The 142,182-nt window shown below is 41.8% G+C and overlaps 5 protein-coding genes, 1 long non-coding RNA gene and 1 other non-coding gene across 11 annotated transcripts in view; 6 read left to right on the top strand and 1 right to left on the bottom strand.

Annotated features, from left to right (window-relative positions):
• Znf286a (zinc finger protein 286A) overlaps positions 1 to 11,366 on the bottom strand; it is a 13,209-nt gene extending 1,843 nt beyond the window's left edge. The window contains exons 1-6 of one of the 2 annotated variants that reach the window (XM_048366328.1): positions 11,306 to 11,366; positions 10,695 to 10,856; positions 10,067 to 10,155; positions 7,103 to 7,217; positions 4,809 to 4,901; positions 1 to 713 (exon numbers count right to left, since the gene is read on the bottom strand). The exon at positions 1 to 713 is cut by the window's left edge and continues 1,843 nt beyond it. In XM_048366328.1, coding sequence (XP_048222285.1) covers positions 1 to 713; positions 4,809 to 4,901; positions 7,103 to 7,217; positions 10,067 to 10,155; positions 10,695 to 10,749 — 1,065 coding nt within the window. In that variant the 5' untranslated portion in view covers positions 10,750 to 10,856; positions 11,306 to 11,366. Of the gene's footprint in view, positions 714 to 4,808; positions 4,902 to 7,102; positions 7,218 to 10,066; positions 10,156 to 10,694; positions 11,265 to 11,305 lie in introns of those variants that run through there. The other variant, XM_048366327.1, reaches the window with a different exon arrangement.
• Positions 11,367 to 20,699: 9,333 nt separating this feature from the next.
• On the top strand, positions 20,700 to 24,207 carry LOC125365907. The gene is made up of 2 exons (XR_007213749.1): positions 20,700 to 20,759; positions 23,479 to 24,207. It is a non-coding gene; the product is annotated as an uncharacterized LOC125365907 (long non-coding RNA).
• Positions 24,208 to 36,353: 12,146 nt separating this feature from the next.
• On the top strand, positions 36,354 to 56,935 carry Trim16 (tripartite motif containing 16). Of its 3 annotated transcripts, XM_048365085.1 has the most exons (7): positions 36,356 to 37,048; positions 44,634 to 44,729; positions 48,263 to 48,496; positions 51,171 to 51,336; positions 52,078 to 52,173; positions 54,018 to 54,609; positions 55,430 to 56,935. In XM_048365085.1, the coding sequence occupies exons 1-6, from the start codon at positions 36,551 to 36,553 to the stop codon at positions 54,599 to 54,601; spliced, it is 1,674 nt and encodes a 557-aa protein (XP_048221042.1). In that variant the 5' UTR covers positions 36,356 to 36,550; the 3' UTR covers positions 54,602 to 54,609; positions 55,430 to 56,935. The 3 variants fall into 3 exon arrangements, with proteins under 3 accessions (XP_048221043.1, XP_048221042.1, XP_048221041.1); XM_048365086.1 differs by having other exon boundaries at positions 36,354 to 37,048; positions 52,081 to 52,173; positions 54,018 to 56,935; XM_048365084.1 differs by having other exon boundaries at positions 54,018 to 56,935.
• Positions 56,936 to 63,712: 6,777 nt separating this feature from the next.
• Positions 63,713 to 69,142, top strand: Fbxw10b (F-box and WD repeat domain containing 10B). Its single transcript, XM_048366059.1, has 4 exons — positions 63,713 to 64,217; positions 65,308 to 65,475; positions 68,504 to 68,704; positions 68,802 to 69,142. The coding sequence occupies exons 1-4, from the start codon at positions 63,713 to 63,715 to the stop codon at positions 69,032 to 69,034; spliced, it is 1,107 nt and encodes a 368-aa protein (XP_048222016.1). The 3' UTR covers positions 69,035 to 69,142.
• Positions 69,143 to 77,844: 8,702 nt separating this feature from the next.
• Positions 77,845 to 110,725, top strand: Fbxw10 (F-box and WD repeat domain containing 10). Its single transcript, XM_048365083.1, has 8 exons — positions 77,845 to 78,130; positions 80,987 to 81,108; positions 85,087 to 85,235; positions 86,908 to 87,050; positions 100,925 to 101,083; positions 103,020 to 103,285; positions 105,823 to 105,978; positions 109,880 to 110,725. Exons 1-8 carry the CDS (start codon positions 77,886 to 77,888, stop codon positions 110,665 to 110,667), a joined length of 2,028 nt encoding a protein of 675 aa, XP_048221040.1. The 5' UTR covers positions 77,845 to 77,885; the 3' UTR covers positions 110,668 to 110,725.
• Positions 110,726 to 112,090: 1,365 nt separating this feature from the next.
• On the top strand, positions 112,091 to 138,324 carry Tvp23c (trans-golgi network vesicle protein 23 homolog C). Of its 2 annotated transcripts, none has more exons than XM_048365088.1 (7): positions 112,091 to 112,195; positions 118,843 to 118,925; positions 121,577 to 121,721; positions 130,562 to 130,651; positions 132,401 to 132,532; positions 135,394 to 135,522; positions 137,954 to 138,324. In XM_048365088.1, exons 1-7 carry the CDS (start codon positions 112,184 to 112,186, stop codon positions 137,972 to 137,974), a joined length of 612 nt encoding a protein of 203 aa, XP_048221045.1. In that variant the 5' UTR covers positions 112,091 to 112,183; the 3' UTR covers positions 137,975 to 138,324. The 2 variants fall into 2 exon arrangements, with proteins under 2 accessions (XP_048221045.1, XP_048221044.1); XM_048365087.1 differs by lacking the exon at positions 112,091 to 112,195 and adding an exon at positions 112,384 to 112,500.
• A 3,483-nt stretch (positions 138,325 to 141,807) lies between these two features.
• LOC125366659 lies at positions 141,808 to 141,912 on the top strand. Its single transcript, XR_007213945.1, has one exon. It is a non-coding gene; the product is annotated as a U6 spliceosomal RNA (small nuclear RNA).
• The last annotated feature ends 270 nt before the right edge of the window (positions 141,913 to 142,182 follow it).

Below are 142,182 nucleotides of genomic sequence, written 5' to 3'. Positions count from 1 at the left end.
AATCAACTGATGCTGTGCAAGATGTGTGCTTCTGTTGAAACCTTTCCCACACTCACTGCATTCATAAGGTCTTTCTCCAATGTGAATTCTCTGATGTATTGCAAGGGATGAGCTTTCTGTGAAGGTTTTCTTGCATTCACTACACTCAAAGAGAATTCTAGTATGAGTTCTCTGGTGTTTAGTTAAATTAGCTCTGTGGCTAAAAGATTTCCCACAATCATCGCAGGTATAGGGTTTCTCCCCAGTATGTACTCTCTGGTGTCGAATAAGAACTGAATGGTAAGTGAAGAGTTCACCACAATCATTACATTTATGAGTTTTTTTCTCTTTATATGTTCTCTGCTTGTTAGTTAGGTTTGATTTCTGCTTCAGTTGTTTTCCAACTGTATGGAAAGCATAAGATCCTTTGGGAACTCGGTCTTGAGTTATAAGGAGAGATTTCTGATTGAAAATTTTCCAATATACGTCCTGCTCATGATCTCTTTCCCCAGGGAGGGCATTCAGGTGTGTGAACATTTCTCTCAAGTGTCTCTCCTGATTTCCTTGCTGATTCTCTAACCAATTTTCACATTCAAGTGCTGTTTCCAAGGTAGAGTCATAGACACTGTTCCTTTTCAGTCTGTCTTTTACATGACATGTACCATGATGTGATTCTTTTTTGGATATACCTTGCACTGAAGTTGAATTCTTGCTCTCTGGTCTTCTCTCCTTATCTGAAAGACAGTGGAAATGCATTTCCCCCCTAATTCAACACAGAGGCAGTTATGTAATTGGTAGGGATAAATGAAGGTGAAAAGCATGCCTTCAAGGCCTAAGTAGATTTGACTCTTATTAAATGACTTGCAATTTGAGGGAAATAGAATCATTACACAGAGGGTTTAGGAATGTGGCTCAGTGGTAGAGTGCTTGAGTAGCATGCAAGAAGCCCTGGTTTCAATTCCTCAGTACCACATAAACAGGAAAAGCCAGAAGTGGCACTGTGGCTCAAGTGGTAGAGTGGTGGTAGCCTTGAGTAAAAAAGAAGCCAGGGCCAGTGCTCGGGCCGAGTTCAAGCGCCAGGACTGGCAAAAAAAATTAAAAAAAAAAAAAAAGACATACAGAAGAAAAGGATATACTTTTTTTTTTTTTTTTTTGCCAGTCCTGGCGCTTGAACTCGGCCCGAGCACTGGCCCTGGCTTCTTTTTGCTCAAGGCTAGCACTCTGCCACTTGAGTCACAGCGCCACTTCTGGCCATTTTCTGTATATGTGGTGCTGGGGAATCGAACCCAGGGCCTCATGTATACGAGGCAAGCACTCTTGCCACTAGGCCATATCCCCAGCCCAAAAAGGATATACTCTAATGAAGAAGAGTTAGAAAAGAGGAAAGGTGACTAGGTATGAAGGAAGGAGGCAGATGGAGCAATGACCAGTGGATGATCAGGCAATGAGTATACAGATATAAGAAAACATGTTATATAATACTAGTAATAACAAATACGCATACATTTACCATCTTAGTGTGGAGTACAGTTATAAATACTTGGAAGCACAGATTCACAGGGTCTACACTACAGATTATCTTTCTGACATTGACATAAGAAAATTCACAAAAGAACTATTAAATAATTCAATAACAGCTTAGGATATAGCTCAGTGGCAGAGCACTGCCTAGTATACATAAGCACCTTCATTTGATCTCCAGCACTACAAAACAAACAAAAAACAATAAATCCAATCCTAAAATATAAAAATTCAATCTGCCTCGGACACCATAAAATAAAGTCAAAGACTAGAATCAATTTTTTCTCAGTGATTTGTAAAGCTACCCTTATCATACATTAAAATCTAAAATATACAAGTAAAAAATAAAATAAACAAAAAGCTCCAATCAAGAAAAGCTAGAGCAAAAAATTACAAAATATTCAGAACTCTGACATTTATCAGTAAATCATAACATCAATAAAATATAAATAAAACACATGAAGTAGCATTTAGTAGCTATCAAATAGCAAAAGTGAACAAGTTTGATAACTGTTGGCCAAAATGGATGGTAGAATCTTAACAATTCCTAGTAAAACTAACATGTTATTTTAAGACTCAGTAATCCTTCCAGTTATTTATCTCAACCCCCAACTGTCAAGATGAAGAAAAGCCAATAAAGAAATGTCCACTGCAATTCTTTTTTTTTTTGCCAGTACTGGGCCTTGGACTCAGAGCCTGAGCACTGTCCCTGGCTTCCTTTTTGCTCAAGGCTGGCACTCTGCCACTTGAGCCACAGCGCCACTTCTGGCCGTTTTCTGTATATGTGGTGCTGGGGAATCGAACCCAGGGCCTCATGTATACAAGGCAAGCTCTCTCACCACTAGGCCATATCCCCAGCCCCTGCAATTCTTGCTAATGGCAAAAAAGTAAAAGTAAGCCATTCAGTTTATTTAAACACCAGGGACTTACTCCTTAGTTATAATAGAGATTCATTACATATTAACATATATTAATAAAATAGAAAGCTAAAAAAGAGTAAAGAAAAATGTGTGTATAAAATATACACACTTACACATACACATAAAACTGGAAATGCAAACACTGAAATGACTCACACTAACTTCAAGATACAGTAGTTATTTCTAGAGAATCAAATAATGAAACTAACTGAATTTCTAATTTGTTTATTTCTCAAAGAGCAAAAAATATCACACACCTATTAAAGATAGCTAAAATGAAGATAAAACAATGTAAGTTGATAATCATGTAAACCAACTAGAATTCATATTCTCTGCAGATGGGAATGTAATTGGTACAATAATTTTGAAAATCTCTTTGTCATTATCTACCAAAAACATGCACCTAACTAACTTATGACCCAGTTGTTTTACCTGTATGTATATATCCACCAGAAACACATATACAAGTTCATGAAAAGATATGTGAAGGAGATATTTAATAGTTGGGTACTGGTGACTCACACCTATAATCCTAGCTACTAGGAGGGTGAGAGATGAAGGAATGTGATTTTGCCTAGGCAGAAAAGTTGACAAGATCCTATTTCAAAAATAACCAGCAAAAGACAAGTCTGGAGGCATGGTTCGAGTGATAAAGTAGTCTAGTAAGTGCAAAGTCCTGAGTTCAAACCTCAATATGAAATGAATGTACATAAAAGCACTTAACTTACAACCTTACACTGGAAACTACCCAAATGCCTATCTTTAGGATAGGAAATAGACTGGAAACCAGGTGCTGGTGGTTCATAACTATAATCCTAGATATACAGGAAGCTGAGATTTGATGACTGCAGTTTGAAGCCAGCCTGGATAGGAAAGTCCGTGAGACTCTTATCTCTAATTAACCACCAGAGAACCAGAAGTAGCACTGAGGCTCAAAGTGGTAGAGGATTAGCCTTGAGTGCAAAAGCTCAGGGACAACACCCAGGCCCCAGGTTCAATCAACCAAAAAAAGGAGGGGGGAAAGAAATGGAAATATTGAGATAATGAAAGGCTATACAATGAGAATGAATGAACTATACCATTTCACAACCTGGATATATCTCACAGCTAACGTTTAATGAAGCAAGCCAGATACAAGAGTATATATAATATAATTCTATTTAGCTAAAGTTTAAGAACAATAAAAACTAACCTATAGTGTTACCAGTCAGGATAAGTTTACCCTTGGGAGGAGACAGGCAGGTGAAACAAGGCCCAATGTTGTTTCTAATGGGGCTGGTAAAGTTATTTTTTAGATTTGGCACTATTGACACAAATGTGAAAATTCATAGAAAAGCTATGATGCTTCTTTGTTGTTGTTGTTTTTTTGTTTTGTTGTTGTTTTGTTTTGTTTTGTTTCGGTTAGTCCTGGGCCTTGGACTCAGTGCCTGAGCACTGTCCCTGGCTTTTTTTTTTTTTTGCTCAAGGCTAGCACTCTACCACTTGAGCCACAGCGCCACTTCTGTTTTTTTCTATATATGTGGTGCTGAGGAATCTAATCTAGGGATTCATGTATATGAGGTGAGAACTCTACCACTAGGCCATATTCCCAGCCCCTCTTTGTATTTTATATTGCAAAAATATAGAAAAGTGGGGGGGGGGCTGGGGATATGGCCTAGTAGCAAGAGAGCTTGCCTCGTATACATGAGGCCCTGGGTTCGATTCCCCAGCACCACATATACAGAAAACGGCCAGAAGTGGCGCTGTGGCTCAAGTGGCAGAGTGCTAGCCTTGAGCAAAAGGAAGCCAGGGACAGTGCTCAGGCCCTGAGTCCAAGGACCAGGACTGGCCAAAAAAAAAAAAAAAAGAAAAGTGGGGGCTCGGGATATGGCCTAGTGGCAAAGAGTTCTTGTCTTGTATACATGAGGCCCTGGGTTCAATTCCCCAGCACCATATATACAGAAAACAGCCAGAAGTGGCACTGTGGCTCAAGTGGTAGAGTGCTAGCCTTGAGCAAAAAGAAGCCAGGGACAGTGCTCAGGCCCTGAGTCCAAACCCCAGGACTGCAAAAAAAAAAAAAAAAAACCACAAAAAATAGAAAAGTAACTATTAGGATGTGTTTAATCTTGGTGATAGATACATGTTATCTTTTCTGGACTGACGTACTTATAGTACTTTAAAATATTTCTCAAAATAAAAACACATAGGGACTTGGGGTGTGTGTGTATGTGTGTATGTGTGTGTGTTGGTACTGGGCTTGAACTTGGTTCCTTACACTCTCAATTGTCTTTTGTGTTCAAGGCTGGTATTCCAGCCTTGCTATTCTAATGCTCTTTCATAAGCACTGACAGTGCCATTTATTCACTATCCTATTGAATGTTTCTGAAGAGTCCCATCTACCTGACTCACCTGAATAGCTGCATTTGGAAACTTTTTTTTCAAGCTTCAATGGTTCTTTTGCATTGTCCAAACTGTAGTCCTCAGGTTTTGAAATAGGAAGCCCTGCTCAATAAAAACAAAAGGAGAGAAAGGAAGAAAGTAATAAGCATGACATGTATTTTATTATTAACATGACTAGAAACACTCAGAAACTACTAAAATGATTTTCAAGTCTATCATCAAATTCAGTATCACTAAAGGAAGAGAAATTTTGCAACTTATAATTACAGAGCCTATATACCATTTATACAGTAGGAAAGGAGAAAAAAATAACTACAAAAAAAGTCAAACTTATCTTTAACATTCTAGTGTTTAAGCATAAAAGTGTATTACTTAATGTATTTCTCCACGGACTTTTTATGAAATTCATCACTGGCCCATCTCAGCCTCAGGGCCCACTTCAAAGTTAAGAGAAAATGGGATGATGACATTGCCTTTGAGAACTTTGTGATAGGTGTTGATGATCAGAAGAAAAATGATTTGTAAATTATTATTAGTTTTTAGGTTTTAGCAAAAATTTTAGTATAATAGTTAAATGAGGAGAGAAATGGAGAAGAGAAACATTTTCTGCTCCCTATGCAGAAAATGGGAGTTAAAGACACAAACTTAGGTATGTATGTATGTATGTATGTACGTACGTATTTATTGCCAGTCCTGGGGTTCGAACTCAGGGCCTGAGCACTGTCCCTGAGCTTCTTTTTTGCTCAAGGCTAGAACCACTTGAGCCACAGCACCATTTCCAGCTTTTTCTGTTTGTGTGGTATGGAGGAATTGAACCTAGGGTTTCAGGCATGCTAGGCAAGCACTCTACTACGAAGTTACATTCCCAGCCCAAACTTAGCTATTTATGACAGACACAAAAATCTATACTCAAATACAGTTCCAATCTGTTGATCTACAACAAAGATCAGACACCAGTAGGCTCATACTTAGAATCCTAGCTACTTAGAAGGCTGAGATCTAGAGGACTGGGGTTCGGAGACATCCTGGTCTGAATGTCTGTGAAACTCTATCTCAAATTAAATCCAACTGGTTAGGTGCTGGTGGCTCACTCCTAGCTACTCAGGAGGCTGAGATCTGAGGACTGCAGTTTGAAGCCAGCCTGGGTAGGAAAGTCTGTGAGACTCTTAATTCCAATTACTGTAACCACCAAAAAGCTGGAATTGGAGCTGTGGCTCAAGTGGTAGAGAGCTAGCCTTGGGCAAAAAGCTCAGGGACAGCATCCAGATCTTGAGATTGAACCCCAGGATTGGCACAAAAATATTCAAGATAGAAGCATGGCATAAGTGTTAGAGTACCAGCTGAATAAGTACAAAGTGCTGAGTTCAAACCTCAGTACTAGGAAAAAAAATATTATAGGAAGATCTGGAATGAGGAAGGATGACCAACCATAAATGGAGCCTAAAATAGCTCCAGCAAGGGCCTGAGCTTGCTGAAGAGTCTTGACATCCTTATTGTGTGGGAAACTTGCTATTGCAGATTAATTTGAATTTCAGGAAAAATGATGGAAAAAATGGGACCTCAGTGGCACCACAAAATTGCGACTGCAGTGATTGATTTTGTCCAGTATTTTTCCTTACTTCCTGTTCCTGTGACTAGAAGTCACTTTCTTCGGGGATTGGGTTCATGAAGAGCTATCACTGTCCCTTCCACTCTTGTACAAATACACACGTGGCTGTGCACACATACCCAGAGTGGTGTGCACAAGATCTAGAACACCAGAATCCTCTGACTCTTGGTTTTTTTACTTTCTTGGATGAGCATGTGGCCCTATTTATTCAGCTCACAGGACAGAAGCATTTTTTCCCTTTTTTAGCTTTGTAACTAGAAGAATAATTCAACCATAGGGCTTCTGATGGCCATCTCTGCTACATAGGGAGAATCTCAGCATCAAGCTAATATAGGGTAAAGCCAAGCCAAATGACTAAAAATAAACATGCAGGTGAAATTCCTGATGATACATGGATTTTCTGAGTCAAGCTATTTTTCCCCATTGAGCTAGCATGAACTAGGTTATCATTTAATCCATGATACATAATAAGCATAGATATTTCACCAAGAACCTAGGTGGGGGAAAAAAGACTTTTCATCTGTGGGTATATCTCAGTGGTAGAGTGCATTCGTAGTAGGTTCAGTCCCCAGCATTAAACAAAATAGGCTCCAAAGAAATTTTCTCAATGAGAAAATGAAGGCTGGTTAAACTTTTTCATTTGCAATAAAGCCATGATATCCCTGAGTCACAATGAGAATAAAATCATACTTACAAAGTGAGACCAGGTTCCTGTAGTTCTCAAGCATCACATCCCTTTGGGTAGGATCCAGCTTCCTCCATTCCTCTGGTGTAAAGTCCATGGCTACATCCTTGAATGTCACACTCTCCTAAGATACAAAGCACACCTTCATTCACTATCTTTTCCTTCCTGTAGAAATGTCCCCATTTCTGCTGGCACTAGGAAAGGTTTGACAACACACTCAACAAGGGAGGAGGGAAGGATTTGACTAGTGTTCAGATTGCAAATATGCTAAGTAAAGTCATGCAGTATCAACAGTGTTCCAGGCATTCTGTGTTAGACTCAACATAGGAACTAGGTGAAATGTAACTATAATTGTTGCATTGAAAACAGCCTTTGACTGTATTGTTCTGAGGAATAAAGCATTAAAAGATGAACCAAATAAGTAAACAATGTAGTTTGGTAAAGCAGACGTAATATAGGAAAAGGTGGTTTAACATATTATTTCTGTGAGTCCTTAATAAAAGCTTAAAGGAACAATCAGCATTCAAAAGATAAACTGCAGGGCTGGGGATATGGCCTAGTGGCAAGAGTGCTTGCCTCCTATACATGAAGCCCTGGGTTCAATTCCCCAGCACCACATATATAGAAAGCGGCCAGAAGGGGCGCTGTGGCTCAAGTGTGGCAGAGTGCTAGCCTTGAGCAAAAAGAAGCCTGGGACAGTGCTCAGGCTCCCTGAGTCCAAGGCCCAGGACTGGCCAAAAAAAAAAAAAAAAGATAAACTGCAATACAGAACTTGCAAAGAGATGTCATGGAAAGAAGACTGGCAGTGACCTGCCTCCAAACTCTGTAAAATATGGAATTAATTCAAGATTGAAGATATTAGACAATGACTGCCATAAACTAATTAGGGTTACACATTAACCAAAAAATGTTGGTGTGTAAAACATGATAAAGTTACAGATAAAACTCCCCACACAAAACTATAAGGAGATGGATACACATTAGTATTGAACATGCCCCTTTACACAATGTCATAGGGAATGTAAATAATATTCTAAAGTTGTTGAAACATACACCAAATGCTTTAACTGTATAGGAAGCATCTATTTATATATTCACAAGGCATTTGCAGACAGTGACAAGGTAAATTGAAAAAATATGGAACAATTAAAAAATAAAAATAATTGAAAAAAACAGAATATAAAAATAATTATGAAATAAAAAGCAAAACCCAATGCCAAATGGCTAAAACTCTACTCAAGAAGTTTGGTAGCCTTAAAGACTGGCATTTTATTTTTTTTTAATTATATAAGTAAATGAGTGGTGCATACAAATCAAGAACAATGACTAAGGAAACCAGAAGTATAAGATAAAAACAGAAATTTGATACAAAAATAAAACAGCTGGAAAATCTGAATAAGATCAGCAAGTCGCAGTATTTCACCAAGGTTACTATCTTGATTTTGGAGTAACAATCATAGTGCAAAACAGAATGCTGGGGCTGGGAATGTGGCCTGTGGTAGAGTGCTTGCTTAGTATACATGAAACCCTGGGTTCAATTCTTCAGCACCACATATATAGGAAAAGCCAGAAGTGGTGCTGTGGCTCAAGAGGTAGAGTGCTAGTTTTGAGCAAAAAGAAGCCAGGGACAATGCTGAGGCCCCGAGTTCAAGCCTCAGAACCGGCAAAAATATAATAAAATAAAATACTAACTTTTAGAGAATCTGATGAAGAGTAGTATGCAAAATACCTCTGAACCATTTCTAACTTTTCCTAGGACTAAAATAAAATTCTTTTGGCAGTACTGAGGTTTTGACCCAGTGCCCTGTACTTGCTAGGTTAGTATTCTACCTCTTGAGCCACACTTCTAATCCTTTTCACTTCAGATGTTTTTTTCAGATAGGGTCTCATACTTTCGTCTGGCTATCTTAAAACTACAATTCTTTTACCTATGCCTCCAAAGTAGTTGTGATTACAGGTATTACCAAGTCCAGTTTGTTCTTAAGCCTTATCTAGCCAGAGTAGTATTGTTCAATATATATGTATAGATATAGATATATAGATTTTTTTTTTTTGCATAAGCCAGTTTAAGATGAGTTTCATCAGAAGCAACTTAAAGTTTCTTGATTAATGAAGTCTGAGACTCCTGTTAAGCATTTGGGAAGCCAACAGAGACAGGCAGGCATATAAAGGGCCCCAAGAACTTAATTTTTACAAATACTACCAATGTGTATGATCTGCTTATATTTATACTTGGATTATAGTAGTAAAGAGAAAGGTTAATTGGGAAATCTTTGGGTTGCAGCATGCCAAACACACCATGGAGAGCACCTTCCTAATTACTATTATTATTTTTTTTTTCTGGTTGATCGTGGGGCTTGAACTCAGAAGTCTGAGTGCTGACCCTGAGCCTTTTCACTCAAGGCTAGCATTCTACCACTTTGAGCCACAGTTTCACTTCCAGCTTTTTTTGTATATGTGGTGCAGAGGAATTGAGCCCAGGGCTTCATGAATGGGAGACTAGTACTCTACCACGAGGCCACATTCCCAGCCCTATGAGACTTTTTTTTTTTTTAAAAATCCCCATTAATCACCAAAACCCCAGAAGTAGAGCTGTAGCTCAATGTAGAACACTAACCTTGAGTGCAGAAGCTCAGGGACAATGCCTAGACCGAGTTCAAGCCCCAGGATTGACACCCTTCCCCCCCAAAAAAAGTTTTTCCCAAATTACCAAGCATAGAAATTAGCATAGTAGAAGCAAGAAGGCAAATACTGCACACTTGCCTGTAGAAAGATAATAAATACTAGATGGAGAAGAGAGGTACAAATGGGTAAGTAGAAAATATTTCCTACTGTGTTTCCATCAGTCTCTCAAAATTAGAACATAGGTCTCACAATGGGCTTTGTGTGTGGGGGAAACCTTTTCAAAAAGAGAGCTATGCATCTATACTCTTGAAAAATTTGAAATTTAAATCATCAATAGAGACCACTCACCTGGGATCTGGCTGTGAGTTGCAGAGCTGCTACTTCTCCTTCTTCTGGACTCTTCTCTTGGGAAAGGGGAGAATCCTGGGAAGACAAAGCTAAGGGCAAGAAAGTAGTAATGATTAGACCAAGCCTTATCTTCCTATTCAGACTTCAAGGCTAAAAATTCCTTCACCATACTACATGAGACTGAAGAACTCCAGCCTCTCTGTTTTTATTTTATTAATGAACCACAAGGTAACTGTGCTGATAAAGATAATGCATGTGGAAGAAATATTTTTGCAAACACAAAGTTAAATTCTCAGACCCCACTGATGGACACAAGGAGGGGATAATCATTTAGAAGAAATAACATGTGACAAAAGTAGTCATAGCTTTGCTCCCATCTTAGAGGCTTAACACTTGCTTATATTTGGGGGTGGCTTTGAAAGGTCTACTGTCCACCCACTACAGAGTGGAAAGGGGATACAGATCACATCAAATCTCCCACAAAGAGGCCATCGATACCCAAGACAATGGATGCAGACAGTCCTCTCTGCCAAGCAGTCACTTGTCTCAGGCAATGCCCTCCCCATCCCGCCCCCAGGAAGGAATTCTGTCCTTCCGATACCCAAGTTCAACCCTGGGACAATTCTACCTCGTGTCTTCGAAACGTCAGCCAAATCTGTCTTCATGATTACCACCTCCTCCATGTCCTGCAGATTCTGCTCTTCGGTCAACTTCCACCTCTGTGCATGGAACAGTTCGTTGCAAGTCCCTGGAGCCTCGGGGTGCTCCCCCAGCCTTCCCTCTAGCGTGTCTGCGGGAAGATCTCTGTCAGACTATTGTGGAGTCTACCTCGATCCTATGGAGCGCGAGCCTGGAAACCTGGACGCAGCATCCTCGAGGTTGGGTCCTCCGACACTGGTGTCCGCAGCTTGGGGAGGCCCGGGGGTGGGGGTTGGAGGGTGGGGGACGGATGGAGCACCGAGGGGTGGCTGCCGTGGACGCACAAAAAGCACGCACAAACTCCAAGGCGCTCCGCACACCCAACCCAGCACCCTCGATGGTCCAGCCACCCTCAGCTCCATTCCGCCCTCCAATTCTGCCACTCATTGGCACCCCAATCCCAGGGGGCAAGGATTAGGGCTCGTGCATGTGGGGATGGAGTTCAAGGTCTGTGCCTTCTAGCCTCGATTCCGCTGGGAACGATCCCGGTTTACCGTGGAGGATGAGCCAAGAAGTGCGGCATTGTAGCATCCAACTTACCTCCTATTCCCGGCCTGACAAAGGCTACGAACTTCTAGGGCCAGCTTGAAGTCGCGCATGCGTAAGAACCATCGGGGAGAAGGCATCCCTCTAGGAACTACGACTCCCAGAAGGCACTGCGCGCTTATCGATTTCCCCCCCCCCCCTTTTCTCAGCCGGTGGGCGGGAACTAGCGTCTCACGGCTGTAAGGTATCCTTCCTTCTCGCGAGAGTTTACCACAGCATCTCTGGTAGCCGATCTCCCAGCCAGAGACCACCGGAACATCTAGGAATTGTGAGCCTGGCCAGGGTGCTTTACCCACCCTTTGTCTGCACATTTGCCTAAAGGATAGATCTTATGGCTGCAAAGCTCAGCCCAGATTCCTGTAGCGTGTTAGGATATATGGCTTTTATCCTTCCCAAACTCATCTTTTGCTTTTAAGCACTCCAGAAATGAGGGAATCAGAATTAGAATTGGATCCCTAGGGTCAAAAACAGAGCCTGGCATTTTGTGGTCTCTAACCAATAGGTTGAATCTATCTGATTTGCCAGTAGCAGCAATGACTACAAAAAGATGGCATAATTATACTTTCAAGTTGTACAGGGTAAAACTTTGAGTATAGAATTTTGTATTTTATCTAAATTTCATGTAAATGATCAAATATATGAAAAACCTTGGAGGAAGTATTTTTGCTGAAAGAAAAACACTCCATATCTCAATATATAAAGTATAGCTGAGTTATTTATTAAATGCTTTTTTACCTTATTAATAAGACGATAAAAAAAAAACGCCTGATGTTTTATAGGTTAATGGGAGTCATACAGTTTTCTGTATGAGGAGCCAAAAGCACTTTGCTCCTTGGGCTGTTCTTTTAAAATTGAGTGTGACGATACATAATTTTCATTCATTTCAGAAGGTCTGGATTTCCTCTCTTTATGCTTGTTCTGAGACTTGAACTCAGAGCCTGGATGCTGTCCTTGAGCCTTTTTGCTCAAGGCTAGCGCTCTACCACTTGGGTCAAAGCTCATTTCCGGCTTTTTGCTGATTAACTGGAGGTAAGAGTCTCATAGACTTTCTTGCCCTGGCTGGGATTCTCAGATCTCAGCCTCTTGAGTAGCTAGGATTACAGGTGTGAGCCATAGATGCCCAGCTTCTCCTCTCCATTCTTGAAGGCTAGTTTCACTGGATATACAATTCATGGTTGGCAGGTCTTTTAAGATAACACATCACAAATATTTGCTTTTACCTTCATTATTTCAAATGGGAAATCTGTTGCCATTCTCATTAGCATTCTATAAGGAACATTTCTCTGGTGTCATATTATTTTCTTGTTTGTAGCAATTACATGTGTTTTGGTAGAGATTTGAGTTTAATTGGGGTTTGTTCATTTTCTTGAATCTGTTTGTGTTTTTCATCAGACTCAAGGAGTTATTGACCATTATTTGTTTCATTATTTCTTGGTGTCTTCACTGGAACTTGAACTCAGGGCCTCTCTTGCTCTGCTTTTTCTTTCTTTCTTTCCTTTTTTTTTTTGGCCAGTCTTGGGCCTTGGACTCAGGGCCTGAGCACTGTCCCTGGCTTCTTTTTGCTCAAGGCTGGCCCTCTGCCACTTGAGCCACAGTGCCACTTCTGGCCATTTTTTTTATATATGTGGTGCTGGGGAATGGAACCCAGGGCTTCATGTATATGAGGCAAGCACTCTTGCTACTAGGCCATATTCCCAGCCCCTTCCTCTGCTTTTTCTACTCAAGGATGACATACTATTTGAGCAATACCTCCACTTCTCAATTTTTTTTGCTGGTTAGCTGGAGCTATGAGTCACTCAGACTTGTCTGCCTAGGCTGGCTTCATACCTAGGTCCTTTTGTCTCAACCTTCTAAATAGTTAGGGTTAGAGGTTTGAACCATTTGCACCTTCTTCTGAGACTCTGCTGTTAAGATTGCCGGTACTGGTATTTGAATTCAGGGCCTGGGTGCTAGCTATTCTTTAGCATTTTGCTCAGGGCTAAACTTGAGCCACAGAGCCATATCCAGCTTTTTGGTTGTTAACTGGCAAAGAGAGCTTCACAGACTTTCCTGCCTGGGTTTGCTTAAAACTAAAGTCCTCAGATCTCAGCCTCTTTTTTTTTAATTTTTATTTTTATTTTATTTATTTTTTTTTTTTGGCCAGTCCTGGGCCTTGGACTCAGGGCCTGAGCACTGTCCCTGGCTTCTTCCCGCTCAAGGCTAGCACTCTGCCACTTGAGCCACAGCGCCCGCTTCTGGCCGTTTTTTCTGTATATGTGGTGCTGGGGAATCGAACCTAGGGCCTCGTGTATCCGAGGCAGGCACTCTTGCCACTAGGCTACATCCCCAGCCCACAGATCTCAGCCTCTTGAGGAGCATAGATTACAGGTATTGAGTCACTGGTGTCCAGAAAGATTGTTGGATTTTTTTTTCATTGTGCCACAGATCCCTAAGGATATTTTCATTTATTTTTAGTCTCTGTTATCCATTAGTTCGAGTAGTTCTATTGATCTTTCTTAAATTAATTGGTACAATCTAGTGTACTCAATATTCACTCCTTTGAGACCATCCAGTGATTTGAAAAAAAAAAAAAAAAAAGGCCAGTCCTGAGTCTGAACTTGGGGCCTGGGTGCTGTCCCTGAAGTTTTTTGTTCAAGGCTAGCACTTTACCACTTGTGCCATAGCTCCATTTCTGCCCCCCCCCCCTTAATTGGAGATAAGAGGCTCATGGAGTTTTCTGTCTGTTGACTTTGAACTCTGACTCTCAGATCCCAGCCTCCTGAGTAGCTAGGATTATAGGTGCACTGGTGCCCAACTAGTGTTTTGCTCCTTGATTTTAGTAATTATATTTTTTAGTTTTAAATTTTCTACTTACATATTTTTGCGTGTAGGTGTGTGTGTGTGGTATTAGGAGTTGAACTCAGGTCCTCTACTGCTTGTGCCACTCACCAGCCCTTTCTTTGTGATATGTGTATACTTCTAGTACTGAGGCTTGAACTTAGGATATAACTACTAGGCATTTTTCTGGGCAGACATGTACATTGTGAAACTAAGGTGATGTAGGAAGGATTCCAACTCTCCATGAGTCAGAATCTAGAACTTTAGTAATAGCAACCAAAAGTACACCAAAGAAAAATTGTTTTGAGCTAAAGATGGGGAGGCGTGAGAACCACTGAAGAACTTACCAGCTAAGATATGCCACGGTGGCCGGAATGTGAGAGCCAGATGTATCTGCCAGGATTCCTGGGAGGAAGTGCATGATTGTCATTTTGAGCTCTCCAAAGGGATGACACAACCTAGCTTACTGCGGGAAGAGCCACTAAACCGGGAAAACAAAAACAAAAACAAAACAACCCCACTGGACCCCATCTTGCTCCCAAGTCTCCCATCCTCTCCCTTTAAAACATACTTCACAATCCTTCACGATTACACACTTCCAATGGCTCACGTCCACATTCTCAGGGACAGCCGACGTTAACCTGTCCTTTCAACGCTACATGCAGAACTAGTTGCAAGTCTCGATTCAGGGTCTCAGTCTGACAGCCACTCAGTCCAAAGGGGCGACTCGGCTAAGAGGGACTACAATTCCCAGGAGTCTCGGCGCCCGCCTCCGTATCCGGTCCTCCTCGGACTGAGCTGTAAGCGCCGAGAGGGTGGGTGCGTCCTCTTCGGTCCTTCAGAACCTCCGGGAGGCGTGCCTCTGAGCGGAGCTAACAATGCAGAGGGTGTGTGTCCCGAAAGGCATTTCCAGACTTGGGGGGCCCCCGATTCGGCCCGCTCCTTTTTCTTCTGGAGTCGTAACTCTGTGTGTGTGTGTGTGTGTGTGTGTGTGTGTGTGTGTGTGTGTGTGTGTGTGTGTGATGTTTAACAGCTGACTTCCTCGGGGCCCAGTGTTTGGAAGCGGGCTGAGCGTCGCGGGGGCCGCGGGGAGCGGTCGGTTCGCGGTGTTGGGGGCGGGGCGCGGAGGCAGGAGCGCCCCGGCTTCGGTTCTCGTTCTCGAGGCGGCGGTTATTGTGCAGGAGTCCTATGATCGTGGGCAAGATCCGCAACCTCCTTCCGATCCTTACCTGTAAAGTAGGGTTTTGTGTTTCTTTTTTTTTTTTTTTTCTTTTTTCTCACCGGTGCTAAGGTTCGAATTCAGGTTCCCTTGCTTGCTAGTCAGGCGCTCTCCAGCCCTAGTGTGCCCACGTTTGTTTTTTTTTTTTTGGTGGGGGTGTAGGAGGGTTGGTTTGGGATTTGAATTCGGCCTTTCCGGCTGGAGCCACACCTCCAGCCCACCTTTTTGCTAGTTAATTGGAGATAGAATTTCAGGGACTTTTTTTGGCCTGGGGTAGCTTCGAACCGTTATGTTAATTTTTGCCTTCTGAATAGCTAGGGCTACAGGCGTGAGCCATAGAGGCGGACTTTTCTCTCCCCCACGTCCCCAGTACTGGGTTTGAACTCTGTCCCGCTTACCAGGCAGATGCTGAGCTGCACCTCTAGCCCTCAGTGTATCTACTTTAAGCAGTTTCAGGAGTTAACGAAATTTTTTTTTACGAAACAGTTGACACAGTGCCAACCAGTAGTAGCTGTTATTAAAGGTAGATAATCTCCCCATTTGTACATAAAAAAATAAATTGAAATTCAGGAAGAAAAAGTACCCTCCCTGTTCCCAGTCACCTAAGCATAAGCACATAATAGAAATTTGAAACCATGTGCTAACTCCAAGCTGGGCACATGCTCTACACTTTTTATCCTTGTGTATCTTCACCATTGTAATTGCCTTACTTTTCTGGGTATATATCTCTGAGTGTGCTAGGGTGAAGGTATTGAGGCTTTCCTGTTTTATTAAGAGCTTCCAGAAAACAGAGTGGCTCCTGATTAGCCCTTGGCTCAAAAGATCCTACTTCATACCCCCTATTGGCTTTGTGACTAGGATAACAAAGAATGAAACAGGAATTACAATTAAAAAGCAAATATTCCAGAATCTTGCCAGAGTTTCTGCTGCTGCTACAACAGTATCATAGACTAATTTATAATGAACATAAATTTATTTGGCATATGGTTTTGGAGGCTGGGAAATCCAAGGATATGGTGCTGGCATCTGCTCTGCACTTTGTGAGGGCCTTTTATTTTTGCATCATCCCATAACAGAAGGCAGAAGGACAAGCTATCATAGGAGATAAAGAGGAAATGGTGACTTAACCTTTTATAAGAGTTCACTCTGAAAGCATAGGTCCCGGCCATCCCAGAGGACCATGTGGAGATAATCACAGACAGGAGAAGAAGGTTCATAAGGAGGTTTATTAGTGGGGCCATAGTTCCCACGGGAGAGGGAGCTACATGGCGTCTGCACCTTATCCAGGTGGCAGCTGCTCTCTCTGGGGGTGAAGGGGGAAGTACTTAGGTAGTGAGTAGGAGTGGCTCATTAGGTATGGGTGGATCTGGGGGCTAGTGGGAGGAGCTGAGGACCTGAGGCTAGGGAAATGCTAACACACTCATAACTGATTCTTGTAATAACCTAATCATTTCTTAAAGGTCATACCTCGGTATGGTCATGATGCCAATTACATTTCAGCATGCATATTGGCGGAACATTCAAACCATAGCAGATGACCACAGGCTTACTTTGGGCCTGGAATACTTAGCACATGGTAACTGAAGGCCTCTAACCTTAACTAATGGAAATGGACACGACTTTCTTGCACTTCTGTAGCTCCTTTTTCTTATTCTATAATATTAGATAATATATTCATTTCGAAAAAAGAGTTGAGGCAACTAGTCTTAAGAAAAAATTAGTTGACATAATTTTTATATACTTGTGATGTATGGTATATCATTTCAATATGTGTATGGTATATAATGATCAGATCAGGGTAATTGGCATATTTATCTTATAGACTAGGGCTTCTTCCCGGCCATAATTTTAGTAGCTCATTTTCAGATCAAAGGCTTATGCAGATCCTAAATCCAGTTAATGGTCATTCTGTTCTACCCTTTGAGATTATCTTTAAAGCTTCATGACGTATTTTTCTATGAAATCATGATGGCTAAGGCAAAAGACACTTTATTGTATCTGTTTACAATGTAATGTATCTGATATGTATAAGTGTGTGTGTGATTAGAAATAGCTTGAAATGGGGCTGGGAATATGGCCTAGTGGCAAGAGTGCTTGCCTTGTATACCTGAAGCCCTGGATTCAATTCCCCAGCACCACATATACAGAAAACAGAAGTGGTGCTGTGGCTCAAGTGGCAGAGTGCTAGCCTTGAGCAAAAAGAAGCCAGGGACAGTGCTCAGGCCCTGAGTCCAAGCCCCAGGACTGGCCAAAAAAAAAAGAAATAGTTTGAAATGTTGGGGTGTCATTTAGGGATAAGGACACTAACCTGAAAGGAACTCGGCAAGAAAAAGTTTACTTCTGCAGAAGGGTGCACCATCAGCCAAAAATCTAGCAAGCAAGCACACAGAGCAGGCTGGCTGTTCCCTTTTTATCCTTAATCCAGCAGGCCCTGCCAGTGTGCTCACACTGACTGAGCTCAGGTTCATAATCTGCAAAATGATGTGGCTTAATTAACAGGAAGTAATTAAAAGTCAAGGAGCTTCTAACAGCATGTGTTAATTAAAGTGCTCAGGAAAGGGATATATATAATCGAAATGTAATTAACAGTGGCCAAAGTGGGAATTTACAGAAAAACAATTCTCTCAAGATTAACAGAAAGGAAGCAAACTACTTTGGTAGAAAATATGCTTTTCTCGCTGTGTGTGTGTGTGTGTGTGTGTGTGTGTATGTGTATGTATGTGTGTGCATGTGTACATGAGTATGCGGGTCCTTAGACTTGAAGTCAGAGCCTGGGCACTGTACCTAGCATATTATTTAGTGGTAGTGTCTGACTTATAGCCATATATTAAGGACACCAAACAAGTTTGCTGTGAATTTTTTTCCTGGACCTGGAAGTGGAGTTGGAACATGTGTGCCAGGATCTATATCCTTCTGGTTTCTGCTTGAGGCATTTGATTATTTGCTGCATAAGACTATGATTTTGTTAGGTGCCAGTGGCTCACACCTGTAATCCTAGATACTCAGGAGGCTAAGATCTAAGGATTGAGGTTTGAAGCCAGCCAATTAACTAACAAAAAGCCAGAAATGGTAGAATGCTAGCCTTGAATTAGAAAGCTCAGGGACAGAACCTAGGCCCTAAGTTCAAGCTCCAGAAGTGGCATGCACACGTGTGCGCGCACAAACACATTCATTCTTTTTTTTTCTGTGCTTAATGGATTGATTGAATTTAAACCTCAGAATATCCCAAAGCTATGAAAAGAATTCTAAGAGTATGCAGATGCTGGTATTAGATAATTATCTTAAAGAGTTTGTCTAGTGTGATGTTCTTGAGGGTAAAGGAACACATTTGCTTACATATTTGCACTCATATGACTGTCAGTCTCTTCATTCTCAACCAAGAACATCCATACTCCATCCATACCCTCAGAGACACATCCAGAGGTGTGTTTTACTTGGGTTTTGTGTATGTGTGTATGTGCCAATACTGTGTCTTGAACACAGAGCTCTCACTTGGCTTTTTCTCTCAAGGCTGGTACTCTTATCATTTGAGCCACATCTCTACTTCTTTTTGCTGGTTAATTGGAGACAAAGAGTCTCATGGACTTTCCTGGGCCTGCCATCCTCAGGTCTTAGTCTCCTGAGTAGCTTGGATTATGGGTGTGAGCCTCTAGTGATCAACTGTCTAGATGTTTCTTAATTTAGTTGTGTAGACAAAATTACTTCCCCATTTCCTGTTTCTCTGGGCTCTCATTTCCAATTCTCATTTACCGTCTTTGCCTATACTTTATGAGTCCTCTAACCAGTTGTACTGAAACTTGATGATGAATCTACCTCATCAGCTTAATCCAAGCCTGGATTTCTACTCACTCCTGGGCACTGTTCCTTTATGGGCTTTACTTGTCCCCATTTCCTTGCCTTACTAGAGAGAGGATGGTATCATCTGTGCTGCCTACTTTTCCCTACTTTTTTTTTTGCCAGTCCTGGGGCTTGAACTCTGGGCCTGAGCACTGTCCCTGGGCTGCTTTTTGCTCAAGGCTAGCAATTCTGCCACTTGAGCCACAGTGCCACTTCTGGCTTTTTCTCTATATGTGGTGCTGAGGAATCGAACCTAGGGCTTCATGTTATGAGATGAGCACTTTACCACTAGGCCATATTCCCAGCCCCCTTTCCCTACTTTTTTAAATTTTTAAAATTTTTTAAGTTTTTATTATAAAACTGATGTACATAGAGGTTACAGTTTCATACGTTAGGCATTGGATACATTTCTTGTACTCTTTGTTACCTTGTCCCTCATGCCCCCTTTTCCATACTTTTTAAAAGTGGAAATGTATGGAATCCATTGGTGCTACTTTTCTGAATTATAGCTCCCACCATATGTGTGTGTGTGTGTGTGTGTGTGTATGTGTGTGTATCCTAGAGTTTATCCTATATATACATTCTTGTAGAATCAGGAGTTCGTCTTCATTCTTAAGCCCCATTTGGTGGATATATTGCTTTGGGTGGCCTATATTCATCATAGGGATACCTGCTAGGTAAGGTTTTTGCAAACATGGTGCCTTTCTTTGTGGTTACAAGGGAAACTCATAACCTAGTACTACATTTGGACTGGTCACAGCACAACATTTAAATAGTCCTAGGGGAGTGCAAGCAGAATAATTGATCAACTAGAGTCCCTTTCTGAAATTCATTGTATGGAAACTGGTAGGGAGAATGTCTTTTCTTACTGGAATGTCAATGTGTAGGGCTATAGTTTAGGCCTATACTTGACATCATTCCTGGCACCTGGGCAGAGTGTCTTGTAATTTTGGTTGCATTCAGCTGTAATAACATTTCTTTTATTACTTCAAACTTATAAATGAGAAGCTTTAAAGAGCTCAACAATGTTATTGAGGCTCACTCTACTTTTCTATTTAAATACCCTTAGCTGACTGGCTTGATCATTGCACTACTCATGATTGCGAGAGTCTGTTGAAGCTTGAAAAGCAGAGATGTTTATCAACTTGGAAGAGAAGGTGGAGTTCAAGGGATGTTATACATGTTAGACTGGCAGTATTTAGCATTTAGAGCAAATGGATACAGAATAAATAATAAATGGATGAAACCATCTTGGTTAAAGAGGGGACAGGCACAGAAAAATGTGGGCCAGGTCTGGCTATGGGACAAATGGACCGTCTTGAGGGCATTGGTGATTGGAAAAGAGTTATTTAATATGAGGGAAAATGTTTCAAGATTGAGAGGAAGTGCTAGTTCAATGGAGAGTACTGTGTGGATTTCCTCTTATCCTGAAGAGGAAAAGGCTCCTGAGAAGACAACTGAAGAGCATATAGCAATGAGTATGGAGAATGCTTCTTCCTCTCTGGAAACCTTTTCAGGTCTGCTAGTGGATGACATGCAGGAATCACCATACCCAATTTCAGAATCAGCAAAAAGGTACCTATACTATTTACCTGCATTTTTTGGCTTATAATAAGTATGCATTTAATTCTGACAATTGTGTCAGTGTATGGATTTGGGCCAGTTTCCCTATTAAACTACTGTTTTCTATAATGTAAAATGATGTCATAGAGATATGTATAACCACTGTTTATCAGTCCTTACCCTTTCGTGGTATTTTCCTATGATGTGGGTAATGGTGGGAACAATGGCCAGGGTAGGTTTCCAAAACAGATCTGCTCTCAAGTTCAGGAAAATATAAGAAAGAAAAACAGCTTTATGCTATAACCACTTTGTGTGTTAGGTTGAAGAGCTCCAGTACCCAACTACAAAAGGTAAGATGTAAGAACCATGGGCACAAGGATCCAAATTAAGATGCATGCAAATAGTAATCAGATAGGTGAATGTGACAAAAAGTTTAGAGAAACCCCAACAAGATCAAGTTAAGGAATCTGGGATACTTATGAAAACTGGAGCTATTTAGTCCAAACAGACACTGTGTATTGTGTATGTTAAACCATTTGTTAAACCAGGACCATTTGTCTTGCAAGCAATCTACCACTTGAGCCACACATTCAGCCCTTCTGTATTTAGTTTTATTTTTTTTTTCCGGCCAGTCCTGGGGCTTGGACTCAGGGCCTGAGCACTGTCCCTGGCTTATTTTTGCTCAAGGCTAGCACTCTGCCACTTGAGCCACAGCACCACTTCTGGCCATTTTCTGTATATGTGGTGCTGGGGAATTGAACCCAGGGCCTCATGTATAGGAGGCAAGCACTCTTGCCACTAAGCCATATCCCCAGCCCTGTATTTAGTTTTTGAGGTAGGGTCTCATTGACTTCTTGAGGTTGGCCTTGAACTCTTTTTGCTTGCTTGTTTTTGTTTTGTACTGGTCTTAGACTTGAACTCGGGGCCTGGATGTTGTTCCTGAGCTTTTTTGCTAAAGCCTAGCACTCTACTACTTGAACCACCATTCCACTTTTGTCTTTTTTGGGTGATTAATTGGACTCTCATGGACTTTCATTCGAATTTCATGGGATTTTTTTCCTGGTGTGGCTTCAAACTGTATCCTCAGATCTCAAGACTCCTGAGTTGCTAGGATTACAGGCATGAGCTATCAGTGCTCAGTTGGCCTTGAACTTTGATCCTCCTGTTTCCACTTCATGAGTAGTAGGGATTGCATGTGTACATTATACCATGTCCAACTTCAGACAGTTTTGATGTAGCTATATGTGAGCTCACATTTGACTTTTAGCCTGGTCTTACAACCAAGTTCTTAATTGGATTCATTTCAGTAAGTATTTATTTGGCATCTTCTTTATTTTATTTATTTATTTATTTGTTTGTTTGTTTGTTTGTTTGTTTTTGCCAGTCCTGGGGCTTGCACTTAGGGCCTGAGCACTATCCCTGGCTTCTTTTTATTCAAGGCTAGCACTCTGCCAACTTGAGCCACAGCGCCACTTCTGGCTTTTTCTATATGTGTGGTGCTGAGGAATCAAACTTAGGGCTTCATGTATACAAGGCAACGAATCTTGCCACTAGGCCACATTCCCAGCCCCCCTTCTTTATGTTTTATATAGCTCATCAAATATCTTATTGGAATAAATGAGAATTATATGGACAGTAATGAAAGAGGAAATGTGTAATTACCAAAGGTATTAGGGAAGGATGCACATCAAGAAAAATGTAGGGCTGGGGCCTCATATACATGAGGCCCTGGGTTCGATTCCCCAGCACCACATATACAGAAAATGGCCAGAAGTGGCACTGTGGCTCAAGTGGCAGAGTGCTAGCCTTGAGCAAGAAGAAGCCAGGGACAGTGCTCAGGCCCTGAGTCCAAGGCCCAGGACTGGCCAAAAAAAAAAAAAAAAAAAAGAAAAATAAAAATGTATATTTGGAAGGAAGAGTGTGGGAGATTGAAGAAGAAATGGTCCTTTAGCTCTTTAAATCTTGCATAATATTGTCTCTTCAAGTCTGTCAGGGAAGAAGCAGAAGGAGAAAGGGTTAAGGATGAGACATAAAGGTAAGATCTGAGCTGGTACCAATGGCTCATGCCTGTAATACTCCCTGCTCAAGAGGATGATATCTGAGGATTGCAGTACAAAGCCAGCCCAGGCTGAAAAGTCCATGAGATGCATACCTCCAATTAAACACCAAAAATAGGAAGTGGAGCTTTGAGTCAAGTGGTAGAGCACCAGCTTTGAATGAAAAAGCTTAAGGGCAAGCTGGGTGCCTATAATCCTCCCTGCTCAAGAGGATGAGATTTGAGGATTGCAGTACAAAGCCAGCCAGGCAAGAAAGTCTGTGAGACTCTCACCTCCAATAAACTACTCAGAAAAGGCTGGAAGTGACGCTGTAGCTCAAGTGGTGGAGTGCTAACCTTGAGCTAAAAGAAGCTCAGGGATAAGGCACTGAGTTCAAGTTCCCACTTCCTCCTCCGCGCCCCCCCCCCCCCCTTGCAAAAGGCTTAGGGACAGCACCAGGCTGAGTTCAAGCCTTAGTACTGGCACTTGTGCATGCACACAGACACAATGAGATCTAGAGGAAGGAGATCTGGTCTCGAAACAACTGAACAATTGGAATGCCTCTGATAAAGTCTTAGTCACTATATGCATTCTGCTAACACATGTGCTTCATGACACCAGCTAACTTGTTGCAAATGAAGCCTGTATATAAGTTAATTCTGTGATATAACTACCAGTATTATTTCCATTTGAAGAAACCAGATCAAGGATACCCCTGGAAGTTTGAACTCTGGTGACTTGATTCCAGAGCTTCAGATATTTCCTTATTGAGAAGAGCATTGAATTGGAAAGCTCCAGAAGATGAGAACTGGCTGACAAACTGGCTGTCAGGTCTAGATGGAAGAAAGAAGCTGATCAATCCAGAAGTGCTTGTTGGAGGTGTGGCTCAAGTGGGAAAGGTGGCAACTAGAATGTACATGGACTTTCTTAGAAAGGCTACTAATATGTCTAACATCAGTTTGTCAGTTGCCAGAAGTAAGTGCTCAGCTGACTGTCTTAATAACTTTGTTTATCTTAAAGGCATGAGAATGCATGACAGAATCATATGGTGGGCAAGGTATTGTTTACAACCAAGATGCCTATAGATGTGGAATGGGTTACATTTTCAGTACCAGAACCACCTTGCAGGGTCACATCAGAAGCAGGAAGCCTGAACAAACAGCTTTTCCAAAAGGAGAAATAACAGTTAAGGATGGTGAGGAAGGCAGAAAACTTTGAAAGACTAGCAGATGATAGAGACAATTTAGGAAGTACCAGTGAATTTGACTAAGAAATTTTGTCTGTGAAAAGGGATTCTGAGGACCGAAGAGAACATTTAATATAATCTCAGTGTTGTTTGTAATGAGATTTGTGGGTTGGAATGTAGCTCAGTGGCAAAGCACTTGCCAAGTAAATACAGTGTCCTGGGTTTGATATCCAGTACCTAAAAAGCCGGGGCGGGGGTGGGGGGAAGACAACTCACACCTTCCCTCCAAAAAAAAAAACAAACCAACAAAAACCCCGGACAATTCCTGAACAGTTGTAATGAGTTTTGTGATCAGGCGTTGTTAGGAAGTTTTGGGGGCAAGCTAGATTGGGACACTACGGCATGGGAACCAAGAGCGAGGAACTAAGAATAAACATTTTATTAGTAGGTAGCTTGACCCAGAGCAAACATATATTTTCTTTAGCTTCAGTAGAGCCAATAAATACACACATATAAAACAAATGCCACAATTCTGAATTAATAGGTAACTTGAAGTTTTCCTCCTCCTTCATTAGGCTATAGCATCTAATAGTACATTTCACCTGTACTAATGATTTGCTTAGAATTCTAGGTAAGAACATTCTGGGTAAATACCTTAAGAAAAACCTCTGATGTTTTTGGGATGTAGCTCAAGCATCAGAGCAGTTGGTTAACGAGTGAATCACTTGGTTCTTACCAAATAAACATGGGCAAAATAGACAAAATCTGGTGAATATTCTCATACTGCGATTTAAAGGGAGCCTTGTCAAGGAGGTCACAAAGAAAGATTTAGTATATATATATATATAGATATAGATATATATATAGATATAGATATAGATATAGATAGATAGATAGATAGATTTAGTGTATATACATATAAAGATTTAGTATACTAACTGGCATTTTTTTCCCCCAGTCCTAGGGCTTGTGCTCAGGACCTGAGCACTGTCCCTGGCTTCTTTTTGCTCAAGGCTAGCTAGCATTCTACCACTTGAGCCACAGCACCACTTCTGGCTTTTTCTGTTTATGCGGTGCTGAGGAATCAAACCCAGGGCTTCATGCATGCTAGGCAAACACTCTACTGCCAAGCTACATTCTCAAGCCCTCAAATGGAATTTTTAAAATCAGTTAATTAATTTATATTGCCAATTCTGAGGCTTGAATTCAGGGTCTGGGTTTTGTCCCTGAGCTTTTTTGTTCAAGTCTAGCAAACATTCTCCCACTTGAGCTATATATAGCTCCACTTTCAGATTTTTGGAGATAAGAGTCTTACAGACTTTACTGCCTTTGCTGTCTTTGAACTACAATCCTCAGTTTCCTGAGTAGCTAGGATTACAGGTATAAGTCACTGATGCCTACCTTATTTTATTTTGCATTAGCATATATTAATTGTATAAGATTTTATTGTGATATTTCCATACATGCATATTATATACTTAAAATCAAATTTCAATGTTACTCTTATCCCTCCACTTTGTAAATGTTGGCTTTTGTTTTTGTTTTTTGTTTTATTTGTCTGGTTGTGGGGCTTGAACTCTGGGCCTCGGCACTCTCCCTGAGCTTTTTTACTCAAGGCTGGTGCTCTACCACGGTTAGAGTTCTTGACCAGCTGGCCCCTAATAAGCTTGCCTTGGGTTTGCTCATAGTTTAAACAGACAACAAAATGGGGACTGCCTGAAAATGGGGTTTACTTTAACTCTTCATTCCCCACTTCAAAACCATCTTGCTCTATTCCAAATTCACCTCCGTCTTTCCACTTGCATACTAGTTTCAATACCTGCCTCTGTAGAGGAATAGGAGCTGGGCCTTGCCAGCATGAAGCCTCATGAAGCCTTTTACTAGATTGGCTCCAACAGTGAATAATATGTGGTCTTCTCAGGTGGGCTGCCACAGAGCAGGAAACAGGTCCATGTGTCCTTCTCCATGACAGACTTGTAAATCTAAACTCAGAAAGTTCTCAAAGAACCGTAAGAAACTGACCTGAATTTCAGTTTCTTGGGTATTACCTTTAACTTAACCTAGTAAGACTTACAGGTCACAATGTCAACCTGTTGTACCCTACTGGAAACACCTTATTTATTTATTTATTTTTTTGCCAAGCCCGGGGCTTGGATTGTCCCTGGCTTCTTTTGGCTCAAGGCTAGCACTCTACCACTTGAGCCACAGTGCCACTTCTGGCTTGTTTCTGTACATGCGGTGCTGAGGCATCAAACCCAGGGCTTTTCATGCATACATGAAAAGAGTATAGTGCTAGCACTCTTCCACTAGGCCACATTTCCAGCCTGGAAAAACATCTTTTTTTTTTTTTTTTTGGCCAGTCCTGGGGCTTGGTCTCAGGGCCTGAGCACTGTCCCTGGCTTCTTCTTGCTCAAGGCTAGCACTCTGCCACTTGAGCCACAGCGCCACTTCTGGCCATTTTCTGTATATGTGGTGCTGGGGAATCGAACCCAGGGCCTCATGTATACGAGGCAAGCACTCTTGCCACTAGGCCATATCCCCAGCCCCGAAAAACATCTTTGGGAATGAAATTTTTGAAAGAGAATGGAACAAAAAACCAATAGGAGTAACTGTAGTACCAAATACTGAACCTAGATGGCAATGTCAACCTAACAGTGTTGGCCTGGAATTAAATCATATGTGTCATGGAAGGGATAGCATGTCGATGATGGTAACAGGGAAATTACCCAAGGGAAGAGTGAGAACCCAGCATTATTCTCAATCTTGTTGGCTGAGACTCTTGAGAAAATAAACTAATATTGGTCCTAAGTCTTGGGAGAACAGATTTTCCTGAGGAACTATTAGTTAAGTAGCTTCAGATATCCACTGTAAGCCTCAAAAATAAGAAATGGGTCATAAACCCCATTAAGTCAATTACTAAATTGGGTTACCTTTGGGTTTTTTTTTCAACAACCAAGATAAAAGAACAGCAAACAATTAGAGATTATTGCAGGCAAAAAACAAGCCCAACTCTTAGCTTAAGATTCAGAAAGAGCTTTTTATTCCCTAAAATATCCAGAAACACCTGTGGGCTTCCCAACAAGGGAGTTGATTTTGGTATCCCAAAGTAGAATGCCACAGTTGTAAAGATTGTCAGCTGGAATACCAGGTTTGTAAGGGCACAGAAATGCATTCCAGGGCATGCTGATGGCAGGGGTCAATTAGTGAAACAAAGAGGAGCAAAAAAAAAAAAAAAGTATATATCCAGACATGAGTGAGGTTCAAGTGTTCGAAACACCAGCCAGGAATTCAGATAAGTGTTATACTAGTGAATACCACATGGGAATACTATCTTGACTCTTTTTTTTTTTTTTGCCAGTCCTGGGGCTTGAACTCAGGGCCTGAGCACTGTCCCTGGCTTCTTTTTGGCTCAAGGCTAGCACTCTATCACTTGAGCCACAGTGCCACTTCTGGCTTTTTCTATATATGTGGGGCTGAGGAATCAAACCCAGGGCTTCATGTATACAAGGCAAGCACTCCACCAGGAGGCCACATTCCCAGCCCCTAGGCATACTGTCTTTAAGCATCATAATCCTTTGCAATAGTAAATATTTGTCTCAAGGACAAAAAAAGTCTGGGGAAGGAATGGGGTTAATAGATTGAGGGTGAATAATGTCAGAAATACACTGTAACTATGTATGAAGATAGAATAAGGAATTTCAATGTAAGGCAGAAGAGCAGGGAAAGAGAAATATATGAATGTCTGAAATACCATGGTGAAGCCTCTAGGTGCAGTTAACACACACTAAAAAAGCCAAATGACAGGAAAGCAAACAGGCTTTGTTGAAGGAGTGGATACCAGCAGGAGTGGGGAGGGCAAATTGGATGAGTGAGGATAATTATGGTTGAAGTTTGTTTGCATGTATGGAAGTAGAAGATTGAAATTAACTGTGTGAGATAAGGAAGAGTAACAGAGTGGGTAAGTTTACATTGTGTGTGTATATATATATATATATTTATATGGAAAATTCCCAATGAAACCCCTTTGTACAACTAATATATGCTAATAAAAAACAAAAGTACAATGTTAGGATTATCTGAATTTCCTTTTTATTCTGTAAGTCTACACTTTGCTAGTAAAAGCAAATAGTCTGTCACCCTGACCCTATAACTGATTCTGCTTAAAGCCACCTACCCCTCAGCTCACCTGTACACCTTTTTTCCAGCAAGTTTGAGGCCTGAGAAAATTCTGCCCTTTAATGAAGGTGAGTACAGCTGCCTGGAATGTGTGGTATTCTAGCAAACAGACTAAAGGTCCCGATTTTGACTTGGGGGCTGGCAGCTGCCCAAGTTTCAGGTAAACTAGTAGTATCAAAACAATTGGTTTAGCTGACCTTGAAAACCATTTGTGTCCTTGCGGAAAGAGAACTTTTGTCACACATTTCAAAAAGTTTCATTTGTGTGTACTTACCATTTTAATCATAATCACTAAAGATAATTACAGCTTAATTTGGGTGATTACTTTGGGATTTATCATACCATATTTGAGAGGTTTACAAGATTTGATACAGAGAGTCAACAAAACTCAGTTCAACTGTTCTATGGCAGTGTTGATTACCACATGAAAGTCATGGCTTCATGTCTGGGATTTATAAAGACTAATTGGAGAATGTAGCTAAATTCCTAGGCTCGGTTATCGGAGCATTTCAGATTCCCCCACTAGGTCCCTGAGTAGTGCTGCTGCTTATTTTGGCCCTTTAAGCCTGGGTGGCTTGAGAAGAGGATATCATAACTGTACCTGGGCCTCACTACCAGATCTTACTAGCAAATAAAGGGGAACCTAAGGACCAGCTAGGACTAGACCTGTAGATAAAGGAAAGAAATCACCCAGTGCATTTCCTTAGATGGTGAATGCCCATGCTGAGCTCATAGTTGAAGATGATTATAGCGAGTCTTCTCCATCCAATAGCAGGCATCCGTCAGGCACTGTGATGTGTTAAGCAAGACAAGACTTCTTCCAGTAAACTTGGCAGTTGTGTCTTCTGTGCCCACGTGTGTTCCATGTTTGTGAAGGGAAAGGTACATGGGAAGGTGGCCCCTCCTTTCTGGTGAGGTCAGCTACTACTTGCATAAAAAGATGTGAAGGCTTGGGGGCAGGGGATAGTTACAATAATCATGTTTTTTAGGAGCAGTGATCTCTTAGGTCTTCAATGCCCTGTTGTTTTCATTTTGTTCCCTTGTTTTTCCAGCAATAATTGATTGCCAAAGAAATTAAAGGAGCTGCCTTTTTTCTTTTTAATGCCAGTACTAGAGGTTGAATTTAGGTCCTCATGCTTGCTCAGTTTACTTGCCCTGCTGTCACTGTTATTACTTGAACCACACTGCCAATCTGTTTTTTTGCTGGTTATTTTTGGAGATGGAGCCCTAGGACTTATTTTGGACTGGTTTCAAACCTTGATCCCACAGACCTCAGCTTCTTGAGTAACTAGGATTATAACTAGGATTATAGGTGTAAGCCACTGGTGTCCAGCTAATCAGCTGCCTTCTTATTTTAGGAGAAAAGCAGGGCTTAGGACCATTTTACAGATAGTAGCTTTAGGGCAGGGATCCATTGTTTCTTCATATGATCCAGGAAAATTCTGGGCTGTTTTCCAGAAAAATCATATAATAATGTCAAGCTCACTAGAAAAATTGCAAGGTAAATTTAGAAGACTGATGTAACTCTTCCAGACAACCTCACTCCTACTATTATTGCCATTATTTCATAAAAGATAAAATTTTTAGTTCCAGAAAAAAAGGAAAGGACACAGTCTCAGTAAAATATAACTTAATCAGATTCAGTGTTATGACTAGTTTGTTGTTTTTACTTTTCTCAGATGAACTGATTGTTTGCAGCTTGATGGATATTACCAGTCTTCTGTGAATCACAGTGCTGCATGAGTCAACAGAGTCACAAATTTTAAAAAATCCAGCCAGGAGCCAGTGGCTCACACTTGTACTCCTAGCTACTTAGGAGGCTGAGATCTGAGGTTTGCATTTCAAAGCCAGCCGAGCAAGGAAAGTTCATGAGACTCTTATCTCCAATAAACTACTCAGAAAAAGCTGGAAGTGATGCTGTGGCTCAGTGATAGAGCACTAGTCTTGAGTGAAAAAGCTCAGGGACAGTGCCCAGGCCCTGTGTTTAAACCCCATGACTTAAAAAAAAAAAAAAGCTGGGGCTGGGGATATAGCCTAGTGGCAAGAGTGCCTGCCTCGGATACACGAGGCCCTAGGTTCGATTCCCCAGCACCACATATACAGAAAACAGCCAGAAGCGGCGCTGTGGCTCAAGTGGCGGAGTGCTAGCCTTGAGCGGGAAGAAGCCAGGGACAGTGCTCAGGCCCGGAGTCCAAGGCCCAGGACTGGCCAAAAAAAAAAAAAAAAAAGCTACAAATTTATTACAAAACAAAATGTCTCATGGCTTTTAAAAAATGTGAACCATAATTGAACTGAAATTTAACATCAGAATTCAAATCATGAATGGCTCTCTCTCTTTTTTTTACATAGTGTATTTGTTGTGAAGAGCCAGACTAAAGCCATTTTGAAGTCAGGCCCCACTTTACCATGCGAACCTGAGATAAGCAGGCCCTGTGAGCAAACCCAGGACAAGCTTATTAGGGCCCAGTGGGTCAAGAACTCTAGCCGCCTGGGAATGCTTTAACCGCCCCCAGAATGCCTCGAGCCCTGAGCCAATCAGATTTGTACCCGTGTGCTAATCTTGCTTGCTTGAACACCTGATTGCTGTAACTTTGTTTTTTGCCTTTATAAGCCCTGTGCATTCGCAGCTTGGGGCTTCCTCCTAACCTCCTGAGTTGCAGCTCACCTGAATAAAGCCTTGCTTTTGCATTTCGGAACGTCTGAGTCTCGGTGGCCTTCTTGGTGGTCTTCTCGCGACTTGGCATAACAGTTGAACAGTCCTGATTTAAGTAAAATTGGTTGTGGTTAAGTGAATGTGATCTTAACAAGTTGAACAAGAAATATATTCACTGCCTTACATATGAAACTGTAACCCCTTTGTACTTCACTTTGACAATAAAGGAGGGAAAAAAAAGAACTTGAAGCCTAAAAAAAAAAAAAAAAGAAGAAATAAGAGAATAAATAAATAAATAAATAATATATATATATATATATATATGTCATTGTTTTTCCTTTCTGTGATATGATTGGACTTAGCAATGTTCAATTTTTCAAAAAGATGGGGAGTAATACCATCTCTAAATCTATCAGATTGGTTTCATGTTCAGATTTATATAACTAGTTATGAGAACCTCTTTAAATAATGGGAAAATTCCTTCAGCTGTCTTAGAACCAAGCAAGATTCACCTATGTTTCAATTTATTAGCCTATTAAAGGCAATGGTTGGTCTTGACAATGCCAATTTAATTAGAATTCCCTGTCTCTGAAATCTATCTTTTCCTTATTGAAAAACATTTTAGCGTGGCTTATGCATAACACACTGTCAAATAAGAATATTTAGCACTTCTCACGTTTTATAGTTGATCTATAAGTTCAGATGCTTTTAAAAGTGACCATGATAGATACAATATCAACTTAACTTTTGAATTTGTTACTAAGACAGACTAATTTATAATTCAAGTTTATCTTTAAGCACCTATTCAGAAACACAAAATTGTGGAACTACTGTATATGTGTGATCGACAGTGGTGCTTTTTGCCAGCTTCTTAGAGAAAAAGATTCAAGTAGAGGAGATAGTAATTTACATTATGTGGCCTTGAGGCTTAAGGTAATTAAATATAAAAATTACCTTTAAAAAGAAAGCCTTTCTTATCCTGAGTTGTTTTAGATTTCTCAGAGTAAAAAGGAAGGAGATCTGTTGGCAGGCACTATCTTTGTAGGGCTTTAAGGATTTGTTAATGAGATTATTTCTCAGGAACTCAACTGGAGAAAAGTTTCGTTTGTCTGCCTACAAATTACATCAGTTACTATATTTCTTGGTAGAGTGAATCATCAATTTTCTGGGTAGAGAAACCGTCATTGACTCTGGAGAGGAATGGCAAACCATGCCTTTTTCTGCATATTCCCGGTGGCAGGTTTGGTTCAGGAATGTCTAAGTGAAAATTATATGTGGTCTTGTTTTTGAAGATGTGAGACATTTTATTTTGTGTAAGGTTGAATGCTTGGGGCTAGATGAAGCCAAAGAGATACAAGTGAGACACCTGATGAACCTTAGACTTCCTTTTCTCTCCCCTCAGAGCAAGTGAGCTTTAGATATGGTCAGAGATAGAATTATTAGTTCATAATTTTCTAGGGAGAGATTTCTTTTGAATTCAAAATCCAGGAAATTTAGTCACATGCTACAATTTTGATGAACTTTGAGGACATTATGCCAAGGAAACTCAGTCACAAAAAAAGACAAAACACTGTATGATTCCACTTGTACATATATGCAGGACACTAGCCCTTCAATGTAGTATGGAAATACTTAGAACCTTTGTGCAACTGGTCTTAATAAAAAGTGGTTTGAAGTAAGGTGCTGCCCCTAGAAAAGGACTGTAGTTAGTTCATATAAAAGTGGGTTGTTATACAGAAAGACTATGTCAGGTACTTGGCTTTTGCATACAGCCATTTCCCACTCCTCTGCCATGTTTTCATTTTTGTTTTGTTGCTTTTTTTGGTACAGGACTTGTGCCTTTGGTGGGGACAACTGTGCCTTTAAGAGGGGATGGCCCACTTAGCCCACCCCCCCCCACCTTCCAACCCGAAGAGAAGCCCCGCCCCTGGGGGCGAGCATGTGTGTGCCATCATGGTGGCGGAGACCCCAGAGGCCCTGTCCTTGGGGGGCTGTCGTCTCCGCCCATAGAGGAAGTTCCGTGACATCACCTGAGGGACAGCCCCATTAGCCAATCGCTAATATTCAATAGTCCCTCCTCTTCCTGCCCGCCATTACTGCTATATAAACCCTCCCTGATTAAAGTCCTTTGAGACTGGTGGAACATCCAAACCAGGTCCCCGAAATATCTGTCCTGTGTCTGCTCCTGACACGTGAGGGGGACGGGGTGGGGGGAGGTCTCGGCATCCTTTCTCAGCTCAGCTTAGTCCAATAAAGACACGCTCTGCTCCTTCTGCAGGCGGGAGGAGTAGAGCCGAGTGTCTTTCATAATTTGGGATTTGGTATCTCCCTGGGTAAAGCGGGGGGATGGGGAACTTGAGCCCCAACAGGCCTTGAACTCAGGGTCTGTTTGGGTGGCTGGGTGGCACTCTACCACTTGAGCCACAGCTTCATTTCTGACTTTTTTTTGTGTGTGTGTGTGTATGTTAATTGGAGATAAGAGTCACACAGACTTTTTTGCCTGGGCTGGCTTTGAACAGAAATCCTCTGAGCCTCCTTAGTAGGTAGGATTACAGGCATGAGCCATGGGTGCCCAGTTCTGCCATTTTTTTTTTTAATGTAGCCAAGGGAGCTCCCACCAGAGGCTAACAGGTTGCCTAATCTTGGTCTTAGCACCTCCCAAACTGGGAGTCAAATCCCTTTTATTAAGTGCCTGGCCTCAGATATTTGTATTAGCAACAAAAAAGCAGCATGAACATTGGGGGAATAGATTTTGCAAGAGGGCAGAGAAAAGGTAGCGTGGACTCAGTGAACTAGCTCCTTTCTCTGTTGGATATGCAGAACCCATGAAATTCTATACAAGGAAACCTTTTCAAGAGGGTCTTCAGCTGTGTAAGGGGGCGTTACAAGGATGCTAAGAACTTCACATTGCTTGAAAGAGCCTTCTATGTGTCACTGAAAATAAGGCTGCATCTGGGATGAATTTTTATTCTTTTATGTTCTCCAATTCTAAAAAACTCCTGGATTTCTTAGATTTATGACTTGTCCTACTCAGAGACAAAAAAATATTCCTGCAGAATTCATTTCAGGGCTGCAGAGTCACAGAGAGTACAACAGATTAGAATCATTCCAACCCCCAGTCTTTGGGGCTAAACCTAATTGTTCCCTCTCTGTCACTCTTTATCCCATTAATCCAAATGTGGACCTGAACAAATCCTGGGGGAAATCTTAGCACTTCTCCAAATTACAGAAGTTGGAGTCCAGGTGCCTTGGAATAGCCCTGGGTTTCTTCATACCTGTGAGACAAATGTTGAACATACCATAACCATGCCTAGGTTAGCTCTTTTTCTCCTAAGAAACTTGAGATTCCCATCTTATTCTCTGGCCATGTGTTATAGGCAAACTTGCTCATATGTTAAGGTCTAAGTGCCTCAGAATATAGTACGGGTGCTGGTATCCCCCTTTTCCCAACCCCCTCCCCTACACCCCACCCCTGTACCTCAGGATGTGACTGGTTTTGAAGATAGGGTCTTTAAGCAGATCTAAGCTAAAATGAAACCAGCCCTCATCTTGCACTGATCTTATACTTGCAGCCTCAGTTGTGAGGCAATCAATTTCTGTTGTCAGAACCAACTAGTTTGTTGTACTTTGTTATAGTAGCCCGAACAAATAAGCATACCCTATATAGGAATATCATTATTTTTGTTTGTTTTGCTGGTCCTGTGGCTTGAACTCTGAGCCTCTGTGCTGTCCCTGAACTTCTTTTTGTTCAAGGCTAATGCTCTACTACTTGAGCCACAGCTCCACTTCTGGCCTTTTCTGTGATTAATTGGAGATAAGAGTCTCAAACACTTTCCTGCCTGGGCTGGCTTCAAACTGTTATCCTCAGATCTCAGCCTCCTGAGTAGCTAGGATTGCAGACGTGATCCACCAATACCCAACAGGAACTTCTTATTTTGTGGGCAGTGGGACATTTCTCATCAGTCTTCCCTCCTTGAGAGTCTTACGAGTAGAGTGTGTGGCTTGGAAAAGCTGAACAGAAATGCCTGTGGAAGGAGACAGGGTCTTCCTGACCCACCTGATCCCCTCTGAATATATATGTAGCTCCTGGGCTGTGCAAAGTGATATGGAAAGGTCAGAGTCAGAAAAACACATCCCATTCCTCAAGTTGGTGAACCTGGCCTGTTTTGCTCACTCACAATATAGCACTCATTGAATAAGTTTTATGAAAGACAAAGAACTTAATGCAAGGCAGCTGAGCATAGAGGTGGTATGAGAGCCAAGACTCAAATCCACCTTCCTAAGGATAGGATTCAGAGATATGGGATGAAGAAGCAAGGCAGAGGTGGTACAGGGGGCTCATACTTGTATCCTGTTTTGAAACCAGCTTGAGCAGGAAAGTCTGTGAGACATCTCCAATTAATGAGCAAAAGGCTGGAAGTAGAGATGTGACTTAAATGGTAAATTATCAGCAGTGAGCAAAAAAGTGAAGGGATAAGGCCCAGGCTGAGAAAGAAGAAGCAAAGAGGTATGAGGCATAGGAAAAGGTGATTAAAGACAGTCAGGGGCCTCAGCATGAGGAATCAATCAGTCTTCATGGTTCATGGGATGCATGTTCAGAACATGGCAGCCTAGGCATGATCTGAGGCTGAAGTTTTGGGCCCTGACATCCAGAGGTCACCCAACAGTTTCCATATAAATGGCCTTCAGGTCTGAGAAGTGACATAGATATCCATTATCATAATGATCTACAAGAGGTGTCTTCTACATCAGAGCCTAATTACTTGTTTAAAGACCCTATTTCCAAAAATAGTTACATACTGAGGGGAGGAGGTAACCAGTAACTGCTGTTATTACTATGAGACCTCCAAGATTGGTGATTTATTTATTTAGTCATTGGTGGTTTTGTTGTGGTGTGGATGGATGGAACCCAGGGTCTTACTGTGCTAGATAAAGGTCCTTACTTGCCTGGCGCTGGTGGCTCACACCCGTAATTCTAGCTATTCAGGAGGCTGAGATCTGAGGATTGTGGTTCAAAGAAGTCTGTGAGACTCCAGTTAACCACCAGAAAACCAGGAGTGGAGCTGTGGCTCAAAGTTGTAGAGTAGTACTCTTGACCAAAAAAGCTCAAGTTCTAAAATGAACAACAGAAAAAAAAAAAAAGAAAGAAAAAGAAAAATGTCCTTACCACGAGCTACACCAGCCCAGCCCAAGCTGGGAGTCTTATTCCAGCTTTCTTTTTAGTTTTACTGGCTGCCTCATATGCATTTCTATGAGTAAGAAAGGAGTGAACTGCTGGCACATTGCTGAAGTGCTTACATTGCAGATCCCTTTAAAACATGCGGATGAAAAGTTAAGCTTATGAGAACTTACAAAGCCATGTAGGCTTACAGCAGAACTTTGGAATCTGTACTCCTTTATAGAGCCATTGAGGACACACGTGGTCTCCTGCTGAGCCTATTGGGGATGAATGAGTCATATAAGAATAGAAGTTTCAGGGCTGGACCTAAGAACAGGAGGAGGGGACTGAATTTGAGAAAAGACTTCAGAGCCAGTCTTAAAGCTGAGTAACCTGAACGCCTCGTCACTGCAGCTGGCTGCTGGCCAATCCAGAGAGCTGCCCAGAGTAACTGAGCTTCCTTAAGAGGAGGAAACAGTTAAAATCCTGGGGCAGCTGCAATCATCTAGGCGTGGCTTTCCGATCTGACTTTGACTACACAGATTCTGGGCCAAGGGGCAGAAGAAGCGCAACTTAGGCAGCAGAGCTTCCCAGATGGCAGAGTTAGATCTCATGGCTCCAGGGCCACTGCCCACCATCACCACTCATCCTCTGGCCCCTGTCAGCTCAGACTCAGGGTCAGCCAGCTCAGCAGAAGAGGATGTGGGCTTCCTGGGGAGGCCAGTGGAGAAGATTGAGGGACAGGGCAATGAGCAGGCAGACCAGGGAGGTTCCAACGGCAAAGGGGAGGATGAGATCCCGTGTGACTTCTGCCTTGGGGCCAAGAGAGTGAGGGCAGTGAAGTCCTGTCTCACTTGCATGGTGAATTACTGTGAGGAACATTTGCGGCCACACCAGGAGAACAGCAAACTGCACAGCCACCAGCTGACCGAACCAGCCAAGGACCAAGACCTGCGTACCTGCCCTGCCCACCACAACCCACTGGTTGCCTTCTGCTGCACTGACCGGCAGTGTATCTGTCAGGAATGTGGCCAGGATGAGCATAAGGGCCACACTTTAGTCTCCTTGGAGGCTGCCCGCAGGGACAAGGAAGTGAGTACTTGAGATCTGACCATCTGGGGAAGGTTATGGGAGATGGCTGTCACACTCCAGGGAGTGGGAGTCACACGCCAGGGTTGTCTCTTTTGTGTTCTGAATGCCTGGAAAAGGAATTTAGTCTTAGTACCTAGCTGTTATTGGTTGGGTGTAAATACCTAATGTTTTGGGCTTCTAATTTGAAGTAACTCTGTTCCCATATTTGTCCGCTTGTCACTGTGAAATCTCTTTCTGTGCTGTTGAGTTTCCTAGTATTTCTTTTTTTTTTTTTTTCCAGTCCTGGGCCTTGAACTCGGGGACCGAGCACTGTCCCTGGCTTCTTTTTGCTCAAGGTTAGCACTCTGCCACTTGAGCCACAGTGCCACTTCTGGCCTTTTCTATATATGTGGTGATGAGGAATCGAACCCAGGGCTTTGTGCATACTAGGCGAGCACTCTACCGCTAAGCCACATTCCCAGTCCCCTAGTATTTCTCTTGTCACATTTGGTGATGTGTGTTTGGGAGTAGGATGTAGAAGTTGGAGGACTTGGGAGTGTGTGTGTGTGGCGGGGGGGTGGGGAGTGATGTTTTCCTCTGGTTGAATTTATAATAAGCATATCCATTATTAATGAAATGCAGACCTTGGCAGAAACTCAAGCGAAAGAGTAAAATGCCCAAATTTCTCTTTTTTGCTTTATCCCAAACAAGAGGCCAGTAAAAAGCAACAAAACAAAACAAAAATCCTAGATACCTAATATGAAATCCAAGAACTTAGAAAAGGCTATGATAACAGAAATTGGAATTTATATCCAAGTAAAATGTCAAGGATAGCGTAATTTATGGAAAATAAAAGTTCCTTAGCAGCTAGATATCAGGAGAGACTGAGAAGTACCTTGTTCAAAATTTACTTCTGTTGGATAAGAAACCTGTTTTAGAACACCCTAGTTTTTTTTGTTTATATTTTTGTTTTGTTTTTCTCTAAAGCTGAGCATCTGAGAGTCCTTAGGAATTGATTAAGCAATTTCTTGTAGTTTGTTTCTCCTACTGTGACTTTACAGAAGCATTTTGTTTTCTAGTAGAAAGTGGACATGACTTTTGTCCCACATTTTTACTTTTTTTGTTTTTGCCAGTCATGGGGCTTGAACTCTGGGTCTGGGCTCTGTTCTAAGCTCATTTTTTGCTCAAGGCTAGTGCTCTACCACTTAAGCCACACTGCCACTTCCAGCTTTTTCTGTGATTAATTGGAGATAAGAATCTCAGACTTTATTGCCTAGCTAGGCTTCAAACCTCTATCCTCAGATCTCAGCCCCCTAAGTGGCTAGAATTACAAGTGTCAGCCACCAGGTAGTTCCCTATTTGTGTTGCACATAGCTGGCAAATGCTTCTGGGTAGTAAAGGAAAGAGCTTGCCTGCCTCCCCTCCTTTCCCCTCCACTCTCCTCCCCTCCCCTCCCCTTCCCTCCTTTCTTTTGTTCTTTTTTCAGCACTGAGGATTGAACTTAGTATATTACAATTACAAGACAAGCACTCAACAATTTGAGCCACTCCCCCAGTACTAAAAGAGGTTTTTGGAAAAGGAATTTCCTTGCCTGTGCATCTTGTCTGTGCCTATTTCTAGACATAGATTATAACTATTGTGGGAGTTTGGAAAGCATTTCATTCCAGCTGCCAATGCATCACTGGCCCAGAAAGCCATTTGTCAACTGTTTCCAGTGCTTCCTGTGTCAGGATGTCCTGTCCAGAAAGTAGGTACATCAACAAAGGAAACAGTGCCACACACTGAGGAAAACAAACTTTGTTGTACATTGCCATTTGCAAAGTGATTGTTTTGGATCTTCCCATTCAATCTTCAACTAACTACTGGGTGAAGACTTACTATCTCACCACACTTGGTCAAGTGTATGTAATTGAGTGAAGCTTGGAGTGAGGCATGGAAGCTTCTGGAAAGCTATCTCCCTGGAGACGTGAAGGAAGGATCCCAAAATAAAAAAACTCTAACCTTAATTAAAAAAAAAATTGTACCAAAATTCTTCCCTGCACATACTAGAGAGATTAAGGTGAAGTATAATGTTAATACCTTTGGAGATAATATCTGAATTTAACGCTTAGTTGTTTGTGTGTGTGTGTGTGTGTGTGTGTGTGTGTGTTTGCCAGTTTGTCCTGGGACTTGCACTCAGGACCACTGTCCCTGGCTTCTTTTTGCTCAAGGCTGCTAGAACTCTATCACTTGAGCCACAGCGCCACTTCTGGCTTTTTCTATATATGTGGTGCTGAGGAACCGAACCCAAGGCTTCATGTATGCGAGGCAAGCACTCTACCAGTAGGTCATATTCTCAGCCCCCAGTTTTGTTTTAAACTGGAAAAGCAGTGCATGTAAAAAACAAAACAAAACATAATAAGCCAGGTGCCAGTGACTCATGCCTATAATCGTAGTTACTCAGGAAGCTGAGATCTGAGGGTCATGGTTCAAAGCCCCCACGAGACTTATGTCTCCAATTAATCACTCAAAAACCCAAAGCGGCACTGTGGTTCAAGTGGTCGAGCACTAGCCTTGAGCACTAAGAGGCTCAGGGATAGGCCCAGGCACTGAGCTCAAGCCCCACAGCCACAAAGCAAAACGATATATAATTATCTCTAGACTAGAGATGTGATTCAAGTGGTATAGCTCCTTCCTAGAAAGTGTGAAGTCCTGAATTCAAAACCTAGTACTGAAAAAAAAAGGTATCTTCACCAAGCAATGCAATGGGAAGAGAAGGCCTGTAACCCATTCTGGATACCTTTCCAGTCGCTCTTGTCTTGTCAGGCACTACCTATAATTTCTGTTTCCTTTAGAGATGTTCTCTGCCTGTACAAATACAGATGCAATATGAAGTTTAAGCATGGGAACCAAAAGCACCTCAGAGGCATGGAGTGGCAGTAATTTGTACAGGAGGGACTGTTTCAATCACGTGAAGAATCCCAGATGCAGACATACTAGGATAGAGATGTGCAAGACAGTGGAGTAAGAGGCTCTAGAGTAGGTTTTATGCTGAAAAGCAATCATGATACAAGTACAGTGCCACAGCCCCATACTGAAGACTCCTTTTCTATGTAATTCTGTATTCTTGTTCAAAGCTCAGAGAGCAAGCTTACTGTAAGGGCCACTATGCTAAAGTGACTCCACCAAATCTTTGGAGCCAAAAACTTCTTGCAAGGAACCTAAGAAACCAGTCTACCATATCTCTTGACACAGTGCCTAGATGAGGTTGTAAAAGGGTTTGTTTTGAAATGGTTATTACACGTACCCAGTGTTCTTTTCAGGTAGACCCTGCTTGCTGCAGTTACATGCTAAAGGTTACTTTGGAGCTTGTTAAGGGCTAATTAATTACTCAGGCAGGCATGTGGTGTACCAGAAGTTACAAATGGTAGGGCCAGCTGGGAAGGTGCAGAGCAGCTAGATCTTGTCTGGGGTTCCCACAGTGATGTTCCTCAGCTTACCAAGCAAGCCCTGAAACTCCCATGGTTGCCAGCAGCTTTGCGGGTGGTATTGACAGTAAATGTTCTTTGGTTCTTTGCCCTCTCTATTGAACTTTCAGATCTAGCAATTTCTAATAGGGACTCAGTACTTCCTGCCTGATGGCCCAGTTTCCTGAGAGCTTTTTGGTCTTATGAGTAGCTGGTCTTGTGCCTACTGGCTGCTAACTTCCCTCATTTTCCTCAAAACTTGAATTTGCCATCATGGAAATGAGACACCATGTATGTATATTTGTGTGTGGTAAAATTTGGATCCACCAGTCCTGTTTGTTCTGCTCCATGGTTCTTTTACATTATTTAGTGTGAGTGCTAGGTTCTACTGTCTACTCTCTAGGACTTCCATTGCAATCAGGAAACTGGAGCACATACCATGTTTCCATAGGATGCTAAAGGGCTGGTATAATACAACTGCAGCAGCATATCTAAAGAAAGGAATTACCCATGGGAGTGAGAGTAGGGCAGTATTATTGAAAGAGGGGAGACTTGAGCCGAGGCTTGTCTTCGATATTTGAAGACACTAGAGTCAGGCTATGACCTTCAACTTTAGTATTGGTGCTAGAAAGGTCAGTACTGGATGCTGACTGAATACAGTCTGTATATAGACTAACTATCTGAGAGCCAAAAGTCTTGGTGCTTGTCTCAAGAAGCTGCTAACCAATAGCCCTCAGTCTGCTGGTACCCAATAGGATTGGTATGGAGCTTCTGAGAACAAGCATTTCTTCCAGAAATTCTAAGGAGTATCTTTTTTTTTTTTTTTTTTGCCAGTCCTGGGGCTTGAACTCAGGGCCTAACCACTGTCCCTGGCTTCTTTTTGCTCAAGACTAGCACTCTACCACTTGAGCCACAGTGCCACTTCTGTCCTTTTCTGTATATGTGGTGCTGTGGAATCGAACCCAGGGCTTCATCCATACTAGGCAAGAACTCTACTGCTAAGCTACATTCCCAGCTCCTAAGGAGTATCTTTGATTTAGTATTATGTAACATATGGAGCTAAGAGTGTCTTATTTGACTGGACCAACATGCAGCAAATAGATTTTGACCTATTGACTGAAAATGGTATTGAAGTTTAGGTGATGCCAACTGCCAAGTCTCCAAAGGGTGAGCTTCATGTGTTACTGATACTATCTGGAATTTCCGCCTTTATTCATTCCCTTCACCTTCTTCCTTCTTCCTTCACTTTTACCCTCTCCTATTTCCCTTCCTTTTAAAAAGAAATTGAGACAGGATCTCACTATATAGTACAGGCTAGTCTTGAACTTAATATCTTCTTGCCTTAGTTTTCCAAGTTCTGAGATTATTGGGGTGTGTTCACTCTTGGTTTCTTCTTTCTTCTTATTCCCTCTGCTGTTCCTGTTTATATCATTCACCATTCTCAGCCCTCTTTCCCTTGTAGACCCTGAAGAGGGGAATAAAAATCCTTCAACATTGAAAACATTCTCTCAACTTGGTGGCCTAGAACCAGAGGAGAAACGAAATGATTTGACAGTTATTATACAGCAAGCAGTGGGTCTGAAGACCCCACATATTATGCTTTTGTGTAAAACTTGTCATTACCTTGCAGAATGAGGGCAGTCTTCTCTTTCTTTCCTTGAAGGCTGTGCCCCAGGTATCACTGTCTCTCAGGCAGATCTGCCCTGGCCTAAGATGTGTGCATATCTCATATCTTGGGAAACCCCAAAGCTAGAATCTAAGGCAACCCATCATTTTCTAGGAACAAGAATAACTGGAGATACAAGTCTCCAAAGCAGCCACACCTTCTGTGGTAATTGGGAGTGCCTTCCTTTGGGGTGACTCACTCTGCAAAGGCCTCCATTTGGTGCTTAGAAATCCTTCTCTCCTTTTATGGTACTCCTCAGACAGAAGAGAGGAGCCCTTTCCTGGAAACTATGGGTATCTTCTAGAGTTTGGTTGGGGATAACTACCTTAACACATTCTTATGTCACTGCCTGAACTAAGTTCTAGGGTGTCAAATCAGCAGTTTATGTTTCCTCCCTTTCCCCTGGAATGGGTTGATGCATAACATTCCAGGGTTTTCCCCAAATAGGCCAGATTCCCGCTTACCTTCTCCTTTCACTCACTTTCCCCACTCTCCACTCTCCAGCATCTACTCCCAAGTATTAAGAGTGAGAAGTCACTGGGGCTACTTCAGCTGTATATCAGTGACCTAAAGCTTGAGCAAAGGTTACCTGTAGTGGTGTCTGCAGCAGCTTCCCTCACCTAGGGTGGGGGTGGGGTGTGGATGAGGGGTAGGGGTGCCTGGGGAGGGTGGCTAGAATTCCCACAGGCTTTATGGAAGAATGGTCAGACACTTTTAATTTATGACTTCTGAGGCCTGTTAGTGCATAGTGACTCATGGTTTGAAATACAGACAAGCCATTAAAAGCTATTTGTTATTGTTTCTTTTTCTTCTCCTTTTTTTTTTCATTTTTGCTATTTCATGCCCTTGTGGAAGTAGGAGAGTGACAGGTTTCCAAAGGCTTAGGTTTTCTGAGGTGACAGATTTCTTGGCAGAAGGTGTTTGTTTAATGAGTCCCAGGATAGTGGGGTGAAGGCGGGCAAACCCAAGGTTCTCATGCAGGGACTTGCTTTGGCTACTTGTCTTCCAGGACAGGGACAAGAAATTGATGGGGATAAAGTGAGGATGGCTATCTCTGCCTGTCTGCAGTAGCAGGCACAAAGCATGAACAGAAAGCAACCATAGTAGCAGGAAGGATGATGATGATGATGATGATGATGATGATGATGACATTGAGGATGAAATACTGATATTTATGGTATACTTACAATGTGCTTGGTACTACACAAAATTCTTAATAGCGTGCAGTAACTCTTTTAATTCATTATCTCATAATCTTAGGAAGCAAGCACCTTATTACCATCTAACAGGTGAAGAAATGGATATTTAGAGACATTAAGTTGTGAAACAATAAGAAATACATATTTGAGTGCTGCTAGCCCATGCCTGTAATCCTAGTTACTTAAGAGAATCGCCATTTGGAGCACGAGACCCTTATCTCCAGTTAACCATTAAAAAAACGATGGACTTCAGTGGTCAGCTAATTCTTAAGAGATAGAGCCAATAGTGGCAAGGAAACGTGTAAGAATGGGGACTGGTTTGGGGGACTTTTATGTGCCTTTAAGTGTGAGAAAATAGTTTGGTTTTCCTGTACATAAATAAATTTTATCAAAGCCTCAGCTGCTAAGTTAAAAACCTGAGTTCCCCATCTGGCTATGCAGCTACAAGCCCACACTCACTGTTAGATAATCTGAGGTCAGAATGTCTAGGCTTCCTCCCATTGGTGAATACTCAACCTTGGATACTTGGCTCAATTTTAGCCACTACAAAATGGAAGTAATAATTTTTGCTAATATTGGTATTAAGGATAAGAAATACTCCTTATGAGTGCTGGGAATATGGCCTAGTAGTAGAGTGCTTGCCTAGTATGCATGAAGCCCTGGGTTCGATTCCTCAGCACCACGTATATAGAATAAGCTGGAAGTGGAACTGTGGCTCAAGTGGTAGAGTGCTAACCTTGAGCAAAAAGAAGCCAGGGGGCTGGGGATATAGCCTAGTGGCAAGAGTGCCTGCCTCGGATACACGAGGCCCTAGGTTCGATTCCCCAGCACCACATATACAGAAAAACGGCCAGAAGCGGCGCTGTGGCTCAAGTGGCAGAGTGCTAGCCTTGAGCGGGAAGAAGCCAGGGACAGTGCTCAGGCCCTGAGTCCAAGGCCCAGGACTGGCCAAAAAAAAAAAAAAGAAGCCAGGGACAGTGCTCAGGCCCTGAATTCAAGCCCCAGGATTGGCAAAAAACAAACAAAAGAAATATTCCTTATGAATGCTTGAAATAATGGCCAGCACAGTGTAGGTGCTTAGTACTTTTAGCTGAGTCATCTTGAGTTCAGTCCCAGGAGAAGGCTGGCACAAATCTAATCCTTTGTGCCTTTAGATTGGCTTTCTGAGATCAGCTTCAAAGGTCAGACTTGTAGAGAGGAAAGATAGGACATCAAGGATGAAAAGTACCATTGCCTTCGGGGACTTTCTGTGTGTACTAGGCTCCTTCCTTAACTCTCTCCTTTCTACTTCTTAGGCTGACCTTCGGTGCACCCAGTTAAACTTGGAGCAGAAACTCAAGTTGAATGAAAATGCCATTGCCAGACTCCAAGCCAACCATAAGTCTGTTTTGGTAAGACTATCTGTGTAAGTCAGTCAGACTCTAGCATACCTGACTGCCACCACAGGGTCAGCAAGTGAGAATTACACTAGCCTTATTACACTAGCCTGATTACACTAGCCTTATCTCAATTAGGATTTATTGTGAATGTGGTTTACATTTTTTTTTTTTTTTTGGCCAGTCCTGGGGCTTGGACTCAGGGCCTGAGCACTGTCCCTGGCTTCTTTTTGCTCAAGGCTAGCACTCTGCCACTTGAGCCACAGCGCCACTTCTGGCCATTTTCTGTATATGTGGTGTTGGGGAATCGAACCCAGGGCCTCATGTATATGAGGCAGGCACTCTTGCCACTAGGCCATATCCCCAGCCCGTGGTTTACATTTTTAAACTGGCAAGTAATTTAATAGTGCAGAGTAGAACCAAGACTAGTCCTGGCATAACAGCATTCTTGGTTTTACATGTACTTAACCAGGAGGAGAAAGTGTGTGTGGTGTGTGTGTGTGTGTGTGTGTGTGTGTGTGTGTGTGTGTGTGTGTGTGTGTGTGTACGGGAGGTGCTTAATCAGAGCTCCAGGAATTACACATGATTCTGGCTTCTTCCATCCAGGGATGGCATTCTGCATGTGCATCTCACCAGTCCTGTGTCCTGGACACTGGGATAAAGAGCTGAGAGGAGCAGGACCAGGGGGTAGATAAGGCCAATGGTGTGCCAGGTTGCTTAGTTCTAGGCTCTCTGGTTTATGGCCACTTTCCAAGTGGACTCTGAGTGGACATAAGTAGTTCCGTAAATACCTTCCACTGGTGTCAAGCTAAAAACTACCAGTCAGAAGAGATTGCAGAACACCTACCTTAGGGCAGTGAGTTAGTAGTATCATCTCTCTCTCTCTCTCTCTCTCTCTCTCTCTCTCTCTCTCTCTCTCTCTCTTCCTGCCGGTCATGGAGCTTGAACTAGGGGCCTGGGCACTTTCCTTGAGTTCTTTTGCTCAAGGCTAGCACTCTACTACTTGAGCCACAGTGCCACTTACAGATTTCTGGTGGTTAAATAGAGATAAGCATCTCACAGACTTTCCTACCTGGATTGGCTTTGAACTGTGATCCTCAGATCTCAGCCTCCTGAGTAGCTAGGATTACAGGTGTGAGACACCAGTGCCCAGCTAGTAGTATCATTTTGTATGCTGAGAATGAATGATTGGATCCTTCCATCTCTCCATCTACCCATTTATCCATCTTTATACCTATAAATACACCTATCTTCCCACTAGTCTACTTATCCATACACATTCACCAGTTATCCACCTACCTATCCATCCATGCATTCTAATCCATGTATCCATTTCCACTTAATTTGCACCTCTGGAATGCTTACTGATAACGAGCTGCTGATGGTTGAAACCATCTTCAAATGTTTAAGCTATTCACTGTTGGCTACCTTGATATGTTTGTGGTGCCTCCTCTCTGCACAGTTTACTTATCATCATTTGATTACTGAATATTCTCCACACATCGCATTTAGATGTAAGTATTTCTCAATGGGAAGTTTCATGAAGGAAGGCTGAAATAGAAGTCAATATATGCCCATCAATTGAAGTCTCCCTTCTACCATGCTTCCTCAGGATGACCTCAGTAGGAATGGGAGAGGGATATTAATCCTGAATTTTGTCTTCAGATTCATTCTCTTAGCCTCACAGAATCCTGCTTCTTAAGAAACCTTTCTATTATAATTATGGATATTTCCTTTCCCATGACACCCTTATGTTGGTTCCCATGTCTTGTCCTGCTTCTGCTGTTTATTTCATTTTATTTTGTGCTGGTAATGGGGCTTGATTTCAAGGACTTATGCTCTTGTTTGGCTTTTTCACTCAAGGCTGTCACTCTCACTTGAACCACACCTCCACTTCCTGATTCTGAAGGTGATAAAATGAGGAAGGGCAGGGCCAGGAACCCCACTTACTTTGATGATTCATGTAGCCAGGACACCTAGTGCCTGATGGAACATGAAGGGTGAGTAAGCCAGGAGTTAGAATGTCTTATCGAATGCAGAGCTTGGATATCTTCAATTATATCTCACATCCTCTAAGGGTAATAATCAAAACTTGCCGTTCTAAGGCACATCATTTCTTATTCCTTATTTTCTCTTTTTTTTCAATTAAAAAAATTTTTTTTTGCCTGTCCTGGGACTTGAACTGAGGGCCTGGATACTGTCCCTAAGCTTCTTTTGCTCAAGGCTAGTGCTCTACCACTTGAGCCAAGCACCACTTCTGGCCTTTTCTGTTTATGTGGTACTGAGGAATTTAACCCAGGGCATGTGCATGGTAGGCAAGCTACCACTAAGCCATATTCCTAGACCTATCTCCATATTTTAAAATATATTTTATTGTTATTATAAAAGTGATGTACAGAGGGGTTACAGTTATGTAAGTCAGGTAGAATACATTACTTTTTGGACAATGTCCAATGTCATCCTTTCCCCGCCCCCCTCTCTGTTTTTTGCTCATTTGTTTTGTGCTGGTACTGGGGCTTGAATTCAGGGCCTACGCACTATCCCTTTTTCCCTTAAGGCTGGCACTCTGTTACTTGAGCCATAGCTCCATTTTCAGCTTTTTGGTGCTTAATTGGAGATAATTTCTCAGGTACTTTACTACCCAGGCTGGCTTTGAAATGCAATCCTTAGATACCAGCCTCCTGAGTAACTACAATTATAGGTGTGAACCACCAGCACCTGGCCTTGTCTCTCTCTCTCTTTCTCTTTCTCTCTCTTTCATGTTTATAAAGTTGAAGTGTGATTCAACACTTAGGTCTAAATCCAGTTATGATTAATTGTCTGAGAATTTAAAGTATTTACAATAACAAGGAGGCAAGGTCTTGTGAACAGTTCTGGAATCACAGAGTTTGTATGTAGGGGTGTGTGTGTGTGTGTGTGTGTGTGTGTGTGTGTGTGTGTGTGTGTGTGTTGGTTACCTGTTCAGCAGCAGCCTATGTATTTAAAGGATGTGCACTTACCTGCTGTTCACAGTGACTAAGGCACTAAGTCTTGTCCCTTCTCTGGTCCTGACAGAGTATCAGTTTAATGGACAAGGCTCCAGTATTCTTATGAATCCCTCACAGGGCTCAGTCCATAGACAGAAAGCTAAACTAAACTACACACTCCTCCTGTTCTTGTTCTAGAGTGTGCCAGTGTTCCCAGGGATCAGTCCAGATTGTACCTGCTGAGTTGCTGTGCTGTAGGCAACTAGGTAGGATTCCCCTCTCAGGCCTTATTTCAAGGCAGTGTAAAGTAGAGTTGAATGAATCCATCTTCTATTGTCATAACAAAATGCCGGAGCTGAGTAGTTCAAAAGGGAAAAAAAGTTTGTTTAGCTCATAGTCTTGGAGATTTAGGAATATGATGTCAGCCTCAGCTTGATTTGGGAGAGAACTCTAAGAAGGATGACCCCATCCCCTAAGAATGAAAGCTGTTTCTTACAGTAGAACATTGCTTTCTAATTTATACATTTCTCAAATTCACATTTCAAATATCATATTGTCTTTCTTCCACTCCACCATTGCCAGGTGTCTGTATCAGAAGTCAAAGTGGTGGCTGAAGAGCAGTTTGGAGAACTCCTTGCTGCTGTGAGGAAAGCTCAGGCCGATGTCATGCTCTTCTTGGAGGAGAAGGAGCAAGCTGCTCTGAACCAGGCTAATGGCATTAAAACCCATCTGGAGTACAGGAGTGCAGAGATGGAGAGAAGCAAGCAGGAGCTGGCCAGGTTGGCAGCCATCAGCAACACTGTTCTCTTCCTGGAGGTACAGAACTGGGGAAAGGGGACATCCATGCAGCTGCACCATGGAGCATCCTTGCTCCGCAGGCCAGAGACACCCTTGTGAGTGCACTGATGAGCGGGATGCTCAGGAGGCTGTGGAAATGAGAGACGCGAGTGCTGATTCAGCAGAGTCTAGGAGGGAGCAGGGAGAACTGCTCAGAGTTGGGAAGGGGCTGGAGGGCGAGTCAGGTTCAAGGTGCAGAATGTTTCAGATAGAAGGAAAAGTATGTGTAAAGACAAAGAGGGGGCTGGGGATATGGCCTAGTGGCAAGAGTGCTTGCCTCGTATACATGAGGCCCTGGGTTCAATTCCCCAGTACCACATATACAGAAAATGGCCAGAAGTGGCACTGTGGCTCAAGTGGCAGAGTGCTAGCCTTGAGCAAAAAGAAGCCAGGGACAGTGCTTAGGCCCTGAGTTCAAGCCCAGGACTGGCCAAAAAAAAAAAAAAAGATGAAAAAAAAAGACAAAGAGGTTTGAGGACACACCGCTGGCTTAGGGAATGAAGGTACTTTCATAAGGATGGAGCACAGGATGCTGGGCCCATAGTGGTGGGAGAGGTGACGGGACTTGTGGAGGTATTCCACTGTGAAGGACTTTAGGAGAACAGTGATGAGAGCAGACACAGTGGCCATTGTGTAGAGATTTGCCCAACAGGGATGAAAGGACAGGAGAAGAGCTGCTATTTTGCAGACAAGGCTGTGTCCACTGGGGTAATTGAAAATCAGTAGGAGGGAATGGGACTTTTAATTGAAATATATCATTGTGCATCAAGGGATAAGCATTGGGACCAGGGAAAGAACTAGAGGTTGAGTGAATTTCTCCATTCTAGAGCTGTCACTAAATAGCTCTGCAGCTTTTAGCAAGTGACTTAACATTTCTTGGTCTCAAATTTTTCATTTATTGGATGAGCAGTGGGAGTGAGTTCAAGCCCCAGTACTGGTGCATATACACATACAAAAAAAAAAAAAAGAAGAAAAAATAGAAAAGTTTATATGTCAGTGTAACTTAGATGTGAATTTAACAAGATAACTTATTTTCCCCAAAATTTTAAGCCAGTCAAAATAATGGTATTTGTCATTTATTTGTATTTTTTTTGTGGTATAATCTCATTTTGTAGCCTAGGCTGGCTTTGAACTTAGGATTCTCTCTCCTCAGCCTCCTGAGTTCAGGGATGACAGGCATTCCAGAACCATCACAGCCCACTGAACATTTGTTGAATAACCTGTTCTTTCCCCTGCTGATTTAAAATGCAATTTTTATCATGTATTGCACAAAATTAGTACACAATATTAAAATGTTTATGTTTCTATTAACCCTCTAGTTTCTATTTCTCTCCTATGGATCTGCTTACTGACTTGATATGACATTTTCACTTCCACTGTGTTCAGTCTGCTCTTTAATTCTTCATTTGCATCTGAGTTTTTTATTTCTGGAAATAGTATGTTTAAAACTTAGTGGTTTGATGTGATTATATATGTGTAAAGACTTTGCAAACTCTGAAGTCAGGTACAAGAGTGACAAATGTATGTATGGTATTGAATTAACAAGGAGAAGGCAGAATTTTTATCTGAGAGGCTTGTTTGGGATCTTTAGAGTGTAAGAACCTATGTCTTATTCACTACCATGACGTGTTTAAGTTATGAAAAGCTGGAGGAGAGGATCAAGGAAGCTGAATAACTGCAGAAAATAAATATTTGTAACTAAGACAAAAACTTATGGAAGGATCAAAGGAACTGGAAATATATGTTCTTATTTTTAAGCTCCCAGTTTGGGCTATGGATTGGAAACAGCTAATACCTTGTTTTGTTTTTTGTCAGTCCTGGGGCTTGAAATCAGGGTCTGAGCACTATCCCTGGCTTCTTTTTGCTCAAGGCTAGCACTCTACCACTTGAGTCACAGTGCCACTTCCAGCTTTTTCTATATATGTGATGCCGAGGAATTGAACCCAGGGCTTCTTATATACGAGGCGAGCACTTTATCACTACTAGGCCATATTCCCAGCCCAGCGAATACCTTTTGATCGGTCTATCTATCTATCTATCTATCTATCTATCTATCTATCTATCTATCTATCTCAGATACACACACATATATGCCATATATATATATGGTTTGTTTCATTTTATTTTTGTGCTGGTCCTAGGGCTTGAACTCAGGGCCTGGGTACTATCCTTAAACTTTTGTTTACCAAACTTTTGTTGACCAAACTCCACTTCCAGTTTTGGGAGTAGTTAATTGGAGATGAGAGTCTCATGGGCTTTTCTGCTTGAGTTGGCTTTGAACTTCCATCCTCAGTTCTCAGATTTCTGGGTAAGTGGATTTACAGGCATGAGCACCAGTGTCTGGCACCTTTTGATATTTAAAAGCCTACTTTCCTGCTCAGGCCCGGAGTCCAAGGCCCAGGACTGGCAAAAAAAAAAAAAAAAAAAAAGCCTACTTTCCCATTGATTTTGGAAAGACTCACTTCTATTTAGGTCCTAAAAGCACAGGAAAAGGTGTTTTGGTTTTTTTTCTTATGTTGTTAGACTCTGAGAAGGAACTTTTACATCTGTATTCTTTGTGAAGCACACATTGCTATCAGCCCATAAATATAAGAGCATCCCAGTGTAAGAAGTATGGAACCCAAAGCAAGTCCTCCTGTTTGCTTTTCTTTAGGAGTACTCCAACCTTAAGAATGCTGAAGACACTGCTTTCCCTAGTGTTTACATTGGGCTAAAGGATAAGCTCTCAGGCATCCGCAGGGTCATCACAGACTCCACCATACACATAATCCAGTTGTTGGAGAACTATAAGGAAAAGCTTCAGGAGTTTGCCAAAGAAGGTGAGTTACCTTCTGAGCCATGAGCTTTGTTCAATTTTTGTCCAGAATGATTGATAAAGAAAGCAAGCAAGAGCCAGGAAAGGGAGGCAAATCAGGAAAAAAATGTAATTTTCAAAGCCATCCTTCAGTTCAGCTGTATCAATAATGTGACCTTTAAACTCTTATCGTGATTTTCTTTTATAATTGAGACCCAGAGAAGTAAATAACATGCCTCATGCAATTGTCTGGCCTTTCTGTGACTAGCTTTTCAGGCTGCTGGTGCTTGTATTCTAAGTGAAATCCAAGTTAGTCTGGGATGTGTGTGTGTGTGTGTGTGTGTGTGTGTATTTGTGTATATGTGTGTGTCTGTGTGTATGCCAGTCCTGTGGCTTGAACTCAGGGTCAATGAATTTTCCCTGAGCTTTTGGGCTTAAAGCTAATGTTCTACCACTTGAGCCACAGCTCCACTTCGGCTTTATGGTGGTTAATTGGAGAGTCTCAAGGACTTAACTGCCAGGGCTGGTTTTGAACTGTAATCCTCAGATCTCAGCCTTCTGAGTAATTGGATTATAGGAATGAGCCACCAGTGCCCAATTTAAGACTGGGATCTTTTTCAGCAGACTTTTGTCTGGTCCACAGAATACAATCCAGGTTTTTAGGGGTCAGCATTTCTTTTTCTGGAAACCTAGGGAAAGGTGACCTATTTTTCTAATTCTCCTGATCACCTGGACAGGTGTACATTTACAGTTCTTTGTTTTCTAGAACAATATGACATCAGAACTCAAGTATCTGCTGTTGTTCAACGCAAACATCGGACCTCAAAACCTGAACCTAGAAGCAGGGAACAGTTTCTCGAATGTAAGTTTGTAAATGCTTTCTCCTGGTAGTTGATATCAATGTAGGCTTTGCTGAAGCAACAGCTACCTTGTCTTATAGAAGATTCATATTGTTGTCACCTCCTGTCTATCCCTAAATAATTCACTTTAAAATCTTAATTAAAACAGTTTTTTTCAGAAACTGTTTAAAACTTAGAAAAATATTGCAAAAGGAGAACAAAGAATTCCTTTATACTTTTCATTTACTTTTTCCAATGTTTTACAGAGCTATAATACATCAACCAAAATTAAGGAATCAATGTAGTTGCAATACTGTTAAAAATCATGCAGAAATGTATTCATATTTCATCAATCATTTTTCCATTATCCCTTCTTCTAGCCTAAGCTCAGTCCAGGAGCTTAGGTGTTTCCATATCTCCTTAGAACTCTTCAGTCTGGGTCATTGTGTCAGTCTTTCTGTGTCCTTCATAATCTTGGCACTTTGAAGAGTTACCAGATGTTTCATTTTTAAGTCTGACTTGACTCGATCCCCTTGTGCTCTCTGTCACACATTGGCCTGGCTGTATTGGCCTGGGCTGTTAACATTTTTTATTTTATTATTTCTTTTTTTTGGTGAGTACTCGGGCTTGAACTCTGGGCCTTGAAAGCTCACTCTGATTTTTTTTCCCCCTCAAGGTTGGCACTCTACCACTTGAGCCACAATTTCATTTCTAGCTTTTTAGTGGTTAATTGGAGGTAAGAGTCTCATGAACTTTTTGCCTGGGCTAGCTTTGAACCATGATCCTCAGCTCTCAGTCTCCTGAGTAGCTAGGATTACAGGTGTGAGCCTCCAGCACCTAGTTTTCTTTGGATTTTACTGGGGGCCAAGGTGCCAATAACTATCTCCCTTTCTTCTACTTCTCAGGACCTCTTGGTCCTGTTTCCTATGTTCATTCTTGCTACCTGACAGAAGCAGATTTATATTTTATAGACAGACATAATCAATACAAGAATTCACATACCCTTTATTCTGAACATTAAAATATAAATTAGACATATCTGACTGCAATTTGTCTTCTTTTAACATTGCAAGTATTTTTATATCAACTTCTTTTGCATTGCAAGTATTTTATACATTTTAACTTTTCTTTTTGAATATTATAATGAATAATATAATATTTAAAATAATACCTTTGGAAGTATTGTTTTTATGGGCAACTACTGAGGAGCCTATTGCACTAGTCAGATGAGGTTTGGTTATGGAGATTGAATCAAGAGGCTGGAGAGAAGTGGATAAAATTACAGAACTTTCTGTTGTCTGTGTACAGGAAGGGATGTGGAGGCAAGAATGGAGGCAAAAGCAAAACATGATTTTTAGTTTAACTTAAGCAACTGTGTGAATGGAGGTAGTATTATTCTGAAATTGGTAAGAGAATATAGTTTGGGGGGATGTTTAATAGTTCACCAGGCTAAATACTGGTGGAACATTTTGAAAATGAATGAATGGATCAAATGTAGGAGAGGAGTACTTATATCCCCAACCTCTGTCAACCATGGATATAATCGTGTCCGGTTTTCTCTGCAGACTTGTTAATGAATGAGTGAATGAACCAGTAAGTAAAGCCATCTAGTTCTTTAGTTCACCAAGCAATACAGTAACTATCAACCAATTTGGGCTTCAGAAAGGAGAGACATGGAGGAGTTTGTATTCTCCTTTTGTCTGGTCTTCACTCACATCTTTTGCTAAGGGAACAGTGGCTGGGAAAGCTGAGCATAGGGAGATGGATGTTTCCTCACCCCATCCTGGGAGACCAGCTGGGTTTACAATTTTCTATCTGAATCAGCTGTCAGTTCCCAAACTACTCTCCCTGCATTCTGTTTCCTCAGATGCGTGTGACATCACATTTGACCCTGACACAGCACACAGATATCTCCGGCTGCAGGAGGACAACCGCAAAGTTACCAATACCACACCCTGGGAGCATCCTTACCCGGACCTCCCCAGCAGGTTTGTATATTGGCGACAGGTGCTGTCTCAACAAAGTCTGTACCTGCATAGGTACTATTATGAGGTGGAGATCTCTGGGGCAGGCACCTATGTTGGCTTGACCTGCAAAGGCATCGACCGGAAAGGGGAAGAACGCAACAGTTGCATTTCTGGAAACAACTTCTCCTGGAGCCTCCAGTGGAATGGGAAAGAGTTCATAGCCTGGCACAGTGACACAGAGACCCCACTCAAAGCTGGTCCTTTCCGGAGACTCGGGATCTACATTGACTTCCCAGGAGGGACTCTTTCCTTCTATGGTGTAGAGTATGATGCTATGACTCTGGTTCACAAGTTTGACTGCAAGTTTTCAGAGCCAGTCTATGCTGCCTTCTGGCTTTCCAAGAAAGAAAATGCTATCCGGATTGTGGATTTGGGAGAGGAACCTGAGAAGCCATCACGCTCCTCAGTGGAGGCTGCTTCCTAGATTCCAGAATCCGTATCACAGGCCTTTACTAACCATGATGATGGGGGCAGCAGCTTTCATTTTAAGGCTATTTTGAAGGCAGGAATGTTTGCCATTTATAGTTGGCTTCAAAAGTCATAGGAGGAGCTGGGAATATGGCTTAGCAGTAGAGTGCTTGCCTAGCATGTACAAAGCCCTGGGTTCAATTCCTCAGCACCACAGAAACAGAAAAGGCTGGAAGTGGTGTTGCGGCTCAAGAGGTAGAGTGCTAGTCTTGAGAAAAAAGAAGCCAGGGACAGTGCTCAGGCCCTGAGTAAAAAAAAAAAAAAGTCATACAAGTCTGTGAATGAGGTATGAATGAGGTATAGGCTCTCCTACTGCTCTCCTTTGCTGCAGGCAGTACTGTTTTATATATGTTTGAAGTAATTAATTCTAAGGCATCAGTCCCCCCCATAATCTTCTAGTCATGTATAGTCTGCTGTCTGCTCAGGTGAATCCTACACTTTGCCCAGAATTAGTAACCGGAACTCTTCATAACACTAAAAAGAATGCAGAGGAATCACAGTAAATTGCAAGCTTTATTGTACATATCTGTGTGGCACACTTCCCGTGCATTATGCAAATCCCTGTTGTCCAGGGAAGTCTAAGGTATTTAGCTAACTTACCCATAATTTAAAGAAGAGCTGAAATTCAAATCTGAGTGGGCTGTTGCTGAACTTTGACCACTATGATGTATTGTCTTCATTAGATTGTGAATATTTTATATACAGGATTAAACCATATGATGAATTACATTGCAATGAAATGTGTCTTAAACTGACCTCTTAAGAGTTTGCACATCTTTTTTCAGTTCACCACTTTGTATAACTCTTTCTGGTTTTACAAAGATTATAGCAAGTGCATTAATGGAGTCCAAGTCTTAGTCCCTTTAATCTCTTATGAGAGAAAATGAGAGGCATCATTGCTTTCTAAAGTCACCTGCACTTTGTAAACATATCTGATTTGTCATTCAAAGGTGTGATCTCAAGTATTTGTGGATAGCTCTCATACACTGTTAAGAGCTGTTCTCATTTTCAAAGCTAAATTTCCCACTTCTCTTCATGGTTCCCATTGCCTTGATTCACAGTATGTTTTCCCTTCCCATTTGATTATTTTATTCTCCTTTTGACAGATAACTTCCTTAAGTTTAATAAAAAAAATTCACCAAGCCTTTAGACAAATGACAAACTATCTTTAGATGTGTCTCTGTGGGCCTGAAGACATAGCTCATTGGTAGGTGTAACTCTTGCCTAGCATGCTGAAGGCCTTGGGTTTGATCCCTAGCACCTCAAAAAATAATAACAAGAAAGAGTTCATTTCTGACCCAGCATCAGTGGCTTATGCCTGTATTCCTAGCTTCTCAGGAGGTTCTGGAGGACCCATGGTTCAAATACAGCCCAGGTAGAAAAGTCGTTGAGACTATATCTCAAGTGGTAGAGCAAGGAAAGCTGAGCCAGTGGGGGCCCCCAAATTTAAATTCCAATACTAGCAAAATAAAGAAATGAAATAATAAATAAAGTTTCTGAAGTCACCTGAAATCTTTTAAGGGATTTACTGGAGGTATTACTTTTGGGTCTTTTCCTGTGATCTATGTCAAGATAAATGTCTTCCTGTTCAACCAGTTTGATTATCCTATCTCAACAGTGTGTTCCCTTTGCATTATTTGACTTGTTTCTAGAGACTTTGTCCTGCATTTATGTCTAAGGATTTATACAGGGTAGAATTTCAGTGTTTTTACTTTAATTTCCTCACATCATTGTTATGTACTGAGAAATTTAAGACTCATGCTTCTACACCTAGTATGTTAGCTTACCTTCCCAGACTAGTGTTACCTGCCAAATCCACGATCTTTTCTTCTTAAGTCTGAACTTTGGTAATGTGTACATTGAGTGGGGTAGGGCCAAATCCACAACCTTGCAACACACGGTCAATATCTTCTGGGTTTAATTATACAAGTTATTCATTGATAGAACTATACAGTGGTATAGTTCATCTTTTGTTCCTTTTTCCACTGATCATAATGAAGGACATTCTACATGGCAGAAACCAGTATATGCTGTGTCTGAATTTCTTTTTAAAACAGAAAATGATCATTAGTTTGGCTTGTCTTGATTTTTTTCGTGTTTTAGAAATGTTTATTTTATTTTTCAGAAAGTATTGTATATTTAATTTGTTTGTGTATTATTCACCATGCTTTCTTGGCTCTTCTGTTTCAACTTTCAGATTTTTCAAAGAGCTGTTCCATATATTTGATCCAAGTTTTTAATTTTTTTTATTATCTTCAAGTAGTTGTAGGAAGGAGTTGCCATTTAACAAAGCAGTCCCACCCATCCCTCCCTACACACACTAGAATTTTTTATTTTATTTTTTAATTTACTTTTTTTGTGCCAGTTCTGGGGCTTGGACTCAGGGCTTCTTTTTGCTGAAGGCTAACACTCTACAACTTGAGCCACAGAGCCACTTCTGGCCTTTTCTGTTTATGTAGTGCTGAGGAATCGAACCCAGAGCTTCATGCATGCTAGGCAAGCCCTCTACCACTAAGCCACATTCTCAGCGCTGCCCCCCCCCTCCTTTTTAAGTAAGTTATAACACCTTTGGTGTAAAGTTTTCCATCACTATGGAAAATTGACTTAAATGCCTTTGTTTCACCACCTGTTCTCTTAAAACCACAGACAAATAAGTGACTTGGAAATGCACTGAGTCTTTGTAAATATCAGCTTCTCTTTGTTTATCTTTGTGAACAAGTGCCCTATAGGTTGAGGGACCCTTATTCCTAACTAGAAGCATGTCAGACTTTAAATCTTTACATATTGGAATATTTGAATGTACACAATGAGGTCCCTTGTGGACACCTAAGTCTAAATACAGAATTCACTAATGTTTCATATACACCTTAAACACATATACCCTGAAAGTGATTATATGCAATGTTTTAAATAATTTTGTGGACGAAATAAAGTTTTATGGTAAAAAAAATTTCCACTTGTGATGTAATATGAATGCTCAAAATGTTTTAGATTTTGGAAGGTTTAGGGATACTCTTAGCTTGTATTGCCACAGACAATTCAGAGCAAAAGCATTGGCTTCAGGAGTCCCGACAGGTTGGTTCCTATCACCCATCTCAATATGCCAATAAAGAGACTGATGGCAGAGAAAGGACATCTAGTTAATATAACACATGGCCACAGGAAAAAGGAAAGTGAGCATTTTAATCCTTCAGGTTACTGGCATGACCTTTGCATCCTCCCTCTTTTCCTCCCTCCCTCCCTCCCTTTCTTCTTTCCTCCCTCCTTCCTAGTACTGGGGCTTGAACTCGGGGTTTCACATTCTCACTCAGTTTGCTTTCCTATAGCTGGTACTCTACCACTTAAGCACAGCTGTAATCCAGCTTTTTTGTGTGTGTGTGCTGGCTAATTGGAAATAGTCTGTAGGACATTTCTGCATGGGATGACTTCAAACCATGATCCTTAGACCCAGCCTCTTGAGTAGCTAGGATTAGAGGTGTGAGCCACTGGTGTCTAAGCTCTAAGTTTAAATAGAAATGTTGAAGTAGGGGCAAGAGATATGCATAGTTTTGGTCAAACAGGAGACTAGTTGTCATTGGCTCAGCTCTAGCATTACTCCTGAATGTATCATAAGCCAGAGCCAAAGGGTAAAACTCTCAGAAAACACATTGGACTTACATTTTTGTGTCATTATTTTTTGCTTTAAAAACCACCCATACACATCCATGTCAATATAGAATGCATGCACGTACATATTTTAGTGGACATGGATTGCTTGCTTAAAATAATCCCACTGACAATATAGTAGTTCCTTAGGTCTATAGTTTTATTTTCCAAGCTTTTAGTCATTCCAAGTCAAACTGAGTCTGAACTACTGGTAACATCCCAGGAAAAAGGGTGAATGTAGAACAAGATTTTTGGAGAGACAAATTTACATATTTTACCACATTATATTGTTATCAATGTTCAATTTTTTTTTGTCAGTTGTGGGGCTTGAACTCAGGGCCTTTGGCACTATACCTGTGCCTCTTTGTGTTCAAGGCTAGTGCTCTACCACTTGAGCCACTTCTGGTGTTTGAGTGGTTAATTGGAGGCAAGAGTCTCAAGGGGACTTACTTTTCTTCCTGGGCTGGCTTCGAACAGCAGTCCTCAGATCTCAGCCTCCTGAGTAGCTAGGATTACAGATGTGAGCCACCAGAGCCCAGCTTCATTGTTCAATTTTATTATTAGCTATTCTTGCAAGTCTCTTACTGTGCCTAATTTATAAATTAAACTTTATTATAAGTATATGGGTATAAAACACACATATATGTGGTGTGTGTATAGGAAAAACATAAAGATTAGTATGACTTGGTACTATCAGAAGGTTCAGGCGACCACTGGGAGGCATGAAATATGTCCCCATGGATAAGAGGAGGCAACAGTTAGCTTATAATATGTAGTAAAGGCCCCATAGAAACCAGACAATATTTTAAGGGCTTTGAATATAGAATCATACTTAGTCTCCACTACAACACTATGAAGTAGAGACTATTGTCACTATTTTTCAGATGAAGAAATGAACAAAGGATTAAATAACCTACCTGTGTTCACAAGGGGGGGGGGAGGGGAGAAAGAGAGATGGGGTCCTCCCCATACAAGGACAGACATACAATTGAGGTTGGAAGTTGATCCTAACATATTCTTAGGCCACGTGAATTTTTTTAATGCCAGTCCTGGGGCTTGAACTCAGGGCCTGGGCACTGTCTCTGAACTGTTTTGCCCAAGGTTAGAGATCTCCCACTTGAGCCACAGCTCCACTTCTGGCTTTTTGGGGGTAGGTAATTGGAGAAAAGAGTCTCATGGGTTTTTCTGCCTGAGCTGGTTTCAAATCATGATTCTCAGATCTCTGCCTCCTTAGTAGCTAGGATTATAGGCATGATCAACTAGCACCTGGCCCATTTGTGTGTGTGTGTGTGTGTGTGTGTGTGTGTGTGTGCGCGCGCGCGCGCGCATGCGCAAACATACTCATGCATGCTTGCGCACATGTACCAAGACGTTGTTCTCTGCAGAGATTTCTTTAAAATTTTAAAAAAAATTTATTTATTAAACAAAAATTTTTTGACAAGGTGTTGTGCCAAAAGGGTACAGTTACATAGTAGGGCAATGTGTACATTTCTTGTGATATCTTACACCCTGTTTTTCTTTCCCTTCCCTAGGTCAGGTAGACATTTATACAATACACAATGTACCAAGAACATATCCAGTGTCCACGTGGCCTACGCCCAAGAAAATTCGCCTAGGGCTTTAAATATAATGTCGACATTAGACACTATGTCGACAGTAGTCTTAAATGAACGTACATACATAGCTTTTGAGCTATTGTATTTCACTGAGAGGTCAATTTTTGACCTTTATATGTTTAGTAGTTGTTTGGTTTTAGTTACGTAATGTTGGGTCGCTGACCCAATCCTGTGGGAAATACCATTTGACAAGCAGTTTTTGGTTTCACAAACCTGGTCTCTACTGTCTCTCCATCACACCATCTTAACAGTCATATATCAGGGAGATCATGCTTTAAAATCTTATTTTACTAATTTCATATTCATTAGTAGTTTGATATAAAGTCCTACATTGCTTAATAACAAAGATTCATTCTGGAAAAATGCATCATGTCATTGGATAATTTTGTTTTTAAACAAACGTCATACAATGTACTTACTCAAACCCATATGCTGTAGTCTGTGATGCACCTGCTCTTGATACAATTGCCATGTAATTGATTTCTAAGGCCACAATGAACAAAATCAGGCGAAATTAAACCAACCTCAAGAAAAACTGAAGCAATCACAAAAATGATGTATTTCAGCAATGTCTTTTAATTGAGATGAATGAAGTAAACTAGAGATAGTTGAGTTTGGAAAGTTGTGCAAGATTTGATTTGTTAAGAGCTTTAGAAGCCATAGGAGACACCTTGATTTATGTTGAGTGTAATACAAAGTATTGCAGAACTTTATGCAGCCCATATTCTTAGCACAGAAAGGGTTAAAAAAGCTTGCAAATGCTGAGAATTTTGTCATTTATTCTCAATATAAAATGCTCTTCTGCACATTAGTTGCCTAATGATTATTTCACTAATATTTATTTAAGTAAAGATGAAACTATAATAAATCTTGTCACTTTATGCTTACCAAGAATTTTCAGTATTTACCAAAAAGTTGTTCATAACAATTTCACAGGGCTGGGGATATGGCCTAGTGGCAAGAGAGCTTGCCTCGTATACATGAGGCCCTGGGTTCGATTCCCCAGCACCACATATACAGAAAACGGCCAGAAGTGGCGCTGTGGCTCAAGTGGCAGAGTGCTAGCCTTGAACAAAAGGAAGCCAGGGACAGTGCTTAGGCCCTGAGTCCAAGGCCCAGGACTGGCAAAAAAAAAAAAAACACACATAACAATTTCACAAAGAATTCTGCGAAAAGGTTTAAAATCAGGCTGCTCTGATCTCCAGATGAAGATACAGGTACCACATTGTGTTCACAAAAGGATACCTATGATTGCATGTGGGATTTGGAATCAGATAAAGCTGGGGGCAAAATTCAAGTTGTTTCACTTTGAAAGGTAAGGCTTTGGCTATTATGTATAGTTACTAGACCTGGATTTTCACATTAGTGTTTGGGTAGCAATGAAGCCAGAAATAACCATAACAGCAGAAAATATGAGGGATATATTTGAACAAATGAGGAGGAGGAGCGGAAAACATGTCAAAAAGGTTATCACATAGCCACAGAACAGAAGGTTCACTCTATTTAACACTACCAAGTCCTTGAAGCTTGTTTAAAACAAATAGTATATAGAGAACACTGAAGTTTATCAAAATGATTTCCATACTAGTGAATCTGAAATGATATGAAATTTGATTGAAGTAATCAGCCTCCAAGTAAGGAATATAAGGAACTGACAGGGACCAAATGAAGTAGGGAGCTATTACGAAGATGTACAATTTCAGCCTGTGTACAGGGAATTGTGTGTTCCTGCAGATTAGCAATGAAAGTAACCAAGGGGCATTATTCTAATGATTAAGTTTTCCAGGGTGTTGTTTGAGAAGGAGGTTATAAAGTTAGAAGAGGATAAAAACTCTGTAATTGGAATATGATCAGAACATGTCCATGTTAAAATGTGCATATGTATAAAATAACTTTTGTAAGTATATCATATATATCAGACGTGCCCCAGTACAATCAACAGAAAGCAATGGTCCAATGGCTAGGAGCTAAAATAGTACGCAGATTTTTATTTTATTTCATTTTATTTATGTATTGCCAGTCCTGGGGCTTGAACTCAGGGCCTGAGCACTGTCCCTGGCTGCTGCTTCTTCTTTTTTTTTTTTGCTCAAGGCTAGCACTCTACCACTTGAGCCACAGCGCCACTTCTGGCTTTTTCTGTGTATTTGGTGCTGAGGAGTCATGTATGTGAGGCAAGCACTCTACCACTAGGCCATATTCCCAGACCAGTATGCAAATTAAAAAAATATTGTCAAGGTGATGTACAGAGGGGTTACAGTTAGATACGTAAGGTAATAAGTACATTTCAAACTTGTCACTTCCTCTCTCATTTTCTCCCACACTCCTTCCTCCTCAACTCCCTTCCTTGAGTTGTACAGTTGGTTTACAACATATTGTCTTGTAAGTATTGCTGTTGCATTGGTTCGCCTGTAAAAGGCGAACTTTTGTCTTACCATTTTGGTGTTCCTCTTTCCTTCCCTAATTCAGACAAACATATATAAAATACCCAAATAACAACAGTGATAAACAGCTTATTTCCAGAAGTTGGAGTTTATTTCACTTAGCATCATCTTATGTGATCATATGTACATAGTATTGAGCTATCGTGATCATCTGCTAGAAATATCCTAGACATGTACTAATTATTACTAGTGAGGAAAACCATAGAGTCTATGTTTCTTTGGGTCTGGCTCACTTCACTTAGTATGATTTTTTTCCAAGTCTTTCAGTTTCCTTATGAATCTTGCAATATCATTCTTTCTGATAGAAACATAGAATTCCATTGTGTGTATGTGCCACGATTTCTTGATCCATTGCGTCTACTAAATGGCATCTGGGTTAGTTCCATATTTTAGCTATGGTAAATAATGCTGCAATGAGTATGATTGTAGCTAGTATGGTCTTGTTTGTGATCCTTTGGGTAAATGCCTTTTGAGGAAACTCTCTACTGCTTTCCAGAGTGGTTGAACAAGTTTACACTCCCACCAACAGTGTAGTAGGGTTCCCTTTTGGCCACATCCCCACCAACAGTATGCAGATCTTAATTTCAAAGGTCAACAGGATCTCTGATTAGCATTCTAAATCTGTTAACTAACCTAAATTTATAATAAACATTTGTGACTTTACTTTGATGATGAATTAAGAAACAATATAAACATACTCAGGATGTTTGGGATATCTACCATATAAGTGAACAACTATAAATATAAGAAACATATCTTACTTGCAAAACCATTTCGTGTAAACCAACTGAACAACTCATGGGGGAAGAAAGGCGGAGGGGGGAGAATGAGGGAGGAGGTAACAAACAGTACAAGAAATGTACCCAAGGCCTAACATATGAAACTGTAACCTCTCTACACATCACTTTGACAATAAATAAGAAAAAAAAATTATATCTGTTTATATTCTTGAATATTTAAGTCATTAATAAAAAGCAACTGAAGCTCAACACCAGTCTCCACAATTTTTTTTCATTTAAGGGAGTCCATGTGTTACATTTGTCTAAAAGAAATTCTTCTAGAAATTAGATGAACACATCTTTCAGAATATACAGCAACTGTCTCCAATTACACAGTCCTGGGTTTAGAAGATTTACGGTAAAGCCACGTTTCCAAGGAGGTCTGTTCAGAAAGCCAGACTTCTACTGGCAGTTTCTGGGACAGATAAGTTTTCTGCCCATTGCAGTGGCATATTTTTTCTTCATATATTTATAATAGCAAGGCTTGATTAGGGCATTTCTCCACTTCTCCTGTCCCTCTGGTATTTGGTGGTGCTGCTAACTGGCAAGAATAAAACGAACTAGTTTTCTCACGCTCCTGGAAAACATGGAACCTAATCTTAAGCAAGTCCCTTATTTTCGTTGTGAAAAGGGAAATGATTCGATCCCCCTGTGCCAGAAGTGTGAGACATGTATTTTAGCATGGAAGATCTTTTCTACTAAAGAGTGGTTCCAAAGGGTCAGCGACATAACAAAGAGGAGGTTTCTAGTTAGCATCCTACATCAGCTAGATAGCTTATACTTACTACACTATTTCCAAAATATCCTACAAACCACCCAGGGAAAGGATTTTATCTATAACAGAGCCCGGATCAGCCTCAGTAGGCTGGCGAGGAAGAAGGAGAAGTCTGTGAAGTCCTCCTTGAACCAGTTGTTGGAGAAAACTGCAGAGGAGAAGATGAAGGAGATCTTGTACTGGTTTGGCGACAGCACCTATTGGACCAAGGCAAATTTTGCTGTCTCCCTGTTGCAGATGTGCAACGAAAAACTACTGCTCACTGCTGCGAATGTGACCAGAGTCCTGCTTCTGAAAGAATGGAACAAGATCTCAGGTAAACAAGGCCATAGGGAGGGCTCCTAAAGATAAAAAAAAGCCAGAGTTCAGGAGCTGCCAGTGGACACCAGCTTGAATGAATGGGAACTGTTCAGAGTGTAAAACTGGGTCCTTAAAAAAATTTTTTTTACTACTTATATATATTTATTTTGCTGGTACGGGGGCTTGAACTCAAGGCCTGGGTACTGTCACTTAGCTTTTTTGCTCAAGTCTGGTGTTCTACCACTTTAGCCACAGCACCACTTCCTACCTCTTAGTAGTTAATTGTAAATAAGGCTCTCACTAACTTTCCTGCCCTAACTGGCTTTGAACCATAGTCCTTGAATCCTAGCCTCCTCAGTAACTAAGATTACAGGTGTGAGCCACCAGTGCCTGATTTAATTAATATTTTGTATTTTTTAAATTAATATTTTTAAAGGAAACTCAGGGAGAACTTCGGAGAAGCAATCCCTCTTGTAGCTCACATTCATAAATCTGTCTCCTTGCATATAGAACTCTAATGGAGTTTGTATTCTGGATTGCCTGGCAAAGTTTAACACTTAAGTTTGCTGAGATTTTTTCATAGCAACTCTAAGTCCCCAAATAAAAATAGACATAACTTCCCAAATCTATTTTGTATGTATTTCTGTGCCTGTGTATTTGTGAGGAATTATTGTTAGGGCCCCATTTGGATACCAAAATCCATGGATATTCAAGTACCTTATATAAAGCAATATAATATCTGCCTAGAATGTTCAATCCCCTTATATACTTTACAAGTCAAGCACTCTTGCCACTAGGCCGTATTCCCAGCCCCCCTTATATACTTTAAATCATCTTTCGATCACTTACAATGCCAAATCCACTGTAAATGTCATAATAGTTGTTATACTGTAGTGTTTAGAAAAATGACCCAGATGCACAGATGAATTTTTTTCTTCATATTTTCAGTATGTGGTTATTTGAATCCAAGGAGGTGGAACCTACAAATACAGAGGGACAACTATATTTAAAATAAACAAGGAAAAATTAAACCATATCTCTCATCATCTCATTTCCCTCTCCACACCTGCTAGAAAAGCCACCTTGTCTTGTTTTTTCTTCTCCAGTGCTCCATCCAGACTCTGCCAATGTGCTGTTTTTCCCTAAGAAAAACTACAACACCATATCTGAGCTCCCACAAGTGTATTGGGCAGCTAAACCAAGATCTATGTCCTTCCCTTTGTCCAGAACTTCAGGAAATAAAGACACACTTGGAGATCTGGAAAGAGTAAATGGTAAGTCATGCTTGGAGATTGGGAATAGTAACTGGTAAATCAGCTGTTAGCAAAGTACAAACACACAGACACAGACACAGACACACACAGACACACACACAGACACACACACACCAATATGGACAGTGCCTGACTTAGATGGTTCAACGTACAATTTTTTAAATTTTATTTATTATTATTATTATTATTTATTTTTTTTTTTTTTTGGCCAGTCCTGGGCTTTGGACTCAGGGCCTGAGCACTGTCCCTGGCTTCTTTTTGCTCAAGGCTAGCACTCTGCCACTTGAGCCACAGCGCCACTTCTGGCCATTTTCTGTATATGTGGTGCTGGGGAATAGAACCTAGGACCTCCTGTATACGAGGCGAGCACTCTTGCCACTAGGCCATATCCCCAGCCCTAAATTTTATGATGGGCTTGTTGGAACTGAACCACATGCTGCATCAGAGAGCATATAGACATGATCATTTGACTTGGGATTTTTTTTTGAATTTACAATGGATTACAAGGTATCAAATTCTTTTTTCTTTTTCTTTCTTTCTTTTTCTTTCTTTTTTTTTTTTTTGCCAGTGCTGGGGCTTGAAGTCAGGACCTGGGCACTGTACCTGAGCTTCTTTTGCTCAAGGCTAACACTCTACCACTTGAGCCACAGAGCCACTTCTGGCCTTTTCTGTTTATGTAATACTGAGGAATCGAACCCAGGGATTCATGCATGCTTGGCAAGCCCTCTACCACCAAGCCACATTCCCAGCCCTTTTTTTTTTTTTTTTTGACTTTTGGATTTTATCTTTCTTTTTTCTTTTCTTTTCTTTCTTTCTTTTTTTTTTTGTTTTGTTTTGCCAGTCCTGGGCCTTGGACTCAGGGCCTGAGCACTGTCCCTAGCTTCTTTTTGCTCAAGGCTAGCACTCTGCCACTTGAGCCACAGCGCCACTTCTGGCCATTTTCTATATATGTGGTGCTGGGGAATTGAACCCTGGGCTTCAAGTATACAAGGCAAGTACTCTTGCCACTAGGCCATATTCCCAGCCCTGGATTTTATCTTTCTGACTCAGTCTCCCAAATGCTGGGATTACAGTTGCAAGTTGGTCCACCATTCCTGGCTTAAATGCATTTTTAGCTTATAGTATTTTTACTCAGTATAGTATTTTTACTCAGTATACATGAAGTTGGGAAGTCTTAGTGGAGTTGAGGGTACTGAAAGAGCAATAGAATCTGGGAGTATATGATTTTGAAAGTTACAATGTGTTCAGCTCTTTGATTTTCTTTTCTTCTTTTTTTTTTCATTTAACTCTCACAGGTGATAAGGGGAAAGGCAGGATAAAAATTGATTATATTTTCACCTCTCTACCATAGTGCCTCCACAATATGCCTGAACTACAGATCAGAAAGGAAACTTTCAAGAGCAACCTTTGATGTTGGCTCCAGGCCACAATCCACTAAGCTCTGGCATGGTGGTCATCTGTAGGGTCTTGCTTGTGAATCTTTTTGCAACATTTGATTTCGTTTTCAAAGGGAAATTAAGGAGTAGGGGACATAGTCTCTCAAGGCCCTCCTGAGGTGTTTTCTAAAGTAAGACATATATACTCATGAGTCACTTAATGACAGGAAATGCCTAGGCTATGTGGTATGCCCACCATCAAACATGTGGCTTACCACTGATGAGAATGTGGCATGTGACTGTACATGAAATAACCATGGGAAACATAAAACATAGATTCTAAAACCACTGGGGTTTTTTGTTTGTTTGTTTTTGGTTTGAAGTCAGGGCCTCACACTTGCTAGCAAGTGCTCTACATCTGAGTCACACCTCCAGCAATTTTTTTTGCACTGGTTGTTTTAAAGAAAGTCACACTTCTTTCCCGGGCACACGCTTGGGCTGCCATCCAACTACTTTAGCCTTTCCATTGTACCTAGGCTAATAGGCATGTGCTACTGTGAACAGCTCTCAATTCAGAGGTTTTCAAGAACTTTTCTAGGGGCTGGGGATGTGGCCTAGTGGCAAGAGTGCTTGCCTCCCATACATGAAGCCCTAGGTTCGATTCCTCAGCACCACATATATAGAAAATGGCCAGAAGTGGTGCTGTGGCTCAAGTGGCAGAGTGCTAGCCTTGAGCAAAAAGAAGCCAGGGACAGTGCTCAGGCCCTGAGTCCAAGCCCCAGGACTGGCAAAAAAAAAAAAAAAAAAAAAAAAGAACTTTTCTAGCCAGTCTGGCCTCAAAATTTGATATTCCTTATCTCAGTCTCCCAAGTACCTAAGATTATAGGTTTGAGGAACTGGCCTAAAATGCTTTCTATGTGGGAAAATTTCAAATTTTAAAAGTGAATAAAACAGCATAATAACGTCCTATATAACCATCATGCAACTTTAACAATGATCAGTGTCTTGTCATTTATTATTATTAATAATAATTATTATTATTATACACTGTCCCTTAGCCTTTTTTGCTCATGGCCAGCACTCTACCACTTGAGGCACAGCTTCACGTCCTGTTTTTTGGTAGTTAATTGGAGATAAGAGTCTCATCAACTTTCCTGCCTGGGCTGGCTTTGAAAAGCAATCCTCAGATTTCAGGCTCCTGAATAGCTAGGATTATAGGCATGAGTCACCAGCACCAGAAATAATAATGCCACTATTATTGTTATTATTTATTATTGTGACAGAGGTTGAACTCAGGACCTCATGCTTGCTAGGGAAGTGCTCTACCACTGAGCTACATGCCCACTCCTACCAATCTTATCCATCTTCCCTTTTGAAATTATTTAATTTTTTTCTTGTTGGAGTATTTTCAAGGAAGTTTCAGACATGATACTATTTCAGATTTGGCAACTATAGACATCTTAATCTGAGAAGACTAAAACATGCTTGTATATTTGATTCAGGAGGTTTTATTTTCATGTGGGAGAAGAGATGAGAAAAAGCAGTGTGCTAACTTACTGACCAGTAAACTATTGATTTGGGGGCAGAGTTTTGCTAGGCCTGCAATTACTACAGAGAACTCAACGATGCAACCCTCTCTGGTTTTCTTCTAGGTAAACAACGCAAGAGATGGCTTCATTGTGTTTCTGAGACGAATAAGCTTCTGTCTAAGAAATCAGGCACGGATCGGCCAGGTGCAGATCCCTGCTGTCTGCTGATGGACCTGCGTGAGGTCAGACGTCTGTCTTCAGGGTGCAGTAAATTCCGGGACTTCATCCGTCTATTGCCCATCCACCTCTCCAAGTACATTCTAAGTATGCTGGGTAGATTAGGGGACTTCTTAGAGACCACTCATCCTGGCCCAGTTTTGAAGTTTCTGGATTTGTCTTTCTCTCCCTACCCCTCTACCAGGAATGCTGGATAAAAGTAGCCTGAACAAATGTGTCTCTGTGAGCCAGCACTGGGCCTCCCTGGCCCAGCAGGTCAAGATGGAGTTATCCATGAATACCTTCATTCAAAACCAGATTACCATATTGCAGGTACTTCTGATCTGGGAGGGATATGTGTGGAGACAAACTACATTTCTTCTTTGTGGCCTGCACTCTCCATCTCACCATCTGTCCTCTCATTGTCAGTGTACCTAGCAGGGATGAGGTATAGAAGTGTCTTAGGAACAGAGAGGCAAAACCTTTCCAAACCACTCATAACCACTTGTCCAGCATGTACAAGGCCCTGAGTGCCATCACCAGAACTTCAAAAACTCAAACAAAACAAAATCTTTTTTTGCAATTCCAATTACTTTATTAAGTATGAGTCATACTTTAAGATGCACATTAAATTTTTTTATTGTCAAGATGATTTACAGAGGGGTTACAGTTACATATGTAAGATAGTACATTTCTTGTCATACTTGTTACCCACTTCCTCATTTTTCTCCCGTCTTCCCTCTCCCAAGACCCTCCATTTTCACCATTTTTTTAACCTTCCCAGTGATGGACATCATCATTTTAATCTACAAAGCTTATGAACTCTACAAACACAAAACAAAATCTTTAGAAGTGGAAAATTCTCTCTATTTCCCTTCAAGTTCTGTTGGAGCTCACACAACAAGAAATCTATGAATGCTGGGTGCATTCATACTTGTAATCCTAGCTACTCAGGAGGTTGAGATCTGAGGGTGAGGTTAGAAGCCAGCTCAGAAAGACAAATTTATGAAATTCATGAGACTTACTGTTTTTTGTTTTTTAAGTGATGGGGAGGAGGAGGAGGAGGAGGAGGAGGAGGAGGAGGAGGAGGAGGAGAGAGAGAGAGAGAGAGAGAGAGAGAGAGAGAGAGAGAGAGAGAGAGAGAGAACATATTCTCCATTAGACAGGAAATGGCAAAAAAAACCCCATCATCCATGAGGCTATCATTTCCAATTAATCAGCAAAAAGCTCAAAATTGAGGTATGGCTCAAGTGGTGGGGGGCCAGCTTTGAGTAAAAAAAAAAAAGCCAAGCAAGAGCACAGGGCCTTGAATTCAAACCTCAGTACACACAGAGCTATGAGTAAGTTTCTGAATGAGCCTCATGTTACTCAGAAGTTTATAATTCCACCATGCATATGTTTAGGTTAACATACAATATTCTCTGAAATTTTTATACCTTAGTTTCTTGCCTGAAGCCTAGCCCTGATCTGAGCCATCTTGGAAGCTTGGATTTTTCTTCCCTCAGCAGAGGTAGATCACAAAGGATGAGAAAAAGGCAGGCCATCATCTGGAAACTGCTGTCCATCTCATACTAATCTTTTCCCCAAATTTGCTATTGCCTTCCTCAATTTTTCTGCACACTCTTGGTAAAACTTTCTCCAGCACAGCTTACCCATCTTTCAGATTATGACAAGAGGGAGTTTTCCTTCCTCCTAGAGTGCAAGAATAGACTGATCATTTCAGCTGAGTGCCAGACACTCATGTCTGTTATCCTAGCTACTCAGTAGGCTGAGGTGTGAAGCTCTCACTTTGAAGCCAGCCCAGGCACAAAAGTCCATGAGACCCTTATCTCCAATTAACCATCAAATAGCTCAAGGACAGCATCCAGGCCCTGAGTTCAAGTTCCAGTATGGGTACACAAAAAAAAAAAAGAGCCCACATGAATGAGATGTAGTTTTGTCTTTCTGTACTTGGTTTGTTTTACTCCATATCCTTTGCTTTCACCCACATTATTGCACAAGATTTCCTTCTCTTTATGGCCAAATGTATTCCATTGCATACATATACCACATTTTCTTTATCCATGCTTCTTAAAGTGGACGCGTAGGTTGCTTTTAGGCTGTGGCTAGTGTGAATAGTGCTGCACTCTATGCTGCACATGAGAATACAGAGGTCCCAGCGCAGTAGTCACTGTTTCTTTTCTTCTAACCAGGGATCCTACACAAGGGGAATAGATCCTAATTATGCCAACAAGCTTTCTATCCCTGTTCCTAAAATAATAGATGATGGGAAGCGCATGCGTACGAAAACCCCAAAGTGGAAACTGAGAACAAAGGTGGGTCTCCATGGCATCTGGGGTGAGTAGCAAGGAGTGTTGTGTTCCTATTGGTCATTTCAGGCTGATACCCAGACTCAGCCCACAAGTTGGAACACAGGCTCATGGGAGGTACCAGTGCTTGAGGGAGAGTTCTGTATTGTTACCCATATGCAGTCCACTTCCCCCGCCCCCATTAACCTTGATGTCTGGGTGATGTCTGCTGGATGAGGAGATTGATTGGGTTGTCCTCTCAAGATTCTATGTGCAAGGCACCAAATCAACACTAGTGGAGAATTCAGAGGCCAGGAATGATGTCAGCCATAGCTGGAATTCTCCTCAACCCAGCCCTGTGCATCTTGACGTTTCTGGAGTTTGCTGCTCAGGAATGAGAGCAGTTCGTTCTGCTTATTAGATGGAAGAGAAAAGTGAATTAAGTGTAGATATCCCCACCAATTCTTGGGCAGTAATAAAAAAGAGCAATGAGCATGCTCTTGGAACATTATGCCCTAACTGTCTCAGCATGGCAATAATTGCTAAGACCATTAGATTCCCTCTCCTTCCTCCCTGCTGAAGAGCCTTTTACTTTGGAGTGTATTTACTTGGTCGGTCACCAAAGGAAACTTAATGAGGGATGGTTTAACTTTGGCATCCCATAAGAAATAATAAAACTTAGAATTTGAGAAATGAAAGTGTACAGCAAGATCACTAATATCTTTAGAGGCTGAGCAGATTACATATTATCTGTGAGAGTGGATGACAATGGGCAGCGAAAGAAGGTGAAGTGTGATGTGCTGGAGAACTTGCAGCCTGTCCTGAGGGTCTAGTTGCTACTGAGCTCCAGCTAATAATTGCCACAGGACACTGTAGATACTGGCTTGACACATCATCTGAGCTTACAGAAGACAGAAATCTGAATTGTGTTATGAAATACCTTGTGTTGTTGAGTGTTGTGGTATACATCAACACTTGGGATGATCAGGCAAGAGAATTGTTAGTTCAAGAAAAGTAAGCTTGGCCCTGGTAGCTCATGCCTGTAATCCAGCTACTCAGAAAGCTGAGATCTGAGGACTGAGGTCTGAAGCCAGCCAAAGCAGGAAAGTAATACTCTTATTTCCAATTAATCACCTAGAAGCCAGAAATGGATCTATGGCTCAAAGTGCCAGGCCAGGACTGAATTCAAGTCCCACTATCAACAAAAAAAAAAAAAAGAAAGAAAGGAGGAAAGAAAGAGAGAAAGGAAAAAGGAAAGAAGAAAGAAAAAAAAGAAAAGAAAAGTTGTTGGGCAACATAGTAAAACCCTAAATCTTGTCTCCAAAACAACTAAGTGACCAAAGAAGGAAAAACAAAATTCTCTTCCTTTTCTCATATACTAGAAAACAGTTAAAAGTATTTTACAGGCTGGGTGTTGGTGGCTAATGCCTACCTACTCAGGAAGCTACAATCTGCAGATCACAGATAGAAGCCAGTCCATGCAGGAAAGTCTGTGAGACTCTTAATTTCCAATTAACTACTAAAGAGCTAGATGTGGAGCTGTGACTCAAGGGCTAGAACATTAGTCTTAAGCAAAAAGCTCAGGGACAGCACCTAAGACCTCAATTCAAGCCCCAGGGTGACAAAAAAAAAAAAAAGGAGTTTACAGACTGGGCACTGGTGGCTCACACTGATAATCCTAGCTACCCAAGAAGCTAAGATCTGAAGACAATGGTTTGAAGCCAGCCTGAGCAGCAAAGTTCATGAGACTCTTATCTTCAGTTAACCATCAAAAAAAATCAAGAGTGGTTCTGTGGCTCAGTAGAATTCCAGTCCTCCATTAAGTTTAGGATAGTACCCAGGCTCTGAATTCAAGCTCCAGTACTCACACCAAAAAAAGAAGAAAGGATGTTACAAAACTACATGAGCCAAAGGAAAGGAAAATTGTGAATTGTTCATCTCTGAGCAGAGCCATACTCCCATTTTATATATAAAGAAATGGAGTCTCTCAGCCCATTAAGTGGCAGAGGTACCAGCTGAACACAGATATGTTCTTTACAAATCTGTCAAAACTAACATCATACCTCCCTGTGTGGTGGTTGTAATTGCCCAACAAAAAAAAATCTCAGGACTTGGCCTTCTAGGAACGTGTAACTTACAGAAAATGAGAGACATGGATGGGAACTGAAACAGAACATTGGAAATAGCAAGATGAAGCAGTTCCAGGTCTTCTAGGAAAAGGTAGGTGGTTAGAGGTGAGTGGGGGTGCTACTTACCCCCCCCCCCCCCACCAATCAGTAGGTACACCCTACTCATAGTGTGGCTCACAGTGTGTCAGGCTCAGTGCTGACAGTCTTTTTCACATTCTGGATATGATTTCCACTTCAAGCCAAGCAGGTATCACCCTTCTCCCAGTGGTACAAAACATGCCCACGGCCTCACTGCTGGTCAGTGGCACAGTCAGTTTCCCTCCCAGTGATTTCACCCCTGTGGATTTATCTTTAAAACTTAGGAGCTGAGCCAGGCCCAAAGAATTCCCAGGGTCCTTTGTGTCAGGACTGTCTAGGGAAGCCTCATGTAACACAAGCTGAGATATGGAAAGCCGCTTGGACCCTTGAGAGGAGGTGGATTAGCAGATTCTTCTGGAGAAACATGGCAACTTGGTTAAAGATGAAGAAGAAATGAGGTGTGGTGGCACATGTCTTCATCTCAGCACTTGGGCGGCTGAAGCAGGAGGATCATGAGTTAGAGGTCAACCTGAGCTACACAGTGAGACCTGTCTTCCCCCCGTCCAAAAAAAAAAAAGTGTGAGTGGAGGAATGAGGGCATCTGTGACAAGTCAAAGTCATGGAGGAGAAGGCTACAGTTTAGAAGGAAACTTTAGAAGAAATGTTCCCAGGACTCTCTGATGCAAGCTAGATGAGGGCTTCTTTGCTTTTGTGAGAAACTCATGCTGCCTTTTCTTTCTAATCAGTTGATGTGATTGCTGTTTTTGGTTCTTTAAAGGTATTGCTATTTCCGGCTCTTGAAGTATAGTTGGATAGAAGAATCAAACTGGGAAGTCTATTTTAGCTATCTAGATCAGAATTTATCATATCTGGAATGGCCAAGCTGCTCAGAAACTGTGATGGATAAAGGAAAGAAGAGAGGAAGGGAGAAAGGGAGGAAAATAAATAAGGGAGGGAAGGTGAGAAGGAGAAAGATAGGGAGGGAGGAAAAGAAATGAGGGAGGGAAGGGGGCAGGAAGTAGAGAGGAAGAGGTAAAGGAACAAAGACAGGGCAGCAAAGAGGCTTGAAATTTCCTTGTCTTCCCGAAGTCTCTGATAAGTCCTTTGTAAAATGATAGGAATACCTTGTGGGTAGGTAAGGTACCTTGGGAGACAGCTTGTCGGGACAAGTGAAGGTTATAGGTTTGTGAAAACTTTGAAACTGGGCTGGGAATATGGCCTAGTGGTAGAGTGCTTGTCTTATATACATGAAGCCCTGGTTTGATGCCTCAGCACCACATATATAGAAAAAGCCAGAAGTGGTGCTGTGGCTCAAGTGGTAGAGTGTTAGCCTTGAGCAAAAAGAAGCCAGGGACAGTGCTCAGGCCCTGATTTCAAGCCCCAGGACTGACAAAACAAACAAAACTTTGAAACCCAAGTGTGCCCAGTACATCAGTGATCTCATTAATGGCTCAAGTTCTCATGAGTGGGCTTTGTACTATCAGGTCTATGTTCTATGAAATACAAACATGAAACCTGATAACAGTCATGGGGCTGGGCATGGGGCACCTGTGGTTTTATGTTGTGAATTTGCCCTTTGTGAACTCATTTTCAGAAAAATGTTCTGGGCATCATTTGAAAGCCACTCTTGAAGGCTTATGGAAGCAGGGTGTATAGATGATGCAGAGATAAAAGATGAAGGAGCCCCCTTGGTTGAGCTAACCATGAACAGGTTATTTTGGTGCCTCTTCCTGCATTCCTCCCTATCACCATGAAGCAGCAGCCAAAGCCTTAAAAGAAGAACCCCTCACTCCTCTGTCCATGCCAGAGGAGCCTACAAGGGGCATCTGGGACCCTGGGTAAAGCTGATGCGACACTTGATTTCATGTATTCCCTCATTAGACTGACTACAGTCTGTGGACTGCCTACCAGAACCAGGAAACGCAGATGGTCCAGATGGAGGAGAGAAATGTTTTCTGTGGCACCTACAATATCCGAATCATCTCTGACACGTGGGTACCAGGCTCAGAAGCTAGGGCACCAGGCACTCTTGAGTCACCCTCACTGGAAACTTAGGGTTCTACACACACACACACACACACACACACACACACACACACACACACATGCGTGCGCAGACACACCCTCCACTGACTTGGATAAGGTTCTACACACACACACACACACACACACACACACACACACACCCTCCACTGACTTGGATAAGGTTCTACACACACACACACACACACACACACACCCTCCACTGACTTGGATAAGGTTCTACACACACACACACACACACACACACACACACACACACACACACACACCCTCCACTGACTTGGAAAGGCAGCCCTCCCTTGTCCTCAAGATCCATCTGGGAACTAGGACAGGAGCCTGATTGGACAGCAGGGGTTTAAATTTATATCATCCCCCACAGGTGGGAGAGGACATTTTCCCCCTTATAAACTTTCTATATTTTGACTAACCTTTTGCACATGCATGAAATCTTTCTTTATTGAAACATTTTTTATTCTTTATTCTAGTTTGAAAACTAATATATGCTTGGGGGGTACAAATTCCAGAAAATATGTAGTGAAAAGCAAAGATGTTCTATAACCCTGTCAGCTAGAGATAAACACCCTTAATATTGAGGTCTACACTGTAGAACTTTTCTATTTTAAACAGAAATGAGGGCTGGGAATATGGCCTACTGGCAAAAGTGCTTGCCTCATATACATGAAGCCCTGGGTTCAATTCCCCAGCACCACATAGATAGAAAATGACCAGAAGTGATGCTGTGGCTCAAGTGGAAGAGTGCTAGCCATGAGCAAAAAGAAGCCAAGGACAGTGCTGGGGCCCTGAGTCCAAGGCACAGGACTGACAAAAATAAGACAAAACAAAACAAAAAACAGAAATGAGGTATGATTATACATTTTTATTACCCAAGCTAGCAAAACTGTCCATATTATATATGAATACCATCTTTATAAAAATTGAGTTGTGGGGCTGGGAATGTGGCTTAGCAGTAGAGTGCTGCTTGTCTAGCATGCACAAAGCCCTGGGTTCGATTCCTCAGCACCACATCAATAATAGAAAAAGCCAGAAGTGGCGCTGTGGCTCAAATGGTAGAGTGCTAGTCGTGAGTAAAAAGAAGCCAGGGACAGTGCTCAGGCCCTGAGTCCAAGCCACAGGACAGGCAAAAATAAAATAAAATAAAATAAATAATAAAATTGAATTGTGTGACATCATTTGGATACAACACAGGTAAAAGGCCCTCTAATAACTGACTTTTTGTTTGTTTGTTTGTTTAGTACTAGGCAGCATGCTAAATTAATCTGCTTGCCTGGCTCTACCACTTGAGCCATGCCTCCAGCCTAACATACTGCTGGTTATTTTGTTGTTTTGTTTTGTTTTTTGCCAGTCCTGGGGCTTGAACTCAGGGCCTGAGCACTGGCCCTGTCTTCTTTCTTTGCTCAAGGCTAGCACTCTACCACTTGAGCCATACCACCACTTCTAGCTTTTTGTATATATGTGGTGCTGAGGAATCAAACCCAAGGCTTCATATATATATAAGGAGAGCACTTTACCACTAGGCCATATTCCCAGCCCTTGCTGGTTATTTTGGAGATGAAGTTTAGCAGATTTTTCTGTCCCAGGCCAGGTTGAAATCCTCCATATTTCAGCCTTCTGAGAAGATAGGATTACAGGCATGCACCACTCCTGTCTAGCTAGCCTTCACTGTTTACTCACAAGACTATTTACATTAGTTTGGGTCATAGACCAACTGCTATGGGGAAGTCTTATGGGTTATATCATGGTAACTGCTCTTCAGGTGGTGAATAGTTAAATTCTAGATACAACACATGGGATGAGAACAAAAATAAGAATTTCTTCTCATGTTTAGAATGACTATACATTCCTGCTTGCTGGAACAATTTTACTTTACTCTTTGGTCCTAATGTACTTAGTAATAGTATCCCTCTTTACAATAAAAACGTCTCAGTTTAGCTGGGCACTGTGGTTCATGCCTATAATCCTAGCCACTTAGGAGTCTGAGATCTGAAGATCGCGGTTCAAAGCCAGCCTGGGCAGGAAAATCAGTGAGACTCTCATCTCTAATTAACCATCAGAAAATTGGAAGTGGTGCTGTGGCTCAAAGTAGTAGAGTACTATCTTTGAGCAAAAGAGGTCAGGGACAGTGCCTATTCCCCGAGTTCAAATCCCACAGCCAACAACAAGTTTCAATTTAGACCATAAAGTACTTGATTTTCCTGCTCATATTTTAACTATTTGGGAAATTAATTCAACTCAGATGGTTTTACTGGACTATTGTGAGCAAGGTCCATATTTTCCATCTTCTTATTTTCCATAGTACCCACTAGCACAGACCTTTGAACCCAAGGAAGGCAACTTGAATCTTGGTTAAGCAAAAAAAGAAAAGAAAGGAAGAAAAAGGTAAAAGAAATGCAGTGCACACAGGCTTTCCAACTAGGTTCCTCTGACATTTTCATGAATAAAGATTTCCATGACCAAAGAAGTTTTGGGAAATGCCATATATCCTACCTTCGAAGGTTAGCATGTATTAGTAGAAAATTGCTTCCTTTCTACTTTCTATTATTTTTATTTGCCTACATATTTTTTAGATTTTAAATCTACCTGAAATGGACTTGAGTCATGGTGTGACCTGTTAATATTTGGCTTTGTTTTCTGCATCCTCACTCATAGAAAGGCATAGAATTTCTCATTGTCCCATTGCTGCAGACAAAGTCAGGTGCTAGGTTAAGTTCTGGCAAGAAGACTAATTCTTTCATGTGCCATCCACTTCTCCCCTATCCCCTACCCTCCAAACTCAGGTGGGACCGAAACAGAATCATCCACTATACCGGGGGAAACCTGATAGCTGTGGCGTCAAATCGGAAGATCTACCTTCTAGATATCTTACAAGTGAAGGAGCTGCCCATCGAGTTTCGAGGCCATGCCGGGAGCATCCGGACCATCTTTCTATGTGAAGAGGAAATGTTTCTTGTAAGTGGGAGTTACGACCTAAGTATCAGGTGAGCAGTCCAAGGATTCAGAGTTGTCTTCCCTCCTAGGGCCACAAAGCAGCTCAAGGGAGAAGTGTGTCTACTTCCTCCTTCTTGTATTTGTTGAAAAGTTATCTGTCGGGCTAAATTTCCACGTCTCCCCTGGGGAGATGCCGAACCTTAAATTGTGGGGGACACACGGCTTTGCGCGCTACTCCCTCCGGCAGGAGGGCAGAGCATGTCCTGGTCGGGCTAAGCTGAGCTGGGATAGGGCTGCCAAACCCCCCCACCCCGAGTCCCCAGCCCCCCTTACATTTAAGAGCAGACACTGGACACGGAGACTTTGGGGGAGCCATCTGATGGTCTACCGGCTTCCAAAAGGTTTTATTCAAGGGAGGGGTTTATATAACAGTAATGGCGGCAGGAAGAGGAGGGACTAACTGGGTATTAACGATTGGCAAATGAACTGTCCATCACGGTGATGTCACGGAACTTCCTCTATGGGCGGAGATCACGGCCCACAGAACCGCTTGGGCTTGGCCTGGTGCCATTACGATATCACACTTGGCCGAGGTGGAAGGCGGGGCTGGTTTGCTATCTCTTCCGGTAGAACCCGGAAGAGGGTAGGAGGGGATAGCAGCCAAGCAGCCCCAGGGTGGGAGAAGGGGCCTGTCTCTTAGGTATAGCCAGACCCCGACAGTTATCCTAAATGTTAGTTCTAGAAAACCTATAATGGTTTCTTTTCCCTTTTCTTCTTCTTCTCCTCCTCCTCCTCCTCCTCCTCCTCCTCCTCCTCCTCCTCCTCCTCCTCCTCCTCCTTCTTCTTCTTCTTCTTCCTCTTCCTCTTCCTCTTTCTCCTCCTCCTCTTTTTCTTCATTCTCTCCCTCCTCCTTCTCCTCCTCCTCCTTTCCTCTTCTCCCCTCCTCTTCCTTTTCCTCCTCCTCCCTCTCCCTATTCGCTTCTCTTCCTCCTCTCCCTTCTTCTTCTTCCTCTTTCTCCCTATCTTCTCCCTTTCCCTCCTCCAGCAGAAAGTATTTTTTGTAAGCATGAAACATAATATACTACAGAAAAAAAATGGTATTCTAACCTGAAAACATTTATATATTATACAAAATATACAATATAATAAACACCCATCCTCCTTTTACTTAGACCAATACATATAACATTCCTTAACCCTAATCTCCAGATTCTTCTCCCTCATTGCTTCTTTTGTCCTTGTAACACCTTGTAATGTTACCCTAAATTTCATATTCTTATTATTCACTTGGCTTTTTTTTTTTAGTGCTGGTACTGAGGCTTGAACCCAGGGCCTGGGCTCTGTCCCTGCCTTTTAGAACTCAAGGCTAGCACTCTACTTCTTGAGCCACAGCTTCACTTCTGGATATTTGGTGGTTAGTTGGAGATAAGAGTCTCATGGACATTCATGCTCTGACTATTTAAACTATGATCCTTAGATCTCAGCCTCTTGAGTAGCTAGGATTACAGGTTTGAGCCACCAGTGCCCAACTCTTTTCAATTTCTTCACAATGTTTTGCTACTTTTGTCTCTTACTGAACTTAATATAAATGAAATCATGTTTTTAAAAAGTTATCAGGCCAGGCATTGGTGGCTCATGTCTGTAATTGTAGCCACTCAGGAGACTGAGATCTGAGGATCACAGTTCAAAATCAGCCTGGACAGGAAATTCCATGAGACTCTTCTCTCCAATTAACTACCAAAAAGCTGGACATGGAGCTGTGGCTCAAGTGGTGGAGTGCTAGCTTTGAGCAACAAAGCTAAGGGACACAGCCCAAGTCCAGAGTTGAAGCCCCAATATCAGTATAAGAAAAAGAAGTTATTGGTCCCTAATTTTTCCACTGCACTCTGTTGTTGAGATAGTTCTGCATGACATAGCAGCAGTCATTAATTTATTTTCAATAGATACAGTGTTTTATTGGATGAATATGCCATAGCTCACTTATTTTTCTGCTTATGGACATTTATATCATTTCTACTTCAGAATTCTTCCCAGGGATGCTGCTATAGTCCTGCCTGTGTCATGTGGTGGCCACATGCATGAGGATTTTTTGTTTGTTTGTTTGGCTTTGGTTTTGGCAGTACTGGGGTTTTAAACTTGGGGATTTGTGCTTGCCAGGCAGGTGTTCTACCACTTGAGCCATGCCTCCACGTTTCTTCGTTATTTTTGATATTTTTTAATAAGGTCTCTCGTTTATGGTCAGATCATCCTAGATCACCATCTGCCTATTTATCTTTATTATATGATCCTTTAGATATGACTTTTTATTTCCTATATACCTGACATGACAGGTGCATGCTACCCAACCAAGCCTTTATTGGTTGAAATGGGGTTTTAATCAACGTTTCACACAGAACCACCTGGAATCACAATCATTCTGATCTCTGTCTCCTGTGTAGCTAAGATTATAGGCTTGAGCCTTCCTTCCTGGCCAACTATGCTAATGCTACAAGCATTGGTGCTGGGCTGCATTATTAACATCTGGGGCTGGAACAGTCTTCACTGTGGGGATTGTTCTGTGCTTTATCTGATGTTTGGTAGCATCCTGGACTAGCTTCTCCCTCCCTGCTTGTAGCCACCAAGAATCTCTCTACCTACCCCCAAATTTCCCCTGAGAATAGTCATCCCCTCTGGTTGACAACCACTATATTGTGCCTTTCATAATTCACAGAAAAACCTATAATGTTACTTCTACTACTACTGTCATTATCAATAAGGACATGGCGCTGACACAGAAATTTAATAACTTTCCTCAAATAGACAAATAGTGCTACAACAGGGAACTTGTCTGCCTTTTAAGCACCTATTGTTCTAAAGGATCCTCTGGGCTCTCAGAAAATTCTCAATATTAAAAAAAATTCCTGCAGATACTGGAATCTGAAAACTGGGGGTTGCATGAGAATCTTCTATGGCCACCAGGGGACAATCACTTGCATGGATGTCTACAAGAACAAGCTTGTATCTGGAGCAAAAGATGGCCAGGTGAAAGGTGAGAACTGCTTCAAATTTTCTTTAAAAAAAAAAGTCTCCAAATCTGTGAGTTATCAAACCCTTTCTCCTCCCTCCCTCCCTCTCTTGGTTCTTCCTCCCCTCCCACTCTCTCTCTCTATCTCTCCTTCCTTCCCTTCCTTCCTTCCTCTTTCCATTCTCCTCCTCCTCCTCCTCCTCCTCCTCCTCCTCCTCCTCCTCCTCCTCCTCCTCCTCTTCCTCCTCCTCCTCCTCCTCCTCTTCCTCCTCCTCCTCCTCCTCATCTTCTTCTTCCTCTCTCTCACTCACTCTCTCTCTCCATAAGGTTTGCCTGCATAACCCAAGCTAGCCTCAAACTTAGTATGTAGGTCAGGCTGGCCTCAAATTTATGATCCTCCTGCACACAGTCTCTTGAGAGCTAAGATTACAGGTGTGTGCTAAGATACAGGTGTATGCCTTGTATTTCACTCATTTCCTTATGTAGTAATTTATTGCTTTATTTTTTTCATCCACTTATAGATCTAGCAATCTACCCATTCAATTGAAGACCTACATACTAGACTTAGTGCTAAGGGCTATTGAGGAAAAATTATATGGTTCCTTAAATATGAATTTTTATTTCCTGACAAGGCTCTTGGAATTCTAAAGGTAGAAGACATATAACTGTATGATGGGGGTATAGTAACTATGTGAATGACAACAGTTGCTGTTTTGGAGCAATTTTGTGATAGGAAACTCTCTGTAGATCCATCTCATATATATAAACACACAGAACATGATGCTAACTATGTAACTACTTAGGGGTGTGAGAGGAAGGGAAGACAGAAAGAAAAGTTGAGCAAGACCAGTTTTGAAATACATTATTACTATGTATGAAGACAGTATAAAGAACCTTAATGGAAACTGTTGATCAACAGAGGATTGAGAGGGAAGGGAAATGAGAAAGCAATAGAGAGGAAGAAAATATGTGCAATATCTGAAATATCAAGGGAAGACACTTTGGTGTCATTTAATGCACACTAAGGAAATGAATGACAGGAAAGTAAAACAAGCTCAGATACAGGGTGGGTACAAGTGGAAGGGGGAGGTCTAAGTAAGAGGGTTAATGAGGATGAATATGGTTGATGTGCTTTACTTGCATGTATGAAAATAAAACAATGAAACCTTTTGAAATTGTTTTAAGGAGGGAGAATGTGAAGAAGGGGTAAGGTTGATCAATACACATTGTGTACATGTATGAGGATGTCATAAGTAAAACCCCCTTGTATAGCTAACATATGCTAATGAAATTGATTTACAAAAAGGATATTTGAGAACAAGCCAGTGTGAAGAAACTTAGGCAGACATGATTTATCTTCAATGGTCTTGGCCAATGGGAAGAGGAAAAACCAAGACTTAACCACCAATCTGAAATGAAACGTGAGATAAAGAGCATGTGATAAGCCCATTTAAAAAGCCCACTCCAGCCATTGATATATGGAAATGCCATTAGTAGAAATACTAAGACTACAAGGGAAGAGCAGAGTAGCAAAATGGATGAGGAGGAGGTCATAGTTTTAGACATGTTAAGCATAGTATTCAGAAGAAAGGCCAAGCAAAAGTGTTTAGATCCTAATCCTTGAAATGCGTGACTGTTGTACTTTGTGCTATAATTGGATGATGCTTTTAATTTTTTTCTTAAATCTTCCTGTGCTGGAATTTGATCTTCAGTGTAATATGGGTCACTATAGAGTCTTTAAGAAGTGGGCTCTAGAAAAAATAAAACAAGTAGCCAACCCCTAAGGGTTGATAGCATGGCTTGGTTGGCCAATGAGCTAAAGCATCAAGTACTGAGTTCAAGTCCTAGACTCACACCTAAAAATAAAAATAAAGAAAAAGGAAAAAAAGTAGGTTTTGGTGGGATGTCTTAAGGTCAGTTGGGGCACTGCCTTTAGACCTCAATCAATATCTCTCTGACTTCCTGGTTTGGCAATGTGCTTGCATCCACACACATATATGCATATGCTCCCACCATGACACGTGAAGGTCATGTGTTACATACAGCAAGAGGACCCAGAGCTGAGCCAATGCCAGCCACCATGTCTTTGAACTTCCAAACTTTCATAAATTACACTTCTTCAGATATATTGTTATAGTAAAGCAAAATAGACTTAACATAATTTCCATGGAAAAAAAGAGCTTTGCATCTGGTATAGTGATTCAGGTCTATAATTCTAGTTGCTTGAGAGGTGGAGATTTGGGGATTATGTTTTAAGGCTAGCCAGGTCATAAAAGTTCAGATTCCTTCTCAAGCAATAGTTGAATGTGGTAGTGTGCACCTGACATTCCAAGCTACATGGGAAACACAATGGCTGTCTTTTTTTTTTTAAAGCTTTGCAGATGTTATTAAACCTAAAACCCTAAAATGAGGAGATTGCCCCGTGTTTTCACTTGGTCCTCAGAGAACCATTCTTGGCTGTGAGAAGAACAAAATGTAGCTAGGGAAGCATGGTCAGAGATATACCACATTGCTGACTGTGTGTGATAGTAGAGGAAGGGGCTATGAGCCAAGGAATGTGGTTGGCCTTCCAGAAGGCCACATGGAAATGCAAGGAAATTAACCTCCTCCAGCCTCATAAAATAGCAAATTCCTGCTGACACCTTGATTTTAGCCCTGCGACATCATATCAGACTTCTGTAAGATGATAAATGTGTGTTATTTTCAGTTGCTATGCTTTGTCCTAGCATCCAAAGAAAACTAACACAATGAGGGTGAAGTTCTGAGAACACACAGGAAAGAGAATCCTGGAAGCAGATGGAGGTGTGAATATCCCTGTCCAGGGCTTCAGATACATGGATTTGACATTTATTAAACAAATCCAGTCATTGCTCTGTGATTACAAGGGATCGGTTCCAGGATTCCATGAATGCTCAAAGCCCTTCTATAAAATGATATACTATTTGTGCACATCAATTCACACTTTTTTCCTATACTTTAAACATCTCTAAACTATTTACAATGCTGAATACAATGCAAATGTTTTTGAATAGGTGCTAAAGTATATATGTGTGTATATGTATAGATAGATAGATATGTATTTGTGTGTGTGTGTGTGTGTGTGTGCGCGCGCGTGCGCGGCATTGGGATTCAAACTCAAAGCTTCATGTTTGCTAGACAAGTACTCTTCCATTTGAGCCACATCTCCAGTCTGATACTGTACTGTTTTCTCCAATTTTTTTTTAAATCTGTGTTTGGTTGGATTGGAGGATGTGAGCTGAGCCTGAGAGCCTACACCTATAATCTCTGCACTCAAGAAGCTCAAGCAGGAAGATCATAAATTCCAGACTAGTGTGGGCTGCATAATGAGATCCTGTCTCAACAATATTAAAACAAAATCTAGAAATATGGGATCCATGTCTGTGGGTTCCCCAGAAAAGCAGGAAGGAAGATTGGAAAGAGATGAGAAACCAGGGACCTGGGAAAATACAGTATGTCAGAGGCAGGTGAAAAAATAAAAAGGCATAAAAATGAACAGATTTGCTGAAGAAATCCTACTCCTTGACTTTCTTTCCCTTCCCCCTGGTTACTTTAGGGAATGCAAACAGCAGGGGAGAGTTTGAAGGTGTGGGCCAAGTGGTAGAGCACCTGCATAGCAAATTCAAACCCAGTGAAGACAGACCACTTTTGGTATCTTTTGGTGATATAGGTGTGGGTCAGGAAGAGATAACACTAAACATCTTCCATTATTTCCATTTGGGCTTAAAGAATAGGCTTATAGGACATAAATGTTTTATCCTGTGGGTCCCAGGACTAAATTCCAGGGTCAGAATCAAGGTCGTCTGCAATACTGGCTCTCCCAAGGGCCCATAGTCCGGGAGTTCTGAGACAGCCTGCAGAGATGGCCTCTGGGCACTGACTTTATGGGCTCATCTAGCCTTCTGTGATAGGGAGGGAAATTCCACGCTAACCCTCCCTCATTCCTTCCCCCACTTGCCCTCCCTTTCTCCCTCTCCCATTCAGAGTGGGAATTAGACACAGGGAAGTGCCTGAAGACATTTAAACATAAAGACCCCATCTCGGCCCTCAAGATGAGTGAAACCTACGTTGTGAGCAGCTGTGAGAAAGGGCTTGTCAAAGTGTGGCACATTGCCACCGCCCAGCTGGTCAAGGTGAGCGGGCAGAGGGCGGGGAGTGCCGGTGGTGACTGGTGAAAAGAGATGGATGATTGGCCCTCCTTCTTCAAAGGCTCCCCAGACCAACGTGGAGCAACTGAGTTACAGCCACCAACAAAAGCCAACAACAAAGCTTCCCCAGGAGGTTATTCTTAGTTGGTAGTACAAGTCCCCCCATACACCATGACCATATTGCCATGGGGTAAGTAGAGGAGGATGCATTATAACTCAGCACTTTAGATGAACCTCAGGGCCTTTTCACAGCGACAGAAGTAAAGTACCTTTTTCTTTTCCAGAATATTCTACCCTGGCCCCTAGCTGGGGATGAGGGGATGAACAGTTTTTGGTTTTCTTCTTATTCTTTTTTCCCTTTACTCTTTTTTTTTTTGGAGGGGGGGAGGGAATGTCAGTTGTGAGGTTTGAACTCAGAGTCTGAACACTGTCCCTGAGCTTTTTTGTTCAAGCCTAGTACTCTACCACTTTGAGCCACAGTACCACTTACGTTTTTTCAGGTTTGAAATGAGAGTCTCCCAGACTTTCCTGCCTGGGTTGGCTTTGAACTTTGGTCCTCAGATCTCAGCTCCCTTTACTCTTTTGATAAGGAGAAAACATTGTAGGATTAGATCATTTCCTCACTACCCTCTAATGAAGAAAGAACATTGGCTGCCTTAGGTGAGTGGATGTTGCTTTAGATCATTTTCTGTTACATTAATACAATACCTGAGCCTGGGTAATTTATAAAGTTTAAAGGTTTATTTGGGTCATAGAAAACCAAGACCTTCCTGACATGTCATGTCATGGAGAAAAGCACCAGAGGGTGAGACAGAAAAAAAACATGTGAGACAGCACTGCTTTTCTCTCTCTCTCTCTCTCTCTCTCTCTCTCTCTCTCTCTCTCTCTCTCTCTCCTTACTTCCCTTTCTTTCTTTCTTTCTTTCTTTCTTTCTTTCTTTCTTTCTTTCTTTCTTTCTTTCTTTCTTTCTTTCTTACAAAGCCACCTACTGCCATGATAATCCATGAAAGGGTTAATTCATTCATTTATAGTCATCTCCCAAAGGCCCTACCTAGCTCCAGATAGCATTAACATCTGACTTTAGAGATTAAATTTGCAACACAGGGATTCCATGGGACTCACCACCTAATAGCAGACATTCATCAACATGCATTTACTGGATTTGGACCCCTTGATCTTAGTGGGCTGAAAACACAGGATCATAGTAAAAAGTGGTTGGCTTGGCTTGGGATTTTTTGTCATTGTGGTTGAAACTCAACTGTAGGAACAATGATATCCCATGAAACCCACTAGGACCAGACAAAGAGGAGCCAAGGATGGGACATTTTATCCTTCACCACCTAACAGCAGACAAGAGGGATTTCTGAACCCTAATGGTGCTCTAGGAATATGGGGTCTGCCCCAGCCACAGACCTACAAGGCCCCTCTCCAGTCATATTGCTGAGCTGAGCTGGGGAGAGAGCTCTGCAGAGAGGGAAGCAGGGACTCCTCTGGCCTTCTTTGAGCAGAAATAGTCAGCTCAGAGACATGCCAAGCAAGTAGCAGTCCTGATGGGTAGGATGGCTTTGGAATTCATCAAACCAAAGGGCTCTTGACCTTGGAGGAGTTAAAATCCAAGTTAAAGAAGGTCTGAAAACAGTGTCCTCTTTTCTCCTAGGTTCTCACAGGGCACGAGGGAGCTGTGAGGTGCCTGTTCTTTGACCAGTGGCATCTTGTCTCAGGAGGTGCTGATGGTCTGGTCATGGCCTGGAGCATGGTGGGGAAGTATGAGCGGTGTCTGATGGCCTTCAAGCATCCAAAGTAGGTGCCAGGGAAGTGGGGACTGGCAATGTGAAATCCTCTCTCTTTCCCAGTGTGCCTTAGACTGCAGTCTTCAGCAGGATAGTCCCTGTGGCTCCTGGCTGATCTCTAGCCTTCTCTGCTCATTTCACTTATTTCTGCTTTCCTCTTCTTCCACTTAACCCTTCCATCCCCTCCCACCCTTCCAGCCATTCTTTCTCTTACCCTCATTTCATACTCTTGAGAAATAATATGGAGAAGTTATCAAAAAGGGCCTGGGGGTTGGGGGCTGAGACAAGGTCTTCCTAATGTAGCTCAGGCTAATCTAGAACCTGATCCTCCTGCCTCTGTCTGCTGAATGCTGAGATTACAGTTATCCAAATTGTGCACTTGTGACACATGTGAAAGTTTGTATCTGTCACCTGTTGAGCATATGAATACTGATAGAAACATTCCAAATGTTGTCACCTTTCAACTTCCCTTGACATTGGTCTTTATCCCTGGAAACCTATACTTACAAGGCCTTAAAATGATCCCAGTGCTAAAAATAATAATTAAAGGCTATTTATTTTAATTTTATTATTATTAGTTTTTGGGTTTTTTTTTTTTTTTTTTTGCTGGTTCTGGGCTTGAACTCTGGGCCTGGGCTCTGTCCTTGAGCTTCTTTAGCTTGAGGCTAGCATTCTACTGAGACACAGAGCCACTTTGGGCTTTTTCAGAGTAGTTTTTGGAAGATAAGAGTCTCTGGGACTTTCTTGCCCTAGGCTAGCTTTGGATTGCTATCCTCAGATCTGTCTCTCTCTCTCTCTCTCGAGTAGCTAGGATTATAGGTGTGAGCTACCAGTGCCTGGCTAACAGAAGGCTTTTTGGAAAGGTCGTACAAGTCTGAGGACTAGATTCTATTTCAGGCAAGCAAATGGATTTCATTTTTCATTCCAATTTAAATTTAGTGGTGGTAGCTGCCTGGAACCAATTAAGAAATATCCAGAGTCCGTAGCCTGGTTTGTTTGGAAATGATGTTATGATTCTGTCATGGACACGGTTTCATAGGCTGCTCTATGCTATTCTTAGATTATATGAATAATGTCTTACTCTGAGTGCATTATAAAAAGTTCCAGGAAGCTAAATGCATCTTAACTGATGAAAAGAATATGTGGATTTCCCAGGGGAATGTACCAAAGGATAGTTGTTTAATATATTACAGCTTTAGATGTCCTTGTAGAAACTTTTTTCCCCCCTGCAATATTGGTGTTTGTCAGAGCCTCGTATTTGCTTGCTTTGCTTGTTTAGCTGAAGCTCTACCACTTGAGCTGTGACTCCAACTCACCTTTTTGCTGGTTATTTTAGAGATGGAGTGTAAAGGACTTTTCTGCCTAGGTTGGCCTCAAACTGTCATCCTTCAGATCTCAGTGCCTGAGTAGCTGGTATTACAGGCATAAGCTACTGGTACAAGACTTATTTTATTTTAATTTTGGCAGTACTGGGGGTTAAAATCAGGGCCATGCACTAGTAAGGCAGACATTCTACCACTCCATTCCACACCTCCAGTTACCTGATGGGCACTTTTTGAGCAAGCACACTGGTCTTATGACAGGTGTAAGGACATGGATGTTTATGTGTATAATTTTTGTGATGTAAGGTTGTATTATAAAGAGGTGGATTCTGGGAGGTACCTGTATTCACAGATTCATCCAATCCCTGGCTATTATCAGTAAGCCTTTTAGTTTGTCATATGATCTATCAAGCCTTGTTCTCAAGAAGGGAGTCAAATTTTATGATGACACCTGAAAATCATAACTCTAACTTTTTAAAAATCCACTAAAGGGGATTTATGATGATTTGCGTACTAGAAAATAATTTATTCCTAGCAAACCTGGCAGTTTGGTTGCCATCTCAACAATCCATGTGCCTTCCACCCCTGCTGTGAGATCTCCATCAGGCTTCTCTGCCCAATATTACCATTCTTGTTGGGGCTTGTAACCTGCCATTGTCACAGAAAAGCCAGACACCTGGAAGCCATGGCCAATGCTTTCACTTCCCTTCTCCTCGCTCCTCAGTAATAATGTCTGTGGATGAAAGTGTTCAATGAATAGTTAGATATCCATTCAGACCAATGAGTTAGTTCATTTTGTTGATATTGGGCTTTTTTTTCTGAATATGTGGTGCCGAGGAATCAAACCCAGGGCTTCATGCCTGCTAGGCAAGCACTCTACCCCTAAGCCATATTCCCAGCCCCACTGATATTGGGATTTGAACCCACAGCTGCATGCATACTAGGCACTCCCTTGAACTACACTCCCCCAACAGCTTATCTCTCTTTTTTATTTTTTGGTTGGTCACGGAACTTGAACTCAAAGTTTAGGCGCTGTCCCTGAGCTATTTTGCTTAAGACTGGTTCTCTACCATTTTGAGTCACAGCACCATTTCAGGTTTTCTGGTTGTTAAATGGAGATGAGAATGTCTCAAGCTTTTCTTCCAGCCTTTGAACTGTGTTCCTCAGATCTCAGCCTTTTGAGTAGCTAGGCATGAGCCACCAGTGCCAGGCTTGTCTTATTTCCTTGGTCAGTTTAAATAGAGATTTCTCAATTGTGCAGATTAGTTGATCTTTTCAAAGAATTAAAATTTTGTTACTGTTGTGCCAAGTCGCAAGACGACCACCAAGAAGGCCACCGAGACTCAGACATTCCGAAATGCAAAAGCAAGGCAAGGCTTTATTCAAGTGAGCTGCAACTCGGGCCACGTCCTACCCACCGACACAGCAGAGGTTAGGAGGAAGCCTCGAGCTGCGATTACACAGGGCTTATAAAGGCAAAAACAAAGTTACAGCAATCAGGTGTTCAAGCAAGCAAGATTAGGACACAGGTACAAATCTGATTGGCTCAGGGCTTGAGGCATTCTGGGGGCAGTCAGAGTTAAGCATTCCCAGTGGTTAGAGTTCTAGACCGGCTGGGCCCTAATAAGCTTGTCCTGGGCTTGCTCACATGTCCTGCTTATCTCAGGTTCACGTGGTAAAGTGGGGTTTGGGTGGTAAAGTGGGGCCTGACTTCAAAGTCTGGCACTTCATTTCCCCTTTTTTTCTTTGGTACCTTGGGAGCCAATCATGGCTCCATTCTGTCCATTTCAATGGCTTGCCTGTCTAGGGGATGATATAGAGATAAGGCATGGGCCAATAGGGCCCAAAGTAGTAACCAAAGGGCCTGTCACCATTTCTCACAAGTACAGTCTCTGTACCTCTGTTTTGCATGCCTCTAGTTTATCTTACCTCATCTTCCCAAATACAACTCTGGTCCCTCAGTTTTAAAGGGGGGCTGATGGGTGAAGATCATCCATCTTCTGTAACTTCTTCAGGCTGACTCAGAGGCATTGACCTTACCTATCCAGGAACCTATAACCTTAGTCTACTTACCAAGGGACTGCACACATCAAACTGGACAGGACTCCTACTCATCACACTCGGGAAGTCGCTTATTCAGGTTCGGGTCCAAGTGATCTGGCACATCCCAGTTGCCTGTGGCCAGATCACATAACTCTCCTACTAAGTCTGGCCACCAGGTTCCTAAGGGGGCTTCCTTAGTTGCTAAAATAAGGGGGTCACCCCACTTTGGAGTGAGCTGCCAAAATAATTGGAAAGGCTGGTGAGGGTTAACATCAACATTAGCCAGGGTAGCAAGGAAAGAAGGCAAAAAGAAAATTATAACAATATTCAGTCTAACTTTCTTTTCTTGAGGCGAAGGCGAAGCAGCTGAGTCAGGTGCTTGGAGACCTCCTATGTTCCACCACGGTAGTCGTCGTCCAGGGCAAAGGGGTCAGCTGGCCTGGTGTGGGAGCAACGGACCCGTGGCGATGCCGTCTACCTTGAGGATGGTGGGAGTAGTCAGTAGCACTACGTAGGGTCCCTTCCACCGTGGTTCTAAGGATTTGGGGTTATGCTTCCGGACGAACACCCAGTCCCCTGGTCTGAATAAATGGGGGGTAGGGACAGAATCAGAATCATATAATGCCTTAAGTTGGGGCCACATATTCTTGTGCACGAGCTGCAAATAATCAAGTTTACACAAAAATTCAGCATCATCCAAATCAGCAAGCAATTCAATCTGAAGGCTAGGGATAATGGGCGGAGGGTACCCGTACATTATTTCAAAAGGAGTAAAGCCAAGCTGATAGGGAGAATTTCTTCCTCTAAGCAGAGCAAAAGGAAGGAGTGACACCCAGTCTGCGCCAGTCTCTAAGGCCAATTTAGTTAATGTCTCTTTTAGAGTCCGATTCATTCTATCTGTCCTGAACTCTGGGGTTTATAAGCACAATGCAATTTCCAATTTGTCCCCAGTGCGGCAGCTATTCCCTGACTTACTTTTGAGATGAAGGCCGGTCCGTTGTCTGACCCAGTGGTGGATGGGAAGCCATACCTGGGTAGGATTTCTTCCAGGATCTTCTTAGCCACTACATTTGTGGTCTCATGCTTTGTTGGATAGGCTTCAACCCATCCTGAAAAGGTGTCTACAAAAACTAGCAAATATTTGTATCCAAATTTTCTACTTCCCAACACACGCCTGGCCTATCCCCATGGAGGCGAGCTCCTTTAGTAACTTGTTGATTGGGGGCATTGGTAAGCTGACAGGCCTTGCAATTTTTAACAATATCTTCAATAAGTTGATTTCCTTGTCTAATTTTCACTTTGGAGTGTCGGAGCAAGTCCTACATTCTTCGGGTTCCCATGTAAGAAGCTCAGTGGATTCTCTTAAGGATCCCCTTACCCAGCCCTTGTGGCAAGATAAGTTTCCCTTCACAAGTTTTCCACCAGTCATTGTTTCCTTCTCTGTTCGGGGTTTTGTGGACCATGGGATTTTTCTTTATCCACTCCAAGTCTTCTTGGGAATAGTGGGGCACAGGAGGCAAAGCTCGTGGCCCTGGGTCTACTAGAGTCAATACCACTATTCATATAGAAGCTTAACATTCTCAGCAAACCCAGGTATCCACAGCCGGCAAAAGCCTGCTGTTGCTGTTCCCAGGAACTCTGACTTGTCTGGCTGATTTAGGCACAGGGATTTTCAGCACAGTCTCTTTACGTGCATCTGACAGCCAACGCTTGCCCTCTTTTAATATGAAGCCCAGATGGGTGACTTCAGGCTTACAAATTTGTGCCTTTTTTTTTTTTTGGCCAGTCCTGGGGCTTGGACTCAGGGCCTGAGCACTGTCCCTGGCTTCTTTTTGCTCAAGGCTAGCACTCTGCCACTTGAGCCACAGTGCCACTTCTGGCCGTTTTCTGTATATGTGGTGCTGGGGAATTGAACCCAGGGCCTCATATATACGAGACAAGCACTCTTGCCACTAGGCCATACCCCGAGCCCCAAATTTGTGCCTTTTAACATTCTAGTTTGTAAAAGCTTTTTTCTGACTGGCTGGGGAACTGATCTCTGATGACCTAAAAAAATAACCTTTGTAGGCCTTTAACAGATCTCAATAAGGACACAATCTCAGGTCTACAAGCTTTCTTTCCTGAACAGATGTATCAGCTTAAAATTCTCACTGCCAGTCAGAGCTTTGAGTAGATGTGGGGGTTGGGATTTTAAACTATCTTCTCATTTGACAAACTTACCCTTACTAACCACTATCACAGATGACTGGCAAGTTCCTGCCCAGTAGACAGACATATTAGTAAGGCATGCTTACGAACTATTCTTCCAGGACTTCTCGGCTTTGATTAACTTTTGAAACGTCAAACAGGAGTGACTCTAGGATCTGACACCATCTCTGCCATCCAAGCAGTGACTTACTGCCTCTAGATGCTCTATCACTTTTGTCCCAGGAGGAGTGACTTTCCACTGGACTTGGACTCAGGGCCTGAGCACTGTCGCTCAAGACTAGCACCCTACTACTTTGAGCTCTACACAACTCCGTTCCCAGCACTCTGCTGGCTGATTAGAGACAAGTCTCTCACAGGAACCTTTCTCTGCCCAGGCTGGCTTCAAACTGCAGATTTCAGATCAGTGAGTCTTACAAGAGGCCACTTTACTCCAATTAAAGGCCCAACAGGGTGGTTCACACAGAAGTAGTTTTTAAGCATGCTCTTACCTGGAACTTATTAAGGGCCAGTATTAGATCTTGACAAACTTGTAGGAATCACCTGTGCTTCTCTGTAGGCCTGCTGGAAACTGTTACAAAAAACCTACAAAGAAGCTGGAATGGCAATTAAACATTTTGGTAGCCATAATTCTCCTTTTCTCACTTTGCAATAATTATTTAGGACAATTTTACTTCCAAATTTCTTATCAAGAAATGTATTCTTGATTTCCAAAGCCTTTTTAACACTAACACAACACTTTAGCTTTTATCTGCATTGGAAAAACTCTGAAGCTTACCACATGGCATGAAGACCTTTGGATTTTTCCTTAATGCAAGGATTACAATTACAGAATTAGAAATACTTATCTATTCAGCTTTCCAATATATTAGTGAGAAACATTGGCCCATTTTGCCATTTCTTCCTACATAGATAGAGTTAATGAGAGTTTACTTCTATCCCCATTAGTTTAATATATATATCCTTTTAAATCCAAATTTCTGACACTTAGCTCTGATTTTTTAACTATAGTTCCTCTTTAAAACAATGCAATAATCCTTTAAAGCATTTGGTAATGCCAAAACTTGATGACCATTTGAATTTAAACTTAAATTCACACAATTTTACATCATACTAACAGTCTTGAACATGTTCACACTCACGCATGCACACACACATACATATTCAAAAGATCTTAAAGCACACAGGATAAGCATTGGCCATACATTTTTCAGTGGCAAGAGGTATTTGGGCAATCTTACTCCTGCAACACCCAAATTTTAAGACAAAAACCTTTAACAAATGATTTTAGCATTCTCCAGCCTTGTTTTCCAGGGCTTGATAGTTTTAGTAAAACATTTTTAGTCTTAGTAAAACATTTTAGTACACCAAATAATTTTCTGCTTAAGAAGGCTGGGTGGGGTTCCCCCCCAGAGTTCTTTTTGCGGACACTCACACTGATTGTGAGCTGTCGCCTGTATGTCTCATGCAGGTTTGACACAAAAGAGACTGTCAGACTTACAAACACAGACGACAGCGCTGCACAGTGGGGTCACTCCCCACCGCCTGCGGGTGGCTTGGGCTGGCCCCGTGTCTGCCCCTGTTGGCGGCGGCTGCGGGTCAGGACTCGGGGCCAATGCCTCCATGCCCTGGGCTGCCGGCGCCAGGACTGGTTGGGACCCTCCAGAGCAGAAGGCACAGCTGAAACATTGTAAGAAAGGCCAAACCTAAGCTGGAATGTCCCTGTCAACTAGTTCCCTCCAGGTGTCTGAGCTATCTCCTTGACCTCCCTCCAGTGAGCTAGGGTCAAATCTAGGGGGCTAGATGGAGGTCCCCAAGATAGAACATTACCCATAGCTCTGATCAGATGTTTAGTTCAAAAGGCTACAAAAAAACAAACAATAAAACACACAGGCCTGAGAATAAGAAAAGCTATGAGTCAGAGATCTCCTAGGTTGGCCCACAAGCCTCCTCCTGCAAGCTAGAAGCAGCAGGAGCAGACCTAAGTTGGCCCACAACCTCCCGCAAGGGTGCAGGAGGAGTGGACCCAAGAGGACTCAGGTAAGGGTAGAGATCTGGAGCGTCCTCCAGTCTCCCCAGGATTGCCGAGTAAACGCGTCTGCTTCGACAACCCCTTTAAGAACCCCTTTAAGAAATAAGCAAAAGCAAAACAGACAAACAGACAAACAGACAAACAGACAAATTACAGGACAAGACAAATGAACAGCGCTGTTTCCTTACCTTCGGAGTCTGGGGTCTCAGGGGTCTCTGGGGCGATCCTGGACGAGCCCCCAAATGTTGTGCCAAGTCGCGAGACAACCACCAAGAAGGCCACCGAGACTCAGACATTCCGAAATGCAAAAGCAAGGCAAGGCTTTATTCAAGTGAGCTGCAACTCGGGCCACGTCCTACCCACCGACACAGCAGAGGTTAGGAGGAAGCCTCGAGCTGCAATTACACAGGGCTTATAAAGGCAAAAACAAAGTTACAGCAATCAGGTGTTCAAGCAAGCAAGATTAGGACACAGGTACAAATCTGATTGGCTCAGGGCTTGAGGCATTCTGGGGGCAGTCAGAGTTAAGCATTCCCAGCGGTTAGAGTTCTAGTCCGGTTGGGCCCTAATAAGCTTGTCCTGGATTTGCTCACAGGTCCTGCTTATCTCAGGTTCATGTGGTAAAGTGGGGTTCGCGTGGCAAAGGGGGGCCTGACTTCAAAGTCTGGCACTTCAGTTACATTGATTTTTATCCTTTTTGAGTTTTGTATTTTGTTTATTTTGCTATAGTCTGTATTGTTTCTTAATACCTTCTTGATTTGGGCTTAGATGTATTTTTCTAGCTTCTTAAGGTAAGAAGTTATTGATTGGAGAAGCATAGACAGCTACAAAAACTAGTGCAACTGTATTTTGTGAATGTGTTTGTCTTTGAAGCAGGGTCTTGTGGTGTAGTAGAGGCTAGTCTTGAATTTATGACCCTCCAGCCTCAGCTTTCTGAGTGCTGGGATTACAGGAGTCAGTCAGAACATTCCAATATGCTATATTATTCTTTATCTTTGTCTGAAAATATTCACTAATTTTCTTTCTGATTCTTTTGACCTGCTTTAGCCCTCCCTTCCTGGCTACTCAACATCAAGGTTAGCCAGGAGTAACAGACAGTTTATAGTTTCCTTGGGTCTTTCCTATGCATGTTCATGGCCTTGGATATGTTGACTGTCTAGATTCTTGGGACTAAATCTGAGATTTTCATGGCATTTATGTACATTTCATCCCCTAGCATTTCCTTCAAAGCTTTCTGTTGGGTGTACTTGCCCAGGTAGATTTCTATTGCTTTAGGTAACAGGGACTGGAAATTAGCCTGTTAAGTATTTTTTAACACATGCCCTTCAGGTAGCAGCTTGAACACTGCTTGAATTCTTAAGCAAAACAAAGACAAACCTTTTGAGCTAGGCTTCCAAGAAATCACCAGACAGAACAAATAACTCATTGTGAATGAATCTGTTCTGCTCTGTCTGGGGCCAGGAATGTGGGTTTTACTTTCATAGCTACCACTAAACTTGGAAGTGGAGCACAGGACTAGGGTCAATTAAATGGCCACAAAGCATACTGTTCATGTGTGTGCGTGCATACACACAAGTATTGGGGCTTGAACTCAAGGCTTGGGTGGTATAAAAAAGATGTGGGGGACTGGGGATGTGGCTTAGTGGTAGAGTGCTTGCCTAGCATGCATGAAGCCCTGGGTTCAATTCCTCAGTACCACATGAACAGAAAAAGCCAGAAGTGGCCTTGTGGTGCAAGTGCTAGAGTGCTACCCTTGAGCAAAAATGAAGCTCAAGTGGCTGGGAATATGGCCCAGTGGCAAGAGTGCTTGCCTCATATACATGAAGCCCTGGGTTCAATTCCTCAGCACCACAAATATACAAAAAGACCAGAAGTGGCGCTGTGGTTCAAGTGGCAGAGTGCTAGCCTTGAGCAAAAAGAAGCCAGGGACAGTGCTCAGGCCCTGAGTCCAAGCCTCAAGACTGGCAGAAAAACAAAATGTGGGGCTGGGAATGTAGATTAGTGGTAAATTGCTTACCTAGCATGCATGAAGCCCTGGGTTCAATTCCTCAGTATCACATAAACAGAAAAAGCTGGATGTGTTGCTGTGGTGCAAATGGTTAGCCTTTAGCAAAAGAAGCTCAGAGACAGTGCCGAGACCTTGAGTTCAAGCCCAGGAATGACCAAAGAAACAATGCTCATAAGGTTTTTTTTTTTTTTTTTTTTTGGCCAGTCCTGGGCCTTGGACTCAGGGCCTGAGCACTGTCCCTGGCTTCTTCCCGCTCAAGGCTAGCACTCTGCCACTTGAGCCACAGCGCCGCTTCTGGCCGTTTTCTGTATATGTGGTGCTGGGGAATCGAACCTAGGGCCTCGGGTATCCGAGGCAGGCACTCTTGCCACTAGGCTATATCCCCAGCCCTCAAAAGGTTTTTTGTTCAAAGCTGGCCCTCTACCACTTGAGCCATAGCTCCACTTCTGGCTTTTTGGTTAATTGGAGATAAAAGTCTCATGGACTTTTCTCCCCAGGCTGGCTTCTAACTGTGATCCTTAGATCTCAGCCTCCATTGTAGCTAGCATTAGAAGTGTGAACCCCTGACAATTGGCCTAGGCATACTGTTCTCACTGACACAAATACCATCTTGCTTGTCAAAGTGCTCCTTGACTTATTGCAAGCCTTCAGTTATTTTCTAGAATTCTGAAGACGTTTATTCTGGCAGGTTTTTTTTTTTTCTTCTGTTTTTGTTGCTGTTAATGGTAGAATTTTGTAGTCCTTTACTCCATTTTAACTGACATCATCCTCTGAGGTATCTTTGATAAACAAAAGACAAAGAAGGAGGCAACTTGTTTCTAGGACAGAGATAAAACCTGAAAGGAGATTGTTTTATTCCAGCACTATTGTGTCAGGTATTGAGCTGCTTAAAAAGAAAATCTTCATGGGGCTGGGGATATAGCCTAGTGGCAAGAGTGCCTGCCTCGGATACACCTAGGCCCTAGGTTCGATTCCCCAGCACCACATATACAGAAAACGGCCAGAAGTGGCGCTGTGGCTCAAGTGGCAGAGTGCTAGCCTTGAGCGGGAAGAAGCCAGGGACAGTGCTCAGGCCCTGAATCCAAGGCCCAGGACTGGCCAAAAAAAAAGAAAAGAAAAGAAAAGAAAATCTTCATTAATTTAATCCTGTCAGCAATCATGTAAGGCAGAAGTCACTGTTTCTTTTCATAGAAAGGGAAAATTGAGAAGTTAGGCAGTAAATAATAGAGTCACATTTCAAGATCAGGTTTTCTTTCTCTTTTCCTAGTGGTACTGGAAATTGAACTCAGGGTCTCGAACTGGCGAGACAAGTTCTACCACCTGAGCCATTTAAGTTTTGCTTTAGTTATTTTAGAGATATAGCCTCGTATTTTTGCTCTTGGTGTCCTAAATCCTAATCACTCTATTAATTCTGTGTGTGTGTGTGTGTGTGTGTGTGTGTGTGTGTGTGTGTGTGTGTGTGTGTGTTTATGTGCTCACATGCACCGGTTACTAGGGCTTGAATTCAAGGCCTCCTGCTCTCACTTGGCTCCTATGCTTAAGGCTGACATTGTACTTCAGCCATACCTTCACTTCCAGCTTTTTGCTGGTTAATTAGAGATAAAAGTCTCATGGACTTTTATGGCTGGACTGGCTTTGAACTTTGATTGTCATATCTTACTCTCCTGAGTAGCTAGGATTATAGATATAAGCCACCAACACTCAACATTCCTATTCTTCCCTGGGTAACTAGGATGACATGTATGTACCATCACATCCAGCTACTGGTTGAGATGGATTCTTGCTAACATTTTTCCTAAGCTGGCCTTAAACCTGATTGTCCCAGTAATGCCTCCTGATAGATGGGATTATAGGCATGAGCCTGCATGCTTGGCTCAATACCAGGTTTTCTAATGCCAAAGCCTGTTCTTTTCATCACTAGGCCCCAGTGATAGAAACAGAATGATCAAATGTCACAAGATCCTATGTAAAGTATAGGCAGAAACACACAAAGTGGCAAACACCCTTTTATCCCATGGTGTCTCTTTCTCAGTACATGACTATCTCATAAGTAGAATAAGTTGACCTTAAGACAGGTGCTAATTGCTGGGCACTGGTAGCTTACACTTGTAATCCTAGCTACTTAGGAGGCTGAGATCTGAGGATCATGGTTTAAAACCAGCCTGGGAAGGAAAGTGAGACTCTTATCTCCAATCAACCACTGAAAAAACAAAGAAACAAAAACAAAGCCAAAAGTTCTATCTACCTACCTACCTACCTATCTACCTACTTACCAACCTATCTACCTACCTACCTACTTATCTACCTATTTATCCATCCATCCATCCATCCATCCATTTACCACATAAGGAGGATTCAAGCCACATTGTGCTCCTTGCTAGTTGGTTTTTTTTTTTTTTAATATACTAAGCATGCTCTGTCTTTTGAGGTCTTTGCTTTTCTCTTTTGTTAGTGGCCAAGGCCTTGCCAAATCCTAATCTGCCTCTGAAATCTGACCAGAGCTAAAGCCAGTGGTTTGAGGCAGATACTCTCTACCAATGATCATGCTCTGTAAACAAGAGCAGACAATCATCTTCTCAGCTAAGTTATACTGAAGCCTGCTAACAAATAATACTATTGCTGAATGCTAGGGGAGCTTAGTGGTAGAGCACATTCTTAGCATATATGAGGCCCTGGGTTCCATCCCCAGAAATAGAATTATTAGGCTTGTCAGAATTGAATAAACCATGTATCTATCACCCAATTTGCACCCAGAACTCGGCCTGAGCACTGTCCCTGGCTTCTTTTTGCTGAGGAGTTTATTAAATACATCTTTCTAGGTCTTCTCCTACTCTCCCCCTTTCCTACTGATCATCACAAGGGGACACCTATAAATTTAATCTGGGATGCAATTTTTCTTATGAATGTTAATTCACTGAAAGAATTAAAGCTATTAATTTAAGTCTAAAATGATACTAGCTCAGTTTAAGACTTCTGTTTTGTTTTTGCCAGTCCTGGGCCTTGGACTCAGGGCCTGAGCACTGTCCCTGGCTTCTTTTTGCTCAAGGCTAGCACTCTGCCACTTGAGCCACAGTGCCACTTCTGGCCGTTTTCTGTATACATGGTGCTGGGGAATTGAACCCAGGGCTTCATGTATATGAGGCAAGCACTCTTGCCACTAGGCCATATCCCCAGCCCCGACTTTTGTTTTATATAATCCTTTCCCTCCTGTTTTTTTTCTTTCTTACATATAAATACTATTTAGAATGAACCAAAACATTGAATGAGGTACTGGGAATATGGCCTAGTGGTAAAGTGCTCTCCTCATATACATGAAGCTCTGGGTTCGATTCCTCAGCACCACATATATAGAAAAAGCTAGAAATGGCACTGTGGCTCAAGTGGTAGAGTGCTGGCCTTGAGCAAAAAGAAACCAGGGACAGTGCTCAGGTTCTGAGTTCATCCCTGAGGACTGGCCAAAAAAAAAGAATAAACAACAACAGTGAATGAGACAGGTACCAGTGGTTCATATCTATACTCCTAGCTTCTGAGAAGGCTGAGATCTAAGAATAGAGGTTCAAAGCCAGTCCTGGCAGAAAATTCTGAGACTCTTACCTCCAATACACTGCTCTGAAAAAGCCAGAAGTGGAGCTGTAGCACAAGTGGTAGAGTATCAGGCTTGAGTGAAAAATCTAAGGAACAGAGTCTAGGCCCCGATTTCAAGCCCTAGTACCAGCATAAAACAAAAACAACATTGAGTGATTCTTTGTATGACTTTTTTTTTTTTTTTTTGGCCAGTCCTGGGCCTTGGACTCAGGGCCTGAGCACTGTCCCTGGCTTCTTCCCGCTCAAGGCTAGCACTCTGCCACTTGAGCCACAGCGCCACTTCTGGCCGTTTTCTGTATATGTGGTGCTGGGGAATCGAACCTAGGGCCTCGTGTATCCGAGGCAGGCACTCTTGCCACTAGGCTATATCCCCAGCACCATTTTGTATGACTTTTTGTATAAGTAAATAGCTCGGAGTCAAATTTTCCCTCAAACAACTGTGACAACAGCCTTTTTGCTTTGTTATCTGTGTCTCTATGACTAAGTTTTCAGACAAAGTTGTAACTGCAGAATGAGAAAATGACTGTCTGTTAATGGTTTATATCTAGTTATAAAATGTTAGAAATACCAGTTCAAAGACAATTCTGTGGCCACTGTTTCCCAATCACACACAAAACACCCAAAGTACAAGCAAACCCAAGGAGCTTACCAGAAGGTGGGTACTACCTAAATGCTTTGTTTCCTTCCAGGGAGGTAGTGCAAGTGTTCCTTCTCTATCTCCGGGTTGTCAGTGCCTGTGCAGATGGCAAGATACGTATTTACAACTTCCTCAATGGAAACTGTCTGAAATTGATAAAAGTCGATGCCAGAGGTGAGCCTGTGCTGTCCTTCTTTTATCATTGCAACAGGTGAGTGGTAGTGCAGAAGTCAAAGCTATGGTCGGTTCTTTTTGGATGATTTCTTTTTCCTTCTGGGACACTAGTTTAGAATCACCAGCTGAAGAGAGGGGTCAATGCTTCCTTCTGATTTTGGCTATCTTGTGGAAGACAATTGTGCTTTGCATAAAATGTACTGGAGTTCATTATCGGCACTTAATTCTTTTTTTGCTAGTCCTGGGGCTTGAACTCAGGGCCTGAGCATTGTCCCTGGCTTCTTTTTGCTCAAGGCTAGCACTCTGCCACTTGAGCCACAGCGCCATCTCTGGCCATTTTCTCTCTTTCTCTCTATATATATGTGGTGCTGAGGAATCGAACCCAGGGCTTCATGTATACGAAGCAAGCACTCTTGCCACTATGCCATATTCCCAACCCCTCTTAATTCTTTCTGGGTGTTCAATCAATGAGAGTAATATGGCTCTTCTTTAAAGACCATAGTTCTGCTCAGAGGCAGCCTTCATACTCTTTGATCACATATCAAACAGCCCAGAGTGTCATCAAGTGTCTCTGATATCATTTCTACTGAGTGTCGCAGTAGCAAGGTTAGTGAGGGCAAGCTGAGCAAGTAAGTGTGCCAGTACCACAGCTGAACTCATTGTATATGCTTCTGTGTTTGTTTTATAAGAATAGTTTTTACAAGCCAGGTTGCTAGTGGCTCACGTCTATAATAATAGCTACTCAGGAGGCTGATTTATGAGAACAGCAGTTCAAATTGGAGATAAGAGTTTCTAGGATTTTCCCAGGAGAATCCTGGAATAGCCAGATGTGGAGTTGTATCTCAAGTGGTAGAATGCTAGCCTTGAGCAAAAGAGTTCAGGGCCAGTGAGTTCAAGCCCTAGGACTGGCACGAAAAAGAAAAAAAAATAAGTTTAGCATGACAATATAGAAAATAACCAAACAGAATTAACTTACAAACTCTACTCAAGGCTCACCTGAGACATCATTTAATCTCTATGAACCATATTGCCTAATTTTGAATGGAAGTTTATTATTACTATTTGTCATCTTTATTTTATTTTTTAAATTTTATTGTAAGGGTGAGGAGTTACAGTTACATAAGTAAGGTAATGAGTACATTTCTTGTTGGACACCATTACTTGCTGTTTACCATCTTACAGGAAAACAAGATGCTGGTAATAAGGTTCAGAAAATGAATGACTTTCATTTAAGAAGTGATAATACTACAAAAGGGTGTGGTAGATTGCATGCCTACATGTCTGAGGCCCTCAGTTCTAGCCCCAGCACCTAAACAAAACAAAAACAAAAACACTTGGTTCTCACCCTTTTTCATCCAGAGAGATGATTTACCTTTTTTCTAATTTTTTTGAGAGCTGGGAATGTGGCTAGTGGTAGAGTGCTTGCCTAGTATGCATGAGCCCTGGGTTCAATTCCTCAGTACCACATAAACAGAAAAAGTCAGAAGTGGCACTGTGGCTCAAGTGGCAGAGTGCTAGCCTTGAGCAAAAGAACCTCAGCGACAGTGCCCAAGCCCTGAGTTCAAGCTCCAAGACTGGCAAAAAAAAAAAATTTTTTTTGAGGCAAGGCATTGGTTAACCTTAAACTCACAATTCCCCTGCCTCAGCCTCAGTCTCCCAAGTTGGATTATACTCCCACCTTAAGTGATTTCCTTTATACTTAAGTATAAATAAGTCTGAAAGAAATTTCTTTATTGGGTTTGATTCCTTGAGTTCGATTCCATAGTTCCAACCTAAATAGTCATTTTAGTGAGGTTTACATTAAGGTCTTTAAACTTCAGCCTTTGGAGTACAAAATAACCTATCTATAATATTTTAATTTCTCCGTCTCTGTCTCTGTGTGTGTATCTGTCACTGTCTTTCTCTGTCTCTGTGCAATGTATATTTTGGTGGGCTCCATGCTCCTTTCCCAGACAATTTTGTTTTGGTTCCAGGATGGTGGTCAACACAGCCAGCAATATTCTTATGTTCCACTTTGAGAAGGTGAAGTGGCAGTACTCCCAGGAAAAAAATAAACCAAAGAAGAAAGAAAAAGAGGAGGAAAAGGAAGAAAGCAACCATGGTGACGTTTCCAAGTCTAGCATTCATATTCATAGCCTAAGAGAGACTGGACCCAGTAAACACACAGAGGCCCAGGAGTTACCAGCAAAAAGGCCTTCTAAGTCCCGTCCTCATGTGAAGCCATCCAAGACCGCTTCAGGTGCAGGAGTTTAGTGATCACTACCAAGTAGGAAAGGTGGTGTCAGACTGGTATCTTTGTTGGGTAGAGTGAAGAAGGGTTTTTTGTTTTTTTTTTTTTTTTTTAGTATGTACCTTAATCCTTTAGGAAAGTGGGAGTAATTTGCATCAATTTGTAGCTAAAGGAAATCTGATTTTTACCTTAGATTTTCAAATTTATTCAAATAGTTATATGTTAAATAAGAGTAGTCTTAGTGCTTACCATTCAAAACAAAACAAAAAAAGCAACCACAAACTGCTTCGCTGAATGGCAACTCCTTTGTATTACCACTTAAAGATAATTTTTTAAATAATTTTTTATAATAATTTTTATAATTTTTTTTTTGCCAGTCGTGGGCCTTGGACTCAGGGCCTGAGCACTGACTGTCCCTGGCTTCTTTTTGCCTTGTTTTTTTTGGTCTTTTGTAGTTTTGTGATTTTTTTCCGGAGCTGGGGACCGAACCCAAGGCCTCGCTCACCAGGCGGGCGCTCTTCTGCTGAGCCAGATCCCCAGCCCCCCTGGCTTCTTTTTGCGCAAGGATAACACTCTGCCACTTGAGCCATAGCACCACTTCTGGCCGTTTTCTATATGTGGTGCTGGGTAATCGAACCCAGGACTTCACGTATATGAGGCAAGCTCTCTTGCCACTAGGCCATATCCCCAGCCCCTTAAAGATAATTTTTAAAAACGTAAGCAACCAATACTGTCTCTCAAATTCAACTATATATATGTATATATAATACCGATATCTATATCTCCCTATATCTATCTATAGTTACCTATTTCCTGAGGACAGAGAAAAAAGTTGCTGTAGGCGAAAATATAAGATTGGACGCCTGGCTCAGCAGTAGAGTACTTGTCTAGCAAACATAAAGCCTTAATTTCAAATTCCAATGCCACAAAAAGGCAAAACTGCAAAATGCTCTGAGAATGTATTACAGAATGTGTTCTCTTTGTATCTCTGAAACATAATGTATGTACCTAGAAGATACCAGGTATAGAACAGGTGTGTGTGTGTGTGTGTGCGTGCACATGCACGCATGCATGCGCGTGCAAGTGCATGTATAGGGAAAGTGGAGGCTAAGGTTTAGATCACGTCATTTATGCCATTTATTTTGTTTTTGTTTTTGTTTTTTTTGCCAGTCCTGGGGCTTGGACTCAGGGCCTGAGCACTGTCCCTGGCTTCTTTTTGCTCAAGGCTAACACTCTGCCACTTGAGGCACAGCGCCACTTCTGGCTTTTTCTATATATGTGGTACTGAGGAATCAAACCCAGGGCTTCATGTATAGGAGGCAAGCACTTTACCAATAGGCCATATTTATGCCCTGATTTATGCCATTTATGATATCTAAAGAATGAATTAGCCAGGATGCTGGTGGCTCATGCCTATAATTCTAGCTATCATGTGAGGCTAAGATATGAGGATTGCAGGTCAAAGCCTGCTAGGGCAGGAAAGTGCATACTTTAAATTTCAGTTAACCACCAAAAAGTTAAAAGCAGAGCTGTGGCTCAAGTGGTAGAGTGCTAGCCTTGAGTGAAAAAGCTAAGGGACAGCACCTAGACCCTGAATTCAAGCCTCAGAACTCATTCTCTCTCTCTCTCTCTCTCTCTCTCACACACACACACACACACACACACACACATATACACACACACACAGAGCTGAATTATATGTGGCTTATGCTACCAAGAGATTCTCCTTTGACATGCCCTATAAGATGCATGAAATTGGATCCACAGATCTATAGAAAACACCAATAGATGACTTGCAAGCATATCATGCTAGAAATAGTCAGCTATTGTTATGGGGTGAGAAATGTTTGAGGGTTTGAGGGAGGGGATTCCCTGTCCCTCCAAGAGTCCACCACTCAGAGACAGTCTCAAGCAAAAAGATGGATTTATTGGGGAAGCAAAAAGCAAACTGACCGGCCAGGGATGCAGCACAGACTCAGGAGTTGAACTACGACAGTAAAAAGCGGGCTGACCCGCCAGGGGCACAGGGCAGACATGGGAGCTGCCACCGTGACCCTGAGCAGTCCTCAAATTGGGGTTTATAAAGGTAAAAGCGTAGCACAGATGTAGGGGCTTGATTCAGGGGGTAGAACAAACTACATTGACAAGCAAGCGTGGCACGAATGTAGGAGGTTGATGCAGGAGGAAGAGCAAGCAACAAATAAGTTAAGCAAGCCATTTACAGAAGCAGAATTTTGGGGTCAGGTTGACCTAATAATCAAGATGGAGTCAGCTCTACAACACTATTACTTGAGGAACCAAGAGTTTTAAAGGATGTTTAAAGCATAATAATCAGCAGGAAAAGTGTCTGAGAAGGGGAGTCAGGATGTGACCCAGAGCTTAGGTTACCACTTAATTTCATGTGACAATAAATAGTGATACAGTGATATTTGGGGTAAAAATATCAAGTTGTTGTGAACCCTCAGTATTACTGATTATATTAGTGGTTTGCCCATTATTCAGACATGACAATTATATAATGACTGTTGTTTCTTTGATCCTAACAACTATGTTGACAGAGACAACTGAAAGCCCAGGAAAAGACAAATCACCCCAAAAAGATGGCAAGAAGACAGGAAGTCCTGTTCCTAAGGAAGGAAGTGTCAAGGATGATGGCCCAGAGAATTTGGGAGTAGAATGCAAGGATGAAGACAGTATTCTTGGTGATGCTTTATTCTGAATTAGTATCAAACTCTTCCTTTTCATCCTCTCTCCTCCTTAATCTTGGTTCTCAGCAGGCTAACCTTTGCTTATCTTTCAGAATGTATACAATGCCTGGATTCTAAGAGTAACTGGTTTTCCACTGGTTTATCCTAAGAGTAACTGTTTTCATGTCCTCATACAAGCTTGAGGCCATACAACACAAACTTTTTAGTCTCTGGCTCACAGCCTGCCACTATTCCCTGTCATCCAATCTTCTAACTTCTGGGACCATTTTGTATCACCAGTCTGAATAAATGACACAGGAGAGAAATGAGGGGGTCAGGCTCATTACAGGGGATTTCATGAGAGAGGAGAAACAATGTGTACTGGTTGTTATAAAGAGCAACGGGGATGGGGATTTTATGAAGTACCACTGAGCTGGTTGCCTGTGGCTCACACCTGTATTACTGGCTACTCTGGAGGTTGTGATCAAAAGATGATGGTTCATAGCCAGCCCGGGGAAGAAAAGTTCAGGAGATGAAAAGTTCAGGAGATTCTTATCTCCAAAACAGTAACTGGATATAGAGCTGTGACTCAAGTAGTAGATACTTGCCTTGAGCCCAAAAGCTCAGGAACAGTAACTAAGCACTGAGTTAAAGCCCCAGGGACCAGCACACATACCAAAAACAAAAGCTGGCTCCAGTGACTCATGCCTATAATCCTAGCTACTCAAAAGGCTGAGATATGATGATCACCATTAGAAGCCAGCCCAGTCAGAAAAGTCCATGAGATTCTTATCTCCAATAAACTACTTTATAAAAGCCAGAAGTGGTGCTGTGGCTCAAGTGGTAGGGTGCTAGCCTTGAGCATAAAAAGAGGCTGAGAAAGAGTGCTGGGCCTTGAGTTCAAGCCCAGGATTGGCAAGAAAATGAACAAACAGAACAAAGCTTTATAAAAGCTCTACTACCTATGAGCATCCGTATATATACCTATGTCTTTGTAGCTGTACAGGTCTACCTATAGAGTCACATCCTAGGAGTAAAATTGTTCTACCAAAAGATAACTGCATTTTTTAATTGAAAAGAGATTTCCAGGTGTCAGTGGCTCAAGCCTGCAATCCTAGCTACTCAGGAGGCTGAGATCTGAGGATTACAGTTTGAAGCCAACCTGGGCAAGAAAGCCTGTGAGACTCTTATCTCCAATTAACTACAAAAAATTGAAAGAGAAGGCTGGGAACATGGCTTAGTGGTAGAGTGCTTGCCTGGCATGCACGAAGCCCTGGGTTCAATTCCTCAGTACCACATAAACAGAAAAAGCCAGAAGTGACACTGTGGCTCAAGTGGCAGAGTGCTAGCCTTGAGCAAAAGAAGATCAGAGATAGTGCCCAGGCCCTGAGTTCAAGCCCCATGACCAACAACAACAAAAAGAAAGAAAGAAAGAAAGAGAGAGAGAGAGAGAGAGAGAGAGAGAGAGGAAGGAAGGAAGGAAGGAAGGAAGGAAGGAAGGAAGGAAGGAAGGAAGGAAGGAAGGAAGGAAGGAAGGAAGGAAGGAAGGAAGAAAGAGGAGCTATGGCTCAAGTAGTAGATCTCTAGCTTTGAGAAAAAAAGCCTCAGGGAAAGAATCCAGGTTCTGAGCTCAACTCCTAGGACTGGGGTGCATGCATGCACCCCATGTGTACGCGCACAAACACACAAAAGATATTGCTGTGGTTGTTTTATAAAAAGTGGTTATTAATTTTTTTTTTTTTTGGCCAGTCCTGGGCCTTGGACTCAGGGCCTGAGCACTGTCCCTGGCTTCTTCCCGCTCAAGGCTAGCACTCTGCCACTTGAGCCACAGCGCCGCTTCTGGCCGCTTTTTCTGTATATGTGGTGCTGGGGAATCGAACCTAGGGCCTCGTGTATCCGAGGCAGGCACTCTTGCCACTAGGCTATATCCCCAGCCCAAAAAGTGGTTATTAATTTATTCTCTTACTAACAATGCTTGAAAATGCTCCCTCCCCCATACCCACACCAACATTGGGTATCACTGATATCATCATCTAGAAAAAAATATTTAGTAAAAATGATATCAAGTAATGATATTTACATTTAAGGTTTATCATCAACAAAATGTTTATTAGTGGACAATGGTTAGATAGATAATAAAAATTTTTGTCTTGAAATATTACATGACAGCTAACAATTGTATGATTAAGATCTATACATGTATTGACTTGGAAAGAGATCTAAGATATATTAGCCTGTGGAAAAAGACAAGCTAATTAGCAATGAACTCAGCACAATTCCTTTTTTATAAAACTAAGTTCTGTGGTTCTTAGGTTTGGAAGGAGAGGTGATTTGGAAAGGAGTTACTAGGGATTGAACTCAGGGCCTCACATTTTCTAGGCAAGAGCTCTACCACTGGAGCACACCTAGGATAAGATTTTTTTTTGTCATCTTAATTCACTATACATATATATGTGCATGTATAAATATATATATATATATATATGATTGTTTAATTAAAAGTAAAATGTCAGGGAAGGCTGTTTTGAAGTTTCATTCCACCTAATCTGTCCACCTTGGGATAAAACCTATTTAGCAAAGGGAGTTTATATGCATAATTCACTGCTGCATTATAATTGCAGACACAGCTTGGAGTTTAACCTAGTCAAACGACTTCTTTTTTTTCTTTTAATCTATTTGGAAATAAGTATGCTTTCAGTGTTTCTGTGAGTTATTGTAGGGATTGAGAGCCTAAGAGGCAGAGATAATATAGATTTGCTTATCTGTGAAGACATCGTTAACTTAATGGTCTTAGACATCATGGAAGCCTTGACCATAAAGTGATATACTGAAAGAATTCTCTTATTTTGGCTAGTAGATTTTTTTTTTTTTTGGCCAGTCCTGGGCCTTGGACTCAGGGCCTGAGCACTGTCCCTGGCTTCTTCCCGCTCAAGGCTAGCACTCTGCCACTTGAGCCACAGCGCCACTTCTGGCCGTTTTCAGTATATGTGGTGCTGGGGAATCGAACCTAGGGCCTCGTGTATCCGAGGCAGGCACTCTTGCCACTAGGCTATATCCCCAGCCCCTGGCTAGTAGATTTTTAACTCAGTGTTATTGCTCAAAATATTGTGGGAACTCATCTTTAAAAACTTTCTTTAGTCATGTTGTGATGTTCTGCATTATCTAGGTGCAACATAACTCATTGAAGGCAGGTCTGAGTTTTGACATGTGCAAGAGATCAACTGGAGCCAACTCTGGTTAATAAGATGGGACTCAAACTTTGTGGTATAATTACTGTTGGAAATTAGGCACATTATTATAAATCTATAAGGTCTGTTTTGTGTGAATCATAAATGAGATGTGAAAGTTATTTCCATGGGAAGTTTCAGAAAGATGTAGGACACTGGAATTATCAATGTTGTTTTCAAATTTATGCACATCTAAGCCAGGCACTGGTGGCTCACACCTGTAATCTTAGCTACTCAGGAGGCTGAGATCTGAGGATGACCATTTCAAGACAGCCTGAGTAGGATAATCCATCAGACTCTCATCTCTAGTTAACCACCTGAAAACCAGAAGTACAGCTGTGGCTCAAAGTGGTAGTAGAGTGCTAGCCTTGAGCAAAAGAGTTCAGGGACAGTGGCCAGGCCCTGAGTTCAAGCCCCAGGACTGACAAAAAAAAAAGTACATTGAGAGGCTAGACTTTACATAAGTGCTAGTACATTTGTTAAGAACTTACTTTGTCCAATCATTTCTTCTGCTCGTCATGTCTAACATCTTCAGGGATTTTTGCCCATCAGATCCATGTCTGTTGAGCAACAAGACCTCAGTATGAGAGGCAATTGGAATGTTTCAGTTTTCATGACAAAGTACTTAATATTTATTACAGAATGCTGATTTCCTTTCCTTTCCCCTTTTCTGTTTGAAAAAGCAGATGATGTGAAAACTTCCATTAGCCTGATCAAGCGGCCAAAGAAAAAGTCATGGAAAATCCCGATGACACCTGACCGGTTCCTTTTGACTGTCAATGCTCTACAAAAAGCCCATAATTCTGGGGAATTTGCTTATCCTCACAGGCCCAAAATCCAAGCCATTGATGACTTGCAATCTTCAATTTCATATCCAAGAAAGGTCCTAAATTTCAAAGGAAAATCAATTCAACATGCAGTTGATCAGTTGAAGTCGAGCAATCCTTTCCTAGATGTGAAGCAAACCAATATACCCCTTGAAATCCAGAAACTGAAGCCCAACTTGAAAAACTCTTTGCACAATCCCAACATTCAGTCTACCATACCCCAGCCCATGGTTATCTCTGGGTTCCCTGGCAGTTTAAAGAGTAAAGAACCATTGACCAGTTCAATCCAAGGGGCAGTTCGTAGTATGGGCCCTCTGACCAGCATGCAGGTCATTAAACCCAACCGAATGCTAGTTCCGCAAGCGAGTAACAGCACCCTGCCTCTCAAGAAAGAACGGACTCGCTTCTACACGACCCTAGATCCCCTTCGCACAAACACGGAATTCATGCTGATGACTGTGAAAGAAGAGAAAGAGTATGGGGAAGCCAAGATGAAGGAGTATAAGGACAGTGAGTCTACTAAGGTTGTAGATCCAGGAAAGGAGAGCAAAGCTGCATGGATCCGGAAGATTAAAGGGCTGCCTATTGATAACTTCATGAAGCAAGGAAAAATAGCAGCCCCTGAACTTGGACAAAATGTATTTATCTAAACTAGCCTTGGGAAATTACCATGTCTTACAAAAACAACAACAAAAAGTGTGTATTAGTGTTGGGTCTCTGTTCTTTTCTTTGACAGTTCCTTGGTTTATTTCTTCACTATCTGAAATAGTGCTATAAAATCTGTGTTTTAAAAGAATCCTCCAGTTAGGGAGATGCGAGAATACACATTATTTCACCCCAGCAGCAGTCAGACTTAGGTTGAACAGATACCCAATTTCAAAGACTGAAGCCCCTGAATTTGAGGTTCAGGCAAGACCATACCATTTAGCAGCTGGATTTAACAGCAATAAAGACACCTCCTATTTAATAAATATCCTGCAAAAGATAGTATTGTCCTCACTTTGGAATTGAGGAGTACATCGTGGTTGGTGGTTATAATTGGTAATAAAAGACAGAGGCTGAAACCGAGGCCCCCTAATACTGGATTAGACAGTATCAATTTTAATTCTCTAGTTTCCTGGAGTGTCAGGTTATTTCCCTCCCAAAAGAATGATCTCCATTGTTTATGCTGGACCACACCTGCCTTGGTCCTACTAATTTTCTACCCCATCCTGAGAACATTAAAGAAATGTACATTTTTGAGGAGTGTTCACCAGTGCTTAGTACTTTTAAAATTATCTTCAAGTAGTTGTACATTCCAAGATACCAGTTTATAAGTACAATGCAATTTGACCAATGTCACTCCTCCCATCATTCTCATCTCTCCCAACTCTATCTCTTCAAGTTACCTGATTAAGAATTAAAATCTAGGGGTTGGAGGCGTGGCTGGGGTGGTAGAGGGCCAGCCAATGAGCCCAAACGTCAGATATTGGATGAGTCTCATTCTCGGCCAAAAAAATACATTTAAAAAAAATGAGGGCTGGGAATATGGCCTCATGATAGAGTGCTTGCCTGGTATACATGAAGCCCTGGGTTCGATTCTTCAGCACCACATATATGGAAAAAGCCAAAATTAGCACTGTGGCTCAAGTGACAGAGGGCTAGCCCTGAGCCAAATGAAGCCAGGAACAGTGCTCAGGCCCTGACCCCAAGCCCCACGACCAGCAAAAAACAAAACAAAAAAATTAAAAAATGAATCTAAACTTAAAGCGCAAAAAGTAATACTGTACAGAGACACATGTCACTACAAAATATAGAAAGTTACATGAAAAGCCCCATCTCGCACTCAGACGACCATGCTGGAGGAATGACATTCAGCACAGCTGCTCCCTTCCCAGCTGATACCTTCACTGGGAACAGAGTTCTTTTCCTTCCTATTCGGTTTGCCTTGCCCCGCCCCGAAAGCCCCGCCCCGGAACTGCCCCCCCATGCTCCGATATGCCCCGCCCCGGAACTTCCCCGCGGTTGCGCCTCAAAGCGGAAGTGTATCAGGGAAGTGGGGCCGGAGTGGGGCTTGTAGGTCGGCCCTTCTCGACCAGTAGAGACGAGGCTGCGTCAGTGGCACACCGGACTCCGCGGCTGCTGCGCTGACGTGGATCCCGGAAGTGAGGCTGGCGCCGGGCCGCCATGTTGTCGCAGGTGAGGGGTATTGGGAGCCGGGAGAGCGTGGCGGCCCTCTGGGGCCCGGCTTGACAGGGGCGTGGGGCGAGGACCGGGCTTCCTGGAGCCGCTGTGTCCGCGTCCCCGCTCGTCGCCTGAGCTCGGGGCAGAGCCGGGTGGACGAGGGGGCGTGGAGGGACGAGCATTTGTCCCGGGCGGGCTCCGAGGGCTCAGCTAGAAGAATGACTCCGGTGGCCCCGAGCAGCTCGGGGCTGGGGAGAACTCTTTGTCCACACCGAGCCAGAGCCGGGCGGGCACCGTGCTTGAATGCAGAAAAGCTCTGGGTGTGAGGTCGGGTCCTGCTCTCAGCCCTCCTTGCGGGTTGGGCGGGGTGAAGAGCCTGCGGCTCATCGCCTGGAGGGGCGCGGCGGTCGCGTTAGGGTTGGAATCGCAGCGCGAGCCTTGCATTCGAGTTCTTGTCCCCAAACTAACATTTAGGGTCGTCGTCACGAATTGCTGGAGCCACTGGAGCCAGGCGCTGTTGGCTCCCACCTATAATCCCTAGCTACTCAGGAGGCTGAGATCCGAGGATCACAGTTCGAAGCCAGCCCGGACAGGAAAGCCCGAGAGACTTTTCTCCTATTAACCACCAAAAAAGCTGGAAATGGAGCGGTGACTCAAGTGGTAGAACACTAACCTTAAAAGAAAAACTCAGGGACAGTGCTCAGGCCCCAAGTTCAAGCCCCAGGACCAGCATTTAAAAAAAAAAAAAGTCTACAGATTTCTTCCTTCATAAGAGACATTTACCCCTGATAGTGTACTTCTATTTGTATTACCGTAAATATTATATTTCCTCTATATCATGTGTCTGATGAATCCCCAGACGGATTTCCCTAATTTGGCGTTATTTCATTTCACGAACACATTACTATAACTAAGACACTGTTTTAGGTTCAGCAGTAGGGTTGGAGAGTGCAGACACGTTTGTTACCCTACATTGGGAGGTTGGGAGAAGAACACCTGAGGAAGTGCAAAGGGAATGGGGAGGGTAGACATGAGTTACATAAATAACTAAAGGTGTTTAGAATCTTAATAGGTGAATTAACAAATACCTGAGATTGGAGTGATTAGGATATATCAGAAAAGACCACTGTGAAGAGGTGATCTGAATGGAGAGAACCCAATAGTCCTTTAAATTCAGCTCTGAATGTGTACCTGGGCTGAATGGGGCTGGAGGAAGATACAACCTTGCCATTGTTGCTGTTTCTAAGTTTGTAATCACAAATGTTATGTCTATCCCCATACACACTCTCTCACCTTATTAGGCAGCTTATATGTTGAAACGTGTCAAACCTTCAGTATTTTCTTGCCTTGCTTCTGTCAGCTAAATGGAAGTCATCACAAAGGAATTTCCATGCCACTTGCCTGCCTATCTGTATCTTTGTGACCCATATATTCTTTATAATTGGACTTAATGTGCTCCATTCTTAAGTCACCCCCACATACACTAGCTTCCATTCCTTGCCTGCAAGAAAGAATTGAACAATTTTCTTTCCCTTTTCCTTTTGGAAACCTTGTTTACATTAGCATGTAAACATACTTTAATTTATCTTAGGAAATAACTCTGTGCCTCATGCCCTCTTAGCAATCACTATCTATTTTTTGTTTCTTTTTAAAGACTTGCCTTCACTTGATATTTAGTCTTCTCATCAGTTCTGGTCAGCATTTTTTCCCTCTCCTTGCTTCCCTGAAACTCCTTTTATTGAAGTCACTGGTAACTTGTTAAAAATACATGTCTCTTTTCAGTTTGACTCTTACATGAGCCATTTTTGACACAATGGACTCCTTCTTTGGGAAACAACACTTCATGGGCTTCCAGGATACCATTCTGTTCTGTCATCCCCTACTTCCCAGATCATCCTCTAGTTCCCACTGTTTATTCTTTCTCATTTTTCTTTTATTTTTGCCAGTCCTGAGGCTTGAAACTCAGGGCCTGAGCATTGTCCCTGGCTTCTTTTTGCTCAAGGCTAGCACTCTACCACTTGAGCTACAGTGCCATTTCTGGCTTTTTCTATGTATGTGGTGCTGAGGAATCAAACCCAGGGCTTCATATATATAAGACAAGCTCTTTTACCACTAAGACATATCAAGCCCCCCTCTCAATTTTTGAGGTTTTGTTTTTGTTGTTGTTTTGGCCTGTCCTGGGGCTTGAACTCGGGGCATGGGCACTGTCCCTGAGCTTCCTTTGGTCAAGCTTAGTGCTCTACCACTTGAGCCACAGTGCCACTTCCAGCTTCTGTGTATGTGACACAGAGGATCGAACCCAGGGCTTCATGCATGCAAGGCAAGCATGCTACCATTAAGCCACATTCCCAGCCCCCAGTTCTTTTTTTAAATTAATTTTTTATTGTTATTATAGAGGTGACAAACAGAGGGATTACAATTACCTAAGTCATTTTTTGGACATTGTTACCCCTTCATTCACTGTCTCCCAGTTTTTCCCTCTCATCCCCACTCTCAAGTTGTATAGCTCATTTTCAATATAGGGTGCCATGAGTACCATTGCTGCATTTAGTCATCCTTGTTAGAGTTCTTCTGCATGCATCTTAATATGCTCAAACCAAACTTTTGGCTTTGTCCAAAAGCTTTTATGCTTATGAGCTTAGTAAATATAACTCCAAGAAAGCAAAAATTTTGTATTTTTAAAAAATAGTTTTTCAGTGGCTGGGGATATGGCCTAGTGGCAAGAGTGCCTGCCTCATATACATGAGGCCCTGGGTTCGATTCCCCAGCACCTCATATACAAAAAATGGCCAGAAGTGGCGCTGTGGCTCAAGTGGCAGAGTGCTAGCCTTGAGCAAAAAGAAGCCAGGGACAGTGCTCAGGCCCTGAGTCCAAGAACCAGGACTGGCCAAAAAAAAGTTTTTCACTAGGCACTGGTGGCTCATGCCTGAAATTCTAGTTACTTCGAAAGCCAGTATCTGAGGATTGTGGTTTGAAGCCAACCTGAGTAGGAAAGTCCATGAAACTCTTTATCTCCAATTAAGCACCAAAAAGCTGGAAGTAGAGCTGTGGCTTAAGTGATACAGCACTAGCCTTGAGCACAAAAGCTCAAACAGTGCCTAGGTCCTGAGGTCAAGCCCAGAACTAGCACTTCCCACCCCACCCACCCCCCAAAAATGTTTTTCTCTGTGTCTCTTATACTAGTGCCTAGCAATCGGTAGCACTCACTATTTACTGTGCCTACGAGAATAATAATCTAGTTTTCCAATGAGCAAGGTAAGAAGGAAGAATGATATTGGTGGACTAAACTACAAATGTAAAAGGACTCAATGCATCACAAATTTGACAAGTTTAAGGAACTAATCATAAAAACACCAATGCGATAGGAGCCTCATTACAAGTTTCCTGTTACTATTAGAGAAAATTACCTTGAACAATAGCTTAAAACAAATATATTATTCCATGGTTCTGATGGTCAGAAGTCCAAACTAAAATTTATGGGGCTAAAATTTGGTAAGTCTTTGCTCCTTCTGGACATTTTAGGAATAGTCTTAGCTTTCCAAGGTTGCCTGCATTTCTTGACTAGGCTAGTTGTCCCTATTTCTAGCTTCAAAGCCAGCATAGCACATTCAAATTTTTTCTGGCCTGTTATTTCATCATTTCTGACTAACTCTCTTCTGACCCTCTTTAAAGTATTAAATCATTGAGCCCATGGCCTACCATTCTGATAATATCCCTAGGCCCTTCAAAATCTTTCCATCTGAAGACCCTTAACGGCCTCTGCAAAACCTTTTTTGTTTGCCCCCTAAGTTAACTTCACACATTACAGGGTGGCTGCATCTTTGGGAAAAGTGAGAGAAACCAGTCTTATCATAGTAGGTAAGTGGAGTGTAGCCTGAGATAATTGGTTGGAAGCTGAGTGAGGCCAGATCATGATAGTTTCTCATAAGAAATCTGTTTTTTAAGAGTGCTATGAGTTTTAAGTACGGAAATACTATCTGCTAGATGAAGATTTGGGCCATTGGGGTCAAGAACAATTTTTATTACATAGCTTCGTACTGTGGATCTCAACTTTGTTTGCATGTTTTGATCATCTGGGAAGCTTTAAACATCCATGTGCCAGACTGGAGATGTAAATCAGTGATAGATCACTTGCCTAGTGTGTGTGAGGCCTGGGGTTTGATACCAAGTTCTGAGTTAAATTATTAATAAATAAAGCCCAAATGCCTGATCCAGAGCAATTACCTTCAAACTTGTTTTTTGTTTTGTTCTGTTTTTTAAGTATTTCAGTAATTAAAAGTTAGGAATCACTGACCTTATTATGTGGGCACCTTGGCTATTCTTAGGTGTACTTTGTGTATACCTGTGCTTTTGAAAATATACCTAGTAAGGGGCTGGGGTTAGTAGAAGACCTCTGTGGTCTGTCAGAGAAGCCTGGTCGATAAACTCTTACAGGAAGCTTTTCTGGAACCCTCTAATGGAAATTATTCTCTTCCTGCCCTGTGTTTCCATGTACACCTGTTTCTCCTGGCACACTATGCAATATATATTACAGGAAATTGCCACTCTTGTTTATTCTCTCACGTTCAACAAATTCTGTGCCACTTGACTGAGTGCTCTGTTAGTCACTTCTTTTTTTTTTTTTTGGCCAGTCCTGGGCCTTGGACTCAGGGCCTGAGCACTGTCCCTGGCTTCTTCCCGCTCAAGGCTAGCACTCTGCCACTTGAGCCACAGCGCCGCTTCTGGCCGTTTTCTGTATATGTGGTGCTGGGGAATCGAACCTAGGGCCTCGTGTATCCGAGGCAGGCACTCTTGCCACTAGGCTATATCCCCAGCCCCTGTTAGTCACTTCTTATAGTGCAATAATGGAAATGAAGATTCATCCCAGTTCTTTGAGAACAAGGATATTTTAGGGAAAGTCTCAGCTGTGTTAATATTTGAGATGAAACATGAAGTTAGGTAGGGAGGCTGGAAGGGAAGAGCTGTCTGAGTGGAGAAAATATGAAGGGCAGAAAGGAGAGAGACCATTAGTAACAACACTGCTGCACTGCTCACTTGGAGGGAATGTTAGAGGTAAGTAGGGAATCAGATCATGTGACATGTGCTCTGTAAAGAGTTGGTCCTGTATGGGCAGGAGCATTAGTAAAAATTTTGAGCAAGGAAGTGACAAGGTACCATTTCCATAGTGGGACAGTTAATGTGGGTAATGTGGAGGAGAGGCTGGAGTAGAATGGGGTAAAACCCAAGATAAAAGGCAAGGAGGCTGGTAAGTGGTACTAGGTAGAGCACAGTGATCAGAGTAGCTGTGGTTGAGATGAAGAGAATTACAGTGGGTTGGTTTGAGCTCACTTTTAGAAGCCTAGAGGATGGAATACTATGGCAAGATAGGAGATTGGAGTAGTTACACAGGGTTTTTAAGTCTTGAGGAATGAGGTACACTTGATTTTTTTTTTTTTCTGGTCCTAGGCTTGAATTCTGTCTGGGTCCTGTCCCTGAACTTTTGTGCTCACTTCTAATGCTCTACCACTTGAGCTATAGCTCCACTTCCAGCTTTTTTGGTAGTTTTAGTGGAACTAAGCGTCTCAAATTTTTCCTGCCCTGGCTGGCTTTAAACCACCATACTCAGATCTTAGCTTCTTGAGTAGCTAGGATTACAGGCATGAGCCACTGGTGCTCAGCTTTTTTATATATATTTATTATATATTATATTTATATGTTTTTATATATTTATTAGAAGAGCCAATAGAAAGGTCAAGATGATATAATTGAAAAATGAGGAACAAGCTCCTGAGGTGCCATGATAAGGGATTCTGAAGCTGGGCACCAGTTATCTCATGCCTGTAATCCTGGCTACTCAGAAGGCTGAAATCTGAGGATCATGGTTAGAAGCTAGTTAGGGCAGGAAAGTTCATAAGACTCCAATTAACCACCAGAAAGCCAGAAGTGGAACTGTGGCTCAAGTGGTAGAACACTAATCTTGTAGTTCCTGAGTTCAAGCCCCTGGACCAGCAAGGAAAATAAAAGGTAAGGAGGATTCTTTTTGGTTTAGCTTAGACAAAAGAAAAAGCATTGTGAGGAGTCATGGAAACAAGGATAAAATTGTAGTTTTGAGAAGGAGCCAAAAGCATTAAGTTTATCTCCAGTAGCTTCAGCTTTCTCTGTGATTTAGGAGAGAGCAATTGAAAATAGATGTCAGTGCGTAGGAGATCTTCTGCACTGATGTTCCCTGAAGGGCTCAGCAGTCTAGGGGCCAGGGAGATGAAAGACAATTGACTCTTGGGTTACCTTGGGGTATTTGCTGATGATTGGTATGGGAACAAGGATTTACAGGTGCCTTTTTCCTAGGTTGTGAGTTCCTGGTAGATATGACCATGCTATTTATTTCATCTTCCATAAGTATAGCCTTGCATATAATAGGCTTTTTTTTTTTTTTGCCAGTCCTGGGGCTTGAACTCAGGGCCTGGGCACTGTCCCTGAGCTTCTTTTGCTCAGGGCTAGCACTCTACCACTTGAGCCACAGTGCCACTTCCAACGTTTTCTGTTTATATGATACTGACTGAGGAATAGAACCCAGGGCTTCATGCATGCTAGGCAAACACTACTACTAAGGCACATTCCCATCCAATAATAGGCATTTAAATCTGTGTTTTATTTTGCTTCATGGATATTTAATTTTCCTGTAGGACAGTAATGATGACACTGAAGATGTTTCACTATTTGATGCAGAAGAAGAGACAGCTAATAGACCAAAAAAATCTAAAGTCAGGTATGGCAGTACGTTATATGAATTATGTTACTGTTCAGACTGTTTTGCCTATATGTTGGTGCCATTTATGTTAGACTTATGTTAGACATTTCATCACTGTGAGAAAGCAACTTAAAGGGAGGAAAAATTATTTTGGCTTATCATTTCAGAAGTTTCAGTTCAAGGTGCTGGGGATTTAGCTCAGCGGAAGAGTGCCTGCCTGCCGAGCGCAAGGCTCCAAGTTCGGTCCTCAGCTCTGGAAAAAAACAAAAAAAAAACTATAAAGGAAATTTAGTTCAAGTTCAGTTAGCTTTTGTGTTTGGGGGCCTGAGGTGATGCAGATGGGAGAATGTAGCAGAGGAAGGCTTCTCTCACCTTATGGCAGCCAGGAAGCACAGACAAACACAGGAGAGGGCTAGGGCAAGGAACAGCCTGAAAGACATCCCTCCAGTGACCAGCTTTCTCCAGTTAGTCCCTACTTCTGAAAGTTTCCAACGGTCACCAGCTGGGGACCTAGGTTTAATACACAAACCTGTGGGGGACACTTCACAATCAAACCATAACAGGATTTAAGATAAAGTAGTGAATTATGTTTTCTGGTTTAATATGTGGCAAAGGTAACTTCTGATCTTCTTGGGAATAATTCTGATTTTCTTGACCTAGAGAATTTTTTTCTTTTTTTGTCGGTAATGGGGCTTGAAATCTGGGCCTGGGCGCTGTCCCTGAGCTCTTCAGCTCAAGGCTAGCACTCTACCACTTGAGCCACAGCGCCACTTCGGTTTTCTGGTGGTTAATTGGAGATAAGAGTCTCATGGACTTTCCTGCCGGGGCTGGCTGTAAACTGCAGTCCTCAGATCTCAGCCCCTGGAGTAGCTAGGATTACAGGTGTGAGCCACCAGTGCCCAGCTATATTTATATATATTTATGTATTTATTGCATCTAATTTATTATGCAAAGTTCAGGTGTGTGCTGGTCCCAGGGCCTGAGTGCTGTCCCTTGTCTTTTTTTGCTCAATGCTAGCACTCTACCAGTTGAACCACTGCTCCACTTCTGGCTTTTGGGCAGTTAATTGGTGATAAGATTCTCATGGACTTTCTTGCTGGTGCTGGCTTCAAACCACAATCACAGATCTCAGCCTCCTGAGTAGCTAAGATTATAGGAGTAAGCCACTGATGACTAGCTCAGAATTATGTCTTGTATAAATGACATGAAATTACCAAGACAAGGATATTACTATTATAAGTTTACTTCTCTCTAAAGAAATTCACTTCGTACAATAAAATTCTACTTGAACTTTGAAACATTATGTTAAACAAAAGGTATGATCCACCAAAAACCAATTATTAACCAATTATTATATATAAAACCCAATTGTGGTTTTATATATAAGAGGTTGAAAGTAGTTTATGATTGGAGACAGAGGGCATTAGTTGCCAAGAGCAAGGTATAGGAGGCAACTGAAAAGTAATTGCTAGTAAGCAGAGTTTCTTTTTGGAGTAATAAAAGTTTAAAATTGAATATGAAGATGGTTTATATATATATTTGTACTTAACAGGTGACTTGTATGGTGTTTAAATCAAATCACAATAGGACTGGTAAAAAACCAAGCTCAGAGTACAGTGGCTCAAACCTATAATCTCATCTGCTCTGAAGGTGGAAATTTGTAGGATCTCAGTTTGAGAACAACCTGGGAAAAAATGTTAAGTGAGATTCCATCTCAACCAGTAAGCTGAGCATTGTGGTTCACACTTGTATGGAAGGTGGAAATAGGATTGTGGCCCAAGTTGGCTTTAGCAATGGGGGAAACAAAACAAAACAAAAAAACAGGAGCCTATCTGGAAAATAATGAAAGCAAAAAAGCCTAGGAGTATGGCTTAGGTGGTAGAATGACTGCTTACCAAGCATGAAGCCTTGAGTTCAAACCTATAATCCCAGCACTCAGGAGGCTGTCAAAATCATGAGTTCAAAGCCAATCAAGGCTACTACTTTTGAGATCCAGTCTCAAGTCAGAAGAACAAAAACCAAAAGAATTGACTGGGTGCTGATGGCTCATACCTATAATCTTAGTACTCAGGAGGCCAAAATCAGGAAGGTGGTTTGAAACCAGTCCAGGCTGACAAATCTGAGAGACTTATTTCCAAATGACTAGCAAAAAGCCAGAAATAGAGGGACATCTTTAAGTACTTGTACAAAGAAGATTCAATTCAACAAATCAGTTTATAAGTACAATGTAGCTTGGTCTCTGTGACCCCTTCTATAGTTCTCCCCCATCTTTCCCAACTGTGCCCATACCCCCAAGTTACCCATTTTCACATATGTACATTGAATATAATGACTAGATTCACCCACCTTTTCTCTCTTCCTGAAGTGATTGCTAAGGGCCTTGAAATTCTTTTGGTATAATTGATAAAGCATATTATATGTTTTGTGAAAGTTTATATTCAATGAGGTGTTAAAGTCATGTTTTCATAGTGTATTTTCTGTGACAACAGGGTTTTCTCAAGTAGTAGAGACAAGAAAAAAGTGAAGTAGGCAGTTTGCTTTTTCCTCATGTCTTGTATTTTGACAAAACTCTTCGCAGTTGTACGATGACTAAAATATTTTTCATCTGCATCTGCTAGTACTTGTAGTAAAATGTAACTGTATTTCTTTTATTGTGTTTTGGTTTTCAGACATCCAGTGGCATCCTTTTTCCATTTGTTTTTTCGAGTCAGTGCAATTGTAGTCTATCTTCTCTGTGAATTCCTCAGCAGCAGCTTTATTGCCTGTATGGTGACAATTATCTTGTTGTTGTCATGTGACTTTTGGGCTGTGAAGGTAGGTTCAATGTTTATTATTTAAAATTATATTTACTGTGAGTTTGAGTAATGTATAAACAATAAAAATGAGATCAGAATTTCAGATTGCTATAAAGTTGTCTTTGTTTCTTCAGGCCCTCTCTGTGTCAAAGTGCTAGATATATCTGGTCATATGTAGATTGTTATACCATTGAGTTATCTGTGCTTTTTCAGTTTTTTTCTTATATATTTTTATTTTATTTTTTATATTTTATTTTCTTTAAGTAGTTATACAAAGGAGTTGCCATTCGGCAGAGCAGTTTAAGAATATAGTAGCTCTTGATCGATGTCACTTCTTTTAACATTCTCACCCACCCCTCCCACATCTGTCTGTGCTTTGTGTCAAGCTATAAAATGTTACTGGCAGTAACATAATCTACATATCACTGGGTCATCATATAGGGTCATTTTTCAGGTGCACTGATCATAACATCTATATGAAGCTTCAGTGTTCACAAACACTTAAGAACTATTCACCTACAAAGTACCTATTGGTACTCTGGGGCAATCTTTATCAGTTGAACAGTGTTGCCCCCACTCCAGGAGATACTGTTGTCAATGTATAAAACATTTTGGGCTGGGTACATTTGTAATCCTAGCTGCTTAGTAGGATGAGGTCTGGGGGTTGCAGTTAAAAGCCACCTAGGGCAGCAAAGTCTGTGAGATTCTTATCCACCAAAAAGCTGAAAGTGGATCTGGGGCTCAAGTGATAGAGTGCTAGTCTTGATCAGAAAAGTTATAGAAGTGGCATACCAAAAAAAAAAAAAAATAGTAGTAGTAAATTTTTTTGATGGTCACAGCTGAGAGTAAGGGGACTTCATCTAGCTTGTACAGGCCAGGTGTGCTGCTCAACATATTAATATACACATAATAAACCCACAGTAAAGAATTATCCAGGGCTGAGAATGTGGCTTGGTGGTAGAGTGCTTGCCTAGCATACATGAAGCCCTGGGTTTGATTCCTCAGCACCACATATATAGAAATAAGCCAGAAGTGGCGCTGTGGCTCAAGTGGTAGAGTGCTAGCCTTAAGCAAAAGAAGCTCAAGAACAGTGCCCAGGCCATGAGTCCAAGCCCCAGGACTGGCAAAAAGAAAAAAAAAAAAAGAATTATCCAGCCAGGTGCCAGTGGCTCACACCTGTTATCTTAGCTGCTCAGGAGGCTGAGATCTGATGATCACAGTTCAAAGCCAGCTGGGTTAGAAAAGTCCCCATTAGACTCTTATCTCCAATAAACTACTCAAAAAAGCTGGAAGTGGCACTGTGGTTTATGTGGTAGAGGGCTAGCCTTGAGCACAAAGAGGCTCAGGGACAGTGCTTAGGCCCTGAGTTCAAGCCCCAGGACTGGCCAAAAAAAAAGAATTATCCAGCTGGAAATATTAATCATACAAAGCTGAGTTAAAATGGATGTAAGAACTGGGAGGGGATCTCAAAGTCAAAGGCAACAATGGATAGATACATAGCCAGATAGGTGGATATATAATAAAGCATAGTATATGTAAACTCTAGTTGGTAGGTAGTTGAATATTCACTGTAAAGTTTTACTTTTTGTGTGTTTGGAATTTTTAATAGTAAACTCAAGAGGAGAAAAAAATTAAAGGCTGGGGCTGGGAATATGGCCTAGTGGCAACAGTGCTTGACTCGTATACATGAAGCCCTGGGTTCGATTCCCCAGCACCACATATATAGAAAATGGCCAGAGATGGCGCTGTGGCTCAAGTGGCAGAGTGCTAGCCTTGAGCAAAGAGAAGCCAGGGACAGTGCTCAGGCCTTGAGTCCAAGGCCCAGGACTGGCAAAAAAATAAAAATAAATAAATAAAATTTTAAGGCAAAAGCCATCAAAGACAAACAAATTTAGGAGACTAGTAAATGTTACAAGTCTGTGAAACTCAGCTAGCTACATAAACATTTTATTTATTGATTTATTTACTGGGTTTCTTGTTTGTTTATTTTCTGTGCCAGGGCTAGGTGTGCTGCTCCTAAGCTTTTTTACTCAAGGCTGGCACATTACCACTTGAAATTGGAGATCAAAGTCTCCCAGACTTTCCTGTCTGGGCTGGCTTCCCACCTCAGATTCTCAGACCTTAGTCTCCTCAGTAGCTAAGATTACAGGTGTAAGCCCTGGCACCTGGTCCCCAACTATTTTTAGATTTTATACACAGCAGAGGCAGTTGGCTTGGTGGCAGCCAGTTTCTGCAAAGCCACATCATGCTGACAAGAAAGATTGAAAAGATATATTTTTTTAAAGACTCTTCCTTGACTTTTATTTTAGAGTTGTTTAGATTTTGGAATATCTGAATAGATGTCACCTGTTGCCCATTTCTAATCTGGAAGTATGACATCTGAAATGTCCAAAAATCTGAAAGTAGTTGAGCAGAAAAATTCAGATAGCACATTTTTTAGATTAGAGATGCTGATCCTGTAATTAAATCCATTTGGAGTAAGGATTTGTTTCTTAGTTTGTTTAATTTTGTAGTGGTACTGAGGCTTGAACTTAGGACCTCCTACTCTCCCTTTGCTTAAGATTGGTGCTCTACCCCTGGAGCCACACCTCCATTCCATTTTTTGCTGGTTAATTAGAGATAAAAGTTTTACAGACTTTACAGCTTGTGCTGGTTTTGAAACATGATTCTCAGATCTCAGCCTCCTGAGTAGCTGGAATTATAGGTATAAGCTACCAGTACCCAGTATAAGGTAGAGTTTGAAAAGACATGAACAAATAGTATATTTTCTGATATTTTTTAAACAAAAGCTTAAAAAAAAAAACCTATATATTTACTCTTGGTAGAATTGCTTGTAGTTATCCAAACGATTGAAATAGGAAGCAAAATTAGGCAGTTAAAAATGGAGGGTTATGGCTGGTAATGTGGCTTAGTAAGGTAGAGTGCTTGCCTAGCATGCATGAAGCCCTGGGTTCAATTCCTCAGTATCACATAAACTGAAAAAGCTGGAAATGGCATTGTGACTCAAGTGGCAGAGAGCAAGCCTTGAGCACAGAGAGGCTCAGGGACAGTGTCCAGGCCAAAAAAATAATAATAATAAAATAAAATAAATGAATGGTAATAGACTTGTAAAAGACGTTAGACAGAGTTCTGAAACAAGTAAAAAAAACATGTATTCTAAATCTCAGTTGAAATTTTTTTTGGGGGGGAGGGGCCAGTCCTGGGCCTTGGACTCCGGGCCTGAGCACTGTCCCTGGCTTCTTCCTGCTCAAGGCTAGCACTCCGCCACTTGAGCCACAGCGCCGCTTCTGGCCGTTTTCTGTATATGTGGTGCTGGGGAATCGAACCTAGGGCCTCGTGTATCCGAGGCAGGCACTCTTGCCACTAGGCTATATCCCCAGCCCTCAGTTGAAATTTTTTAAAAGAAATCTTTTTTTTTTTTTTTTTTGCCAGTCCTGGGGCTTGAACTCAGGGCCTCAGCACTGTCCCTGGCTTCTTTTTGCTCAAGGCAGCGCTCTACCACTTGAGCCACAGCACCACTTCTGGCTTATTTCTATATATGTGGTACTGAGGAATCAAACCCAGGGCTTCATGTATGCGAGGCAAGCACTCTACCACTAGGCCATATTCCCAGGCCCCAAAAGCAATCTTATGTAAATGGATTTGTAGTATTAATGAGTAAATGAAGAAGAGAAAAAAGTTTCAAAACTTATTTACTTGTGCCTGTCCTGGAGCTTGAACTCAGGATCTGGGCACTGACCATGGGCTTTTTGTCCCTCAAGGCTAGCGCTCTACCACTTGAACTCAATTCTGTTTCCTACTTTTTGGTGATTAGAGTCTCAAGGGTGGGGCTGGGAATATGGTTTAACAGTAGAGTGCTTACCTAGCATGCACAAAGCCCTAAGTTCTATTCATCAGCACCACATAAACAGAAAAAGCTGGAAATAGCACTGTGGCTCAAGAGGTAGAGTGCTAGCCTTAAGCAAAAAGAAGACAGGGCCTTAGAGTCCAAGTGCCAGGACTGGCAAAAAAAAAAAAAGGAAAGGAAGGGGAAAAGGAAAAGTCTCATGGACTTACCTGCTTGGGCAGGATTGCAGTTTAAAGCTAGCCTGGGCAGGAAAAGTCCATGAGACTGTTACCTTCAATTAAGCACATACAAAAAACCAGAAGTAGAGCTGGGGTTTAAGTGGTAGAACACTACTGGCCTTGAGCAAGAATCTCAGAGACAGTACCCAGGTCCTGAGTTCAAGCCCCAGTACCAAAAAAATAGGAAGCAAAAACAATGTATTATTTACAATTTACAGTGATTACCTGTAAGTTATTAAAATGTATCTAAAATTAAATTTAGGCAAAAACCAATACAGTCTTTTTTTTTTTTGGCCAGTCCTGGGCCTTGGACTCAGGGCCTGAGCACTGTCCCTGGCTTCTTCCTGCTCAAGGCTAGAACTCTGCCACTTGAGCCACAGCGCCGCTTCTGGCCGTTTTCTCTATATGTGGTGCTGGGGAATCGAACCTAGGGCCTCGTGTATCCGAGGCAGGCACTCTTGCCACTAGGCTATATCCCCAGCCCAATACAGTCTTTTATTACAGAAGAAAGAATGAAAATAATGGATGAAGGTTTCTAAGTTTTAAAACAAAATGCAGCCCTAGGACTTAGTAGACATGTTGAAAATGAACTGTACAGTTTGTGGGTGGGGACAGGAAAAAAAAACCTGGGAAAAAGCAAAGAAATGAGTGACATTGCCCAAAAAGAAATGTAGTTATTACCTGACTTATGAAGGAGTAAACCCTCTGTACATCACCTTTTTAAAAATGAAAATAAAATTTTTTTAAAACTGGGCACTGGTGTCTCATCCTGTAATCCTAGTTTACCAGGAAGCTGAGACCTGAGGATCATGGTTCAAAGCCAGCCTGGGCAGGAAAGACTGTGAGACTATCTCCATTTAAATCACAGAAAAATCAAGAAGTGGCACTACAGCTCAAGTGGTAGAATGTTAGCCTGAGCAAAAGAAGCTCAAGGACAGCATCCAGGCCCAGAGTTCAAGCCTCAGAGACAAAGGTTGGGGGGAAATCAAGAAAAATAAACTAATAAAGAAAGGAACAATGTAAAGATTAGAAAATGAGAACATGAAGAAATATTCTAAGGTCTTTCTTTGAAAATGCCAACATATAGACCACTGGCTGTTATATCTTCTATACTAGCTCTTCTTTTTCATTTAACCTAAGTAAATCTTAGTATATCTGCAGTGTGAATGGTTTCGAATTTCCTTTTCTTTTTCTGTATTTCTTTTCTAAGTGGGACATACTTCTGGTTTTAGTTGCTGGTCTATAAGCTATGACAATCCTCAGATCTAGCTTTCTACCTAGGTTTTGCTGACAAGTTTAAGCTTCCTTATCTGTATGCTTGAAATATACATGTACATGTACGCATTATTATTTTTTATTTTATTCTGTGTTCAGGCTTGAACTCAGGGCCTTGAGTTGTTGCTTGGCTTTTTTGCTTAAAGCTGACAGTCTACTATTTGAACCATATCTCCACTTCTGGCTTCTTTCTGGTTAATTGGAGATGAGAATATCTTGGATTTATCTTCCCAGGCTGGTGTTGAACATTGATTACTAGATCTCAGTGTCCCAAGTAGCTAGGATTACCAGCATGAGCCACTGGAGCCTTGCTTGGGGGGGGGGGGGGGGGGGGGGGGTGTGTGTGTGTGTGTGTGTGTGTGTGTGTGTGTGTGTGTGTGTGTGTGTGTGTGTGTGTGTGTGTGTGTGTGTGTGTGTGTGTGTGTGTGTGTGTGTGTGTGTGTGTGTGTGTGTGTGTGTGTGTGTGTGTGTGTGTGTGTGTGTGTGTGTGTGTGTGTGCTCTCTGGTTTGTTGTTTTTTTTTTAATCTGTTTGTTTGTGGCTATCTTGAAGGTACCTGCAATTCAACATGTTATCCTTCATCCCAAAATATTCTTTGAAAAGTGTTTCACAGAGCCTAGAGTTACTTTTTTTTGTTTTGCTTTGTTTCCAGTTCTGGGGATTTGAACTCAGGGCTTGAGCTCTTCTTTTACTCAAGGCTAGCACTCTACCACTTGAGCCACAGTGACACTTCTGGCTTTTTCTGTTTATGCGGTACTGAAGAATCAAACCCAGGGCAAGCATGCTTACCACTAAGCCACATTCCCAGCCCGAGTTAACTTTTTTTTTAAGAAAGTTACTATTTTTGTTCTTTTTATTTATTTTTATTTTTATTTTTATTTTTATTTTTTGGCCAGTCCTGGGCCTTGGACTCAGGGCCTGAGCACTGTCCCTGGCTTCTTCCTGCTCAAGGCTAGCACTCTGCCACTTGAGCCACAGCGCCGCTTCTGGCCGTTTTCTCTATATGTGGTGCTGGGGAATCGAACCTAGGGCCTCGTGTATCCGAGGCAGGCACTCTTGCCACTAGGCTATATCCCCAGCCCCCTTTTTATTTATTTTTGTCATAAAGGTGATGTACAGAGGAGTAACAGTTACATAAGTCAGATAATGAGTACATTCCTTTTTTTTTCTTTTTTCTTTTTTTTTGCCAGTCCTAGGGCTTGGACTTAGGGCCTGAGCATTGGCCCTAGTTTCTTTTTGCTCAAGGCTAGCACTCTACCACTTGAGCCACAGCACACACTTCTGGCTTTTTCTGTGTATGTGGTACTAAGGAATCGAACCCAGGGCTTCATGTATGCTAGGGGAGCACTCTACCACTAAGCCACATTCCCAGCCCCTGAGTTTTTAACTTTAGCTAGAAGATCTAGCAACAAGTCTGTAACTACTTTCAGAGGGATAAAAAGCATAAATACTATTTTGGCATTATCTATAACAAGTATACAGATTGAAAAGTGGCCTGGTTTGGTTTGACAATATCACAGGTTTTATTAATTTTATTTTAATATTGATTTATTTATTTAGTTGGTTGTGGGGCTTGAACTCAGGGCCTGGGTACTGTCTCTGAGCTCTTTTGCTCAAGGAGAGCACCCTGCCACTTTGAGCAACAGCTTCACTTCTGGTTTTTCTGGTGATTAATTGGAGTTAAGAGGCTCAGACTCTCTTGCCTGGGATGACTTTGAACTGCAATCCTCAGATCTCTGCCTCCTGATTAGCTAGGATTACAGGCATGAGCCACCAGTGCCCAGCTATTTTAATTTTATTAATTCTAGGGCTGGGAATATGGCCTAGTGGTAAAGTGCTCGCCTCGTGTAAAGTCCTGGGTTCGATTCCTCAGCATCACATATATATAGAAAAAGCTGGAAGTGATGCTGTGGCTCAAGTGGTAGAGTGCTAGCCTTGAGCAAAAAGAAGCCAAAGGACATTGCTGAGGCCCTGAGTTCAAGCCCCAGGACTCGCAAAAATAAAACAAAATTTTATTAATTCTATCTTATTACCATACATTCACGCCTTGTTATTGTCACTTATAAATTATATGTATGTTATAAACATTAGTGAGGTTAATGAAAATAAAGAAACATTCTACATCTGAGAACTTCTGTGCTCCTGAGTCTGTTAGTGGACAACATAATTAAACATTCCCTGTATTACTAATTCCCATGTATCCTTTAAGTTTCATTCCAAGTATTGATTCCTAAGGAAGTCATTCTGATACCTAACCTAGGTACAGGGTTATATCACTGTTGTACTGATCAAGAATTCCATACTTGTGGCTGGGAATATGGCCTGGTGGCAAGAGTGCTTGCCTCATATACATGAAGCCCTGGGTTCAGTTCCCCAGCACCACATATATAGAAAATGGCCAGAAGTGGCGCTGTGGCTCAAGTGGCAGAGTGCTAGCCTTGAGCAAAAAGAAGTCAGGGACAGTGAGTGCTCAGGCCCTGAGTCCAATACTTTCTGCTGACAGTACTTTTCCTAATTGGTACATTTATGTATTGTTGATCTTTCTTTTCCACATACTTGATTTGTTTATCAGTCATCATTTTATTAGCCATGAGTTTGTAGATGTACAGTAAATATTGATAATAGATTTTTTTAAATGTTACAAAAGTTTTCACACTAATTACTACACTAACAAGCAGAAAGAACTTGATACATTTGAGAGGTTGCATGAAGTCCAGTGCCTATAAGCATTTGTTGGGACGTACAGTTGCAAAATATATTTAGCTATAGTCAGCATATGTGAGAAAAGGTAGGTCAAAGAGAAAGGATCCTAGGGAAAAACTGTATAGTTGAAGAAAGAACAAGTATTTATGAGGGAAGAGAGAAAGTTTATGGAAGACTTGTTGCTTATTCTCTAAGCCCTACCCTGCTGATCATGCCAAAGCCATTGTATTGAGTCTTTTAGCTGGGCCTGCTACAGAGTGGTCTTTGTTAGCTGGCTATTATGAAGGTAAAGCTGAAGAATTTTGTGAAATAGCACACTAAAATATGATGCTTTAAAAATGTATGTGTGGGAGCTGGGAATGTGGCTTAGTGCTAGAGTACTTGCCTAGCATGCATGAAACCCTGGGTTCAATTCCTCAGTACCACATTAACAGAAAAAGCCAGAAGTGGTAGAGTGGTAGCCTTGAGCAAAAGAAGCTCAGGGACAGTGCCCAGGCCCAGAGTTCAAGGCTCAGGACTGCCAAAAAAAAAAAAAAAATTATGTGTTAGCTGAACATCAGTGGCTCATGCCTGTAATCCTAGCTACTCAGGAGTTGGACATCTGAGGAGCATGAAGCCAGCCCAGGCAGGAAAGTCTGTGAAACTCGTATCTCCAATTAAACTACCAAAAAGCCAGAAGTGAAACTGTGGCTTAAGTGGTAGTATACTAGCCTTGAGTGAAAAAAGCTCAGAAATAGCACCCAGGCACTGAGAATAAGTCCCAGGATGGCACCAAAAACAACAACAACAAATGCATGTTTATATTCATATTTCCTAGAATGTTACAGGTAGACTAATGGTTGGCCTCCGTTGGTGGAATCATGTTGATGAGGATGGAAAGAGCCACTGGGTGTTTGAGTCCAGAGAGGTAAACTGCCTTCTTTCTTTCTTTTTAACACTGTCATCTAATGAATTATGTATAGATTATATTCAAATATTTAAGGATGAAGAATTCAAGATTAAAAGCAGTATGATGTGTATTAAAATCATTTGCCATGTATTAAACCAGATGGCCTTCTAAAACGTAGTACAATATTCTGACTAGTTCAGACTGGAGAGAGAGAGAGAGAGAGAGAGAGAATATGAGAATGATACAGAGTCCTCTGAGAGAGTACAGCATGCTAAGCTGCCTATTGGGTTGTTGATTAAAGATCAATTTCTGTTGGCCCCAATTCTATTGCTTTGTTAGGTATCACCATAGATCCTTTTCTATCCAGCAGATGACTGCTGTCAGTTTGTTGTATCTTTGCTCCTATGGTCATCTTCCACATGTGAGAAGAGAAGAGAATTCTAATTAGATAGAAAGTCTGAGGTTCAACCTTATTCTTTTGTGCTGGTATCAGGGTTTGAACTCGGGGCCTCATGCTCTCACTCAAGCCACTCCATGGCTAGCACTCTATCACCTGAGCCATGAGTCCAGTCCATCAGCCATTTTCTTGGGCTGGGAATGTGGCTTAGTGGTAGAGTGCTTGCCTAGCATGGATGAAGCCCTGGGTTCAATTCATCAGTACCACATAAACAGAAAAAGCCGGAAGTGGTGCTGTGGCTCAAGTGGCAGGGTGCTAGCCTTGAGCAAAAAGAAGCCAGGGACAGTGCTCAGGCCCTGAGTCTAAGACCTAGGACTGGCAAAAAAAAAAAAAGAATCAGCCATTTTCTTTAATCCTATGCTTTCAAGAGTCCCATTTGGTTTATCTTGATTCTTTCTAGTGAACATCCCATTTCCCAGTGAAAATCAATTTGGGAAATGGATCAGAATCTAGGAAACAGTACCTAATTAAGCTGCTTGCCTTCTGCTTGGGCCTCAGAAAACAGAACTATGCTCAATAAGCCTGTGTTCTTTCATATAAAATCTACCTTGGAAACAATTCACTACTTTTATAAATTTCTGAGTTTTGCTAACACATCTTGTTCATTGTCCAAAATCCCTTGATTTGTCCCCCTTCCCTCCTTGTTTTAGCCCTCTAGATTTATTTGATGTGTTAAGAGTCCAGGGTGACTTGTAATCTTGATTTCCTTGATTCTTGTGCAAAAAGGTATCATGAGTAGCTTCTTTGTTAATGAACTGTACAAGTGCAAGGGTTTAGTAGAAGCCTATCAGAGACCAGTTGTGCCTGTTTGGGGTCATGATGTTTCCATTCTGCATTGAAAATGCAGAATTCTATAGCTAAAACAAAATGTATTGAAATTTACTAAGGTTATAGTAGTAGTTGATACACTAGTTGATTTTTTTTCACTCTTAATTTGAGACTTGGAATATCTGTCTTAATCTTTGAATTTGAGAGTAGTATTTTTTAAAAATTAAGAATAATAAATCCAGCAGGCATCTGTGGCTCATACCTGTAAGCCTAGCTACTTAGGAGGCTGAGATTTGAGGATCATGCTTCAAAGCCAGCTCAGGCAGAAAAATCCATGAGACTCTTAAGTAAACTACTCAAAAAAAGCCAGAAGTGGTGCTGTGGTTCAAGTGGTAGAGTATTAGCCTTGAGTACAAAGAGGCTTAGGGACAGTGCCTAGGGATTGAGTTCAAACCTCAAGACTGGCAAAAAAAAAAAAAGAATACTAAACTTTTATTAGTAAGTTTTCCAACAGTGATGATCAAATTGATTTCCTTCTATAGGCAACTCCTCAAGATAATAAAACTGTTTCAGAAGCTGAATCAAGAATCTTTTGGTTAGGACTTATTGCCTGTCCAGTGCTGTGGGTGATATTTGCCTTTAGTGCTCTCTTCTCCTTCAGAGTCAAGTGGTTGGTGAGTAACCATGTTGAACTTTATAAACCATTGGGAGTCTGATGGGTAATCACAAATAGTAGTCACTTGTGTCCTTATGACTAGTGACCCATTTTGAACTGGCAGCTTGATCTTAGGTGTCCCAAGTTGGATTTCTCACCTCTCCTGTTTTGTAGGTACTGGAGAGCAGATCTTATAAAGGGCCCCATTTCACTAGCCTTAATGACATTGGTGCCTATTATAGAGTGGTATTTTCTGAAAACATTGGTTGGTGATTTGTTACTTAGTATAACATAATAGATCATAGATCATTTCTAATTGTTTTGGGGAGTGAGTGAAAGGAGAGTGGTAAAGGGGGTAAGGTTGATTGGAACAGATTGTAAACTTGTAAATATTTAACAATGAAATCTCTGTCTATATGACTAATGTAACCTAATAAAACATAAATCAGCCAAAAGCATAGGGGCTTATCTCACAGTTTCTGTGGTGGGGATCTTGGGTAGGCCTCGGTTGGAGTTTCTGGCTTAGGATCTTGAGTAATTTCAGTCAGACAGTGGTAGGATTGACTAGGGGGCTACAACATGTCTGATGTCCTCTCCATGTGGCTTAGTTTGGGCTTCCTCACAGTAGGTGGCCTCTTGGTAACTGGATTGCTTACATGGAGGATCAGTAGTCTATTTGGGGTGGTCTAGCTTGCAAGCTGAAGCACTTTTTACAACCTAGCCTAAAACCTTATTGCCTTATGCATGCTACCCACTCACATTCAAGGAAATGTAAATTAGGCTCTACTTATTGGGAGGTCAGGGAAGGATTAGAAAGACCTAGAAGAGTGTGAAACTGAAAATACTTGCTGCTGTCCTCTTCGGAAGAACTTGTTCTAAACAGTGAGTCCTTATTCTTAGGACAGGCAAGATATTTTGACCTTAATTATTTTTAAAAGTGGTTTCTATTCATGTTTTACTTTATAGGCTTACCTTTCTTAGTGCACACACAGTATTTTCTTTTTAGGATTTTGGAAATGCTTTTGTTTATTCTGAGTTATTTTAGTAGTGATCATTTTTTATGTGCATATGCTGATCCCAGGGCTTGAACGCAGAGTCTGGGCACGGTCCTTGAGTGTTTTTTGTTTGTTTGTTTTGCTCAAGGCTAGCACTCTACCATTTGAGCCACAGTTCCCCTTCTGGCTTTTTTGTTGGTTAATTAGAGATAAGAGTCATGGGCTTTCCTACTCAAGCTGGCTTCAAAACATGATCTTCAGATCTCTGCCTCCTGAGTAGCTAGGATTGAAGATATGTGCCACTGGCACCCAGAAGTTATCTTCATTTACATACTTAGGAGGCTGGGGATATGGCCTAGTGGCAAGAGTGCTTGCCTCGTATACATGAGGCCCTGGGTTCAATTCCCCAGCACCACATATACAGAAAATGGCCAGAAGTGGCGCTGTGGCTCAAGTAGCAGAGTGCTAGCCTTGAGCAAAAAGAAGCCAGGGACAGTGCTCAGGCCCTGAGTCCAAGCCCCAGGACTGGCCAAAAAAAAAAACAACAAAAACAAAACATTTACATACTTAGGTCACAACCCTCTTTCATGAATTAGGAAATGTGTTTAGTATTTATGAGTTTACAATACTTATGAGTTTCCTGATATGAAAGATGGGGAAATTAGTACTATATGGTTTCTCTCACTTCTGGATTTTTGTTTGTTGTAGTTTTGTAGTTGTTTCCATGAATTTCATGTTATTCATTGAATAACATACTTAGGTCTTCTTATTGACTATTCCACATGTGAAATTATTATATTTCTGTAAAATGTTCAGAATAGGCAAATCTGTAGGGACAGAAAATGGTTTAGTAGTTACTTAGATCTGAAGGGAGAATTGTGAATGGGAAAATGAGGATGACTGATACAAGGTATAAGGGAGCCTCTTTTAGGGTGATGAAGGTGTTTCAAAGTTGATTGTGGTGACAGTTGTACAACTCATGAATATTCTGAAACAATCATTTAGTCATATGCTCAAAATGGGTGTTCTGAAAGGGAAAGGAGGTAAAAAGAGTGGGCTTGAGTTTCTTATTCTCAGTAATCTTAGTAGGATCAGCTGTGGGGTCCTTGTGGCCACCAGGAATAAGAAGCTGTGAAGTGGTTGGGAATATGGCTTAGTGGTAGTGGAATATGGCTTGCCTAGTATGCATGAAGCCTTGGGTTCTTTTCCTCAGTACCACATAAACAGAAAAAGCCAGAAGTTATGCTGTGGCTCAAGAGGTAGAGCGCTAGCCCTGAGCACAGAGAGGCTTAGGGACAGTGCCCAGGCCCTGAGTTCCAGCCTCAAGACTGGCAAAAAGAAGAAGCAGCAGCTGTGCAGAAGGACAGTCCCTCCCGTCTCATGGTGGTTGCTGCCACAGTGTTGTTTGCTTTCCATGAAGGCATCTATTATGTACACATTTGCATGGAACAGAGGTTCACTTCCTCCTGCTCTCAGTTTATTCAATTTGATCTACTTTTTGACTGCTCTTTTGTAATTCTTAAAAGGAATAATTAACATTTGAGCCTTTGTTAAGCCTCACTGGCCTCATGTCTTTTACTCGTGAGCCCATGGGAAGCACCCAGGTCTTTCTACACTGTCCCCAGGGCTAGCATAGTACCTGGCAAATGCAGCAGTTGTGTTCAAGTAAATCCTTGGGTGAATGATTAGTGCTCTATGCTGAACGTACATTAGGTTGCTTGGGCAAGTTGTGGAGTCTCATTGGCACAACTCCTGCCTTGACAGCTTGCTTTCTTCTCTCTCTTTTTTTTTATTTTCGTTCACATTCATCTGCCATGTTCATGTAGAACATAGAGAAAAATCAATTTTAGAGTAGTAATCACTGGTTATTTTTCCCCTCTCCCAGGCTGTGGTTATTATGGGTGTGGTGCTGCAAGGTGCCAACCTGTATGGTTATATCAGGTGTAAAGTGGGCAGCAGGAAGAACTTAACTAGCATGGCTACCTCGTATCTTGGAAAGCAGTTTTTAAGACAAGTAAGTGTTTTCTGGATGTGATTGATTACATTCTCTTAGAGTTCAATTTCTGTGAAATGCTTAAAGTTTTTAATTTTTATTATTGTAGAAGTTATGTACAAAGAGGTTATAATTACATAAGTCAAGTAAAGAGTACATTTCTTTTTGGACAGTGTCATCCCTTCCCTCCCTCTCTCTCCGTTTTTCCCTACCATCCCCACCCACAAGTTGTATAGTCACCACTAGTGCATTTATTTACTCTTTGTCCCTCTATTTCTGTATCCCCTCTTACCTACTGTAAGCACCAACCCAGAAACCACACAGACACACAGTCACATATAAGAAAGAATACATCGGGGCTGGGGATATGGCCTAGTGGCAAGAGTGCTTGCCTTGTATACATGAAGACCTGGGTTTGAATCCCAAGCACCACATATATAGAAAATGGCCAGAAGTGGCGCTGTGGCTCAAGTGGCAGAGTGCTAGCCTTGAGCAAAAGAAGCCAGGGACAGTGCTCAGGGCCTGAGTCTAAGCCCCAGGACTGGCAAAAAAAAAAAAAAAGAAGAAGAAGAAAGAAAACATTTTAATGTCAGCCAAAGCTGACAGGCTATCTCTCCCAGTGTAGAGAGTAGCAGTCTGCTCTTGGACAGGAGAGGTAGTTACATAATATCAAGGAGGCTGAAGGCAGAAGGAGCTGGGAACAGGAAATCTTTTGTAGTCACAGGTAGACACTGTAGATAGCAGACAGCAAGGGCAGAACATTCCATAGCTGATTGGTAGCCAGGGAAAACATCCTATATCTGGCATATGCTGGGACAATACCTTTTGTAGCTGGACACCAGAAATAGCTGTGGGACCAGGATAGAGCATCCTGACTGTGCAGCAACATGTTGCTGGTGCTGTTGAGGCTGGGGGTCCATGCAGTTTGGGTGGGAATGGGTAAATGGTCAGGCCTGGCTTGTAGATGACCCAAGATGGAGGCTGTCAACCCAAAATAGGAGTGAATATGCTAACACCTATCCCATAAGGTTTTTTGTTTTAAACTTAAAAAAAAAAAGCTCCAACATTATTTAAAGATGATGATAAAGAGTTTTACTTGTCTTTTTTTTGTGGGGGGGTGCCAGTCCTAGGTTTTAAACTAGGGCTTTGGTGCTATCCCTGAGCTTTTTTGCTCAAAGCTAGTGCACTACCACTTGAGCCACAATTTATTAATAGCTTTTGGGTGGTTAATCACAGACTTCCCTGCCCAGGCTGGCTTTGAACCATGCTCCTCAGATCTTAGCTTCTTGAGTTGCTAGGATGACAAGCATGAGCCACTGGTGCCAGTTTCTATTTGCCTTTTGAAGGCTTTTATTTAGAGCATCTCAAAAATGTGCCATTAGTGGGGCTGGGAATATGGCCTAGTGGCAAGAGTGCTTGCCTCATATACATGAAGCCCTGGGTTTGATTCCCCAGTACCACATATAGAAAACAGCCAGAAGTGAAAAAGAAGCCAGGGACAGTGCTCAGGCCCTGAGTCCAAGGCCCAGGACTGGCCAAAAAAAAAGTGCCATTAGTGTCCTAAAAGTTTTTTGTGGTTGTTGTTTTGTTTTTTGCCAGTCCTGGGGCATGGGACTCAGGGACTGAGCACTGTCCCTGGCTTCTTTTTGCTCAAGGCTAACACTCTACCTACCACTTGAACTCTAGGCCTGGGCACTGTCCCTGAGTCTCTTGTGCTCAAGGCTAGCACTCTGCCACTTGAGCCACAGAGTCACCTCTGGCTTTTTCTGAGCATTTTATTGGAGATAAAAGTCTCATGGACTTTTCTCTGGCTGGCTTTGAAACCAAACCTCAGATCTCGGCCTCGAATAGCTAGGATTACAGGTATGAGCCACCAATGCCTGGCTTTTGATTTCCTATTTTATGATTTCTTCAGCCTTTTTGCCCATAAGCACTTACTGCCTAACCCATACACTAGAATTCCATTGCTTTCTCTATTCTACTATAGGGATTCTCTGTAGAAGTGATAGAGAAAACATGTGTTCTTGTAAGGCTCACTTGTCATTCTCACTGAAGAATTTTTGCATGGCTCTAGTATACTTTTGCTGTGGCCCACTTTAGGATAATTGTCATATATTTGCTTATTAGGTGTTTTCCTTTAGGGTTGTCCATCATGCTAAAGGTGGGAGAGACATAGAACTTGAGTTTGGGGCCTGGCATAACATAGATAGAGCCTACTCTCTTATATGATTCTGAGTTGTGCTTCTTGCAATGGGACAGGCTAGGTGTCTGAACAGATGATGAGATCCAAGGTTTCTACTTTTAACATGATTGGGCTGTCAAATGTAAGGTAATACAGTAGCTGGCTTTGCTTACAAATGTGAAATATTTTCCTAGGTTGAGTGGTTTGAAGTATGTGGGTATATGAAGTAAAATGAACTGTGAATATTAATGACTTTTTTCTTTATTGCAGAATATTGATCAGACTTCCTGAATAGAGAAAAAAGCTTCTGTGATCTGTTGTATTGAGGAAGAACTGAAGAGATTGTTGTAGACTGAATAGTTTAGAGCTAAACCATATTGCAAAGTGGAGATAGGGCTTTGTTTTTCCACTTGAGAAGTTCATTTAAAATTTTTTTTGTTTTCATATTAAGTTTCTATTTTCTTTCTACTGAGTTGGGTTAGGAAGTATGGTGTCACTAGAAACCTTGTCAGAATTTTCTGATATATATATATATATATATATATATATATATATATATATATATATATATGCACATTATCTTATAATGGCTATATCTCAGATTTATATATGTAACAGAAATCTTTGCATTTTGATGTGTAGAACATAGGAGGATGTTCTTAGTCTGTCTCAAAGTTCTGTGTTTATATACTATCCTTGTAGATTATTCTCATCAATAATTTTGATTTCATGCTAAGAATGAGCACTTTGTGAATCAAAAATATTTGTTAATTTTTAATATATACTTAATGATAAAATTTCTTGTCTGAGACATGCTAGCAAGTGAAAACCAAATGGGGCCAGTAGTGTTAATTTATTTTTTTAAGGTTTTTGTTTTGTTTTGAGGTAGGGTTGACCATTCAATCCAAGCTGGACTCAAACTCATGGCTTCCCAAGTGCTAGGATTACAGGTACATCCCACCACACCACCACATCCAGCTAAAAGTGTGTTTCTACTTTAATTTTGTAAAAAGCAACTTACTAAAGATCCAATAAATGGAAATGGAATCCTCCTAACTATGTTTAGGGATGCCCAGAGATTGCTGCTGTCCCTTTATTTTGTAGGATAGCCAGGTTTTACTTCAAGCTGGCTAGAAGCTCTTCAGTGGTCTTTAGGCTAAGCAAGTCTCTTAACACTGAAAGGTAGAGTTCTGATGTTATAAAGAGTCACTTAAATACTTGGGGTAATAAATACTTTAAAAATATTTTATTTTAATAATATTCTTTTCTTGCTATAATAGGGGATGTTATAAGTCATACATTCGTTTTAATGGTATTTCTTAAAACAAAGCAATGTGTAACTAAACCGATCTGCAAATCATTGTAGGCATCTGTAAATTCTGTTATAGGTACTGTAAACTTTCTTGGAGTCTTTTTTTTTTTGCCAGTCCTGGGCCTTGGACTCAGGGCCTGAGCACTGTCCCTGGCTTCTTCCTGCTCAAGGCTAGCACTCTGCCACTTGAGCCACAACGCCACTTCTGGCCATTTTCTGTATATGTGGTGCTGGGGAATCGAACCCAGGGCCTCATGTATACGAGGCAAGCTCTCTTGCCACTAGGCCATATCCCCAGCCCTCTTGGAGTCTTTTAATTAACAGATTATGTTATGATTGCATTTGTATATTGTTAAAATACTTTTAGAGACATTTGTTTGAGTGTCTTTATTAGAGTTGTAGGTTGGAACTTTATATTTGTATAAAATCCATTGTTTCCAGAGCATTCAATGTGTTGTCATCTCATCAATCTTCATGACAAATGTAAATGATGAAATAACCTTCAGATTACTACCTTCCCAGGGACTGAAGATTGCAGGAATATCTGTAGCCTGCTAAAGATATACTTACTATTTTTAGAAATATTTTTTCCTGGGGCTTGGAATATGGCCTAGCAGTAAGTAGAGTGTTTGTTTTGCAAACATGAAGCAATGAGTTCGATTCCTCAGCACCACATATATGGAAAAAGCCACAAGTGTCGCTGTGGCTCCAGTGGTAGAGTGCTAGCGGTTAGCAAAAAAAGAAGCCAGGGACAGTGTTCAGGCCCTGAGTTCAAGTCCCAGGACTGGGGCTTACTTTGTTTAAGTGCTTGTTTGCCATTTTATTTATTTGCAGGTGGTATTCCATCTGGTGTGAAAAGTTGGTACTGTACTGAAAATAATTTCTTATTTAACCTGAAAGGTCAACCTAAATCTTCAGGGACACTAACATGGATACACTTTGTCATAGTTCTTGACTTTTATAAATGGTAGCAGGTGTAATGGTGAATGCCTATAATCCTAGCTATTTGGGAAGAGGCAGAGAGCAGGAGGATTACACCTACAGATCTGCCCAGGAAAATAAGTTTATGAGACCTTTTTTTCTTTTTTTGTTTTTGAACTCAGGGCTTGGGTGCTGTCCCTGAGCTTTTGTGCTTTAGGCTAGTGCTCTACCACTTTGAGCCACAGTCCCACTTCCGGTTTGGGGATGGTTAACTAGAGATAAAACCTCATGGGCTTTTCTACCTGGGCTGGCTTCAAACCACCATCCTGATCTCAGCCTCCTGAGTAGCTAGGATTATAGGCTTGAGCCACCAGTGCCCAGCTGTTTTGAGATCTCCTAAGCAATGAAAGTTGGGCTAGGTGTTAAGCACCCAGCTACATAGGAATGGTAAATAGGTGGGTGGCGGTCTAGGATGTGCCAAACATAAACAGGAGTTCCTATTCTCACCATAAAAAGTGGGGAGGGATGTGGCCTGGTGGTAGAGTGCTTGCCTAGCATGCACGAAGCCCTGGGTTTAATTCCTCAGTACTACATAAACAGAAAAAGCCAGAAGTGGCACTGTGGCTCAAGTGGTAGAGTGCTAGCCTTGAGCAAAAGAGCTCAGGGATAGTGCCAGGCCCTGAGTTCAAGCCCCACAACCAACAAAAAGAAAAAAAGTTGCTTGTTTGTTTTTGCCTTCTCTGGGACTACCTTGGATATAGGTGAGTTGACTGGATGGTACAGTTACAACGAAAGAAAAATCACATTTGACAGTCACCATTGTGTCTGTTCTTTCACTTCCATCTGAATAAGTAGGTGAATGTGAGTGTATATGTATATGTGTGTCTGAAGGCGTTGTTCCACCCTGGTGTATGCTCTGGTTCTTTAAAGCCTGAAAATAAATCCTTTCATGCATTATTTCATTTGCTTCTCCCCATAGCCTCAAGGGGTGGTTTTGTTTGTTTCTCTTTCAATGAGACTCCATGAAATGCTTTTCTCTCTTTCTTTTTTTTTTTTTTTTTTTGGCCAGTCCTGGGCCTTGAACTCAGGGCCTGAGCACTGTCCCTGGCTTCTTTTTGCTCCAGGCTAGCACTGCCATTTGACCCACAGCACCACTTCTGGCCGTTTTCTATATATATGGTGCTGGGGAATCGAATCCAGGACACTCTTGCCACTAGGCCATATTCCCAGCCCCCTTGAAATGTTTTTCATCTTGGATTTCAAGTTTCTATAATTTGTATGGAAATTGGGAAACTGAGTGGAGATTATGAGCTAGTAATTTAGTGTTCATTTCTAATTTCTCATAGTTGAATCACATTCTGTTCCTTATGTTTTTCAAATAGTTATTAGACTCAGTGCTGCATGTATTAATGTTCATTTTGTTTGTTTGTTTTTGCCAGTCCTGGAGCTTGAACTCAGGACCTAAGCGCTTGTCCCTGGCTTCTTTGTTCTTTTTGCCCAAGGCTAGCACTCTTACCACTTGAGCCACAGTGCAACTTTCTGCTTTTTCTATATATGTGGTGCTGAGGAACCGAGTCCAGGGCTTCATGCATGCTAGGCAAGCACTCTACCACTAGACCATAGTCCCATCCCCTAATGTTCTTTTTTTAAAAAACAAAACAAAAACACATTTCTTCTAAGAAGCCTGCAAGCTCCTGATTCTGTTTTTTCTGTAGCTTGCCCCTAGTCCAGTAGGTGGCAGTATACCAGTGTCTGATGGAAATTAAGCAACTAATACTTCGTTTACCTAAGATGTGACGATATGCAAGATTCATCACGAGTTAGCATGCAAATAGTGACTTAGGACTAAGCCTGTATCTTCTATTGAATAATTAATTAAAATCATGGCTTTGTGCACTCCAGCAGCACATAAACTAAAATGGGGATGATACAGAGAAGATTAGCATGGCTCCTGTACAAGGATGACATACCAGTTGGTGAAGCATTCCATAATGTTAAAAAAAAAAAAAAATCAATGCTGATGCACTCCTATCTCTAACCACCAAAAGCTGGAAGTGGAGCTTTGGCCTAAGTAGTAGAATACTAGCCTTGAGCAAAACAACTAAGGGACTGCGTAAACCCTGAGTTTAAAACCCAGTACTGGCACCAAAAAAGAAAAAGAAAGTATTATCTCTGTAGAGCAGAGTTGAAAATATTACAACCCATGGTTGTCCGTTGAAAAAGTGTACAGTGTACTTAAAAAATTTCAACTGAGCTGTAATTGCCA

This window comes from Perognathus longimembris, chromosome 17 (assembly GCF_023159225.1).
Source record: "Perognathus longimembris pacificus isolate PPM17 chromosome 17, ASM2315922v1, whole genome shotgun sequence".
Lineage (NCBI taxonomy): Eukaryota > Metazoa > Chordata > Mammalia > Rodentia > Heteromyidae > Perognathus > Perognathus longimembris.
Note: the sequence above shows the minus strand (reverse complement) of the source record. Positions and strands in the feature narration are given on the sequence as shown.

What these genes read in the sequence shown, in the direction of transcription:
- Fbxw10 (XM_048365083.1), top strand. Translation starts at nt 77,886, where the DNA reads ATGTGCCATCCACTTCTCCCCTATCCCCTACCCTCCAAACTCAGGTGG. An exon ending in AAAAGATGGCCAGGTGAAAG is followed by an intron (nt 81,109 to 85,086) that starts GTGAGAACTGCT and finishes TCTCCCATTCAG; the next exon opens with AGTGGGAATTAGACACAGGG. An exon ending in ATGGCCTTCAAGCATCCAAA is followed by an intron (nt 87,051 to 100,924) that starts GTAGGTGCCAGG and finishes GTTTCCTTCCAG; the next exon opens with GGAGGTAGTGCAAGTGTTCC.
- Fbxw10b (XM_048366059.1), top strand. Translation starts at nt 63,713, where the DNA reads ATGGAACCTAATCTTAAGCAAGTCCCTTATTTTCGTTGTGAAAAGGGA. An exon ending in AGAATGGAACAAGATCTCAG is followed by an intron (nt 64,218 to 65,307) that starts GTAAACAAGGCC and finishes TTTCTTCTCCAG; the next exon opens with TGCTCCATCCAGACTCTGCC. An exon ending in AGATCTGGAAAGAGTAAATG is followed by an intron (nt 65,476 to 68,503) that starts GTAAGTCATGCT and finishes GTTTTCTTCTAG; the next exon opens with GTAAACAACGCAAGAGATGG.
- Trim16 (XM_048365085.1), top strand. Translation starts at nt 36,551, where the DNA reads ATGGCAGAGTTAGATCTCATGGCTCCAGGGCCACTGCCCACCATCACC. An exon ending in CCAACCATAAGTCTGTTTTG is followed by an intron (nt 44,730 to 48,262) that starts GTAAGACTATCT and finishes CACCATTGCCAG; the next exon opens with GTGTCTGTATCAGAAGTCAA. An exon ending in ACACTGTTCTCTTCCTGGAG is followed by an intron (nt 48,497 to 51,170) that starts GTACAGAACTGG and finishes GCTTTTCTTTAG; the next exon opens with GAGTACTCCAACCTTAAGAA.
- Tvp23c (XM_048365087.1), top strand. Translation starts at nt 112,399, where the DNA reads ATGACTCCGGTGGCCCCGAGCAGCTCGGGGCTGGGGAGAACTCTTTGT. An exon ending in GTGACTTTTGGGCTGTGAAG is followed by an intron (nt 121,722 to 130,561) that starts GTAGGTTCAATG and finishes CATATTTCCTAG; the next exon opens with AATGTTACAGGTAGACTAAT. An exon ending in CCTTCAGAGTCAAGTGGTTG is followed by an intron (nt 132,533 to 135,393) that starts GTGAGTAACCAT and finishes CCCCTCTCCCAG; the next exon opens with GCTGTGGTTATTATGGGTGT.